The following is a 104,475-nucleotide window of genomic DNA, read 5'->3' as shown; positions in this document are numbered from 1 at the left end:
TGGGTCTGATTAACCCTCTGCCATCCCAGTTTTTATCTGTTAAAATGCCCAATTTCTATGTTTTCCTCCCACTTCCAACCTTTGCCCTTGGCTGACTTCAACTGTTACAAAGAAAGGCCCTAGTTTGTGCTCCATTCACTCAGTGATGTGATTATCAGCAGAAACCATGGATAGCAGGTCTGCGCCCAGTGAGCCTCTGCTAAACCAGATGGGCCAGGACACAGGTGTCTTTGCTTGACTTAATGTCCAGTTCCGAAGAAGACAATGGTGAGAAGCATAGAAAGCAAAAGTTTATCATGTCAGATATCCAGAGGCCCGGTTTACCCATTCAAAAGGCTGATTTACTACTTTCTTCTTAGTCATGTCTTTTGTGAGAATCGTAAGTCCCTGGACACATGTGGTCTGGTAAACAATGCAAAACACAGACCTATTGATAAAGGGATTGGAGTGTTGTGTGGTTTCTGGGCTGGATGGCTGTGTTGTAGCAGCATTTTCTCTGGATGTTTCACCAGCATCTGTGGTTGGCATCTTCAGCTACAGATGCAGGCAAACAGGGAGAAAACGCTGCTAGAACAAGGCCATATAGCCCAGAAATCACACAGCACTCCAGTGATTCTGACCGTGAAAGCCTTCCACAAGATAAAGAAAATTATTTGCCTTTCACCAACACACAAAGATTTCATCTTTAAGCTTGGGATATTCCTTAATGGTTCAGCAATCTCAGTTCTCAGGTGTTTATTATAGAGGAGACTGAGTAAAAGGGTGCCTTCACAATCAATTTGATTTGCCTTTATAAAATTTTAGTATAGCATACACTAAAATATCATTTAATACATTTAAGGCAGTGGTAATGTTTTGGCCTTCAACTCCCAGAAATCCTAACAGCTGGTAAACTGGCTGGGGTTTCTGGGAGTTGTAGGCCAAAAACCTAAAGACCCACAGGTTGAAAACCACTGATTTAAGGGTTCAGTCTGATAACACATGGGGGGACAGTTGCTGCTGGATCCTTTTGGGGCTTCTGACTTCTTTACAATAGCAAAACCGGTGAAATGGGTAAAAATAACAAGAAAAAATCATACAAATTGATGTGCAGTCTGCTAAAGGTTAGGATTAATTGTGTGTGTGTGTGGGGGGGGGGGGGGTTAATGGCTCGATATCAAGAGTTGTGCCCTTCCCAGTTGGCAACTGCTGTAGCCTCTGCCAGTATCTCTGTTCTTCCTCAATAATAACTTTATTTTGGTCACACAAGGATGTTGTTTAGCCATAACCTGTCCTGGTTTCCCATGGCTCTGCATGATAAGGTAGTTTCCTATAAAGCCAGAGTGCTAAGAGTGCAGATCCCATCATCCACAGTCAGCATAAGTGATGGCAGAAGGAATTACAGGCCTTACTGTCCAACAAGGCTGCTTTGAGTCCCCATCGGGTAGATAAAGCAGGGTATAAATAAATATAAATAATAAATAACATTGGAGGAGTAATCAGACAGCATCCAAAACATACTCGCAAAAATTACCTAATTGCTAGGATTTTTAATAGTTTTAATTCAATTTGAAGTAGAGGTCTTGAATTTCATTGTTTTTTTTAATCCCATAGTACATTCAATAAATTTCATGTCAGTCGTGTCGTATGTAATGTGATGGTTGGCCTGGTCCAATCTTTATGAGTAACCTTGCTATTATAATAATAACTTTATTTTTATAACCTGCCTGCATCTCCCCGAGGGGCCTTGAGGCGGCTTATATGGGGAACCAAGCCCAACAAATACACAAAATATAAAATGAAATAAAATACATAACAACCAAAATTAAAAACAATAGAATTAAAACCACAGAATAAATTGTAAAATACATCCAGGAACATCAGACACGAAGTGGGAAATAACTGTGTGTGTGTGTGTGTGTGTGCAGGGCTTGTGCAGCCCACAGGACAATAGGACCAGGTAGAAATAAAGTGCTGGAAGCAGGACCGTAATCAATTAGGGCTAGACAGAAATAGATTACAACTGGCCTATTGCTCAAAAGTGCATCCATGTCTTCAAGTCTATTAGCATTGATTAGCTATTAGCTTGATTAGCATTGAATAGCTTTGCAGCTTCAAAGTCTGGCTGCGTTCTGCCTGGGGGGGGAATCTTTTGTCAGAAACCATGGATAGCAGGTCTGCGCCCAGTGAGCCTCTGCTAAACCAGATGGGCCAGGACACAGGTGTCTTTGCTTGACTTAATGTCCAGTTCCGAAGAAGACAATGGTGAGAAGCATAGAAAGCAAAAGTTTATCATGTCAGATATCCAGAGGCCCGGTTTACCCATTCAAAAGGCTGATTTACTACTTTCTTCTTAGTCATGTCTTTTGTGAGAATCGTAAGTCCCTGGACACATGTGGTCTGGTAAACAATGCAAAACACAGACCTATTGATAAAGGGATTGGAGTGTTGTGTGGTTTCTGGGCTGGATGGCTGTGTTGTAGCAGCATTTTCTCTGGATGTTTCACCAGCATCTGTGGTTGGCATCTTCAGCTACAGATGCAGGCAAACAGGGAGAAAACTTTGAAGGCTTTGAAGCTGCAAGGCTATTCCATGCCAATCAAGGTGGCCAATTGCAACATTAACACGTGACCCACACAGAGAAGAGTTCTTTCTCCCACCCTGGAACTTCTACAGATATATAAACTCCACTTCCCTAGTTTCCAACAGACCTCACAACCTCTGAGGATGCCTGTCATAGATGTGGGCTAAAAGGCAGGAGAAAATGCTTCTGGAACATGGCCATACAGTCCGGAAAACTCACAGCAACCCAGTAGTTCCGGCCATGAAACCTTCGACAACACATTGACTCTACTACACATTGAGTATCTCTATGTTTCCCAAAGCCGGCCCTTTTTGTCGAGTTCCGCAGAGCTTGGCGTGTCTTCCCAAAGGCTTACGTCAAGGCACATTTCTATGATCTCCTAGAGCGGAAACTTCCGGATCTCTTCACTCTTTAGCGACACTTCTCCCTATCTTCTGCCTTGGCGTCATTTTGTGCCCGCCCCTCCCAAGCGCACTCTTCCGGCAAGGGCAGAGGCGGAGAGGGAGAAGAAACAGGCATAGATAGAGGGAGGGTAAAAAGCCCTGTCCTCTGTCCGCTCTCAGCTCCCTCTCTATGGTATTTTCTTAAAGTCACCACTCGCCTTTTTTGCTCCTGCCCCGACTCTTAATCTTTTTTTCCCCCTCCTCCGACTCTTCGGTTTCCCTCCGCCCCCCTCGCCTTGGTTTCTTCCTGGGTCGAACCAGGCGGGATCCGAATTGGGGGGCGGAGGGGGAGGAGGAAGATGGCGCAGGCCTTGTCCGGAGAGGAGTTCGAGCGCATGCAGGTGCGTGTCTGAACGTCGGGAAGCGTAACACTCGTGTCGTATCATATGTAATGTGATGGTTGGCCTGGGAGGGTCCAATTGCGGGGATGAGATGAGAGCTGGATGACGTAAAGATCCAGAGTTAGGGAAACACGCGTGTTTGGGAGGCTCGTTCACACGTTACACGGAAGCGACCTCCTGTCTAGATTCAGCGGAGGGGGTTGCAGCCTGGCTGCCATCTCTGCGAGATGGAGACTTTTGTATACTGTGCTCCTCCACAGGTGCCATCAAGCCATCTGTGAACAAGGATGATGGGATCTGTGGTCCAGCATCAATTGGATGACCACCAAAGGTGCATCTGCACTGTAGAATTCATGCAGTTTGGCACCGCTTTAACTCGCTATGGCTCAATGCTATGGAATCATGGGAGTATTTGGTCTATGTGTTGTCCAAGGCTTTCATGGCCGGGATCACAGGGTTGTTGTATGTATTCCGGGCTGTATGGCCATGTTCCAGAAGTATTCTCTCCTGACGTTTCGCCCACATCTATGGCAGGCATCCTCAGAGGTTGTGAAACGTCAGGAGAGAATACTTCTGGAACATGGCCATACAGCCCGGAATACATACAACAACCCAGTATTTGGTCTTCTCAGACCAAAACTGAGGCCCCTTTCAGACAGGCCCTGTATCCCAGAATCTGATCCCAGGTTTTCAACTTTAAACTGGATTATATGAATCCACACCGCCAGATAATCTGGGATAAACAGAAAACCTAGGATCAGATGCTGGGACATAGGGCCTGTCGGGAAGGACCTTGAGTGCCTCACTGAACTAAAACACCTAGGATTCCATTGCATTGAGCAATGGCATTTAAAGTGATAATGATAATAATAAGGATAGTTTGGAAACATTTGGAAAAAATAAACATTGACAAAATTACAATCTGTCAACTGCAAAAGACCACCATACTGGGATCTGCGTGCATCATCCGAAAATACATCACACAGTCCTAAACACTTGGGAAGTATCCGACTTGTGATTTTGTAATACGAAATCCAGCATATGTCTCGTTTGCTGTGTCATACTATGTCTTTGTGTCAATAATAATAATAATAATAATAAACTTTATTTGTATTCTGCCCTATCTCCTTGAGAGGACTCAGCGGATTCCGACAAAAAGTGGCAAACATGCAATGCCATAGTACATTCGTAAATGTATTTAAACAAAGACTGGATGGCCATCTGTCAAGGGTGCTTTGAATGCGATTTTCCTGCTTCTTGGCAAGGGGTTGGAATGGATGGCCCACAAGGTCTCTTCCAACTCTGTCATGTCATTCTATGAAATACAAGTACAAATAACAAACTAGCCAGATCCCAAAATAAACCAACATCTAAGACAAAATTATATGATACAACCAGAAATTAAATAGCATAACCTGTCAATTAATTTACATCTAACATAAAAACATAAATATACATAAACCACAATTAAAATTCATTTACTAGTTATTAACATTATTATAAAATGGTGCCAAACTGCATTAATTCCACAGTGTAGATGCACCCAAAGCCCCTCCTCTCTTTTAATCTCCCTAAGGGCTGTTGGTAAAACTGTAAAGGCTTACCCTTCCTCTCCTTTACAGTTTACCCCTTAAGGACCTTTGAACCTAGAAGAGAGGAGCGGGACTCTGTGGCCATCTGAAAGATGCTGGTCCACAATTCCCAGCATTCCTCCTCACAATTTACTGAGGCTAATGGGAGCTGCAGTCCATCCACATCTGGAGGCCAAGTTTTTTCTGACTAGCCCTCCTTTTGGCATGAATGCCTTCCTTCTTCCCGTCATGATCAGCCTGTGCACTTTGGTTGAATACAGATATGTATAGTTGACCCTCTGTTTCCATGGATTCAAGCCTCCATGGTTTTAAGATATTTAGAATAAATTCAAAAAGCAAAGCTTGATGTTGCCATTTTATATAAGGCTCATCATTTGACTACGGTATTGCATAATAATGGGAATGTATATTTGCATTTTTGGCATCCACTGGGGATACTTTGAATCCACCATATTCGCATACCTTGTTGACATGATTTCTCAGCATCCTTTGGCAAGGATTATAATCTTTTGTTTGCTTCCTTTCTTGCCCACATCTGTGAAAGCTGATCTTGAAGGGCTTTTTCAATTCTGCTTTGCCTTGCTGCCTTTTATCCTTTCTTTGGGAAGGAGCAGCATTTGCCCCTCTTTGATTTCATCTCTTTGGTTCAACTTCCCAGTTATCACAGCCACATTGCAGATAGACTCTTCCAAAGGGCAAAAAGCCAGTTGTTGCTTGCCTAAATGCATTAACAGTGAGTTATTCACTTAAACAAATGGCCTTTGCAGCAGCTGGGTTTATGGAACAATGACATGAAGCTTGGTCTGCTGATGGAGGCTCAGAGGAGGGCTGCTTTGGTATCAGGAGAAATGAGCTGGGAATGAAGGGGGGGGGGGCGTCATGTGATAAACACAAGGCCACTTTCTGAAGCTGATTTCTTTTCTTTCTTTTTTTCTTTTTAAAAAAAAGCTTTTTGTGATACAGTATGACTCCTATATCTGCAGGAGATGCAATCCTGAAATTGCAGATAAGAGTGGATTCTATTGACATGAAGGGCTTTGGGCCAAGAATAGCAGAATTGTACTAGAGAACCTACAACAAATATGAAACTCAAAGCCTGCGGGTCAAATCTGGCGCGCCATGTCATTTTATGCAGCCCTTCAGATGTTGGACTGCAATTCCTGTATTCCTCATCATTAGACATCCTGACTAGAGCTGATAGGAGTTACGATATAGTAACATCTGGAAGAGTGCAGTTTGTTCTGTTTAGCACAGTAGTTCTCAACCTGGGGTACCCAGATTTTTTTGGTCTTCAACTCCCAGAAATCCTAACAGCTGATAAACTGGCTGGGATTTCTGGGAGCTGTAGGCCAAAAACATCTGGGAACCTCAGGTTGAGAACCACTGGTTTAGAAGGATAGGGGGGTTTGAGATTAGATACAAGGCTTGTGGATATGATGCCTGATGTTTTTTAATGTTTCCCCAACTTCAGAGCACAAGTGCTGTTTTGTGGCAATTTCCATTACCCCCAGTCTGCATGGCAGATGACGAAAAGTGATGGGAATGGTCATTCAGTAACATCTGGCGACCCAAACTGGGTATAAACTAAAGAGCACTGACCACTCTGTGAAAATATATATAATTGTCCCTCTGTATCCATGGATTCAACAGCCTTTTGAAGGCAACCATAAGGCTGTCAGGACCCTGGCTGCAGAGCACCAATAACCTTACACAGAGGCCAGTCTCTATCTAATATCTTTATTAAAGAAATATATAAAATCAATAAAAACAAGTGAAGAATATAGTTCAGAAGCAGACCTTTCAGATAAGGTCAAATATAGTCCAGAAATGTATTGTCCAATATAAGATATTAGAGTTCAAAGTTTTAATCCACTTGACCGAAACACACACTTTGCCAAGCAATAGTGTGGGGAAATAACAGAGTCTTTAAAGTCCAATGAAGCTTGACAACAAGGCTGGAAATAAACTTGATTCTTGACTAGATCCGTGACTGGAGGCAAGACGAACATGAAGCATGAAACAGAGTCCGTGGTAAAACCGTGAGACAAGGCAAGGCTTGAAGCTTGATCCGGGAAGGAAGGAACTGGGATTACGAAGTCCACACACGATCTCTCTCCTCAAGCTGATCAATTGACTCCGCAAAGAATCCCTCGCGCCAAACACCTATATTGGGTCTCGTTTTCCCGCCAACAGAACTCTTTCCCTAGAGAACGAGAAGCGAAACCCAACTCTGTCCAGATGCATGACTCCTTAGAATTTCCCAAGGGAAGCAGACCTAATCAGCCATTTGTTTGGCAGCGATTCTCAGGCTTCTCCGATTAGCCTCCCTGACTCCCCTATCTTTAGAATAATTTTCCCTCCTGGAAAACGGGGGGGAGTTCTGCCCAAGGCCTGTTTGGCTGAATTCTTGAGGGCAAACATCAACATCCTGCAGGTGAAGAGACTCCGGCTCTTGCTGAACCGGCGAAAATCCCATGTTTTCCTCTTCGTCTGCCACAATAGTACTAGGAACAGGACTACAAGGCCCATGAGTCATCACAAAGGCTGATGTGGCCTTTGATGAAAATGGGTCTGACACCTCTGAACTTGAAAGTTCCAGGAAGAATATTCTTTGTCAGACACAGATAAATGAAAGTGGTGATACTTTTCCTATGGATACAGGGGTCATCCTTGCAGTTGTCAGTGCATGCTGTTGACTGAGTAGACCAGGGGTCCCCAAACTAAGGCCTGTTGGCCGGATGTGGCCCTCCAAGGTCATTGACCTGCCCCTTGCCCTCAGTTTTAGACTTAGGCTCACCCTAAGTCTGAAATGACTTGAAGGCACACAACAACAACAACAGTCCTAATTAACTTGACTATCTCATTGGCCAGAAGCAAGCCCACACTTCCCATTGAAATCCTGATAGCTTTATGTTGGTTAAAATTGTTCTTATTTTTAAATATTGTATTGTTCTTTCGTGTGTGTTTTTTGCATTACAAATAAGACATGTGTAGGAATTTGTATTTTTTTCAAACTATAGTCTGGCCCCCCAACACTCTTAGGGTCCTCTGCTTTAAAAGTTTGAGGAACCCTGTAGTAGACGGAGTTCTTTAATGTTGAGAAACCGCTAATTCTCCCAGGGAAGAGAACAAGCTAATGAGGAGATCTGTTGTTCACAGAACAAAAAGTTTGGGGTTGAATGGAGAGGGTCAATTAGGAGACCAGCAAGTGGAAGCTCCTTGGTTAATCTGGACCATTAGGGGGGTAGGATTTGGCTGGCTGGTCAAACAGCATCTTAAGAAGCAAAAGAGACAGTACTAGAACTCACCAAGAGGCTCTTTTGGGAAGTAGCTATTGGATCTTGACCAGTCCAAATCATTGTTTAGTGTTCAGGAAAGCTTAGATCAATGGTAAGCAATGGTTGGTCCTCCAGATATTGTTGCACTGAACCTCTCATCTTCCCTAGGGCTAGTGGGAGTTGTACTTCAGCATCATGTGGAAGACTATATTTTCCATCAAAATAGCTTTCCACAACTTGGAAGCCCCCTCTCCCAATGAGTTTCGCCTGCAACTCACATCATCCTTGGCCATGTTGACTGAGATGATTGGAGAGGGGAGTTCCATTGTGTTATTCTATAGCTATTGTGTACTAAAGTAAATCAAGTGGGAGGAATGTTGCCCTTAACAAATGTTGAAGGACCAATGGGAGCCCTTTTGTTTTTACTCAAAGGGTTGCGTGCATATTCTGTGGCTCCTTCTCAATATGCAGTGCAGAGAGCCGTTGAACTTCATTAGCCAGTTTTGTGGGCACCAGATTTCCATTCTCCACTCCATGGTTTCCTCAAATTAGACTGTTTCATTCCCACAATCTGTAAAAAAGAGAATTATGAAGATTTATTTCTTTAAAATGGAATGGCACTGTCCGTAGTTTGCGAAACTATGTATAAATTGTATCTCAATAAGTCTGGATTCCAGTCCAGAGCTTTCCTGGTCCTTACTACAGTCTGGATTCTGCCTTACTTATTGGCTTCACCAGTCTTTTTCAACTACTGCCATTTCTGTTGCTAGACCCAACTCCTGGAACTTCGGACACAGAATTACCAACTTTCCGATGAACTCCGCAAGAACACTACTGGTAAGAAGGAGGCCTTCTCTGGTTTCAATCTCTCTATATATGCAAGGCTCTCTTATTCCTTTTACAAGGACGAGAAAGAGCCACCATAATAAAAGTAAGCCTTTTTATCCTGAAAACTATCAAGAAAAGAGCACATTTCCTGAAAGAAGAATCAGGAAAATAAGATTTTGACAGCAAACAGAAGGTCAGCTGCTGTCCTCCCATTCTTTTTGCCTTGTTTTTATTTGTGCTGCCCTTTGAAATGGTCATATGACTGGTCAAACAAATATATTATTATTATTATTATTATTATTATTATTATTATTATTATTATTATTATTATTATTATTATTATATTCATGACTGCAAGGCTTTTTTCCTGTGAGATACAGTCTTGTTGCTCTGATTTCTTTAGTGTAGGCAATTGGTTTCCTGTACCTAATGCCACAGTTTGAAAATTCTTTTTTTGCTGGTAGATGCCCATATCAGTGCAAATTCTGCATTTATATCCCCACATTTGACTTGTTTTTATCCAAGTATGTCTTCCTGTAAGTGTGATTTTAATATGTTTTATTGATTTGTTTTTATATTGTTGTGCTTTTTATACTGTCAGTATTCACCTGGCCCTGGCCCCATGTAAGCTGCCCCAAGTCCCTTCAGGGAGATGAAGGCGGGGTATAAAATAATAATAATAATAATAATTATCATTTAAAAAGTGGGATATAAATAAACATAACAACAACAACAGTAATTTAGCTGTGTAGTCTTCAGGTAAATGAGAGCCAGCATAATATCGGGATTTGAGCATTAGACTAGGACACTGGGAAATTGAAGTTCAAATCCTTGCTCAACCATGGAAGCCCACTGGATGACCTTGGGAAAATCACACTTTCTCAGACAGAAGAGCAAGAACAAAGTGTGAATCAATTCTGCCAAGAAAATGCTGTGATAGGATCACCATACATCAGAAATTACTCAAAGGCACACAACAATACACAACAACTTCAGATAGATGTTCTTATTATGAGGCTACAGGTTCATTCTGCCTTATAGCAACTCTATCCTAGGGTTTTCTTGATGAGATTTGCTCAGAGGAGGTTTGTGACTGTCTTCCTGTAAGACTTACCTAAGATCATGTACTACATTTCTGTAGTGAAATGATTCAGATCCTGGCCTCCTGGAATCATAGTTCAACATTTATATCACTATATCATGCTGGTTCATCATTGCTCCATGTACATAGAATTACAACATAATAATGGCTTAGTCTCTAAACGATTTCATTGGTTCTGAATCTATTTTCTTTTTGTTTTTAGAATTAAATGGTCTCCGGCAACGGGTGGCATTTCTGGATAAGGAATTGGCCAAGTCTCAGAAGGTGAAGTGATATTATATTAGGATGTATTTGTGTGTGGGTGTATAGAGTAGATAATGGGCCTTCTTTTTACACACATTGGACTTTAATCTGCCGGGCACTACAGATGCACACTAGCCTGGAAATACTTGTCATGACTGAATTACAGTTGTAAGCTATGGTGACACCCGGTTATCTCTTTTGAATTTGGGATTCAGTTTTTTTTTCTTCAAATCATTACAGGAATCTGCCTCTGGTGCCCCGTATTCACCTTTACTCGGGATTGTAAGAAACAGTGCTCTTTGATTAGGGATGAATAGCATGTTGCCCCAGATATTGATCAATATCTAAAGGATTGAATACTTAAAAACAGCAGATTCTGATAAGTACAGTAGAGTCTCACTTATCCAACACTCGCTTATCCAACGTTCTGGATTATCCAAGCCATTTTTGTAGTCAATGTTTTCAATACATCGTGATATTTTGGTACTAAATTCATAAATACAGTAATTACTACATAGCATTACTGCATATTGAACTACTTTTTATGTCAAATTTGTTTTATAACATGATGTTTTGGTGCTTAATTTGTAAAATCATAACCTAATTTGATGTTTAATAGGCTTTTCCTTAATCCCTCCTTATTATCCAACACATTCAACATTCTGCTGGCCCGTTTATGTTGGATAAGTGAGACTCTACTGTAGCAACAAGTGATTTGTCTCTTCCTCCCATGCCTATGTTGTTGGTATGTTCTCACCTTTTGTCTTTCTTTTGCAGGCTTTGAGCAAGAGCAAAAAGGCTCAGGTAAGGCTTCTTGTGCAAAGTCATTTGCATGGTCCTGATTACCACCTAATCCAGATGTTTGCCATTATTAGTCCACACCTTCTTTGTTTTTCTCTTCCCACTTGTCATTAGAGGCTTTCCTCCCTTTCCCCTGTCATGCCCCTTTTCTAAATAGCCAGAGTGAATTGGTAATTTCAGATGCAGCTAGGGGGCTTTCCAGACAGGCTCTATATCTCAGAATCTGATCCCAGGTTTTCTATTTATCCCAGATTATCTGGCAATTGGGATTTATATAATCCAGTTTAAAGCAGAAAAGCTGGGATCAGATCTTGGGATATAGGGCCTGTCTGGAAGGGCCCTAGGTCTATCCTTGCTTGTCATATCTCCAGCCCAGATCTTAAAACAGATAAATACATTTTAAAATTGCCTTCACAAATATTTATAGGAACTGAGATCTAGTTGATCATAGGTGATCTAATGATGCCCTAATTTTTGTGCAATTTTAGCTTGTAAATGTGAATTAATGGAGAGAAATTATTTAAAGAATCATGTCTTCCTTTACAAACCTGCCTTTGTTTGGAGATTTGAGGCCAGCCCTACAGGTACATTTGATGGACACAGAATGGGAGCTTCTTGGCCGCTGCCCACAGGCTCCAAATCTCTTTTCCCAGGGAGCTCAGACTAGAATCCCACTTCTGTTATACAGATGGGCGAAGATCTTTCTGTCCTGACATATTTCTTAGTACTGAGTTACAACTACAATTATACAATATGCTGGACTTTCTGTAACCTATGCTGTGCTGTTTTTTTTTAAATAGCTTATGTTTTAACTGGTTTTAATTTTTTGATAATTTAATAATCTTTTAATTTGTGTTTTGTGAATGTTAAACTTGTAGTTTGGAGCAACTTGGACTCCAAACTGGGAAAAAAATGTGGGTATAAATATAATTAGAACAACAACAGTAGAAGTGGCCTATGCAGCAGAGAAAAAGCATATTCCAAAGATGCACCATCTATGTAAGCAGGAGTTCTTTTTCAGCTTGTTCCTCATTTTTCATTACATTCTGCCCAATCAAATACCTCCAGCTACCCACACCAAAATTTCCGGACATCTGCATGAACCTAATCAATTTGTCGTAGAGAAAATAAGTCCTTTTACCCAGGCCTTTGGTTAAGATCGCCTTTTTCCATCACAATTATTATGCTCCTCGACCTTTTGTACTGGTCGCTCTTCTCCTGATTCCTGATTACTTGATATTATTCAGGACTCCTCCCTACCTAATGTGACCTTAAATGATTACTCATAATGTGCACCTTGCTTATCCACTATTGCAACCTCATTGTTTTTAATTTGATGTTTTAATTCTGTGTTGTGTTTTTTCGCCTATTGTGTATATTTTATTATTGGTTTCTGTTGTTGTCCTTTGATGTTTCATATTTTATCATTGCTTGTATTTTGATTTTGCTGTAAGCCGCCCCGAGTCCCCTTCGGGGGAGATGGAGGCGGGATATAAATAAACTTCTTCTTCTTCTTCTTATTCTTATTATTCTTATTATTCTTATTATTATTATTATTATTATTATTATTATTATTATTATTAGCCATGTGTGGCCCTCAGGATCCCATATTGTGACCCCTAAAGCTCCTCAAAGCTCCTCATTTCTGTGGGTGATTTTTCACACATCCCCAGTGGTTCAAAATCCCAATGTTAGGTTTGCTCCCATGACCCTTTGCAAACCAGATTTCAGCCAGAAGCAAAACAAAAAGTGATAACATGTCACATGAGGAGCAAGGGAACTGTAGGGTGGGAAATTATCATCTCCTTTGGAGTTGATTATCCCTGTCATAGAGCTGAGTGGATCTGTATCTTGGTGGGAAAATGGTAGGAAGTGATTATGGGGGAGCATTTCCTAGCCTTGGAAAGGAACTCAGCTTGTTGCATGGATACTGCTCCACCTTGAAGGAAACTGAGCCTTATCTTCTGGCTGTCTATCAGTTCTCTTCATGTCCTGTTGCTAATGTTTCTCTTGCTCTCTCCTCCAGGAAGTAGATGCCTTGCTTAGTGAAAATGAAATGCTTCAGGGAAAACTGCACAGCCAGGAGGATGATTTCAGGCTGCAGAACAGCACCCTCATGCAAGAGCTTTCCAAGGTACTGGGCTGTAAAAACAGTCTCTGCAGTGGCTCCGGACACCTGTTAGAGGGCACTGCACAACACTAGACACCCGCTCTTGAGGATGGTGGCCTCAGGTTGTTGTTATTTATGTATTTATTTATTTATTTTTCAAACTTATATGCCGCCACTCCCCTAGGGCTCGGGGCGGCTTACAAGAACCGGCTAAAATCAACAATTTAAAAACATCTTAAAAACATATTTAAAAAACATCTTAAAAACATCCTAAAAGCACCTTTTAAAACATCAATAACAAAACTCAAAAGCCTGTCGAAACAGGTGTGTCTTACATGCCCTGCGGAAGGCCGACAAGTCCCGCAAGGCACGAACTTCAGGTGGCAAGGTGTTCCAGAGAGATGGCGCCACTGCTGAAAAGGCTCTGCGTCTAGTTGCTGTGAGATGCAAGGTCTTAAAACTGGGGATTTCCAATAGGTCTTGGTCCTCAGAATGGAGGGATCTCTGGGGTTTGTAGGGAGTGAGGCGGTCCCTCAGGTACATCAGCCCTAGACCATGTAAGGCCTTGAAGGTAAGCACCATCACTTTGAAAGTGATCCGGTGCTCAATTGGTAACCAGTGCAGCTGCCGTAAGATTGGTGTTATGTGGCATCTTATCGAGACTCCCGCAAGGAGCCGGGCAGCTGCATTTTGCACCAATTTGAGCTTCCGGATCACCGACACAGGAAGGCCAATGTAAAGGGCGTTACAGTAGTCCAGTCTCGAGATGACCGTAGCCTGGATCACCGTAGCCAGGTTGTCCCTAGACAGATAGGGGGCTAGCCGTCTAGCCTGCCGAAGATGAAAAAAGGCAGTTTTGCTAATGGCGGAGACCTGTGCCTCCATCGTCAATGAAGGGTCCAAGAGGACTCCCAGACTTTACCAGTAAAGGTGGGCGTAGCGCTTCGCCATCCAGGGTTGGCAACTGGATATCCCCACTGGCCGGTCGGCCCAGCCATAGGATCTCCGTCTTTGCTGGATTCACCCTCAACCTACCTTCAAGTCACTTCCGACTCATGGCAAACGTATCACAAAATTTTCTTGACCAAATTATTTTCCTCCTCCGAGATTGAGAGAGTTTGCCCAGTAAGATCACCCAATAATTTTCAAGGCCCAAGTAGGCATTCAAACCCTGGCCTCCCACAGTTTCGTAGTCCAATACAATGACACAAAATTCTTGTGTAGTCTCCAAGGAAACATCGTGGGAGCACAAGAACTACCCTGATGTTGGAATGGTCTTAGCTAACTTTCATACTGTTGTAACTGGGTGTATTGGGAGGACAAATTCGAGATCATGATCTGAGGGCTGTGGTTGCTTTTGGGGTATGATGGTGGTTGTGAAGAAACTGCCACCAAGTTATTTGGTGCCATTACTACAAGGTTTACCCTTCCTTCCTTCCATCCTTCTGACATTCCTATTCCCAGCAATAATTGAGATGAGTTATAATTGAATTGAGTTTTTCCAAGCAGGAGACCTCCTCTTAGTCATTGTTTTCTTTGCTCTTCTTTTAGTAGGTTGGTGGAGGTTGAGCAGTGAGGGTGGGATCCATTTCCAGATGGTTGGTATGATCCTTGGCTTCCTTCCAGCCTTAGCAGTGTGAAGTTGATGCATAATAAAAGAGAGTAGCATTCTTTATTGGTGGTTCTGCAAAGACTAAAGATTTGGGAAAGGAACTGCATGAACGTTCGAATAGAGTGGGCTCCTGTGACTGCTTTTTAAAAAGGGATTTAAACAGGGCAGACGGAGAGAGTGAACCAACTTTCTGGATATTATTGGACTACCGTTCCCGTCAGCCTTAGTCAGTCTAAGCCTGGGAATAGAATACAGTACAGGCAGTCCCTGAGTTACAAACACCCGACTTACAAATGACTCATACTGAAGAATGGGGATAAGACAACAGGAAATGAGAGAAATCTACCCCCAGGAAGGGAAATTCACTCCTGAAAGAGTTATCATGGGGAAAAGATGGCACCACTAAAGCTTTCTCACCAATCTTTGTTTTCACAACAAACCATTTTTCTCAAAATCGAATTATCACAGAGATGGGAAGCGAGGTGAAAGGGGCACAGATAGGAAAGGAAACACCACAGAGGCATTAACCCTTCCCTGTGCTATCCAAAGCTTTTTCTATCCATCTGTCTGTCTGTCTGTCTGTCTGTCATCTATCTAAATCTATATATGGCTGGAGTTACACTTAAAAATGTTCCTGTTCTGGCTTACATACAAATTCAGCTTAAGAATAAATCTACAGAACCTATCTTGTTCTTAACTTTGGAACTGCTTAGAGTCTCTTCACATTTGTCCACACAAATGGGCTACAGGTCCCTGCAAAAAAGGAAGAAACATGAATAAATAAAGACGGCAAATGCTATTTTTTCTGAAAGAACTTTTCATTAGGTGTTTGTAGGTTGTCCAGCACAATTGTGCGGTAAGCTTCTGTTGTAAATTGATTGGAGAATCTTGCTGGCAAACTAAGGTAAAGGTTTTCCCCTGACCAGTCATGTCTGACTCTGGGGGTTGGTGCTCATCTCCATTACTAAGCCGAAGAGCCGGCGTTGTCCGTAGACACCTCCAAGATCATGTGGCTGGCATGACTGCATGGAGCGCCGTTACCTTCCCGCCGGAGCGGTACCTATTGATCTACTCACATTGGCATGTTTTCAAACTGCTAGGTTGGCAGGAGCTGGAGCTAACAGCGGCTGCTCCCGCCGCTCCCGGGGCTTGAACCTGGGACCTTTTGGTCTCCAGCTCAGTGCTTTTACACACTCCGCCACCGGGGCTCCCACACAAATGGGCTACAGGTCCCTGCAAAAAAGGAAGAAACATGAAAGAAAAAATAAAGACGGCAAATGCTATTTTTTCTGAAAGAACTTTTCATTAGGCATTTGTAGGTTGTCCAGCACAATTGTGCAGTAAGCTTCTGTTGTAAATTGATTGGAGAATCTTGCTGGCAAACCTACAAGTGCCTAAAAAGAACATGTTGTTTTCCATTTCTGTGGGGCAACAGGAGTGAATACAGCAATCCCCAAATAATCAAATTTGCAAGTGCTTAACCCGCAAATACGGAGGGATGACATTCTTGAAATTAAAATATTGCACAAATAAATTTTCTTTTTGCTTTCCCTTCCACTATTGTTAATTTTGTGTTTGTCCTGATGCTGAACAATACCTTCTGTGCTCTTCTTGTTCCTTCCAGCTGTGCACTCAAATTGAGCAGCTTGAGAAAGAGAACAAGACCCTCAGGGAGGGTGGGTCAGTGGCAGGAACAGGAGCCGAGGAAGGAGCCTCCCCGGCCAGCCCTGTGGATGGAGAACTGCTGCGGCTGCAGGCAGAGAACTCTGCGCTACAGAAGAACATGGCAGGTACTGCTCTTGGCGGCACTGGTCTTGGGATAAAGTCAGGGAAATCATGGGAATGGGAAAGGGGAAGATATTTCACCATTAAAAAGAGCTGCGCCATCATGAATTCAAGCAGTTGTGGATTTTAGATTTTGGAATACAGTACTTGCATTTGCTTATACACAGATAACTATGTAACAAAATTTGAAAAAAGTGTTTGTGTGATACTTTGAAAGTAGTTGTTATACTCCAGAAAATTTGTTTTTGTGGCTGCCACAGTCTATGTTGAATTGGTTGAGTCTCTATGAAGTATTCATTGAAAAACTATAGCAAAATGTGCTGCAGGGTGTCCCGCAAAAACAAAGTTTTTGCTATTCAATAAATCTTTCCCCGTGTTTTCATGATAGAACCAATTAGGAAATGACATTTATAATCCAGGAAAAAAATTGTGTTACATTGTGTAATATCTAGGACAGTGGTTCCCAATCTTTGGTCCTCCAGATGTTTTGGACTTCAGATCCCAAAATTCCTAACAACTGGGAGTTCTGGGAATTGAAGTCCAAAACAACTAGAGGACCAAAGATTGGGAACCATAGATGTGGGAGATGGAATCCCAAGTCTGAACATGAAATTCCATTTATGTTACATATACACCTTGCACACCCTCAGAAAGCAAAAGTGTCACTGTCTCAATCATCCCATGTGGACAATTTTGAATTTGGAAGTATGTTGGATTTCTGGATATGGATGCTCAAGCTATACTAGCCCAGCACATGTGGCACACTAAGTTGATCTTGTTCAAATCACATCGAGGTCAAACTAGCATGTATGTGTAGATCTCAGGTGGCTAACCAATGGCCATCCGAGTCGTGTTGACTTTTTGGTTCTCATCAGGGATAGCCAACCTAGTGAGCAGCGAGGCATGATGGGAATCATTCATTAGCATCTGCAGAGCTCAAGATTCACCTTCCTGTGACTCAAAAGTTCAGGCAAATGATGAAAGAGCAAAAACAGGAGAAATTGTTAAAAATGAGCAAGCAAAAGAATGGGTGAAAAACTCGGGGCTATGTCTGTTTTTATTGTTGCTTTTATTGTTGTTTTTATTGTTTTTATTGTTATTTAAAGCCAAGTGTATTGTTTTAATCTATTTTTGTAAACCGCTCCGAGCCAAACTGGGAGTAGCGGTATATAAGTTTAGTAAATAATTAAATAAATAAATAAATAGCAGAAAGCACAAGGCATCGTATGTTGATTTTCCCTCTTAGGTCTTATTGCTGGGGAAAATAGAAAACTTGAGAGTATAGTTTATTTTTAAAATCTAGGGGTTGATGACATAGTCCCAATCTCTTTGTGGGAGAACCCATCTTACAGTTAGACTGTTGTTCTCCTCCTCATTGGTGGGGTAGTAATGGCAAAGTGCTCACTAAAGTTTAAAGCTGGGAGTAGAAATGATGACTGTTCAGGGCAAAGAGTGTTTTGTGGGGCAGGGATTGGACTCTAGGGGAACCTACAGCATGTTGCATGTGAACTTCAAAGTTGGGCATCCACAGGGCTAGTTTGGAGTTACTCTGCCTCTTTAGCATTGCAGGAGCGCTACGAGAAGGAAGTGGCTCGGCAAGCCGAAAATCGAGGCGGTGGAAAGGGGGACGCTTCTCTGGAGCCTCCGCCCAGTGGGCAAGAGAGTGTGGAACCTCAGGCATCTGATGGTGGAGGTGGCAGTACCTCTCAGCAGCTGCTCTCGGAGGTGGAACTGAAATGGCAGATGGAGCGGGAAGAGAAGATTCTCTTGAAGGAGCAGCTGCAGAACCTTGAGGTAAGAGCTCTCCTGAAGCACTGCCTCTTGGGGACCAGTGGCTAGCAGTCTTGGCTGGTAAGCAGGATGTGTGCTATTGCTGCAGTGTGGTTCCCATCATTTCTCAATATCCCTCCTCACAGTGGGTCTTTGGTATCTGCTGGCCGTTGCTTTCAGGACCCGCTGGGGACACCAAAATTTATGGATGTTCAAGACCCATATACAGGCTGTTTCAAAATGATGGACCCAGTTTCAAAGCAGTATATTTGCCGGGCTGTGGCGCAGGCTGGAAAGCAAGCCAGCTGCAACAAATCACTCTGACCAAGAGGTCATGAGTTCAAGGCCAGCCCGTGCCTGCGTCTTGTCTCTGTCTCTGTTATATGTTGTGGCATTGAATGTTTGCCTTTATGTGTGCATTGTGATCCGCCCTGAGTCCCCTTCGGGGTGAGAAGGGTGGAATATAAATGCTGTAAATAAATAAATAATAAATGCCCTGGTGGCAGAGTGTGTAAAAGCACTGAGCTGGAGACCGAAAGGTCCCAGGTTCAAGCCCCGGGAGCGGCGTGAGCAGCCGCTGTTAGCTCCAGCTCCTGCCAACCTAGCAGTTCGAAAACATGCCAATGTGAGTAGATCAATAGGTACCGCTCCGGCGGGAAGGTAACGGCGCTCCATGCAGTCATGCCGGCCACATGACCTTGGAGGTGTCTATGGACAACGCCGGCTCTTCGGCTTAGTAATGGAGGTGAGCACCAACCCCCAGAGTCAGACATAACTGGACTTAACGTCAGGGGAAAACCTTTTACCATATTTCATGATGTAAACACATTCCAACTACACTAAGAGTTACAAATGGTTTAATGGTTTATAAAGTTATCAGTGTACAATAAAGGTGTCCCCTATGTAAAATGATATCCTCCGTGTAAAATAAAAAGGTTGCTTTTTAAATGTTATTTTGGCATATTTTTAATCCATGGATGGTTGAATTTGTAGATACAGAATCTTCAGATACAGAAGGCTGACTGTGGTGCTGTATAGGTAGCCCTCTGTATGTATGTATTCTGATTCCACAGACTCCACAACTGGAAACTATTCAAAACAAAAAACTCCAAAAAAGCAGACCTTGATTTTGCCATTTTATATAAGGGAAACGATTTTCCAATGCTGCTGTATGTAATGGAACTTGAACATCCATAGATTTGTGTATCCATGGGTGGTCCTGGAACCCAACCCAAGTGCTCAATATGCTGTTTTAGCTGGTGTGAACTGATGAGAGTAGCAGTCCAACAGGATCAGGAGGTCTTCACATCCATATCCCCTGTGCTATATAGACTGAATGTTAAGAAATCCCCTATTCATGTCTTTGTTTGCATGGGGAAAAGGTAGAAGAATCCTGAGGTGTTGATAGTCAGTTGCCTCTAGTTTCCTTGTGTTTGGTCAGAGGAAAAGAGATGGCTTTTGTTTCTTCCTTGCCCTCAACTTAGATCAGCTTGTACCTTATGCCAGAAACCTTCTGAGCACTGGATGTTTTGGATCACAGACCCCCACCATTCCTTACTATTGGCTGCATTCAATAGGGCCCCTTAGAGCTCAAAGTCCAATGCGCCTGGAGGGTCAAAAGGTCTCAGTCATCTTTTATAGAATCAGTGTTTGTGCAGTGGTGGTGGTGGGGAGCTGGAAGGATTTATCAAAGAAAGCATGTGATGCATTTTGAGCACTTAAATATTTCTGCCCTTTTGTTTATTCCTCATGCAGACATCCAAGACAACAGAAATGTCCCGTTTGCAGCAGGAACTCAGCAAGGTGAAAAGACAACACTGTGTGTGTGTGTGTGTCAAGGTGGGGGGAGTAGGGGATGTAGTTGTAAGTTGTGATCACAATTATCTGTGTTAGCTTACAGTTTTTCTTTCCTGTGCAGCTTGCTGAGAAGCTAAAGAAGAAGCAGGAGAGGTATGTTTAGGAAGGAAAAGGGACTCCACTAAGGTAGGGAATGGGATTCATTTTTATTTAGTGGGTCAGATGGCCTACCTTACTCAGCTAAGAAGTATATTAGCATCTCAGAAATAGGTACTGCCAAAGCTCTGTCTATTCTGTATGTTTGTGGAATATATCTGGCATACTGAAACTATTTAGCATTGGTTTAAAATTAAAAATAAATTGCTTTCCCTTCTAACTTGGAAGAATTTTAAAAATAGTTCATCAAATGGATAACATTTATTCAGTTTGCAGTGACTTTGGGGAAACTCTCTGTCTCGTTTTCTCCCTTTCTTCCAGTTATTGTAAGGGAGGAAGCAGATCACCCATATAGACTCCATGGAGTTCAGTGAGGTGTCCTTGGTGAGGTGATCCAGTGTGTCCCCATGACTGTAGCAGAATTTGAAAAAGGGTCTTCCCAGGGCTCATGTCACTACATCACATTGGAACCATAGGCAACTCTGCATTTTGGCCTTTCATTTTAACTTACTCTCTTTCTGTGTATAGTGAGCCCTCATTATCTCCTGGGGTTTGGTTCCAGAACACTCCCAAGGATACCAAAATCTAAGGATGCCAAAGTCCCATTATATGTAATGGCGTAGTACAATGGCATCCCTTATATAAAATGGCAAACGTTTGCTTTTTATTTTTAAAAATATTTTTGAGCCATGATTTGTTATACAGTGGGGGGAAAAGTATTTAGTCAGATACCAATTGTACAAGTTCTCCCACTTAAAAAGATGAGAGACACCCGCAATTGACATCATAGGTAGACCTCAACTATGAGAGACAACATGAGAAAACACATCCAGAAAATCACATTGTCTGATTTTTCACAAATTTATTTGCAAATTATGGTGGAAAATAAGTATTTGGTCACCAACAAACAAGCAAGATTTCTGGGTCTCACAGACCTGTAACTTCTTCTTGAAGAGGCTCCTCTGTCCTCCACTCATTACCTGTAGTAATGGCACCTATTTGAACTTGTTATCAGTCTAAAAGACACCTTTCCATGACCTCAAGCAGTCACACTCCAAACTCCACTATGGTGAAGACTAAAGAGCTGTCCAAGGACACCAGAAACAAAATTGTAGCCCTGCACCAGACTGGGAAGACTGAATCTGTAATAGGTAAGCAGTTTGGTGTGAAGAAATCAACGGTGGGAGCAATTATTAGAAAATGGAAGAGATACAAGACCACCAAAAATCTCCCTCGATCTGGGGCTCCACGCAAGATCTCACTCTGTGGAGTCAAAATGATCACAATAACGGTGAGCAAAAATCCCAGAATCACACGGGGGAATCTAGTGAATGACCTGCAGAGAGCTGGGGCCAACGTCACAAAGGCTACCATCAGTAACACACTACACAGCCAGGGACTCAGATCCTGCAGTGCCGGACATGTCCCCCTGCTTAAGCCAGTACATGTCCAGGGCCCACTGAAGTTTGCTTGAGAGCATTTGGATGATCCAGAAGAGTATTGGGAGAATGTCATATGGTCAGATGTAGCCAAAGTAGAACTGATTGGCAGAAACACAACTTGTCGTGTTTGGAGGAGAAAGAATGCAGAGTTACTGTGAAGCATGGGGGTGGCAACATCATGCTTTGGGGCTGTTTCTCTGCAAAGGGACTAGGGTGACTGATCCATATGCATGAAAGAATGAATGGGGCCGTGTATCATGAGATTTGGAGTGCAAACCTCCTTCCATCAGCAAAGGGTACTGAAGATGAAACGTGGCTGGGTCTTTCAGCATGACAATGATCCCAAGCACACTGCCAGGGCAATGAAGGAGTGGCTTCGTACGAAGCATTTCAAGGTCCTGGAGCAGCCTAGCCAGTCTCCAGATCTCAACCCTATAAAAAACCTTTGGAGGGAGTTGAAAGTCCGTGTTGCCCAGCGGCAGCCCCAAAACATCACTGCTCTCGAGGACATCTGCATGGGGGAATGGGCCAACAGTTGGGAACAGTGTGTGCCAACCTTGTGAGGACTTACAGGAAATGTTTGACTTCTGTCATTGCCAATAATGGATATATAACAAAGTATTGAGATGAACATTTGTTATTGACCAAATACTTATTTTCACCATAATTTGCAAATTAATTCATGAAAAATCAGACCGTGTGATTTTCTGAATGTGTTTTCTCATGTTGTCTCTCATAGTTTTCTCATGTTGTCTCTCATCATAGTCTACCTATGATGTCAATGACTGGCCTCATCTTTTTAAGTGAGAGAACTTGTACAATTGGTATCTGACTAAATACTCCCCCCCCCCACTGTATATGTAGATACAGAGGGCTGACAATATGCTATGAAAAGCTTGGGAAGTTACTGTTTGTAACTACAACTTCTAGTGTCTCCCTGCCAGTGTAGTGGCCATGTTGGATATGGGAACTCTGGAAGCTGTAATTCAAGAAAATAATGTTTCCAATCCCTGTCAAGGGTTGCCAGATTTCCTTTTCCAATCAGCAAGGGCACACACTACCTGTGATCACATGGTCCAACAACAAAAATGTTTGTACAGTAGAGTCTCACTTATCCAAGCTAAACGGGCCAGCAGAAGCTTGGATAAGTGAATATCTTGGATAATAAGGAGGGATTAAGGAAAAGCCTATTAAACATCAAATTAGGTCATGATTTTATAAATTAAGCACCAAAACATCATGCTATACAACAAATTTGAAAGAAAAAGTAGTTCAATGCGCAGTAATGTTATGTTGTGATTACTGTATTTACGAACTTAGCACCAAAATATCATGATATATTGGAAAACATTGACTACAAAAATGGCTTGGATAATCCAGAGACTTGGATAAGCGAGGCTTGGATAAGTGAGACTCCACTGTATTGGGTTTTAGAGTCGTATCTGGGGGTTATATGGAGTGCCGATTCAGAAAATTACATTGGATAAACCCCTAGTTTCTTAGACATGGTTATCATTGTTTTCTACAGGTGAGCAGTTGGTGGCTAGTAGATGCCATATGTTATGTATCTCAAGAGCTAGAGTGGATAGGGGAAAACATGCCATTTTTGGAATCAACAGATCAAATATACCGAGAAATGGGGCTAGCATTTGAGGCACCAAAATGTGTGTTGGCCAATGATTTTTCCTTCTCTCCTACTTATTTGTCTTATTTTTCCTCTCTTATCAGTTTTCTACGCCTTCAAACAGAAAAAGAAGCTCTCTACAATGACAGCAGGTATGGGGCTGGGTAATGAAAACTCCAGTCTGTGTATTGAACCATAGTTGTATTTGATGCAGAGTCCAGACCTGTCTGTAGTATAAATATGGGGCAGGAAAATATTTGACTGTCTTGACGTTGCTGTTCTGTGTGTCCTATCATTCATTCCTCTCCTTGGCTCTGGGCTGATAGGGGCTGCCGTCCAACAGTTAATTTGGAGGGAGCCCCACATTCCCCAATTCTGTTGTAGAAACAATTGGCTCTGATTGTAGAGCATTTTACAATTAGCTATGTCTCTGGCAAGTGGCACGCAGGGGAGGGACCTAAGGAAGCAGCAGCCGTAAAATGCAGCTCCAGAAGTCCTTTCCATTTCTCCAGTCTCAGCAAGGAGAAGGTCATGGCAGCTTGGCAAGCGCCATTACATAAAGCCTGGCAGAACAGATCCCAGGGGGCTGAGCTGAGTCGGCCAATCGATGGCTCAGAACAAGTTGCATCTCACGCTCGACTGTGCTGGAGCGAAGGTGGCTGGTTGGATAGACGGAAAAGCAAAGACCTTTGCCTTGCCTTGTGCCACACCTGGGGAATTCAAGCCTTTTTTTTCTTCCCAGCCTCCTTGACATACAGCTGCTGAGGCTATCTCACCTGCCTTTACTTCATTACCTTTGGACCTGGACTCATAATGGGAGCTCTAGGCAGTTTACAAATAAGGTTGTTGTATGTCTTTCGGGCTGTGTGGCCATGTTCCAGAAGTATTCTCTCCTGACGTTTCACCCACATCTATGGCAGGCATCCTCAGAGGTTGTGAGGCATGCATAAACTAGGCAAGGAAGGTAAAAATATATATCTGTGGAGAGTCCAGGGTGTGACAAGAGTCCTTTGTCAGTTGGAAGCCAGTGTTAATGTTTCAGTTAATCACCCTAATTAGCATTGGAAAGGTTTGTCTCTTGCCTGGGGGGAATCCTTTGTTCAGAGTCATTAGCCGTCCTTGGGGCTCCTCTGTCCTCAGAGTGTTGCTTCCCACCTACTGTTCTGATTTTTTAGTTTTTTTTAATACTGGTAGCCAAATTTTGTTCATTTTCACAGTTTTCTCCTTTCTGTTGAAGTTGTCCATATACTTGTGGATTTCAATGGCTTCTCTGTGTAGTCTGACATGATAGTTGTTGGAGTGGTCCAGCATTTCTGTATTCTCAAATAATATACTGTGTCCAGTATATAGTTTACAAATATGTTAAAAGCAAAACCAAAAATCAATTCCAGTCCATAACATGGTGTCAAAATAAACCGCAGCAAAGCAAAATGGATAAGTAAGCAGACTAAAAAGTAAGAAATATGACAACACCAAATGTTCACTGAACAAAATTAGTTTTTTGCAACCAGATGCCCACAAAAGGCTATAAGAGTAAAGTCAAGGTGAAACTATCAGGACAAATAGTTCCCCAGGCTAGATGCTGCCAAAGAGGAGAGTCATTTCTTTATGAGCCAGAGGGAGATTGTGGATCACTGGAGAATTTCTGAGTATCATTTCCATCTCTTCTTTGTTGTTTTGATTTGTGTTTAGTTAAAACTGCAGAAACTGGATTTTCAACCAGTGCTTAAAATAAAGGGGGGGGGGGGGGAGGCGCAAACTATTCATTGAATGAAATTTTCACTTTATGGAAAAAGCCATTGCAATACCTGGGGAAATAATGATAGCCAGGGAAATAATCCCTTTCTGCTTAAAAAAAAGCAATCAAAGTCTTGTGAGTAAGAAAATAGAGTTATGTGGGCAGTGGCTGGTGAAAAAAGCTGATGGAGAGACTAAATAAGGTCCGGAATAGAAGTGATTAGTCATATTGGTTGCCCTTGGGTGTTTTCCCTTTATGGAGCAGCAGCTGCAGAGAGATGCCATCCAAATCATGGTACAAGGTCCTTACACTGAGCTCCCAGCTCACATCACAGCTGCTGTTGAGGCAGGAGAAGGATGGGGAAGAACTCCTCTCTTATTGATGATGTTTGCATTTTTTTAAACCAGAGCATTAAAGTCAATATTTTTCATGGGATTATTAGGTTTTGGCCCTTCCTTAGTATGGTACGAATTTGCAAATGCAGAATTAATTTACATACACCACTAAAACTTGCAGAATTAACAAGTATCTCAAATATAAGTTGACTACCCAAAATTGTTATCGCTGGTTAAGACTGCAACCCTTTGCTTTCTGATGGTTCACCATAGAGATTGTTTGTTTCATGCCTAAAACTATCAAAAATATTGTGTACAAAATTACCGTCAAGCTTTGCTTATAAAGTACATATAAAACACCAATTAATTTCCTGGGATATTATGAACACATCTCCAAGATATCCCATTGTCCCCTTATGCCCAGCTGCGCCAGGCTGTGGCGCAGCTGGCTAGTAACCAGCTGCAATAAATTACTGCTGACCTGAGTTCGAAGCCCGGGTCGGGTTAAGCCCCCAACCATTAAATAGCCCGGCTTGCTGTTGACCTATGCAGCCCCGAAAGACAGTTGTATCTGTCAAGTAGGGAAATTTAGGTACGCTTTATGTGGGAGGCTAATTTAACTAATTTACAACATCATAAAAACTGCCAGCAAAGGAAAGGAATGAGGAAGTACAGCCACTAGTGGACAGTGAAGCAACAGCTCCCCCTATGGCCGGAATCGTGAAGCTGGAAAAAAAATGTTAAATGCCTCTGTGTCTGTCTATATATGTTGTTTGTCTGTTGGCATTCAATGTTTGCCATATATGTGTTCATTGTAATCTGCCCTGAATCCCCTTCGGGGTGAGAAGGGCGGAATATAAATACTGTAAATAAATAAAATAAATATGTGGAAATTCAGGAATTCCAAAATTCCCAGAAACAATTAAAAAAAAAGACAAAATTGAAATCCAAAATGCTTCTGACTCCAGCCTGTTGTTTTAGTAGTACTCAACCTGTATATAAAATTAATTGTTTAGATAATTTTTATCCTGCTCTTCAGGCACAAAGGCACTCAGAGCACTCAGAGCAGCTTTTATGTAATGCTATCTAAATGTCTTTCAACAGTATTGGAAGAAAGATGGGTATGCCATCTCACCTTGGTGCCCCATCCTCTGTAAAAAAAAAAAAAAAAAGCTCTCATTGTCACTTTTTAGGACTAAAATTGAGGAGATTCAACAACGGAAGGAGGAGGACCTCAAGTCCCTACAAATTCGCAACCAGAAGCTTCAGCAGGAACTCCAAACTGCAAACCAGGTAGGCGTCACCTTTCTTTATAGTTGAAAAATTGCCTTTTCTTTGTTCTCTGGCTGAAAAATGAGTTTCTTGACCTGGTCCAGAAAAAGAACACAATGGTGAGAATGTTGCATTGCTTATCCTGAAGTGTTACCTTGCACAGAAACACACATAGGATCTTTGTGTGACAATTGTGGGGTTTGAGAGAAAAAAAACCAGTAATGTTTTTGTGCAAGATTATTGTTTTTCTATGAACTCAGCAATCTCATGCAAAAAATACCAATGGAGTTATCTAGAAACAGTGTTTTTGTGCACAAAAGCCCCATAATTCTCACACATAAAAAGCAGATGTACAAAATAATTTCACAAAGCAGGATATGGAAATACAGGGTGAAAGTTTGGCAGATATATAATTTTTTTTCATAGTGGGAAGAAAAATGCTTAAAATATCTATTATCATTAGTGAAGACTAAATAATCAAATAGTTTCTTCTTTTTTGAAGGATTCTGACGCTATGTATTTACAAGATCTGTCTTTATCTTAAGGTCAAAATACTCTGCCCCTGTAACAGAAAAACCTTTAAATAATGTTTTGGTGTTTATCAACTTAAATTTCTCCTTCCATTTGAGTTCTTCCTCCTTGACCCCTTCAGTCTCTGTTTTCTAATCTGTAAAATTTGAATAACTGTAGCATAAATATCTTCATCTCTGGGATTAACTGCCATAGCATGAAATAGGAAACTTGAGAACCTCAGTTCTTTTATAAGGAAGCTGTATTTCTTTTTTACAGAGAACCTACAGTACTTCACAAATCTATCATTCTCTGAGTTCTTGGAGAAAAGATATGCAGCTGTTAGATAATAGAACTTTAATAATAATTTTAAAATTAAAATAATTTTAAATATTCTTGTTTTCCAAAAATGTTTGGATGTAGTTTAATATTATTTTATAAATTTGTATATTTAAAGAACATGTATTGGTTAGTTTGGTTTGTATTATACTGTATTTTTGGTATTTTATCTGGACGGTTTGTTATATTGTATTGTTTTAAACTTTATTATTCCTCCCTCCCTTTGTGTAAATATTTTAGATTGTACCCCTTTTGCAGGATCTGTTATTTTTATTGATTTGCTTGTAAAACACCATGTACATTGATTGCACTATATCATTGGTTCCCAACCTTTTTATGACCAGGGACCACTTGACCAGGGACCGCTTTGACCAGGGACCACTCTTGAACATTAGTAACAAAAGGGCTACAAATCAATTTTTGGTCAACTTTAGATTCGGTTTGGTTATTTGAGGTGCTGATTCAGAAAATTGCATTGGATAGACCACATCAGCTCTTATTTTTGATACAAAACAGTACTCACCATCTGCTCGCTCACAGAAAACCGCATTTAATAATCTTGAGCTGATGTGGTATATCCAATGCAATTTTCTGAATCAGCACCCCAAATAACCCCAGGAACAGGCCTAAAATGAAGACACCAAGGCGCCCCTGCTTCCAGGCGCCACATGGAAAGGGTCTGTTCAGGGGGAGGGAGGAGGAGGAGAAGCAGCAGTCAGGAGACTTGTTGTCACGCCTTTTGTGGGTAATCAGCCTCTTCCCACCCATCCAAATCATGGTACAGGGTCCTTACACTGAGCTCCCAGCCCACATCACAGCTGCTGTTGAGGCAGGGATGGGGAAGAACTCCTCTCTTATTGATGATGTTTTTATTTCAAAGCCCTATACTTTTTACTTAGGCGATCTCTTGTTGTCCAAATATGATTGGCACTATAAGAGGGTTTCGTGAGACCAGTCATTCTTGTTGCAACGGTGTAGTAATGGTGAGGCTATTGGGAACCATTGCACTATATAGATAAATGACAACGATGATGATGATGATGATGATGATGATGATGATGATGATGATGATAGTTATCTGCCATTCCTCATGGCTGGAGCTAGGACACAAAACAATTAAATTGCATTATCATTAAATACATTAAAACACATATATTAAAACATATTTCTATAAGATACAGTAGAGTCTCACTCATCCAAGTTTCTGGATTATCCAAGCCATTTTTGTCGTCAATGTTGTCAATATATTGTGATATTTTGGTGCTAAACTCGTAAATACAGTAATTACAACATAACATTACTGAGTATTGAACTGCTTTTTCTGTCAAATTTGTTGTCAAACATGATGTTTTGGGGCTTAATTTGTAAAATCATAACCTAATTTGATGTTTAATAGGCTTTTCCGTAATCCCTCCTTATTATCCAAGATATTCGCTTATCCAAGCTTCTGCTGGCCCATTTAGCTTGGATAAGTGAGACTCTACTGTACACATATTTATGGGGTTGATGGTTCACCGGTGAAACTTTTCCTTGTATCCCAGTCCCTGGTTTAACTTGTTCCTTCCATTACAGGGCTTTTCAGAATTAAAGGACCAACTTCAGAGCCGTCGGAAAGAGCATGAAGTTGCCCTGCAAGCTCTACATGACCAAGTGAGTACACCTACATGTATCCTGCCATGAATAAGAGCTCCTTATTTAAGAAATTCCGGTCAGTATTGAATAGAGATGTAATGATACAGCATGTGGCCCTCTGGTACTGTAGATTTGTACGAAATAGTAAATCATTCTGTTTGAAAACGCATGTTGCCTTCTTGTTTGTCTTTTGTGAACTCTTACTAAGAAATCCTCCAACACAATTTGAATTTGGTGCTAAGAAAAGTGGAGTTCTATGAATTGTGTTTCTTATGTATATTTGCACATTGCTTGTTCTGTATAATTTTGCCTCTACTTTCCTTGGATGGGACAAAGATTTTTTCCCTAATTAGTGAAAACCTTATTTGCAACCCCCCTTTGATATTTCAGTAGGTATCACCCTCTCTTAAAAGCACATATTAACAGCCACAATGATGGGAAATCTGCAGATTCTGTTACTTCTAGCACGTTTGAAACTTTTTTTGATACAGTATTTATTTATTTACAGTATTTATATTCTGCCCTTCTCACCCCAAAGGGGACTCAGGGCGGATCACATTATACATATAAGGCGAACATTCAATGCCTTAACATAGAACAAAGACAGAAGACAAACAGGCTCTGAGCTGGCCTCGAACTCATGACCTCTTGGTCAGAGTGATTTGTTGCAGCTGGCTGCTCACCAGCCTGCGCCACAGCCCGGGCCTACAGTAGAGTCTCACTTATCCAACATTCGCTTATCCAATGTTCTAGATTATCCAGCGCAGTCTGCCTTTTAGTAGTCAATGTTTTCAATACATTGTGATATTTTGGTGCTAAATTCATAAATACAGTAATTACTATATAGCATTACTGGTATTGAACTACTTTTTCTGTCAAGTTTGTTGTAAAACATGATGTTTTGGTGTTTAATTTGTAAAATCATAACCTAATTTTATGTTTAATCGGCTTTTCTTTAATCCCTCCTTATTATCCAACATATTTGCTTATCCAACGTTCTGCTGGCCCGTTTATGTTGGATAAGTGAGACTCTACTGTACTTCTATGGCATAAAAGTAGCCGTAGGGTAGCCAAAGTGGATTCAGCTGATAATAAGATCATTAGTCAAATCCACCCATGTTTGTTCTTTGAAAAATCAGGGTGGAGGCTCACCTAGCGCTGGCTTCGAAATAAAAAATGTATTGGTTTTGTTCCACAGTCTTTTGTTCCCTTCTTTTAATTCTCTATTTTGCACACTGATTTTCTCTTCCTGTTCACCTCCCTCCCCATTTCGTAGCTTATAAAGAAAAGCTGAGTCCTGTATCCAAAATACTTGAGACTGGAAGTGTTTTGGATTCCAAGATTTTTCCCCCTAGGGTTTAAAATACTTGTATTTGCATATACATAGGTTAAGAGATCTTTTGGAGTTGGGACCCAAGTCTAAACATAAAATTATTTTGTGTTTCATATACACTTTATACATATAGCTTGGAGATAAAATAATTTTGTGTATGAAACAAAGTGTGTGTACACTAAACCATTAGAAAGCGAAAGTATTAGTATCCCAGTCACCCATGTGGATGGCTCTGGAGTATTTTGGATTTTGGAATTCTGGCTAAGTGATTATTACCCTGTATTCCTTCCACTGATCTTTCATGTAGTGCATTCCTTCATTTGCTTCAGCTATGGCCTACTCCGTATTTCATTTGTTTAGAAATTGTCTTCAATTTGTGTGTGTGTGTGTGTGTGTGTGTGTGTGTGTGTGTGTGTGTGAGAGAGAGAGAGAGAGAGAGAGAGAGAGAGTTGAGTACAAAACTTTTGGATAAACATCCACAGAATTGTACTTTCCTGCTTCGCAGTATATGAAACTGATATGAATACCTTGTTAAATGGACCAGAGGAATCTAGGTGTTAAAATGTCCACATTTCCTTTAAATACAGCCCTCCACATTTGCTGAAGTTAGGGGAAGTGAAAAAACCACAAATAAAACAAATATTTTTCTTTAAATAACGAAATAGCTCTTTGGGAATTTCTAGACCAGGGGTGTCGAACTCATTTTCATTGAGGAACCCATCATTCCATTGACTCTATGGACAGAGAATCTGTGGATACAGAGGGCCAACTATACATTTTTTTTCATAGTAGTAAGTGCTCATTCGTTTTTACCCATTGTGGGTCCTAATACATTTCATTAGACCAGAAGCTGACCCCTTCAAGTGCCTCTGATGTAGCTGTAAAAATGCCCTCCATTGTGCATGTGGCAGGGCTCAGCCCGCATTGCAGTTAGTGGTCTGTGGTTTGCTCTTTTCCTCCGCATGTTATGGACTCCAGTTTAATGTCCCATTGCTTATGATTAGCTCTGCATCTCGTAGTGCCAGAGAGCAGTCTGTTCAGCGCTTCCAAGCCGTCCTGTGTGCCCTGGAGGGAGTTTCTCATCTGGTATCAGCCACTGATTGAGGTTCTGGGTTTTAACCTGCCACTTTTGGACTCTCGCTTGCTGAAGTATTCCTGCAAGTATCTCTGTAGATCTTAGGAAGCTATTTCTTGATTTAAGGTGTTGGCGTGCTGGCTGATACCCGAACAGAGGATTGGCCGAAGATGTCAATGTCTTGGTCCTTTCATTACAGGCTGCTACTTCCCGATGGATGTCAGGTGGTGCAATATCGGCTAAACAGTATAATTTCTCCAGTAGTGTAGGGCATAGACATCCTGTGATAATGTAGCATGTCTCATTAAGAGCCACATCCACTGTTTTAACGTGGTGAGATGTATTCCACACTGGGCATGCGTTTTCAGCAGCAGAGTAGCCAAGCACCATGGCAGATGTCTTCACTGTGTCGGTTGTGATCCCAGGTTGTGCCAGGCAGCTTTTGTATGATATTATTTCTTATAAGTCAGAACACAGTCCAGAGTAACTCCCAGGTATTTTAGTGTGCTGCAATACTCCATTGGGATTCCTTCCCAGGTAATCCTCAGAGCTTGAGATGCTTGTCTGTTCTTAAGATGAAAAGCACATATCTACATTTTAGATGGATTAGAAATGAGCTGGTTTCCCTTGTAATAGTCAGTAATAGCACCTAAAGCTTAATAGAGCTTCTGTTCAACTATTTCAAAGCTCCTGCTTGAGCGGTGATGGCACAATTGTCAGCATAGATGAAACTCTCTGTCCATTCTGGCAGTGGCTGATCATTTATGTAAATGTTAAACGTTGATGGAGCAAGAAGTCTATCCTGAAACAGGCTCTTTTTCCATTTTCGCAGTCCCATGAAAGTTATTTCAGTTCCCAAATTTTTGCCATTGCAGTAACGTAATGCTTCAGTTGAACATTTGGAAATAAAGTATAGGCAAATTTATCAAGGGAGTGCAAAAAACAGTAATTCTTGGTGTGAAGAGCCTTCAGTGTTTCACTCTCTACAAATCTGTGAATTAAAATAATTGATTGAAGAGGCAGAATTCTTTTTGAAGGCAGTCATTTTTCCCTTCTCCCCATAGTTATCCCACTAAACTTACATCTTGAAGTCTGTTCTAACTTTATTTATTTATGAGGCTTTTTTTGCTGCATTGACTTTTTCTTGTATGTTTTTCAAAAAGTGTTTTATGTTTCAAAGTGTACTTTTTAATGTGCGTTTTCCAGTTGTATTGCTAAGTCTTTATTTTACATAGGTTAGGGGCTTATAATATAGTGGATTTCTAATCACAAGTTATGTTTAAGTACCACTGTGTAGGTGAGTGAGTGTGTACTTAATTTTTTACATCCCATGAATCCAAGTAATTTCTCAGCTGTTCATATGTCTATTTATAAAGCATTGGCGTAGTTCTTTTTTTGACCACAGCATTCAGAGATGGACAGATAACTACTGGCTGGCAGATTCTGGGATCTCTGAATCAGCACTGGGTAGGGGATGCTGGGTGTTTTAATCCTAAAATAATTTTTCAAGCTTTAGATTTCCCACCTGCTTTCTATACATACTTTTCAAGGTAGATTTCTCTGTTTTACTCACTAGATATTTTAAAAAGGGAAGTGATGTTTCACAATTCTGCATTCTTTGCCCATCTCTTTTCCTGTCTTGAATACAGAATTATTTTGATATGACTTTAAAATTCCTGGTGCTTGCACATGACTCTGGTTGCTGGAGGTTCAATGCAATGTTGCATTATTTTGAATTCCACTCTAGGCTTTCGTCTTTGTCAAACAGATTTAGATATGGTATATCCCTCTACTGTTGTTTGAATGGCAAATCATTTGTCAAAACCAGTTTTATCTGCTATAGGTATAACATTCTAAGTAACACAATCATTTTTATCAATAATACTTTCCCCAACAAATGCAAGTTTAAATGCTGCCATGTGTCATATCCATCTTATTTTGAGTGCATGTTTTAACATAATTATTTTGAAATAGCATCCAGTTCATATTTGTCATTGTGATATTTAAATATTTCACCTTGGTCTCAATTCTCAATTTTCAGGCCACTTTCCCCTATCATATTCATGTTTTTAATCAGCATGACTGTTTTTCGCATATTAATTTTGAGTCCTGACAGATCTCCAAGGGCTTTTAATTCAGCCATTAATCTTTTTATAGACTCTAGCGGATTTTACAAAACAATCACTAGATAATCTGTAAATGCTCTTAGTTTATAAGATTTTTTTTGAACCCTTATATCTCTAATTATCTCACTCAGCCTTAGATCTCTATTCAAGACTCTGAGTACTAGAATAAATAAAAATGATAATGGACATATTGGTTTTGTTCCTTTTTGTATCTCATGTGAGTTGGCTAAGTCTCCATTAGCTATATATGCTTTCTACCTCACATCCATTAATGTGCTTTCTATGTCAAATCTATCCTCAAACAACATTTCTTTTAAGACTAAAAATTATAAAGAAATTAATTTTGAATAGTCACCTTTTCCACAATCCAAAAAAAATCAGAGCGGCTTGTTTCTCATTGTGCTGTTTTAATTATTTTTATATATCCTGTCCTTTCCATGTTAACACTGCCTTTGGTACTACATTTTCTAATAGTGTAGCAATGGGGATAGATCTATTTTGTTATGTAAGTTATGCCTGTATTTTAAATAGTTCGTCTAGGAGAGCAAATTTCTTCTTGGTTTTTGTCAATAAAAAGTGTAGTCCAAGGCATTTAGACCACAAAAATGACAGTAGGACCATATAGTCTAGGGCTTGTAAAACATTTTTCACTCAAGACCCCTTTCCACCTGATATATTTTTTTTGTGAACCTTGATATATAAGGATATACAATAGCTATAAAATCAAACTTTTACTGAGAACAAATTAGCATTTGCAAGGCTTGCTAAACAGGCTGATTTTTCTTTTTGTGAAATACAGCTGAAGCATTTTCTGTAAAGGTGCAGCACCTTGTTGATGTCAGGGGTATTATGGGAACTGCAGTAACCAAGCTGTGCAGTGGAACATAGCAGTGACTGGGCCCATAACCCTTCTTGGGTATTATAACCGGTTCGTGTAAATGGGTGGCATTCAGAAGATTGCTGCCAAATCTTTCCACGAATCCCAACATTGAGCTATGAGGACCCCATTTAGGGCCGGGACCTACAGTTTAAGAAGCAGTTCTTTAGTCACCTTGCCTCACAAGCTGTCCAAGAGTCCTGCAGCTGTCCACCCACCATCCATGATTATATTTGGGATTTGAAGGAGGCTCTGATTACCACACCGTCCTGCGTAGTTTTCTGGATTTTGATTTGTGTTCTCAGCTGGATAATGAAGTTCCTATTTTAATATCTGTTTCCTTGGCTGTTTTCATATCATCTCGGTTTAGAGTGCTGCAAGAAATGTTTGTGAATCTGTTTGTGAAGGAGCCTCCCTTTAGTTGGTGGCTTACCTGGTGGTTGTTACATGCCTTCAAGTTGTAACCCTATCCTGGAGAGGGTTTTTTGTGCAAGTTTATTCAAAGATGATCTGAGGCTGAGAGAGTGTAATTTTCCTAAGGACACTCAACGGGTTTCTATGACCCATTGGAGATTTGAGTCTCTTGGACTCAAGCCACTAAACACTTGGTAATCTGGATTTCAGGGTTTAGTAATCCTCCACACAATCTGTTTCCATGATCATGCATATCAGAGCTTGGCATGTGTTTTTTTTAAAAAAAATGAACTAAAACCTATGATTTGGTCCAGTGCCGTTTGGAGGATTCTGTCATCCATAACAGTAACATTTCCTAAACACGACTTCATTTGCTTCAAAGTGAATGTGGTCAACTAGTCCTGCTGCAGTGGGAAGTCCCTATGATCATGGTTTTTAATGGAATCCTTAGCAACCCTCCCCAAATTCCTAGTGTGGATGTGCCATTGCCTTCAGTAGCCTTCCTGCCACAAGAGCTTTAACATTCCTGTTTGTCTTTCACATTTCTTAGGAAGATAAGAAATTGCATTAGACCTCTTATCTCCCTAAGCAGCCTCCTCTCCCTCTTCACCATTCATGTTTTGCAGTCCTTTTCCTTCTGCTAGATGCCTTATGTGTTTTAAAAAAATCTGTGATAGCTGTGTCTTGTCTTAACAACGTGTGTGTATAAAATGCATTTATTTGGTCTATTTTTTCTGCAATTTATGTCACTTTTTTGTCATTTGGTTTCCAAGCAAAGCAAGCCTGCTTTTTCTGAAAATGAGCACTAGCGCAGGGCTGCCACTGCCTCCATGTTCTGCCCTGTGTTTTTAATCTCTTTCTCTCTTCTTTTTTCCTACTTTGTCCTTTCTCTCTTCCCTTCTCTCTCCTTTTCTGCTTTCTTTCCTTCGCCCATCCTTTACCTTGTGGGGTATCAGGTTGCTTGTCAAAGTGCGGAGAGCCAGGAGCAGGTTGAGACCATTCTGTCTGAAAACGATGCTCTGAGAACCAATCTGGCAGCATTAGAACAGGTACCAGGCCCCTCCGTGGGAGCAGAGGGCTGCTCAGGGGTGGAAGCGGTGATGGAAACCAGGGGGCACATCTGGAACATCTGGAGAACCAGTTGCCCACCCCTGGTTGAGAGGAAGGGCCTCTTTTGATGGTTCACAGGGGCTGAGATTGCTTGTAGGTTGCTAGTTGAGAAGGTCTACCAGATTAAGTTCCTGAGTTCTGTGTTTTTCGTGGCACAAGTTAGAGTTAACATAAAATATGTTGCCTAGATTGGAATTCTTAGTAAAAAGAAAATCTCTGGTTTTAGTGAAAAGCTACTCTGATTTTCTGGGATAATTTTTTTGAATGTCACAGTTTGCTGAAAAGCAGATAATAATAATAATACAGTAATAATAATAATAATAATAATAATAATAATAATAATAATAATAAACACCCCTGGTGCTGGCGCAGTGTGTTAAAGCGCTGAGCTGCTGAACTTGTAGACCGAAAGGTCCCAGGTTCAAATCCAGGGAGCGGAATGAGCGCCCGCTGTTAGCCCCAGCTCCTGCCAACCTAGCAGTTCGAAAACATGCAAATGTGAGTAGATAAATAGGTACCGCTCCGGCGGAAAGGTAACGGCATTCCATGCAGTCATGCCGGCCTCATGACCTTGGAGGTGTCTACGGACAACGCCGGCTCTTTGGCTTAGAAATGGAGATGAGCACCAACCCCCAGAGTCGGTCACGACTGGACTTAACGTCAGGGGAAACCTTTACCTTTACTTATTATTATTATTATTATTATTATTATTATTATTATTATTATTATTTTATTTCTTACCCTCCTCTCCTCCTGGCAGGTCACAGCAGATTTCATGGCACACAAACAGTGCAGAAATTCTATAAACACACATATTAAAATGTATTTCTATAAGATACATATTCAATACACAAGACAGAGATTAAAACACAGGACATAAGTTTAAAATTCATGCTTAAAGCTGGCTGTGCAGGCCTGCTGGAAGAGATAGGTCTTTAGATGGGTTTAAAATCTGAACAGCTCATTTAGCTGTTGGAACTCTTCTGGCAGGTTCTTCACAGTCTTGGGCAGCCAATGAAAAGGTTCTCTCACTGACGGTCACCAGGCGGGTCCTTGTGGGCTGGAGTAGCCGCCCCTCAGAGGACCTCAGTGTGTGGGTTGGATTGTACGGGAGAAGGCGAACCTGTAGGTAATCTGGATCCAAACCATGTAAATATGGTCTGGGAGCCAAAATTATGTATTTTAATAGGATCTGTGGATTAGTCATGGGTCATTCCATGGAGAGGAGAAAACACCAATGCTGCTTTGGGGGGTCAGCCGACCCATTCTGGCATAACAGCAGAAAGAGTAAAGGCGGATGATGCTTCTTTTAAGTTCTCTTGGAGTGGACTAAGCTCTCACCTTTTGCCATGCTATTCAGAGAAGGGGGTGATAGGATTTAAAATACAGACCCATGGAGTCATCCCAGTGTTTTGGGTCAATTTTTGGACTAAAATGTCCAGATGTATATATGAGTATATAGGTTATGCCTCAGCAGAATTTGAGTCAAAATTATTTTGTAGCATTACACTAGGTAATTTTGGCTGGGAGATTCTTGAGATGTGTAGGTTTTTTTAAGTAGCTTTTTCAGGATCAGAGCCCCCAAAACCAGCACAGATCGAAAAGATTATCAATACTGTGGTAGTCTGTAGAATTACAGTAGAGTCTCATTTATCCAACATAAACGGGCTGGCAGAATGTTGGATAAGTGAATATGTTGGATAATAAGGAGAGATTAAGGAGAAGCCTATTAAACATCAAATTAGGTTATGATTTTACAAATTAAGCGCCAAAACATCATGTTATACAACAAATTTGACAGAAAAAGTAGTTCAATACACAGTAATGCTATGTAGTAATTACTGTATTTACAAATTTAGCACCAAAATATCACGATGTTTTGAAAACATTGACTACAAAAATGCGTTGAATAATCCAGAATGTTGGATAAGTGAGACTCTACTGTAATTACCGAAAATAAAAAGTGTAGTCTGCAGTAGCAAAGTCACCAGAGAATTCTGTGATGCTTCAGTACTTAATTTAAGATGCTGGTCTTTTATAAATGAGTGACCCTGGTTGGTCAATTCTTCAGTAACATCAGAGTGTGATAAGAGAAATGTTATGTTTGCTAGTGTCCAAGTCAGGTCCATTTTATTTACTTATTCAGCCCCCAAAGGCTAAATTAAAATAGTCTGAAGCTGTTTTTAAGCTATGGGAATTTTGAGGGCCTCATAAGACAACTAATGGCCATTTAACAGATTTGTCTTGTATGTGAAGGTCCTTTATAACAGGATACCCTAGGTGTCGCTCACTTAGCTTGTGCGGGAATCTAGCACTTTCCCTGAACATGCAGCTGAGAAAAGGCATTTTTGCTGTGAATCAAAAAGTTAAAAGAAAATGCCAGAGAGGTTAGTCTTTTGGATGTCATATAAGACATAGTTGGATATTTCCAAGGTACTAGGGAGATATATGAACGCTATGTGTGTTGTAGCCATTTCTAAGACTGTTAGATCCCAGCACACCATGCATGGTTTGAAGGTTTAGAGGAGAGACTGATTTTTTTCAGATGGCTTTCAGACCAGTCTCTTCCACTCTTGTCCTTGGTTCCTTTTCTGTAGATCCAGACATCCAAGACCCAAGAGATGAATCTGATGCGGGATCAAGTGGCAACGTTGGGGGCAGAGCTGCAGCAGTGTCAGAACGAAAAGGAAACGCTGGCTGCCCAGCGGGATGACCTCAACACGCAGCTCCAGGTAGGTCAAAAAACAGCACACAGCCCTGCAACAGCCCCTAACAGATAGCAGTACTACTTCTGCTAGATGCAAGGTCTAGTTGGCTGCTTTGCATATTCTGGAGGGGAGGGGAGAAGAGAAGGATGTTTCAGAAGACATATAGAATCATAGAATCATAGAATCATAGAATAGTAGAGTTGGAAGAGACCACATGGGCCATCTAGTCCAACCCCCTGCTAAGAAGCAGGAAATCGCATTCAAAGCACCCCCGACAGATGGCCATCCAGCCTCTGCTTAAAAGCCTCCAAGGAAGGAGCCTCCACCACAGCCCCGGGGAGAGAGTTCCACTGTCGAACAGCTCTCACAGTGAGGAAGTTCTTCCTGATGTTCAGGTGGAATCTCCTTTCCTGTAGTTTGAAGCCATTGTTCCGTGTCCTAGTCTGCAGGGCAGCAGAAAACAAGCTTGCTCCCTCCTCCCTATGACTTCCCTTCACGTATTTGTACATGGCTATCATGTCTCCTCTCAGCCTTCTCTTCTGCAGGCTAAACATGCCCAGCTCTTTAAGCCGCTCCTCATAGGGCTTGTTCTCCAGACCCTTAATCATTTTAGTCACCCTCCTCTGGACGCTTTCCAGCTTGTCAACATCTCCCTTCAACTGTGGTGCCCAAAATTGGACACAGTATTCCAGGTGTGGTCTGACCAAGGCAGAATAGAGGGGGAGCATAACTTCCCTGGATCTAGACGCTATTCCCCTATTGATGCAGGCCAGAATCCCATTGGCTTTTTTAGCAGCCGCATCACATTGTTGGCTCATGTTTAACTTGTTGTCCACGAGGACTCCAAGGTCTTTTTCGCACCCACTGCTGTCAAGCCAGGCGTCCCCCATTCTGTATCTTTGATTTCCATTTTTTCTGCCGAAGTGAAGTATCTTGCATTTGTCCCTGTTCATTTTGTTAGTTTTGGCCCATCTCTCTAGTCTGTCAAGATCGTTTTGAATTCTGCTCCTGTCTTCTGGAGTGTTAGCTATCCCTCCCAGTTTTGTATCGTCTGCAAACTTGATGATCGTGCCTTCTAACCCTTCGTCTAAGTCGTTAATAAAGATGTTGAACAGAACCGGGCCCAGGACGGAGCCCTGCGGCACTCCACTTGTCACTTCTTTCCATGATGAAGACGACGCATTGGTGAGCACCCTTTGGGTTCGTTCGCTTAGCCAATTACAGATCCACCTAACCGTAGTTTTGTCTAGCCCACATTTAACTAGTTTGTTTGCCAGAAGGTCGTGGGGGACTTTGTCGAAGGCCTTACTGAAATCCAGGTACGCTACATCCACAGCATTCCCTGTATCGACCCAACTCGTAACTCTATCGAAAAAAGAGATCAGATTAGTCTGGCATGACTTGTTTTTGGTAAATCCGTGTTGACTATTAGCAATGACCGCATTTGTTTCTAAGTGTTCGCAGACCACTTCCTTAATGATCTTTTCCAGAATTTTTTCCAGAATGTTTCCTTCTCCTCTCCATTCTTGGGTACAATATGCAAAATGGCCAGTTTGGGAGCTTTTGCTGCACAGAGAGCTGGGAGCAGTGAGAAGTTAAAATCTACCCTTGTTTCATTTCCCGCCAGACTCTGTCTTTGACTTCTTTTTCCTACGCCCCTTGCCGTTCTTTAGGTCCACATCCCCTTTTCATTGTGTTCACAAGATTCTCCTTACTTCCTTTTATTCCAGTATTCCCGTGTGTCCATCAGAGATATAAAATGTTCTCACAGAATTGGGGTGCTGAAAAAATAACTTGATTGTGGAGAACAGCAGTGATTGTCTTAAAGAACAGAGCTTTAGGTCATCTTCTCTTTTGTCTCTTAGGAGTCACTCCGGGCCAACACACGTCTCCTGGAACAGCTACAAGAACTTGGGCAGGAGAAAGACCGATTGTTACAAGACCTTGATGAAACCAGGAAGGTAAATGAAGGCAGGAGGAGGGACAGGCAGAGGATTGAACCTCACTTCTCTCCCAAATATTGGGGTGAAGGTGAACTGGGCCTTATGAACCAGATTCTCCTCAGTTTTGTGGTCTGTGGGTAGGTGAGAAACTTCACATTGTATTAGGGCTAAGCTGTTCTTTTTGATGCAAAGTGTTCACTCTAACATGGATCTGCTTTCCAGACAGCAGAGAAGCGTAAAGCCATGCTAGATGAGATGGCCATTGAGACCCTCCAGGAAAAGGGACGCCATAAGGAAGAAATTAGTAACCTCCGCCTGCAGCATGAGAAAGAGGTGCTGGCCGTGCGAGCGCGCTACGAGCGAGAGCTTCGCGAACTGCATGAGCATAAGAAACGGCAAGAAGATGAACTTCGTGGGCAGCTTAAGGAGGAGAAGGTATTGATCAAGGAAGTAGGAGCCTAAGTCACATTTCCCTAAAGAACGGAGCTTACACAAACCAGGGATTTATTTCTCTTAACGAAAGCTGCCTCCTGCTCTGTTCAATGGCTAAAGTAGTGACTTACCTTGTATCTGGGCCTGTGCTGCTGGAACACCTGCATTTTCCCCTTTTCTCTTGCATTTCTAGGCTCGTAGCCAGGAGCTGGAGTCCATGCAGCAAACCGTGGAGGAGCTGCGCCTGCAAATACAGTCCATGGAGGGCACGAAGGGATGGTTCGAGCGGCGGCTTAAAGATGCCGAGGTGACAGTCTGGACAAGAACCATAGGGCACTGGAGACTCTCTCTTCACCTCCTCCCACTTGTGCAAATCCTGATCCCACTTCACTGGCTGCATGCTTCTTAGCAATGGGTCACCCATCAGAGATGACATCATTTATGTCTGGGGCTCTCCAGTATTTTGAATTTTAGCTCTCAGAAGTTCTAGCCAACCATAAAGAGGTGTAGGAGCTGTTTTCCAGATGTCTGGAGAACCCAAGGTTCCCTGTTCAAAAGCCCCAGAGGCCTCATAAACTTGGTCACCTTCTAGTCTCAAGGAATTTGATGATTTGTTTTCTCTCTTACCCAGGAACTAATAGAGAAGCACCAGCAGGAACATGCGGAAGCCCTCCAAGCCTGTAAGGAGCAACATCTGGCAGACCTGCAGGTACGGAGAGTGGGCATTGTAGTGTCCTCCAGATCGAGAGGACAGTGAGCTCCCAAACTCAAAAAGTACTGCAGATTGGTTGGACTTCTCTGTTTTTTCTTAGTAGTGAGGGCTTGATACAGCCTTTGTGAGTTATGGCTGGGCCAAGAGCAAGGACCATCATGCCTTGGGCTCATGGTTTAGACATGGCAAATTTCTAATTCCTTCTAGCTGTTACCAGGTCTTGTTCAGACATCAGAATTGTCCAGCTAGGTAACTGGACTAGGAGTGCCTTTATTTAGTTGTGTTTATTTTTATATCACTGTTAATCAAAATGGAATACAAATGATGTATTTATATTTGAAGTGTAATCTGATAAATAAGATACATTACACATACCCACCCCACTTCCTAGAATTAGGTCCCTTGGTCCTGCATCTCTTAAGGCAATGGTTCTCAATCTGTGGGTCCCCAGGTGTTTTGGTCTACAATTCCCAGAAATCCCAGCCAGTTTACCAGCTGTTAGGATTTCTGGGAGTTGAAGGCCAAAACATCTGGGGACCCACAGGTTGAGAACCACTGTCTTAGGGCGTGAAGAGGTGGGTGGTGCTGCTTGTGACTTTGGAACTGCAGGGAATTTCCAGTTCCCAGCATGGATGCAAGGCAGTGCAGGGTCATTTGAATTGCGCTTTTAAATGGATGTTTTAAATTAATGTTTAATATGTTTTTAGTTGTAATTGCTTCAAATATTATGTTTCTAGCATCTAGCATTGCTGATTATGAGGCCTCTCTGAGTCCCCCCTTGGGGATGAAAAGGACAGAATATAAATGTCTGAAATAAATACATACATTTGTCAGGAGAAGGAGCATTGAGCTCTCCCTCAACATGCCACTTTTCCTGTTTCCTATTTCCCCTTTACCTCCCAACTCCAACTAGCCTTTTGATATATGTTTGCTGATCAGGTGGGGATAAGAAACTACTGCGGTGAAATTGAAGATATAAACATACCTGTATTTAGTCATATCTAATGCGCCATTGAATCTAATGCGCACTTCAATTTTTGAAACCCTAAAACCAAAAAAAAAAGCATTTTCTGGTGAATGTAATGTGCAGTGGCAAAAAGTGCACTCATTGTTATTTGGACAAAAAAGGTGCGCATTACAGTGGCTGCCTGCTTATAATTCCTTCTTTAAAAACAACAATGTTAGAATACCAAAGCTTCCAGCAATGGAAAAGAAAGAAAACCTTGAGGTGTAGCTATGCTGTGGAATGAATCCCCCTTAACTGCCCTGGGGTCATGGGGTCTGTAGTTTGGGATCATGAGGGCTGCCAAAGAATGCTGATGCCTTGCCAAACTACAAATCCCAGCATTGCATAGCATTGAGCCATGGAAAATTGGAGATGGCGTTCCTCAAATAGGAGCTCAAGGTGCTCCTGAAATAGCTTCCTCTTTTGCTTTGGCTCTGCACTTAGATTCCCATATATTATTTTTGAAGGTAATGTAGTCAAAAAAAGTGAGTATTAGATTTGAGTAAATACAATACATCCCCACTTGCTCCCTATCCCCTTCAAATTCCCACCCCAGTCCTCTGGCCTAATGTTTAGTTCTGCCTTTTTAGCACCAACACCAATTATTTCTCTCCCTCTAATTAGGACTTTATTTTTCTTTTCTTTTTGTTGTATCAACCTAGAGGCGTGGATGAGGGGTTGTGCTGTCAATTTTCGAGGCTGTGGGGTGTTTAGTTTTGTTGTTTTGTCCGCTGCCGTGATGCCATCACCCTTTTATATAGATAGATTTGCCAAGTAAGTTATACATAGTAGTTATACCAATCAGCTATTGGATTGTTTCCCTTGCAGCTGAAGGACCAAGAGGTGGAAGCAAGCAAGGAGAAGTTGCGAGAGATTGAAAGAGCCCGGGATGAACATATAGACGCAGTTAACCGCCTGAAACAGGTGTGCTTGTGCTGCTGCCTGCCAGCTTCCCCCGGGAGGTGGTGTTTGGCAGCATGAGGTTCTTAATTCCATCTGTTCCTTTTCTTCTTGCCAGGATTGCCCATCTGCCAGAGTGTCTCTCTTTCTTCAGACTACTTGTAGTGCCCAGCGTAGATCGGCAGGTGGCACTGTTTCCCTCCAGTTCAAATATCCAGACCTTGATTTGGACATTTCCTTCCCAGGCAGGAGCCTTCCTGTTTATGTTGATGGCTCCCTGGGTCAGTTGCCAGAAGTAAAAACTTCACACAATCCTGCTTGAACTGAGAGAAGACAAAAAGGAGGTGGTAATAATAGCCATCCTTAGTTTATCATTAGCAGCTTCCCTCTGCTCCAACAAAAAAAATGCTTACAGATATCAGTAATAAGACAATCTTCTCCAGCTGTCTTACAGTCTAAAGCAGGGGTCCCCAAACTAAGGCCTGGGGTCCAAGGTCATTTACCTGGCCCCTGTCCTAAACTTTAGATTTAGGGTTGACCTAAGTCTACCTGCTCTTTGGAGGTGTTTTTACTTACCTATGGTCTTATGAGATAGTCTAGATGGTCTTCGAAGGTCTCTTTGCTTAGCTATGGCCTTATGAGACCATCTAGATGGCTTTTGGAGGTCACTTTCCTTACCTATGGTCCTATGAGACCATCTAGATGGCCTTTGAGGGCCCCTTTCTTTACCTATGGTCTTATGAGATTGTTTAGATGGTCTTTGGGGGCCCTTTCTTATCTATGGTCTTATGAGACCATCTAGATGGTCTTTGGAGGTTTCTTTGCTTACCTATGGTCTTATGAGATCATCTAAATCACAGGTCCCCAAACTAAGGCCCATGGGCCAGATGTGGCCCTCCAAGGTGTTTTCCCTGGCCTCTGTCCTAAACTTTAGACTTAGAGTTGACCTAAGTCTGAAATGACTTGAAGGCACACTACAACAACAATCTTAATTTTGGACTATTTCATCATAGTCCGACCCCCTAACAGTCTGAGGGACTGTGAATCGGCCCTCTACTTAAAAGGTTTGAGGACCCCTGGTCTAAAGAACAGCAAATGAAGGGAGAGAAGCAGAAGAAGCAAACATTGGACTTTACATCTTAGTTACAAAGTTGTTGTGAATTTTCCTTCTGGTTGGAAGTGATGGAGAGAGAAAAATGCAATCTGCAATGATTCCTTTTTGTCTGCTAAATAAGACCAGAGTGGTTCTTGCCATGATATTCTTCCCGGAAGATAGAAGGATGTTCCTAATGTTCCTTGGTGCCTTGACTGTTGGTTGAGGCCTGAGAGTGCTACCCTTCAACTTTACAGTCTCTCCAAATTACCTTTCCCTTTCTCTTCGTTCGTCGGGGGAGGCCCTCCTCTCGCTCCCACCTCCGTCACAAGCACGGTTGGTGGGGACGAGAGAGAGGGCCTTCTCCGTGGTGGCCCCCCGGCTCTGGAACTCGCTCCCCAGGGAAATCAGGCAAGCCCCCACCCTGGTAGCATTCAGAAAGAGCTTGAAAACCTGGCTCTTTACTCAAGCCTTTAGATAAAGATTGCTCATCCAGAAGCAATCTGAATCTGTGACCATTCTTGTACCGGTTTGCACCTTTTACCTTTGTCAACTCGATATAGACACAGGGTCTATTCCCATCCCAATTTGCGCTTCCAGAATTTGCAGCACTTTATCAGTCACCTTGTGTCTACAATATTTATATGGTGCACTTTACCCAGTCTACTTTTACAATCTCTCAGTTTTAATCCATGTTTTTATTAGTTCTTGTTTTTTATTGGCTAATGTTTTATTTTTATTTTTTTATTTTTTTATTGTGCAAGTTGTTGTCTATTGCTGTGTTTTATACTGCTACTGTTTTTATTCAGGCTTGGCCCCATGTAAGCCGCCCTGAGTCCCCTTCGGGGAGATAGAGGCGGGGTATAAAAATAAAGTTATTATTATTATATTATTACTTTGCTTTATCCAATCACAGGTCTAGGGATGCTTACCCACGTTGTGGCTGATTTGCATTTTCCTTGTTACTGAATCCAACAATAAGAAAGAATGAAAAGATGAGCTCCTGGAAAGTGGTGGGTGGCAGGGCATTTAGAATGTATAGATGAGATCAGCAGAGAGGAAAAATGCCCAATTTGTTACTAGTATAGCAATGGGCTCAGGACAGCGTTTCTTAACCTAGGGTTCCGGACCACTGGGGGGTTGCAAGGGGATGTCAGAGGGGTCGCCAAAGACCATCAGAAAACACATATTTTTGATGGTCTTAGGAACCCCTTTGTCAGAGGAGGCTGAAGATCTCTGCCTGTCCTTCTCTTCCTTTTTTGGAAACACGGCGAATTCTCCCACCGATATAATATAATTCCCAGCAACAACAACTCTCAAATGTCAAGGTCTGTTTTCCGCAAACTCCACCAGTGTTCACATTTGGGCATATTGAGTATTTGTGCCAAGTTTGTTCCTGATACATCATTGTTTGGAATCCACAGTACTCTCTGGATGTAGGTGAACTACAACTCCAAAACTCAAGGTCAATGCCCACCAAACCTTTCCACTATTTTCTGTTGGAGTTCTGTCTGCCAAGTTTAGTACAATTCCATCATTGGTGGAGTTCAGGATGCTCTTTGATTGTAGGTGAACTATAAATCCCAGCAACTACAATTCCCAAATGACAAAATCAATCCCCAATCCCCACCAGTATTGAAATTTGGGCGTATCAGGTATCTGTGTCAAATTTGGTCCAGTGAATGAAAACACATCTTGCATATCGGACATTTACATTACAATTTATAACAGTAGCAAAATTACAGTTATGAAGTAGCAACGAAAATAATTTTATGGTTGGGGGTCTCCACAACACGAGGAACTGTATTATGGGGTTACGGGATTAGGAAGGTTGAGAACCACTGGCTTAGCAGAACCATTGAAAGTGGGTCTGTGACTTATTTGTTTCCCTGGCAGGAGGTGAAGGACACAGTGGATGGGCAGCGGATCCTTGAGAAGAAAGGCAGTGCAGCGGTAAGCAATGGGGACTGCTCACAGGAAACAAAGGGAAGGTGGGCGTAAGATACAGCAAAGGGGAAAAGACCTTGTTGAGTTTATACTTGAACATAGGAGTGCTTCTCTTATTTGCGCTCTCAAAGTGAAAGCTAAGCCCCCCCCCCCTTCCCCCGCCCTGTCACTCCCTTCAAGGAAATTTTTAGAATCTTTTCTATGGACTGGGAGGCAATTCCTCCTAAGTTCTGTTCCCCTTCTCTCTTTTTCTTTCATACACACATGCACACACTCTTTAACCCCCACCTCTCTATCCCTCCCCCCATGCACATATAAACACAGAGCTAAAAAAATAATATCAGGTTCAAGGAGTTCCCCTACACCATAGCACTCGGGCACTGCAATGAGCCATTTGACTTTCCCAATGGGGGGAACCAGGGCCACAGGCCTGGAAAGACAAATCAGGGATTGCTACAAAGCCCTAAACGGTTCTGGTCCAATTTACCTATCCGAACGTTTCTTCCCCTATGAGCCCACAAGAACCTTAAGATCATCCGGGGAGGCCCTGCTCTCGGTCCCACCCGCCTCACAGGTACGGCTGGTGGGGACGAGAGACAGGGCCTTCTCGGTGGTGTCTCCCTGGCTGTGGAACTCCCTCCCCAGTGACATTCGGCAGGATCCATCCCTTCTGGGGTTCAGAAAAAAACTGAAGACCTGGCTACGTACACAGGCGTTTGAAGAATAAGTATGTGTTGGCTTTGACGCGGTCTGAATTAAGGCTCTTGTATAAGGTCTGGTGGATGAATGGCATAAGCACTTTGCATTGTTTTAAACTTTGTATATTGTATTTTATGACTGTTTTAACTGTTTTAACATTTTAGTTCACTGTATAACGGCATCAATTGCCACTTGTAAGCCGCCCTAAGTCCCCTCGGATGAGAAGGGTGGGGTATAAATAATTGAAATAAATAAATAAATAAATTACCAAGGTGTAGCCATTGTGCTCCCCTGATGTTCCCCTTTGTTTGGAGGTCTATAAGTGCATTCAGAGGAGCCTCCGGTGGCTCAGTGTGTTAAAGCGCTGAGCTGCTGAACTTGCAGACCGAAAGGTCCCAGGTTCAAACCCGGGGAGCGGAGTGAGTGCCCGCTGTTAGCTCCAGCTTCTGCCAACCTAGCAGTTCGAAAACATGCAAATGTGAGTAGATTAATAGGTACTGCTCCGACGGGAAGGTAACGGCGTTCCATGCAGTCATGCCGGCCACATGACCTTGGAGGTGTCTACGGACAACGCCGGCTCTTCGGCTTAGAAATGGAGATGAGCACCAACCCCCAGAGTCAGAGATGACTGGACTTAATGTCAGGGGAAACCTTTACCTTACCTAAGTGCATTCAACTTTCCTCTGCTGTGGCAGTGCTCTCCCCTGCCTATTCCATACTGAGTGGTGTTTCATGCGTATCATCCACCTCCCTGGTTTGTCTTCTAACCACTGGCAGGTCATCTGTGTGACCAGATACAAGAGGCTGGTTTATACTACCTGGCAGGAAGAGCCATTTAAATTGTCAAGGTTTCTTCCAGTATGTTTGGATTTGCAGCTATTCTTACCTTTCTAGGCCACACCCCTGTGGTCTTGGTGCTGCTTCTCCAAGACCTTTTAGAAGTTGTCTCTGCCATATAATCCAGATGATCAAAGCAGATAATCCACATTATGTGAGTCTACACTGCCATATAATCCAGTTCAAAGCAGATAATCTGGGTTTTATATGGCAGTGTAGAAGGGATCTAACGGCCCTTTCACACAGCCCTATATCCAAGAATATCAAGGCAGAAAATCCCACATTATCTGAGTGTGGATTTAGATAACCCTTAGAAGGGTCCTTAGTCAGTTTCCAATCCTGTGGTCTCTGTTAGAAGTGACATGGAAATTCTGTTCTTAATTTGCAGTGGTGTGCTTGGGTCAAAGTTTGGAAATATTACATTTTGTTGACATAAACCCCTCTTAATCCCTGAGTGAGTGCCAATGCTGTCTGGAGGATTCTGAGAGTTATCATTCCAAAAAAGGAAGAGGATGTAAAAATATCCCAATTCTGTCTTGCATCAGTTCTATTGGAGTTAGATTAGCACGTCCTGTTTCCAAGGGAAGGCAGCTGCCTGGATGTTTGCCATAGCAATAAGAGTGCCTAAAAGAAAGTTGTTCCTCTCTCACCACACCACTGTTCACTTCAAGGTTCTGTCAATTGAAATTACGTCTGCTTATACCAACGACCTTCTCTGTTCTGGAATGGATGGCTTCAGTTCCTCACTAGTGTACTTTGACTATGGTCACTTCTACACTGCAATATTATCCAGATTACCAAAGCAGATAATCCACATTATCATCTTTGAACTGGATTATATGAGTTTGCACTGCCATATGATCCAGTTCAAAGCAGATAATCTGGCAGTGTGGAAGGAATGTTTGGATTTTTTTACTTCAGCCTATTTACAGTGGAGATTTGGCACTGAGACTGGGCTGTCATGTGCTTAAACTTTGAGGAACCCTACCTCTAGCCCTATTTCCTCCATCATTTTTTTCCTTCCCTCCCTCAACAGCTGAAAGACCTCAAGCGGCAGCTTCACCTGGAACGTAAGCGAGCGGACAAACTCCAAGAACGCCTCCAAGAGATCTTGACCAACAGCAAGAGCAGGACAGGTAAGAGGTGACAGCAGGTTAAGAATATGGCTCTGATATTTTCTTCTTCTCCTCTTTTAAATGGTATTTTGAGTAAACTGATGACATAGCCTTTGAACCAGCAGAAGCCATGAATATTTCCTAAGGTAAATTAACAATGGGACTGGCTCTGTCTTTAGGCAGAATGAGCCAACTGCTTCTGATGGCAACTTTTCCTCTTTCTTGTCAGACAGAAATGTCTGTAGCCCCTTCTACACTGCCCCTATATCCCAGGATCTGATCCCAGATTATCTGGCAGTGGAGATTCATATAATCCAGTTTAAAGCAGATAATCTCTGATCAGATCCTGGGATATAGGGCAGTGTACAAGGGGCCTACATCTGAGACTTTCAGGAAGAGTAAAAGGAGATGGTATCTATATGGTAGATGCTTATTTTTGAAAGCAAATCCACACACAAAGTCCTGATCACTGTCTGAGCAGGTACAAGGTAAGTCTAATGTGAAATGACCTCCATGGGAAGATTTCTGGCAGATTAAATCTTTGTGAAGTTACACACGCCACTGATGTGACAGTTTCCTCCACTGTACCTTTTTTTTAGTATTGCACTTTATTTACTGTCATGATTCAAGAGTTTTTTTTAACACTGGTACTTGTAATACTCGTTTCAAAAGAAAGGAGGAAACGATGAAAATGAACAAAATCTGGCTACCAGTGTTAAAAAACTCTAGAATCATAAAAAAACTCTAGACAGTAAATAAAGAGCAACACTAAAAAAAGGGAAGCAGCCTTTGAAGCTGCAAGGCTATTCAGTGCTAATCAAGGTGGCCAGTTGCAGCAATTACACTTGTCTCCAACAGACGAGAGTTCTTTCTTCCAACCTTGACTTTCCACAGATATATAAAACCCACTTGCCTAGTTTCCAACCGACCTCACAACCTCTGAGGATGCCTGCCATAGATGTGGGCAAAACATCAGGAGAGAATACTTCTGGAACATGATCATACAGCTCAGAAAACTCACAGAAACCCAGTGATTCCGGCCATGAAAGCCTTCGACAACACATTCTACCTGTTTTTGTTTTCTTTGTGCCTCCCTTCTTTTGCCCAGGGGAAACAAACATTCGTGGAACAAAGAAAGAGAAAAATGATCTGCAAGTTAAGTGACACATGGAGCTGACTCCTCCTCTTGCCTGGGTGCTATGAGTCGAGGTTAAGGGAGGGAAATACTGGGAAGAACAGGCATATATGGCAACCAAGAAAAAAGAAAAAGAGTTTGGTCCCTGATGATATCATTTATCCAGTGGATCCAGCTTCTTCTCCTCTTCCTACATGCCACTTGTTTCTCTCCTCTCCTTTGCCTGCATGAAATAGACATTTACAGCACACATGAAGAAGAACCAGATCTGTTGGGCATGTGAAGTGGTGTGCAGGGCCAGCTCCTCCTTTTCTTGCATACTGTCTGTTTCCCCCAGGCAAGGGAAGGAATGTATTGGGCGAAACAAACATGTGGCATTCATATTTCCCAAACAGCTTGTCAAATTTCAACACAGTTTAACTCTTTATTTCAAAGAAAACTTGGACTGTCCTGTAGATTTATTTATTTATTTACAATATTTATATTCTGCCCTTCTCACCCTGAAGGGGACTCAGGGCGGATCACAGAACATTCAGTGCCGTTTATACACTGACAAGACAGACAACTGCACATAGATTGAGGTATATATAGAGTTTCTCATATTCGGCATCTTGGAGGCTTGTGCTCAGTTCCGGCCTTGGGGGGTACTGTCGCTCCATCTCCCTGTTGAAGAGCTTTGTTTGTAAATTTTCTCTTTGATCGCCAGCATTTTTCTGGCATTTCCTTATGGGTGCCTTAAAATACCTCCCTGCTTTTAAGTGGTGCCTATTTATCTACTCACATTTTGCTTATGAACTGCGAGGAAGGCAGAAGCTGGGCTAAAGGCCAGGAGCTCACCCTGACCCGGGTTTCGAATTGTCAACCTTTCAAGTACCATCTTGTCTCTTTACATCAGCTGAAGGCCCCTCCCACCTTCTCCAACTGACGCTCGGGTGCCAGAGCTAAGAGGGAACCATGAAGAGAGTTCCATTTTGTTTCTTTACATCAGCTGGAGGACCCTCCCCCCAATAACATGCTATGCTAGTTTATATATTTATACACACACACACACACACACACACACAAAATGTAATTTACAAAAAAAATATTACAATAATATATAATAATTATAATGTATATACATATAATGTTCATAATATTATATAGTAATATATAATACTAATAATACAATAGAATAATATTAATTATATATTTTACATGTAATATTAGTAATAATATTACAATATATTGATATAGTACAATATAGTAATTTATTGCCAGTATTGTACTATGCTAATAATATAATATTGTATGTAAATTTAATTTGTAAGCTGCTCTGAGTTCCCTTTGGGGTGAGAAGTGCGGCATATAAATGTAACAAACAATTAATTAAATAAATAAATAATTGACAAGATTTACTGCAACTGGCGGTTTAACCTGCTGTCCTAAAGCCTGGCCCTTTTAGATGATACTTTATTTGAACAGTAGAAACAGCATACACATGACATTCATTGTCAGAACTGAGAAGGCATCTCTCTCTCTCTCTCTCTCTCTCTCTCTCTCTCTCTCATGGGAGAAGAGTAACCAGTGATGGCTCACTTTTGTGAGATAACATAAAATACAGCTTCAGCAGGTCAACTGGGGTTTTTACCAAATCTGGAGGATTTTCTTGACTTCAAGAAAAGAGCTGGACTCTGGAGACTGGCTCTAACTGTAGATGTATATGGCTTAGTATCCCAACCAAAGCAGAAGACGAGAAAGCTTCAGTCATGTTGGACTGACTTTAATAAACTCCTGATATCCAGCAGCCAGAGACAAGCTGAAAAGAAATGCCACTGGGATTAAATAATTCTCAGCCTGGTAGTTGGTTATAAGTGTTAGAATAGAATTGAGCTCACAGTGCTTTCCTGATAAAAATCCACTCTGGATTACCCTAAACCTTTGCCATTTATGCAGTATTAATTAGGGAAAAAGGAGTCAATTTCTTGTTGCTGATTTTTAAATCATTCACCAGAAAAGTGAGAACTGGAAGTCCCTGCCGGGCTTCAATAACCCCAATTATAATGGAAAAGAAATTTCCAAAAAATTTAAAAAATATAATGGATAGAAAGTTAAGAGAAAAAAACTAGTAAAGTATATAAGATAATAATTGAAATAAGTGCAGGAAAAATAAAGAATAACACCTTCTGGGAAGAAGATTTAGAAATGAAAATAAATGAAACGGAGTGGTTACAATTATGGAGACAAAGACAGTTGAAAAATTTATCAATATGGGTTAAAGAAAATTACTATAAGTTAATATGGTAATGGTATCTAACACCAATAAGAATAGCAAATATAAATAAACACTATTTAAAAAATTGCTGGAGAGGATGCCAAGAATCGGAAACATATACATATGTGGTGGCAATGTAAATACGCAGCTAGTTTTTGGGGGAAGGTTTTTAGAGAAATAGAGGAGATGAAGAACATTAAAATAGAAAGAAGTCCTAGTATAGCTTTATTATCATTATATAATAATAAACAACTGAAAAAAGAGGATAAAGATGTGAAAACAAACCTATTAACAATAACAAGACTGCTTATAGTAAGGATTTAGAAAAGTCAAATAGATATACAAATAGAGGAGTGGTATAAGGAAGTATGGAAATTGGCAATAAATGATAAACTGACATGTAAATTAAAAGTTAAAAAGAGGGATATGGAAACAAAGTGATTTATTGAAGAAGGATTTAAAAAGAAAGATGGAAAGTTACCTCCACAAGAGGAAATGAAATTTTGGACAGAGGATATATAAAAGTAGTGGCTTGGGGGAGAGGGGAACACAGCAGTGAAGGATACAAAATATGTATAAGCATAAAAATAACAGTAGATGCCAAAAGTTAATGTATGGTAGATTGTATTGAACATTATGTGCCTGCTGTTAAACAATCGATGTACAGTATAACAAATGTATTCAATTATGATTTTAAAAGTTTTTTTAAAGGAAGTCCCTGCTAATCTTTGGTATCTCCTCCAGAGATCTACCACTGGATACTGATTTACAGTACTTCTGTTCCAATCTAGCACTAAAGGATTCCCATGACAGTGCTTTCTGGATGACAGACATTGGATTCATACCGGGATCCTACCCCAAATGCAGCATCACATCCAGAAAAAAATGAAATATTTGGTGCTACAGTTTTCCCTACTTCCCACGATTCTTAAGAATTTGCTTAGCTGGCAAGCTTTCTAAGTTCCTGGCTCAGCAGTGTTGGAATCATGAGAAATACATGTTTTGGGTGGTGGCATGAAAAATACACTTTTACAGCCCCCAGGCACCCCTGGATGTTGGATGCCAGCTGCTTCGCTGGCATTGTAGTCAGTCAGACACCTGGCCACCTCAGCTGTGTGGTCCAGGGTGGAGACACCTTGCAGAAATGTCAGCATTTTTTAAAAAGCTGATTTCTTTTAATAAGCCATCTGGTTAAGTCCTGTGAGGGTATGGAGGCTGAAGAAAGAGGATATGGGTATAAAATTAGGGTGTTTAAAAAGAGACATGCTGGTTTGTTGCTTAGGACTAGTCCCTGAGTGCGGAAGACACGTCAGGCATCTGATCTTTGATGTCTAAAAGGGTGGCAAGTTGTTTGTTATGTAATTTGTTATTACTGTATATTTACTGTCAGTGTGGAAAGTCTCCTGTGGGATTTTTCTGCCTTATGTACAAAATAATGTATCTAGGTTTCAAGAGAATGTGACTTGCGGTCATCATTTGTAGTTTTGTCTCGGGTCGGAAAAATGTCTTCTGACTGCTCTGTTTAGGAGAGAATTGGGCTGTGTGTGCAGGTCACATTTGAAAAAACATTCTTGTTATATCTGTATTCCGCTTTTCTTCCACTGAGTTCAAAGCAATGTATGTGGCCCTGCTTCTCCTTATTTTTTGTTCTCAGAACAATCATGGGTCAGGGAAAGAGGTGGTGTGAACATGGAGCAATGGATTCAAATTGCAGGAAAAAAGTTTCCATCTAAACATTAGGAAGAATTTCTTGATGGTAAGAGCTGTTTGGCAATGGAGTATGCTGCTTTGGAGTGTAGTGGAGTCTCATTATCTGGAGATTTTTAAGCAGAAGCTGGATGGCCATCTTCCAGGTGGGCTTTGATTGTGCGTTCCTGCATGGCAAGGGGTTGGACTGGATGGTCCTTGTGGTCTCATCTCAAGTATGTTACGGGGTGAGGTGTCATCTGTACGCCGATGATGTCCAGCTCTGTCACTCCTTTCCACATGTCACTAAGGAGGCTGTTCAGGTCCTGAACCGGTGTCTGGCTGCTGTGTTGGACTGGATGAGGGCGGACAAATTGAAATTGAATCCAGACAAGACAGAGGTCCTCTTGGTCAGTCGCAGGGCCAAACAGGGTATAGGGTTACAACCTGAAGACACAGGTTCGCAGTCTGGGGGTTCTCCTGGACTCATTGCTGAGCCTGAAACCCCAGGTTTCAACGGTGGCCAGGGGAGCATTTGCACAACTCAGACTTGTGCACCAGCTGTGCCCGTTCCTTGGGAAGTCTGATTTGGCCACTGTGGTCCACGCTCTGGTTACATCCCGTTTGGATTACTGCAACACGCTCTACATGGGGCTGCCTTTGAAGATGGCCCGGAAGCCCCAACTTGTACAACGGGCAGCAGCATACAGGGAGCGTACTACTCCCCCGCTAAGCGAGCTCCACTGGCTGCCAATATGTTGCCGGGCCCAATTCAAAGTGCTAGTCTTGGCCTACAAAGCCCTAAACAGTTCCGATCCAACTTACCTGTCCGAACGTATCTCCTCCTATGAGCCTACGAGAACTTTAAGATCATCTGGGGAGGCCCTGCTCTCGGTCTCACCTGCCTCACAAGTGCGGCTGGTGGGGACGAGAGACAGGGCCTTCTCGGTGGTGGCTCCTCGGCTGTGGAACTTCCTCCCCAGTGATATCCGGCAGGCTCCATCCCTTCTGAGTTTTAGGAAAAAAGTAAAGACTTGGCTTTGTGAGAAAGCGTTTGATGAGTGAATTCTGTTGGCTTCGACTCGGTCCGGATTAATTCACGCACAAGGTCTTGTGGACGAATGGCTCAAGTATTTTATATTGTACTAGCTGTGCCTGGCCATGCGTTGCTGTGGCATAGTCCTAAGTGGCGTTTTCTTCGTGGCTTCAAGGTGGGATTCCCTTAGGGATGAAACAGCCAGGCTTTGAAGTTGCAAGGCTATTCAATGGTATTCAGGCTGGGCAACAAGAGAGTCCCCTAGGTATGAAGCAGCCAAGCTTTGAAGTTGCAAGGTCACTCCTTGGAAAGTGATAAGTGTTGTGGCCAAGTTTGGTGTGATTTGGCCCAGTGGTTTTGTTGTTAACTTGGTTCTAATTATACACATTACATTTGTTTGTAAGAACGTAGAGACGTGGATTAGGGGTTGTGTTGCCAATTTTCTAGGTTGGGGGGCCTTTAGTTTTGTTGTTTTGCCCGGTGGAGCGACACCATTATCCTTATATATATAGATTGTTTTAAATCTATTTATTGTACTTGGTTAAATTATCTAATTGTTTTAATTGCTTATGTTTTATCTTCTTGTATTGTATATTGGAATTGAATTTTGCCAGACTGTGAGCCTCCCTGAGTCCCTTCAGGTGAGAAGGGCGGGATAGAAATGATGGAAATAAATAAATGTAACTGGGCCAGGGTTTTTTCTGGCTCATCTGCACGGCTCAGATCTCAGTCCAATAATCTAGCCAGTGCCCACACTCTCCATTATGGTTGGAAGTTGGAAGAAAGATGTTGAAGGGTGTATCGTTTAGCATCATTTTAGGGAGGCAGAGAATATTGACAGGATGCAGATGGAGGTAAAGTACGTGAAAATATTCCCAGATTTGTTGGAAGGCAAAATGTTTCCCTTTCAAAGCATCAGACTTCTCTACCATTGTCTTTCATTAACGTCTCCCCTATGGGCAGAGTTCTCTGCCTATTGTAAACAGTGTCGGGTTGGGAAGAGGAGCGGAGAAGCCCTGGCTTGTCATTCTTTGAGACAGAGGAGGGTAAAGTATCAGTCCCTTTGGGGCCTTTCACATTCTTACTCTTAAATGTTACAGGTTTGACACTAAAAGAGGAGACTTAACCTTTTGTTGGAGCTGGAAATGTTAAAGGTGAAGACAAATGGGGGAGAAGACAACAATTCTTAAAAGTGAAGGGAATATTCTGAGGAGCATGGGGCTGAGGCAGCTTTCTGGCAGCTTCTGAGAGGGGAGGAAACTCAGACTTGCAACCCTTGTGGGTCACCCCCTTCCCATCACCCAGGTTTTTCTTTCATCAGTTCCTTGGCACATACCTGGCCGAGCAACTTTTTGATGTGCATAGTTTCAAATTAAAACTTGCTTTATAGAAAACTGAGCTACAATTTTTATAAGAATGTGAAGATCCACAGAGTACAATGGACTCCTGGGATCTGCTCAGGTTTAGTTCCAAGTCCCCCATGGATATTATAAGATATCATCTTTGGATGCTCAAGTCCCATTATGTACAAAAGTGTAGTTAAAATGGTGTCTCTTACATAAAGTGGCAAAATCAAAGTTTTCTTTTAGGTTTTTTTTCAAGTCGTGGATGGTTGAATCCATGGATGCAGAATCCGTGAATAAAGACGGCTGACTGTATTCACTTCTATTTTAGGTTTCCTGCTTCTCTACCTTTAACAAGTCTTCAATGTCTACTTTTATCTTTTTGGATCGTATTACTTTCTGTCCCACTTCCACAACTGTATAAATATGCTTTATAACCCGAGGCCTTGATACCACTTCAGAGGAAGTGAGTTTATATCCACAAAAGCTCAGGCTAAAATTAAAACTAGTTACTATTACAGATGCTGCCAAATTCCTGCTTCTCCAGTTCCTTTTTTGAAAACTGAGATTTAAAAACAACTAATAACAAGCGCCCCTGGTTCGAATCCAGGGAGCGGAGTGAGCTCCTGCTGTTAGCCCCAGCTTCTGCCAACCTAGCAGTTTGAAAACATGCAGATATGAGTAGATCAGTAGGTACCACTCTGGCAGGAAGGTAACGGCACTCCATGCAGTTATGCCGGCCACATGACTTTGGACATGTCTAGGGACAACACTGGCTCTTTGGCTTAGAAATTGAGATGAGCACCAACCCCCAGAGTCAAACACGACTAGACTTAATGTCAGGGGAAAACCTTTACCTTTATCTTTAATAACAAAAGTAGTTGGCCAGCCAAAAAAGTGACTCCCCACATGCCATTACTGTTGCCATTCTTGCTTTAGGACGCTGTGTGCTGTCAAATTCCATTGTGAAAAAGAGCTCTGTAGTAATTTCCTCAAGTGGAAAGTCACTTTTTGATATTTCATTTTAAAAAATCTTCCCCAACCCAGCAGCTTTCTAAATATATGGGAGTGCAACTTCCACCATCCCCATTCATAATATCAGGAATGATCTTAGATTGTCTGGTTTGGTGGTTGCGAAACGTAATAGAGTTATTATGTCACGAATGAGCAGTTTGTGGCTTTTTAGGATTTGGTGGATTATTCTTCCCATTACCTCTCAACATTGGCTAAGGCTGCTGGGTTTTGCAGGCCAGCAACATCTGTACGTTGTCCACCTTTAATTACACGGAAATGCTCTATTCACGTCCATTATGTACTTATCCTACCCCCTCCTAGCATGCATAACATGCCAGTAAAACGATGCTCACTTTCAGAATTCAATATTTTCCACCTCTTTTTGTTTCATGGTGAAATCTATCCATCCCTCAGAAGTTACAATGTGCCCCTTTCCTTGGCTTTGTACCTCTTGGGTTTCATGCACTCGAGATCATGTCCTTGTACCGAATTGTTTATATACCCTCTTCCCTCCAATTGTAGACATGCTTTGAAAAGATCTCAAGGAAGAAGAGTAAGAAGGTGCCCTTTCAGTTCACAGTGGTTTTGAAGGCAAGAGAGTGGTGAAGAAAGTATTTTTTTTCAAAAAAAGAGATAATCAATCCACATTAAGGGGTCTGCAGTCTGCATTCAAACAAGATTCTCAGTTATAGCTCTTGCCTGCCTGCCATTGCAGCTACTGTTAGAGCAACACACACACACATTTTAAAGTGAGCCTTGAAGTATGGAGCGCTTCTTCCCTGGGCCCCAGGAGGGTCTGTCATTTGGCCCTTGGCAAGTTGCAGGCCAGCAATGCCTTTTTATCTTGCGGCTTTGATCTCACAGTTCCTCCGAAGCAAAGGGACTTCTGAATTTCTCCTTTTTTGAAAGCAGTGGCACTTCCTCCCCCCTTCTGGCAGTCTATACAAAGAACTCCTTCCCTCTCCACAGGGCTTTTCTTTTCCCAGCATGGAGTTTAGCTTTGAAAGGCCTTCTCTCCACTTCTTTTTTTCTTCCCTTTTCTTCTTAACAAGAGGGCCACTGATACTCTGGTATGTCTTGTCTATTGGGAAGAGAAAGAAAATATAATTTAAGTGAAGGTCTCAGGTGGAAGCTAGTCCCCGAGTTAGCAGGTAGATCATCTGAACAAGGCATAAGGTTTGTGAAGGGTTAGGGAGGTGGCTGTCCTTGGCAGCGCCAGACTCCAAGCAATGAATGACTCCTTTTTTCACCCGTTGGATTGAAAGTTAGCTAGCCAGCCTAGGCAGCTGCAGTGCTCACTCATCAGATTTCTCACTTCCTAAGCCCAGTAGTCTCTTTCCGCTAAGCGCTCTGCCTACTTCACTGCTAGTGTGCTGGGTAGGAAATCTAGTAAGTAACGGCATGTCAGAAAATGAGCTGGGAACATGAGGCAGTGCAGAATGTCTGAAGCAAAGTGAGTCTGGACACTGTTGGTAGACTGGATAGGAGACGACCATGTGTCTCAGAGTACTGCACACATCAGAGAAGTTGTACAAGTGTGTTAAAGAGAACCAAAAAAGGCAAGTCAACGACTGTGTTCATTTCTCTTTGAAAATAATAATTCAGGCACAGCCAGTGGCGTTTGCTGTGAGGCTGATAGCTTGAGATTCTGCCTCCTGTTTCTCTTTCTGTCAAACCTACCCACTTCTGACCACAATTTTGGAGGACTCATATAGAAAGATGTCATTCTCCAATATGGCTAAGAGGTGGAGAACAAGGTGACATTCTTAAGATGAAGTGGTTAGGCTAAAGGTTAAGTCTAGTTGTGTCTAACTCTAGGGATTGGTGCCCATCTCCATTTCTAAGCCAAAGAGCCGACATTGCCTGTAGACACCTCATAGAATCATAAATAGTAGAGTTGGAAGAGACCTCATGGGCCATCCAGTCCAACCCCCCGTCAAGAAGCATTCAAAGCACCCCCGACAGATGGCCATCCAGCCTCTGCTTAAAAGCCTCCAAAGAAGGAGCCTCCACCACAGTCCGGGGCAGAGAGTTCCACTGCTGAACAGCTCTCACAGTGAGGAAGTTCTTCCTGATGTTCTCTTTTCCTGCAGTTTGAAGCCATTGTCTGCAGGGCAGTCTGCAGGCAGCAGAAAACAAGCTTGCTCCCTCCTCCCTATGACTTCCCCTCACATATTTGTACATGGCTATCATGTCTCCACTCGGCCTTCTCTTCTGCAGGCTAAACATGCCCAGTTCTTTAAGCCGCTCCTCATAAGTCTTGTTCTCCAGACCTTTGATCATTTTAGTTGCCCTCTTCTGGACACATTCCAGCTTGTCAACATCTCCCTTCAACTGCGGTGACCTCCTAAGTCATGTGGCTAACACGACTGCATGGAGTGCTGTTACCTTCCCGCAGAAGCAGTACCTATTGATCTACTCACATTTGCATGTTTTTGAACTGCTAGGTTGGCAGATGCTGGGGCTAATAGCGGGAGCTCATTCCGCTCCCTGGATTCGAACCGCCAACCTTTTGGTCAGCAAGTTCAGCAACTCAGCAGTTTAATCTGCTGCGCCATAGTGGGCTACACAGAAATAAGTCTTGATTCTGAGTGTTCAGCCAGAGCTATGTCAACAACTAGCATTTTTGAAAGACTGTTTGGGGAGGGACTGCAGTTCAACCACAGAACATCACAGTTTCCATCCTGAAAACTCTAGGTTCAATCCTTGGCATCTCCACTTAGAAATGGAATTAGCAGGTGATGGGAAGAACTTGTTTGACAGGTAGGAGAGAGCTAGTTCTCATATTTAGGTACCAAACAGGAAGACTGGGCTATTGCCTCTAGGAAATTTTTGAATAAACAATTTGTACTAGCAAAATCTGGTCTACATAACTTTATGAGTTAGTTCTGAAGCTCTCTCCCAGGTCTCACTGTTCATGCTGAATGAGGAATCTTTAAAACAGGCGTGGAGAACATGTTCTCCACTTTTACTGGACCCGAGCCCTCTCAGACATCCTTCCTATTTTATATTATTTTATTTTACTCAAAAGGGAGGATTGCCACTCCTGGAAGCTCCCAAAAGCAGCAATTCTTTTCTGAAATAAGATGTAAAGGAGTTAGTGCTTTTTTGTAATCCATCCCTCCCGTGAGAAACGAGTTTCCAAATCTAGAAAAATATGAGGAAACCAAATTTTTGAGGGAGCATAACCTTCCTTTTGAAGGACAAATTTGACTCTTTGTGCCTTCTTTAAAAGTACAAGCCTTGGGCTTGATTCCTTGCACTCTTCGCCTTCTTTTTCTAGGGCAGTGGTTCTTAACCTGTGGGTCCCCAGATGTTCTTCAACTCCTAACCCTAACAGCTGGTAAACTGGCTGGGTTTCTGACTCTGCTGAGTTTGGCTCACCAACTTTGTGGATTGTGAGGCTCTTTTACGTGGGTGTGTTACACCAAGTGTTAAAACTAGGCTACAGATAGCTGTGGTTAGAGAAAAGAAATGTCCTTGGAATACAATCTGATATAGAGCCCCCCATTTCTCTTGATTCTTACCTGCCCTTTTAGAAGTTATTTTACAGTCAGAATTACTAGAACTGATGCTTATAAAAACAAAGCCAGCTCATTTGTTTAGGGCTTTGGTGGACACACCAGATGGTCCGTACTAGAAGTTATCTTCTGCAGTCTGCTGGAAGTATGTCCTTTTTATAGGTTGAATATTTTATAAATTGGACTCATATTCTACCCTTCTTCCCAAAGAATTCTGGGAAGAGTACATGAATGTAATACTTCTTTCTATCCTCACAGCCATTGTGTGAAGTATGTGAGGCTGAGATATATAGTTGCTAATGTTGGATGTAAGTACAGTTTATCAGGAAGATAGGAGACCCAACCGACAGCAAAACCTTAAACTGATTTATGATTTCCCATTGACCTCTCTTGCTCTAGCTAGCTCCTCTAGTCTCTCTTCCCCTTTTTTCTGATATTGGTTAATTAAAGTTTAGCATGTCTTCTGAACTTATATTGTTCTTAGCCTTAACTTTGGTTTGTTGAAACACACCAGCTCCACAGACCATGGTTTGAATTTTTCCCCCTAAAGCAAACAATAGATTAAAACAACTGGCATCCTCAAAGGCTGGATATAATGAATTTATAAGATTTAATACAGTTTAAATCTTAAATCTGAACCCCCAGTTGCACAGCGGATTAAATCTCTGAGGTTCTGAACTTGCTGACTGAATGGTTAGCAGTTCAAATACAGGGAGAGGGGTGAGCTCCCACTGTTAGCCTCAGCTCATGCCAGCCTAGCAGTTCAAAAACATGCAAATGTGAGTAGATCAATAGGTACTGCTCCGGTGGGAAGGTAATGGCACTCCATGCAGTCATTCCGGCCACATGACCTTGGAGGTGTCTACGGACAATGCCAGCTCTTCGGCTTTGGAGATGAGCACGAAACCCCAGAGCTGGACATGACTAGACTTAATGTCAAGGGAAAATCTTTACCTTAATACAATTTTGGATGATATGACAATTAGGGATTAATTTAATGCGCAGTCTTCTGAACTCTTTGTAGCCTTGCTGTTTTGGAAAGGATGCAGGGTCTCATAAGCATGTGTTGGAGGCTTTTTTCATTCATGTCACAATAAACCATGGTTATTACAAAAGAATGCTAAATTTCAGATCATGGGCCTAATCTGGACCATTCCCCCTTCTGACATGATGGAGATTTCCCAGCCACATCTATGGCAGGCATACCTCACAACCTCTGAGGATGCCTGCCATAGATGTGGGTGAAACGTCAGGAGAGAATACAACCCAGTGGAACTCTCTGCCCCAGGGTGTGGTGGAGGCTCCTTCTTTGGAAGCTTTTAAGCAGAGGCTGGATGGCCATCTGTCAGGAGTGCGATTTCCTTCTTGACAGGGGGTGGACTGGATGGCCCATGAGGTCTCATCCAATTCTATGATTCTATATCCCCAACAAAGGTTTTGCGAATGGGACTTCTTTTTAACCAGCAATTAAGTGTCCCAATCTGGCCACAATTTAAGGGATAAAGAAGAGAATTGAAGGTCCCACTCGTCCCCAGATTCCACCTTCTCATGCATGAGTTCACCATGTTCCTTCTTTGTAACCTTAATCCTGGTTAATATTAGCCAGGATTTGCTTTTAACTATGATTAGGTCCACTAGAGGGAGTATGTTGAGCATGTGCCAGAGAAGCCAAAACTTTAGGGAAGGGTGGGATCCTGCAGTCTGGCTGATAGATCGGGAGCGTTTACCTCTGTTCAGGACTCTTGCGCATTCCTGATTATGTAAACAAGATCTTTGTTGCCTCGTTCCTATAGGCCCCCTGAGATTCCTGCATTTTGCAGAGAGAGCTCGGTGCTCCAGAGGAAAGGAGATAGTTGATGGGGGATGATGCGAGTACAAGGATCGATTTAGGACAGGATTTGGATGCAGGAGGGATTGGATATTCTGTTACGAACAAGCAGGCTCTCTCAGCCGCTGCCATTTCCCCTACCTCAAACAGAGAGGTAGAATCTGCAGGCAATGAGAACCCCCTAAGGAACAATTCTAACCACCGGCTCGTTCTTTGTATCCAGCTAGTTTCAGTCCTAGGGAAAGAAATAATAACAGCAGTCCTAATCAATGTTTAATTTGAGCTAGAGCTTGTTGGGACTATAATCAAAGCAGACCTGTTGAAAAGCACATTCCAGCCTGTGGGTTCCTGTATCGTTCATTACCTGAAATTGTCTTTTTAAATGTATGCAGTCTAGTGGGTCAAGACACTGAACTTAAGGATACAGAGGTAGCTTTCTTTTTTTTTTTTCAAATGAAGATCTATGTAAGCATCCATTTGCTTACATGTATAGCTCAATTTCAGGGGGGCACATGGGACTGCTTGTGAGCTCCATTCCCAAATATCTCTGTGCCCCCCCAAGCTTCTCAGACTTTCATCCATAGATCAGGCCTAGTCTTTATCACAAAGCTGTCGGCAGAACTTTGCCTATAGTAGTAATAGTAGTAGTAGTAGTAGCAGCAGTAATAACAATACATTTTATTTATTACTTGCCTCTCCTGATGGCTTGAAAAACAAATGAACATAAAAATACAATAAATTACATAGATAAACACATACACACACATATGAAAATATATGTTTGTGGTCGGGATTTACATGGGCGCCTATCTCCAGACACCCTTGTTTTTAGACTGCACATATACTGGCGAAGGCTTCAATGACTGAAATTACAATGAAGCATCCTGGGAATTGCTTAGCAGGATGTTTAGTGAGATGATACATTTTCTGAATGGACATGAACCTTGTATCAAGACCATTCTTGCTATTAAATAGCATGAAGCAGTTGATTCAAACAGCAAATGTTGCATGCAATGGGAGGACAGCAAATCGTTCAGTTGTTTAAGTTGTATTTTTACTGTCAAGGATGGGGAGTGACACTTATGATGCTTTCCTTGTGAAATCTTCATGGGATGATTGTAGACTCCTTTTGCTGCTCTGCCTCAAGGCAGTAAAATGTCTGGAGTCCGACATTGAGCTTGCTTGGTTTTCTAACATTTCTACCTCTTTCCAGGGATAGAGGATCTCGTCCTGGCAGATATCAGCTCTCCAAGCCGGGCACAGACTGGGGACAGTAGCAGCATCTCATCCTTCAGCTATCGTGAAATCATGAAAGAGGGATCTGGGGCCGGAAGTAACAAGGTGAGGAAAGTTGATGTGAGGTTTGATAGTGTACAATTTACCATTGCACCTTGTTTATACCTGCAGGTTTTTTTTTTCCAGAGCCCAACTCCTTCTGGTGTGTTTTATTTGTTTGTTCTGGATGGGAGGATGGAATCTGAGGAAAGATTAAGTGGGTCCTGGTGGATTCTGGCAACTGGACTCCAAGGCATGGAGTTTGCTCACACCTGTTGTATAGTCTGTATTAACTGTTCAGAGTCCTTGATATGCCTTGCTTTGTTTATGGTATTTGTAAGCTGCTCCCCCCCCCCCCCCAAATAACAGCACTTGCACCAAGGGAGCCCCCATGGCACAGCGGGTTAAACCATTAAGCTGCCGATCTTGCCGACCAAAAGGTTGGCAGTTCATATCTGGGGAGTGGGATGAGCTCCCACTGTTAGCTCCAGTTTCTGCCAACCTAGCAGTTTGAAAACATGCAAACATGAGTAGATCAATAGGTACCGCTCCGGTGACCTATGTGATCTTTACCTTTACCCTAAACTGCTTTTTGCCAAATAACAGCACTTGCAATAACTTCAGATGGTCAATATATACACACACACACACTTCGAAATCTTCTATTAAAATATATCAGTTAGTTAAAGTGGTTTAGTAAATGGTGATATAGTCTCCCAGTTCAAAACTTACAGCTCATCATTCTGTAATATTTCTTATGGATTTATAAGAGCTGTGGCAGTGCTGCAACCAGAGGGCTCAAATTACAAGGTGGTGATTTGTCCAGTTTTCAGTTTGTGTATAATACTCAACTCACTACCTTAAATTAGTTTTATCAGGTAGTATCAGGTTTTGTGGGGTTTTTTTTGTAGTTTCTTGATCATGTTCCCTGTCAAATCGCACATCTGTTGTAGCAGCTTAGGAATCTCTTTGCTTGATAGACTAACTTATTTTTACATCATCGATTAATTTTTTGCATCATCGTTTTCGACTAGGACTGCTTCTCTAGTTTTCGTTCCAGGTAGTTCTCTACCCTTAAAAAAAGTGGGAGGAGGGAAGTAAAATGCAGCCTAAAAAGTAAAGAGATTCCTAAGTTGCTGCAACATTTGTGCGAATTTCACAGGTGACCATTCGAAAAAACACTGTTACGGGTAAGCAATCATTACTTATATTAGCACATAACATTTCTCAAATGAAATGTTGACATTTGAAACAAAAGTACCTTGAAGGGTACCTGCCCCTCATGAGCCCACTCATTTGTACTGAATTTATCTTTGCGGGCATGAGACTGTCCACTGTATACATACATATCCTGGTATTATTGCTTGATGTCTCCTTGTATAGCTACACTGTATATCTCCACCCCCTCCACACACAAACACATATTTCTGAGCTTTAGATATCTCTGTAAAGAAGTATCTGTTTTCAGATGCTAAAAGTAAACAGAGATAACCATGGGTGGCTCTCTTTGGGAATTTGTAGCTATTATTTCTAAACATCTTGATGTAAGTTATTGCTTGGAAATTCACCCAGCAAGTCTCTTTGTAAAAGTTGTGATTAAAGTTTTATATTTTTTTGGAGGAGAAGATATTCTCCAAATACTGGTGGGGGCAGGAGTATAGATTATAACCACCACCAACTCTGCCAAGCCATGCGTTATCCTACTTGTCTGTCTCCATGTCCCCCTGTTTTTCTTTCCCAGTCAACTACGGGTAGTCCACAGTCCCAGTCGCAACCCCCAAGGCCAGCTGACCTCTCAGATGAAGAGATCTCTGAGCTGTTCCAACGCCTGGCTGAAGTTCAGCAAGAGAAGTGGCTACTGGAGGAGAAGGTATCAAGATTCCTAGTTTGGGAAGGGCAGGTGAAGATATATTGAGGAAAAATGCTGCTGGATGTTTACTGGCCCTGCTGTAATAGCCCATCTAGATGCCAATGTACAGTGGGTGGAGTCCAGTCACTAAGAGGGGCAACTGCTGCCAGTGAGAATATTGTGGCCACTTGACTTCATTGGCTGCAAATAACCCCAAGAAGGTCAGCTCCAGGTGATGCTTGCAATTGCATATAAAGTCCATTCCCAAATGTAATGGATGTGTCCAGAAGCCAAACTTATATGATGCATCTAGAAAATAAGGCTCATAATGAGAGAACAGAAATTGAGACCTAAAAAGATGCCTTCTGGGCAGAGTCAGCCCAGAACATTTGTCCTCAGGCTGAGAACAAGATGGCATCTCCCTCCTTCCTTAATTCGCATGCACAAGCAATCTGGATTGCATGTTGAAACTTATTTTAACCCTGCAGATGGGATAGCAGTCCTCCACTGCACCTTAATTCCAGTTCAGAGAGCCCAAGAAAGATAGTGCTTACATTGGGGATTAGGCAAAGCACGCCCAGCATCTGCCTCCCGTGCAGTTGCTTCATTCTACTTATTGTTAGAGATGGCTGGAGTTGGGAATCAGGAGTCTAAATATAACTGGTCTGTGTCACGTTATAAGAGACACTAATATGAATGATAGATCCCAAGTTTTGGGAGATAGCATTGGGCTCTGGGCAAGGTGAACTGAGGATGAGAAATGATATTCTCTTTCCTTGGTAGGTGAAGCACCTGGAAGTTAGCAGTGCCTCCATGGCTGAGGACCTGTGCCGGAAAAGTGCCATCATTGAGACCTATGTGATGGACAGCCGCATTGGTGAGCAGTGTGACATGCACAAGCTTGGTCAAGCCAGGCTTTTGGTATTGTAACCTTGTACCAGGGAAGTGGGGAGAGTAGGACGAAAACAAAGACAGCACTACTCGTCTATTTCATTTCAACCTAATTAGGCCACAGAAGGTACCTCAAAATCTTCCTGAACTCACAGGGCAGTGGGTTAATTTTTTTCTTAGATACACTGTGAACATCTTTCTGTTTATTCAGGGCTTTTGTGTTAACTCTCTGATGCAGAAGGTCTTTTCATTGTGGTATGTTGCATGTTAATGGCCTTTTTATACTATTTTGAATTCCTGTTTTCTATGTCTGTTTTAACATTTCATATAATCTATTGTTTTAATTGTATTTCACTTTAATCATATTGCTGTCTGCCTAGAGTCTCCTATTGGGAAAAAGATGGGATATCCATTGGATGGATGGGATGGGGTTAGTGATTCTAAACATTTAGTCCTTCAGATGTTTTAGACTTCAGGTTACAGAATCTTTAATTGTCCACATGATTTCTGTGGCTCTAGAGAGTTCAGTTCAAAAACATCTGAATCATATCTTGGTAACCAATGACCCAGGGAACCTTAATACTGCTGTAAATACTGATTTATTTCTTGTTGAAAAGGATCTGAGAAAGGGAGCTTCCTACTTCACACATTTATCGGGGGTCACTCCCCGTGGAAGGTGTTCAAAGTGAAGTTTCATCTAAATCAGTTGACCCATTGTATTCTATGTGGATATCTATAGAGTCTCATTTAATTTATGAGACTATGGTTTCTACTGCAAATAATTATGTGTTTAGGAATCTATTTTAAAAAATATAATTCTGAATCAAAATGTATTGTCATCCAGGTTTTTTTATTTTAAATGAACGCAAATACCACAATTGTATAAAACTGTTTGCAAGTGTGCAAATATATATATGTGTGTGTGTGTGTATGTGTGTGTGTGTGTGTGTGTATACACACACAATATAATTTACAATAATATATAATAATTATAACATATTGTATATACATATAATATTCATAATATTATATTGTAATACAATATAATACTAATAATACAATATAATAATATTAATTATATATTATATTTTACATGTAATATTACTAATAATATTACAATATATTTGTACAGTACAATATAGTAATTTATTACCAGTATTGTACTATGCTAATAATATAATATTGTATGTAAATTTAATTTGTAAGCCGCTCTGAGTCCCCTTCGGGGTGAGACGGGCAGCATATAAATGTAGCAAATAAATAAATAAATAAATAATGAGTGTACCGCTAACACTGGTTGAAACCTGTGGACAAGAAATGCATATAGCAGTGGTTCTCAACCTATGACTCCCCAGATGTTTTGGCCTACAACTCCCAGAAATCCCAGGCAATTTACCAGCTGTTAGGATTTCTGGGAGTTGAAGGCCAAAACATCTGGGGACCCACAGGTTGAAAACCACTAACATATAGGAAAGATATCTTCTGAATTCTAAACTCTTTCTGTAGGATATTGCCCATCCACTCCTTCAAGCAGAGCATCATCCCCTTGTACATGAATGGAAAGAGAAAACTGTAAAGATGTGACTCCCCTGAATTCAAGTCATAAGTTATTTTTAATTGCCATAGGAGACATGGCTCTTTATTTCATTACCCCATGGCTTTGTGTAGGTAAAGGTAAAGGTTTTCCCCTGACGTTAAGTCCAGTCACGTCTGACTCTGGGGATTGGTGCTCATCTGCATTTCTAAGCCGAAGAGCCGGCATTGTCCGTAGACACCTCCAAGGTCATGTGGCTGGCATGACTTCATGGAGCGCCCTTACCTTCCCGCCGGAGCGGTACCTATTGATCTACTCACATTGGCATGTTTTCGAACTGCTAGGTTGGCAGGAGCTGGAGCTAACAGCGGCCGCTCACGCCGCTCACGGGGTTTGAACCTGGGACCTTTCGGTCTCCATCTCAGTGCTTTAACGCACTTCGCCACCGGGGCTTGGCTTTGTGTAACTTGTAAAGATTTACAGCCATATGTGTGAGATCAATCACATATGCTTTCTCTACAGACCTGCCACATGAAAATTGATTCCGTGGGAACAAGCTGCCCCATTGAATCTGTTCCCCGTCTTTTACAAACCTTCATTTCCACACAAACCTAGTTTGACTAGGAAAAGGGTGGGAATCAAATCATGGGAAATTAAATTATGCAAAAATTGTGGCATTCAGTTGAATTTGAGGAATCAAGGACATCTGAGAGTGGGGGTGATGATGTTGCATAAATATTTTCATAACCTTCCTGCCTATACCTTAGAGATATTGACTCCTGATTGGCATGGAGTGGCATTGCACTCCCAGCAAGAACATCCACCCCTTTGCGTGCAGTCTCTTGAATATTTCAGGTAGTGTCAAAAGTGTCATTTTGAGCCACAAGATAGGCTTGTGCATTGTAAAGTCAAAACAAAAACAGCAATGGAGCTGCTTCCAGTTATTTAAGAGGGGCGGCGGGGTGGGGGATGTAGGAGGGTTGTGGCAGTGTCTCCTTCCCTAGGACACAACCTCCCAGCTCCTGCCTCCGCATTGCTTCCGTGACAGGCCTGGCCTGCGGACGGGACCTTTTTGTGTCATCAGTAAAGCTAGGAGTGGTGGGAGGGAATGACGGGGCCTTCTCCTGCAGTAGCTGACGTGAAAACCTCCACAGGGACCTGCTGTCAAAATCTGTTAGCACCATCTCCCATGGAAGGACTAAAACCGAAGCCAGAGAAAGGGGCTGTTCCCACTCAGCCTCACTGCAGTATAGAGGGAAACACATACTCATGTTTAGATGCAGACCTGGTCCCCTTGGCTGCTTTTTTTTATTCCTTCGCCCTTCCAGTTCGCCATAGCTTTGCTGATCTGGCTCTGGTTGGGTATCCAGAATCATTTGTAATATCCTGAAGAATTGGTTTTTTGTTTGTGATGCAGAGACACCCCAAGAGCTATCTTTCCTTCCATTCTTCCCTCTCTCTTTTGCCATTCTCTTCTCCAACCAGCACCCATGCTTTCCTGAAATTGCAAAAGTCTTTTAGAAAACCTCCCCCAAGTTGAAAATGTCTTATGATAGGTAGCTCTGTCGCTCTAGAAAAGGAGCAGACCTTTCTATTGCATGGAGTATGGTTCTCTGAATTTCATCCCCTGCTGTTATTTTTAAAGCTTATAACCATTATACAGTAGGTCAGCGTGAAAGAGAAATAGCTTTTGCTGAAGACTTTGAGAGCAGTGACTTCTATTAGCTGTGGGATTTGTTAGAGAGCCCTATCCCAGATCATAAGTTATAGTCCAGCAAGTAGGTCTTTAAGGCACATGATGAAGGTAAGCATTTATTATTATTTATTTATTATTTACAGTATTTATATTCCGCCCTTCTCATCCCGAAGGGAACTCAGGGCGGATCACATTATACACACATAGGGCAAATATTCAATGCCCATAAACACATCAAACAGAGACCGAGACAGACAGGCGCAGAGGCAATTTAACCTTCTCCTGAGGGGATGTTCGATTCTGGCCACAGGGGGGAGCAGCTGCTTCATCATCCACTCTGACGGCACTTTCTCATTCCAGGTCATAAATTAGTTAAACTTGCCTCCCCACTTTTATAAGTGGTACCTTATTTCCTACTTGATAGATGCAACTATCTTTCGGGTTGCTAGGTCAGCAACGAGCAGGGTCTGTTTTTTATTTTTAATTGACGGGTGCTCACACCGCCACGGGCGGACCTCGAACTCATGACCTCATGGTCAGAGTGATTTATTGCAGCTGCTCAACAGCTGCTCAACAGCCTGCACCACAGCCTGCCCCCCCCCCCCCCACAGCCCGTGTGAGTCAGAGACTCTTTGGGGATCTGTGATAATAACGCTTCAGATCTACATGGGTGAAAGAAAAGCAGGATCTAAATTATTTAAAGTAATGTTTTTTAAAAAATCTATACATATTGGACTACTCGCTTACATTTTTAAAAGTTCATCTCTCTTACTCAGTCCTGCCCTCATTGTTTTCTGTTGCCCTGGAGACTAGGATGTGAAACAATGGCTTCAAATTACAGGAAAGGAGATTCCACCTGAACATTAGGAAGAACTTCCTCACTGTAAGAGCTATTCAGCAGTGGAACTCTCTGCCCCAGAGTGTGGTAGAGAGGCTTCCTTCTTTGGAGGCTTTTAAACAGAGGCTGGATGGCCATCTATCGGGAGTGCTTTGAATGTGATTTTCCTGCTTCTTGGCAGAATGGGGTTAGACTGGATGGCCCATGAGGTCTCATAGAATCATAGAGTTGAAAGAGACCTCAGTGGCCATCCAGTCCAACCCCCTGACAAGAAGCAGGGGGTTGAACTGGATGGCCCATGAGGTCTCTCCAACTCTGTGATTCTATGAATGAGAGGACTTCACTTAGCGTGGGTTTGAAAGTGAGCTCAGTGTTACGGTTCAAGAGGAACATGATTCATCACGCATTAAGATCATACAGGAAAATATTGCCATCATGTTTCTTTGCAGGTTGGTTTGGTCTTAAATAAATGACTTCTGCTCAGTGCTATACAGAACTGATTTTAAGCTAGCAGGGTGTGGAGATTTTATGTTTTTTTATTGCAACTCCAGAATTCCCCAGCCAACTGTGGTCCAAAAATGTAATTTTCTACTCTCAGGTTTGCCAACTGAGTACCAGTACATCTTGGATTAAATTATTCTTTTTTCTATTCCAAATCATAGAGTTTTGATACATAGCACTTAGTTGCCTTTGGAATGGGGCCATTTTATTTGCTCTTGTGGCAATTTGGGGGGGGGTGGGGGGCGGGGATCAGGATGATATGGGCTGGGACCTATTTCTGTGGCCAGAAAGAGAGGAGTGGTCCTGCTTATGTAATGCTAGTGTCCGAGCCAGTTGTATGCTTTGCATTCACATTAAAAACCTATCTGAAGCATTAAGCTTTGTGCATGAAAACACCCTTGATCTGTAAGGAGGCTGACATGATGAAGAGTCTGAACCTCTCCCCGCTCCCTGCTTCCAACGCAGGAGGGTTTGATATAGGACAGACTTCATATTCTCTGCAGGTTTTGATTCACCGATCTTTTATGCCTTACTCACTGTTGCCGCACCCCGCTCCCTAAGCAGTGTTTTCTGGAACTGCCTCTTGTGTGTTCACACACTTTGAAGCATTGAATCCAAGACTTAAAAAAGACCTCAGAACCTAAGGCTCGAGCATGTGGACATTTCAACTGACCCTTGCAGCTACTCTTAAGCAGGTGTTTACGCTGTGCTTTGCGAGAAGGGAAATTAAAATTCTTCTGCAGGAAAAACATTTTTCTGCTACCTGTATAAATTGTGCTAAGAAGGAGAAAATGCCTATACTTATGTGCATGGTTTGTTTTGCTTTTTGCTCACATGAGGAAGAGACTAGAAGTCACACAGGACAGTGAGGATTCAATTTCTGTATGGTAAAGATCCCCTGCAGCTCTCTTTCATCTTCCTCTAATACTGAACCTAGCTTCACAAAGATATTGGCTTTGTAATCATAAAGACTATAAAGCTGCTTTCCCTTTTAAAAAATATTGAGAAAGAGGGAGGGAGGGAGGGAGGGAGGGAGATGGGAATCTGAACTTTACCAAAATCTTTGTTGGATACCAAATTCCATACTTGTGTAGCCTACACACCACCATAACTGTAAACTTGGGGATTTAAGTCCTTCTTCTGGAGAAGCAGGAATTTATTATGTTTTGGGAAGCAGAATTTATGGGAACTGTAAGGATTCCATTTTTGTTTTAAGGGAAATTAATAATAATAATAATAATAATAATCTTTTATTTATACCTCATCGTCCTCTCCCAGAAGGATTTGGGGTGGCTCACAGAACACTCAAGATGTAACATGCTAAATACAAAAATTGCAAAAATATATATATAAACAATAAACAGTCAACATAACATCACAAATTCACAGTAACCCCTGATTAGAAACAATACAATACAGCAATTGCTGTAGGTAAAAATGCTAAGGCTCCAACTCTTAAAATGGTGGCGTTCTGCAGGTGCTATTTTTTCCAGCAAAATAATAATAATAATAATAATAATAATAATAATAATAATAATAATAATAATAATAGAGGAGGAGGAGAAAAGTGGAGTTCTTGAGTTAGTCAGAATTCTTGGTGTTGTCAAAGGCTTTCATGGCTGGGATCACAGGGTTGTTGTATGTATGGACAACTTCAACAGAAAGGAAGAAACCATGAAAATGAACAAAATCTGGCTACCAGTATTAAAAACTCAAAAACCAGAACAGTAGATGGGAAACAACACTCTGAGGGCAGAGGAGCTCCAGGGACGGCTAATGACTCTGAACAAAGGATGCCCTCCAGGCAAGAGACAAACCTTTCCAATGCTAATTAAGGTGATTAACTGCAACATGCACACTGACTTCCAACTGACAAAGAACTCTTCTCACACTCTGGACTCTCCACAGATATATATTAACCTTCCTTGCCTAGTTTCTCCATGCCTCACAACCTCTGAGGATGCCTGCCATAGATGTGGGCGAAACGTCAGGAGAGAATACTTCTAGAACATGGCCATATAGCCCGGAATACATACAACAACCCAGAATTCTTGGGTTTCATTTTTTAAAAGGGAAGGCATGGGGTGAAATTTCTACAGTTCCGTACCATTTGGGTTGAAGAGTCTGGCAGTAATACAGTAGAGTCTCACTTATCCAACACTCGCTTATCCAACGTTCTGGATTATCCAACACATTTTTGTAGTCAATGTTTTCAATATATCGTGATATTTTGGTGCTAAATTCATAAATACAGTAATTACTACATAGAATTACTGCATATTGAACTACTTTTTCTGCCAAATTTGTTGTCTAACATGATGTTTTGGTGCTTAATTTGTAAAATCATAACCTAATTTGATGTTTAATAGGCTTTTCCTTAATGCCTCCTTATTATCCAACATATTCGCTTATCCAACATTCTACCGGCCCGTTTATGTTGGATAAGTGAGACTCTACTGTAATAATAATAATAATCATCATCATCATCATCTTTATTTATATCCTGCTTTTCTCCCTCATGGGACCCAAAGCGGCTTGCAACATATTAAAACCACACAAACAACAATCAGAGTACATCACAGTAAATATAAGCATAATAAAGTAAACAAATTAAGAAAAACAACTACAATATACATTCATAGGGGGCTTTGAATTTATATTGTAAGGAGCTATTTTACACAGGGATCCTGTCTTTGGAATCTACAGAAGGTTGGAAGTACAGGTAGCGGTCAACTTTTTTGCTCTTGGCATGAGAAAACGCCAGGCTCAGCAAATCATTTGGCAAGTCAATTGGAGCAAGAAGCCGGGACATCAGGCCAGGAGGAGAGAAAAAAGTCCGCCCCACCCTTTAGATTGCTTTCCCAATGTTTCTGCCAGGTGTTCCCTCTGCAGTCTGTCCTCAGTCTTGACCTACCCTCCACCCTGCGGTGCATGAGGTGAAGCAGCAAATCAGTATTGTGTACTGATTTGCTCTTCCTCAGTTTGGGGCCTTTCTTGTAGCCTCCTTCCTTCTTGCTCCACACATCTTCTGCACCCCATGCATCACCTCCACTCTTACCCCATTTGCAATCCTGTTGCTGTGTGGAGTGGGTGGCACATTTAGACCGATCCAAAGAGGCCTGGAGGAAAAAGAATTTGTGTGCAAAGAGTTAATAGTTGAGTATAGGGGGCGTCAAGAGAAGGATCCTCTGGAGTAACTGTGGATAAGTTTTCCATACTTTCACGCAGAACCGCGCCGCAGGCAGGGAACAGGAGCCAGTTATAAATAGCTTGTGCAGGGTCGCCTTCGCCTCAGCTTGGCAACACACAGCCCAGCCAGTGAATATTTCATGAACGCTAAAAATACAAACCTCCTCCTCCTTCTGCATCTTGCGCTGCTTCCTTCTGCCTTTGTCTGTCATTCTCTGTCTGTTTTGTCCTCCAGATCTTTGTAACGGGATCCAGGAGTTGCTCCTAACCCTCTGCTCGACACTACTGCCCCAAGAGTCCTCAGAATGGGGGTTGAGTGGGGGTAGATTTTTAAAAATTAACCCTCTTAGTTTTCCTACTGTTGTAATTGAAACTTGATGTATTTAGTCTTAAGGTGGTTTCCTTAAGTGACCTGAGCTTCCTCACTTCTCTTGGGTCTAGATTTGAGAAGGAAACAGCCTAGTGCAATAATGGGCAACCTTTTTCACTTGGTGTGTCAAAATTCACCAAAAAACCTAGCATGACTTGGGTGGTGTGTCACTTTGAGGGAAAAAACCATAATTTCGCAATATGTATAGTTTAAATAACAAAAATGTGTAATTGTAATATATAACTGTATTTAATAAATCAAAAACTATTTACTACCATTATTTCCATGTACAACAATCTATGGTACCTCTTGCAGTTTCCACACTGATTTCTCTCTATTCTAGTTTCAATGTAGTCATGAATAATGAATAATATAACAACAATATAATAGTAATAATATGATAATATATTACAGTAATAATAGAATAATAATAGAATGATATATATATATATATATATATATATATATATATATATATATATATATATGTAATGTGCATAATTCCCCTGGAGTAGACAACAAAACCACTGGACCAAATCACACCAAATTTGGCCACAAAAGACATAGTCATCCAATCAATCTGCATGCGGCAGCGTGTCAGCAAAAATGGCTAGGCGTGTCAGTGCTGACATTTTATTTATTTATTTACAGCATTTATATTCCGCCCTTCTCAACCCGAAGGGGACTCAGGGCAGATCACATTACACATATACCCTGTTTCCCCAGAACATAAGACCTAGTAGAGGTTTTGCTGAATTGCTAAATATAAGGCCTCCCCCGAAAGTAAGACCTAGCAAAGTTTTTGTTTGGAAGCATGCCCAACAAACAGAACACCAGAGCATGCAGAATCGGTAAATGTACGTACCATAAAGTGTTGTACATGGAAATATTAGTAGTAACAAGAAATTCTTGATAGGATTCACAGTTTGTCTGGTCATGCTGGTTTATGATGACAACTACTGTACAGTATACAATAAATGTTCATTGTTTTGTTCAACAATAAATGTGAATTCTTCTTCATGGAAAAATAAGACATCCCCTGAAAATAAGACCTAGAGCATCTTTGGGAGCAAAAATTAATATAAGACACTGTCTTATTTTCGGGGAAACACGGTAGGCAAACATTCAATGCCTTTTAACACAGAACAAAGACAAGACAAATATAGGCTCTGAGCGGGCCTTGAACTCATGACCTCCTGGTCAGAGTGATTCATTGCAGTTAATTGCAGCTGGCTTGCTCTCCTGCCTGCGCCACAGCCCGGGCCCATGCGTGTCATAGGTTGGCCATCACTGGCCTAGTGGATAGTCATTGGAGATTAGAAGGTAAAGAGCACAGATTTGGATAAGCAGTGCCTAGTTAAGGGAGGGAAGAAGAAGTCTAAGTAATTGTACCAGGAGTATCCAAGACTCTCTAACAGAGGTGGGTCATATGGGTCAGGATATTGTTGGATTAAACTTTCCAGAATTAGTCAGCATTGGTTGTGCTGGCTAAGGCAGATTTGGGTTTAGGGGGCATCAAGAGAAGGATCCTCTGGAATCATAGAATCATAGAATAGTAAGTAATACTATGAATAGAACGACAAAAAATGAGTATCTGAAATGGCAACAAATTCATAGAATCATAGAATAGTAGAGTTGGAAGAGACCTCATGGGCCATCTAGTCCAACCCCCTGCTAAGAAGCAGGAAATTGCATTCAAAGCATCCCTGACATATAGCCATCCAGCCTCTGCTTAAAAGCCTCCAAAGAAGGAGCCTCCACCACGGCCCAGGGGAGAGAGTTCCACTGCCAAACAGCCCTCACAGTGAGGAAGTTCTTCCTGATGTTCAGGTGGAATCTCCTTTCCTGTAGTTTGAAGCCATTGTTCCGTGTCCTAGTCTGCAGGGCAGCAGAAAAGAAGCTTGCTCCCTCCTCCCTATGACTTCCCCTCACATATTTGTACATGGCTATCATGTCTCCTCTCAGCCTTCTCTTCTGCAGGCTAAACATACCCAGCTCTTTAAGCCGCTCCTCATAGGGATTGTTCTCCAGACCCTTAATCATTTTAGTCACCCTCCTCTGGACGCTTTCCAGCTTGTCAACATCTCCCTTCAATTGCGGTGCCCAAAATTGGACACAGTATTCCAGGTGTGGTCTGACCAAGGCAGAATAGAGGGGGAGCATGACTTCCCTGGATCTAGATGCTATACCCCTATAGATGCAGGCCAGAATCCCATTGGCTTTCTTAGCAGCCGCATCACATTGTGGGCTCATGTTTAACTTGTTGTCCACGAGGACTACAAGGTCTTTTTCGCACACACTGCTGTCAAGCCAGGCATCGTCCCCCATTTTGTATCTTGGGGTAACTGTGGATGAGTTTTCCATACTTTTTCAATCCATCCATTTCTTAAAACTGAAGAGGATGAAGCAGACTTGTGATTATCTGAGACGTAGTAGAAAATTGGGAAGTTTCTAAGTGATGAGAAGAGGAGGAAACAGAGAAGTGGTAACATTAGGACTGCCATAATAATCTGTGTTTGTACTTTCTATCCCTGCTGCAAAACTTGGCTACTAAGGTTAAGTGCTCCCAAGAGGGATCAGATTTTGAAAACATCCTGAGAATCTTTTTCTAAACTCCTAATGGTATATACAGGTGTTGCAACAATACCTGTGGTATGCAGCAGTGTATCAGGCCTGAATCCTCTTCTATTTCCCTAATACCTGTGCTTTCAAATGACACTGTGTTTATTTCAGCCATCCACAACAACGATTCAGATTGTGGTACAGGAACTCTTCCATCTGCTCTGTCAGATAAGTGTCCAAACATGCAGTGGCAATGTGTGGAGATGACAGCAGCCTCGGTGCAAGAAAAAGGAAAGGGAGAGGCCCAATGTTCACCTGTTGAAGAGGAGGATTTTGTAGGCTGTTTAGTGCAGGGAGTGACTGAATCATAGAATCATAGAATAGTAGAGTTGGAAGAGACCTCATGGGCCATCCAGTCCAACCCCCTGCTAAGAAGCAGGAAATCGCATTCAAAGCACCCCTGACAGATGGCTATCCAGCCTCTGTTTAAAAACCTCCAAAGAAGGAGCCTCCACCACAGTCCAGGGTAGAGAGTTCCACTGCCGAACAGCTCTCACAGCCAGGAAGTTCTTCCTGATGTTCAGGTGGAATCTCCTTTCCTGTAGTTTGAAGCCATTGTTCCGTATCCTAGTCTGCAGGGCAGCAGAAAACAAGCTTGCTCCCTCCTCCCTATGACTTCACTTCACATATTTGTACATGGCTATCATGTCTCCTCTTAGCCTTCTCTTTTGCAGGCTAAACATGCCCAGTTCTTTAAGCCTCTCCTCATAGGGCTTGTTCTCCAGACCTTTGATCATTTTAGTTGCCCTCCTCTGGACGCTTTCCAGCTTGTCAACATCTCCCTTCAACTGCGGTGCCCAGATGGTTCCAAAGGCTGTAGCCATGGGGATGCCTTGGAGGCCTCAGGGACAATGCTTTTCATTAGAAACAGTGTGATGATAGGTAATCTAATACTGAAGAATGTGAGGAACCCCAGGCTCTGAGATCCCTGACTGTGTTTAGGCTTCTCTACCATCTTTCCCCGAAAACAAGACACTGTCTTATATTCATTTTTCTTCAAGAAGACACACTATGGCTTATTTTCAGGAGATGTCTTGTTTTTATTAAGTATGGTACAACAATCTACATATATTCAAATATAGTTAAATTGTCTTCTTCTGGAACATCGTCATAACTCTCCAAACACAGACTTCCATCCTGAATTTCTTGTGACTCCAGTTCCTTTAGAACCATTGGCCCCAATCTTTCATGTCGAGCAATAGAGCTCTCATTAAATGAGCAGCTCTTATCCATGTAACCTGCTTGGAGTGCATTGGCAACAACACTGTCAGTGATTTTATCCCTTGTTTATGGGGGCTGCCCGCACCTCTCCAGTTACCTCCGAGATAGCAGCTGTTACGATGGGGCTGCTTGTCTTCTTTACTGCTCCGTGCCGGTACACTGCATAGCCATGCCTATCACTATGTCTTATTTTCAGGGTATGGTTTATATTGTGGCAATGAATAGAAATCCTGCTATGGCTTATTTTATGGATATGGCTTATTTTATGGGATGGCTGTATCCCTTCTACAGCCCTTTCCCCCATTCTAAAAGACTAAAATGCTTCTCTTACAGCTTAAAGACCTTACAGCTTAAAGGCCCGGGCTGTGGTGCAAGCTGGTGAGCAGCCAGCTGAGACCAATCACTCTGACCAAGAGGTCATGAGTTCGAGGCCAGCTTGGAGCCTGCATTTGCCTTTGCCTTTGTTCTGTGTCAAGGCATTGAATGTTTGCCTTATATGTGTAATGTGATCCGCCCTGAGTCCCCTTCGGGGTGAGAAGGGTGGAATATAAATACTGTAAATAAATAAATAAATACATTTCATGAGATCCTGTATAGCACTTTGATCTCATTTTAATTGCCACGTGTGTGTCCTGTGGATTCCTGGGCTTTGTACTTTGGTCAGAGGCACTGGAGGAGCCGCCTCACTGAGGAGTCTAAATGCCCTTCTGTACACTGTAAGTCTGAGGATTTCATAGGCCATTAAAGTGGAAAGCCTCCTTGATCACTAATAGCAAGAGCTTAAGACTAAATGATGCTCAGATTTTTCATCCTACCTCTTTTGCCTCTAGTTCAATCCACCAACTTGTCCGGAACTCAATTTCATTATTTGGCTAAATGAGGTCCCCCCCCCATCCTTATTTTGTTTTGTTTTTTTAAGAGTGGAATAGAACATTTGGACCATATCCTGCCCAGCATAGGAAATTCAGAGCGTGTGCTTTTTGTGAAACAACCCATGGCTGGTCAGCCTCTGCTTTTGAAGACCTAGGCATGAAGGAGAGAAGTCAGTAGAGAAGGAGAAAGACCACCCTGTCTTTTAAACAGCAAGGTCCTTTTTTAGGCTGCTCTTATTGTCAAAAACATTCTTCTAAACTTCAGTAAAAATCTACCACCCTATAACACAATCAAGCCCCTTAGATTTAGTTTAGTTTGTTCGGAGGGAGGGGGGGTCTTTGCTTTTTTTCTGTTGATGTTAGAAAGCATAAGAATATTGTTTCAGCAGGCAGCAGTGCCAGCACTCTTTTGCCTTGGAAGACCCATTAGAGTATAGTACAAGCTTCATGGCGTTACTCATCTGAACATGAAAGGCAGCCCTTTTTAACCATCCCATCATAATTCCAAATGAGGGCGACAAAGGGGGTGGTTAAGTCCCTCCCAGATCATTCTGTACCAAGTGCTTGCTAGGCAAAGGTCATAAAATTACCTTTTTGAATTAAAGTTACTAGAATCCCACAACCAAGGTGATTGCAGGCCATGCGGGCTGGTGGGATCCTAAGAATTGGTTTTGTTTTGTTTTGTTTTTTGTAAAAAAAAATCATATTCTGATACTGGGCACCTTATTCAACATTCTGAGAAAACTGGTTTCCATTTTTGGGAGAGGAAAAACATGTTTATGGTTGTCAAGCTGATTGTCAGCAATATTTCTTGCCATCAAAAAATCCTGTGGATGAAGGGATGGTATTTCATTATTTAAAAAATCCATTGGGGCTGTAATGCTCCATGACAGAAGGAGGAACAAAACAGTTATCTCAGTTTGCATGAATTCAAGCTTTTTATGGTGAATAATATTCAGTCTTGGAAGCTAAGCAGGGTTAGCCCCAGCTAGTACATGAATGGAGAACCATCAAGGAATTCTGAGTACTGAGGATGGAACTGGCAAAATTTATTTTATTTATTTCCCACATTTGTGCCTGAAGGGCTGCTATACAATAGGCAACAATTCAATGCCAACAACATACAAGTCCAAAAATAAACAAAATCCAAACAATTAAAAACATCAATTATTAAAACATCAATTAAAATCATGCACATTCAAATTATAATCTAAGGACTGTCAATTTGTCAATCACATTAATTCGTTATCATTATTGCGCTGCTTCAATTATTGATCGCATGCTTGTTCCCACAGCCAAGTCTTAATTTTTTTTCCTGAAGATCAGGTGGGAGGGGGCTGACCTGACTTCATTGGGGAGATAATTCCACAACCAAGGGGCCACCACTGAGAAGGCCCTGTCTCTCATCCCCACCAATTGTGCTTGCGAGGGGGGTGTAACCGAGATCAGGGCCTCCCCCGATGACCTTAATGTCTGAGGTGGATCATAGAGGGAGATACATTCGGACAGGTAAGCTGGACCAGAACCATTCAGGGCTTTATAGGTTAAAGCCAGCACTTTGAATTGTGCTTGGTAGCAGACTGGTAGCTGGCGGAGCTGACATAACAGGGGGATTGTATGCTCCCTATACGCTGTGAGCAATCTGGCTGCTGTCCGTTAGACCATTTGAAGCTTCTGAACAGTCTTCAAAAGGGAACCCCACATAGAGTTTGTTGCAGTAGTCTATTCGAGATGTAACAAGTGCATGGACCACCTCTGAGTATTCCTTGTCTAAGAAAATCCTTTGAAATTCATAGGGTAACCCTGATAAGGCATTTGAAGGCACATGGGCATATATTGCAGTGCTTGGAGCTTAGGTTGATGATAATTTGAAAGTGATGTTGGCTGTTAGAGACTGTTATTAATTATGGATTAACAGAAGTGCATAAAGCATGAGTATCTAACCTTTAGGCTGCCAGATGTTTTGGACTTGACCACTGCTAAGGGACTCTCAGGATTGTGGCTTATCCCAAGCACAGCTTCCAAAGTGCCAAAGGTTCCCCATCCTTGACACAAGATGAAACCTTTTCAATGGCATGTCGCAGGGAATGGCTTGGGAGAACTAACTTCCAGCTTCTTTTGGGTCCATTGGTCACTCAGCGAATGTATGTTTGTGTGTGTATCTGCCTGATGGGCTGCTGCACACCAGCTCAGCCAAGGGACAGGAAGGATTTCTATCTTGAGAGACAGCTGGGCTGATGAGGGCTGAAGTTTAGGAGCAGGGAGAGCAGCCGGCATCGATCATGTTGTCAGGGTTGCTTTAGCCCAGCATCAGTCTGGGGAATCGAGGGAGCAAAACTGGCAACAGACAGTTGTAAGTAGAAGGGCAGAGGATGCTCTGTTTTGCCCCCAAGCCTTCAGGAGGAAAGAAGCTGAGAACCCCACTGTTCATTTTCAGCTCTTTACTACTATGTTTTCCAGCACAGAGGGGAAATATTAAAGCATGCAGACAGTACAGTGAACTAGGGTTCATCCAGTGACATGAACTGGAGAAGGAGAGGGGGTTGGGCATCAGGAAGAGCAGAACCAGGGGATCCAAATAAAGAAGGAGGCTAAAGCCTGGGCATTTGCGTGTGGACACTGGTGATATACCTTGGCTTCAGTCCTTCTTGAAGTCTATTGATTATCTGAAAAATCATAGTTAGAGAGGGCAAGATTGCCTGATCACTTGTATAGATGTCCTGGGGAACATTTGATCTGCCATGACATGTTGGTTGTATCTTCCATCAGTCCCAGCCATCATAGCTCATTGACAAGAGATTGTGGGAACTGTAAAAAGGTAAAGGTTTTCCCCTGACGTTGTCCAGTCATATCTGACTCTGGGGGTTGGTGCTCATCTCCATTTCTAAGGCGAAGAGCCGGCGTTGTCCATAGACACCTCCAAGGTCATGTGGCCGGCATGACTGCATGGAGCGTCGTTAAAAAGGACAGAAGTTTCCCAGTGGGTCTTAAAGTAGGAGGAGCAGTAGATTCAACAGGCTAATTTGCCATCATTGGGGAAGCCAAAATGTCTAAAAGGGATGTGTGTTTGGGAATAGAACTGGATCTGGCTAAAGGCACAATGTTTTTTTTTTTTTTTGGTAAGTGGGGTACCTTTTGCTGTTAAACAGGACTGATAGGTTGTGCATTCGCAAATCATAAAACAGTGTGTTCCTTTGATGCCTCCCTAGATGTTTTATGGACTACAGCAGGGGTCCCCAAACTAAGGCCCGGGGGCCGGATGCGGCCCATCGAAGCGAATTAATCCGGCCCCCATGGCACAAGGGCAAAGGGGGTTGGGCTAAATGACCCAAGGGGTCTCTTCTTCTCTTACAACCATTATTATCATTATTGTTATTATTATTAATAATAATAACATTGAGGCTGGGTGGCCATCTGTCAGGGGTGCTTTGCTTGTGCTTTGTTGCACAAAGGCAGAAGGGGATTGGACTCAATGGCCCAAAGAGTCTCTTCCAACCCTCTTTTTTATTATTGTTGTTGTTATTATTATTATTATTATTATTATTATTATTATTATTATTATTATTATTATTTATTGCTCAGTGGCCAACTATAGTCCGGCCCTCCAACAGTCCGAAGGATTGTGAACTGGCCCCCTGTTTTAAAAGTTTGGGGACCTCTGGACTACAGCTATCACAATCCATTGCCACTGGGTGGGCCTTTTTGTTGCTGATGTCAATTGATGTATTTTTATGATGTTTTTTTTTGTTTTTAATTGTTTTAGTTATATTGTTTATTTGTTTATATGTTTTAATTGTGTAACTTTGTAATCTCTGTCATGAAGATAGGATAACCATTTAGGGCTTTATAGGTAATAACCTGCACTTTGAATTGGGACCGGAAATTTAGTGGCTGCCAGCGGAGCTGCTTCAGTAGAGGCGTTGTCCACTCCCTGTAACTAGCTCCAGCTAACAACCTGGCTGCCAACCTTTGCACTAGTTGCAGTTTTCAAAGGCAACCTCAAATAGAATGTGTTGCAGTGACCTGGCCCAGTGGTTTGGGTCCTCAGGTGTTACTGAATGACAACTGCCATCACTTGTGACTATTCGCCATGCAGGCTGGAGATAATGGCAATTGCCTCCCAACAGCACTTGTGGCTCTGAGGCTGGATCTATACTGCCATGTAATTCAGATTATATGAGTCTACAGTGCCATATAATCCAGATCAAAGCAGATACTCTGGATTTTATATGGCAGTGTAGAAGGGGCTTGAGGCTTGGTTTTCATGTCAGATATCATAACCACAAACCTTGTATAGACATTCAAGCCCATCATTCTGACTAAACAATCAACTGCAGCCTTCCAAATATTACTATATCACAACTATCATGATGAGGAATATAGGAGTTGTAGCCCGGCATCTGGAAGGTCACATAAAATGACATGGGCTGGATTTAGCCCGTGGGCCTTGAATTTGGCACATGTGGGTTAGACAAAAGGTGGCCCAGAGTGTCTGGAAAGATTGAGATCTGCAAAATAATACCTGTGTATGTGTGTGTATCTTCTTTTGCTCCATGCTTGCATTTTCCCCACTCCTGCCCTTGATGCTCCAGCTTACCTGAATGTTGCAGCTAACCTGAGGCATTGCCCTTCTAGCCATGTACAGTGTGGAGCTTTGTTGTGGTTAATTGGTGGTGAGAAGAAAAACTCTTCATAGGTAATTCTTATCTTATCTGAAGCACAGCTGAGATTTCACAGCAAAGTTCTTGAGCTGCTTTATTATGCTTTTGATCTGGTCATATTTGAGGCATGTTTTCAGCTTCGTCCTCATGCTGGTCTATGCCTGCCTCCTGCCAGTCCATACAACAGAAACATATCCTTATGGGGCCATGCAACATCCGCCACAACAAGTCATGTGGGAGGCCTCTTGGTTGTTCCTTCCAGTGTGGACCTTTTTAAAAATCCCATTTAGTTCTTGTTTCAAATCTTTCTTTTTTGAAGCCAGATTATTGGAGTAGGATGGAGAATGGGCTACTGCTGTTATCTGTTTCCTGCTGTTTTGCTAATTTCATGGCTGAGCAGTTTTTCAGCCTTCCTGCAGGGAAAGACCCCAAATTTATGTCAGTTCCCTGATGAGATTAGATCCATCCTAAGCTTTGGAAAAGAGAGCCGTGAGTAATGGTTAGAGGGCGATGGAAGTAGGAACGCAGGCGTATAAATGCCAGTTCTGCGAGGAAATACAGTCATGGGTAGATATTACAACTGTTGTTTTGTTTATTATATTGAAACTGAAATGGAGCACCCATTGGGGTGGAGCTGAAAGGGGTTAGAGTGGTGGAAATTGTCGTATAACACTTTTCCCCAAAGGGGTCACAGTTTTATCCTGTTGCAGCAGAAACAATGGAGTCCTGTGGAGTCTTAAGGATGAACATGTTTTTACAGTACAAAGTTTTGTGGATTATAATTATAACAATAATTACTCTCGATGCAAAACACCCTTCTGATTTTAGCCATTTCCCCCAATAGTTTGGGAGTATTTGCAATGCCATTTGCACTATGATACTTACTCAGACCCATATGTCCTGTCTTCTCTCTGAACTGACCTCTTAATGTTGCCGCATCATTAAACCTGACCAGCCAAGTAGCTGCTTGAATCATTCTGGAAATAGGGCCATTACACCTAAAAGAGGTGTGACAATTTTCCTTGTAGTTTGTAAAAAATATGTTCTTCATTCCTCTCATTTTATACTTTCCCCCATGACCAATGAGCCCCTTAGGGCAATCTGCAATACGAATAAGCAATACACAGATTAATCCATATCCAAACCAATAAAAGCCAATGCATTCAGTTCTGCAATTTGGGAGAGCACATTTTCCATCTATCACAAAGGTTTGCAGAAATAAAACCATTGAATTATGCACTTCCTAAGGATTGCCTAGGAGGGTGCCATAGTCACAGGATTTGTTCTGTATTTGGTCATTGCCGTATTCTCTACTGCGTCATATTGACCTGACCGTGGTCTGAAGGTCTTATTGTGCCACATGGTTCATACTGGAACCAGCTCAAACCACGTAGACTATCCTTTGAAGCCTGATTTTCACTGTGGTGGTAAATAATGTATTTCACGACATAATAGTTGCACCTTTTTTCCTTTTTTGAAGAGGGAAAAGGGGTGGGTGCGACTATTATATGATGCAATTTTTGTGGCAGCAACAGGGTTTCCCTTGGCTGTCAGCCAAGGGAAACCCCATAGCTTTAAAGCTGTCCGCTTTCAAGAGGCAGATGTATAGGCCAGGGTGTGTGCGTTTGTGACTATTATGCAAGGAAACATAAAAACCAAAACTGAGACCCTAAAAGAGAGAGTGCACCTCTTATTCAATGGTGACTATTGTGCCAGTGGTGACTAATGGTGACTATTGTGCATAATATGGTATGTATCTGAGCTATACCCCTTTGAACAGAACTGGGTACAAGTAGAAATGCTTCTTCTACACTGAAAAATAGCTGTCAGAATGATCTTGCCTACTTCTCTGATATGCTGAGGTTTTCTGTGCAGGGAATTGTTCAAAGGGTCATACAACGTGGTGTAGCAGCTCAAATGTTGAACTAGTACACTGGGAGACTGTGGTTCAAATTCCCACTTAGCCATGGAAATCCTCTGTCTCTAGGCAAGTCATACTCTGATCTCCAGAGAAAGGCAGTGGACAATCTCCTCTGAAACCAATTTTGTCAAGAAATCCCAGTTATAGGTTTCCGTTAGGGTCACTATAAGTTAGAAATCACTATACGTTAGAAATGATTTGAAGGATTTTGACTATCACATGTTCTCCTTTTGCTTCTGAAATAGTATAGCTTAAGCGTTGGTTGCCTAACTCAGGTGCAGCTAGTCTGAGACTACCATGAAACCTCACCCTGTGACATTCTCTACCTCTCCTTTTCTTTCCCACCCCTTCTTTGGGACAGATGTGTCAGGAGCCCATGGACAGGTTGACCGGAGCAGTCTGAGCAGTGTCTTGCGGGATTTGGTGAAGCCGGGAGATGAGAACCTGCGTGAGATGAACAAGAAGCTACAAAACATGCTGGAGGAGCAGCTCACAAAAAACATGCACTTACAGAAGGTGTGTGGGAAGAGCCTTTTAGTGGTAAAAGTGGGTTAGATGGAATACAGGAAAGTGGGGTAAATGAAGGAGGACAGGAATGAGCTACTGCCTGGAGAATCATAGAGCTTAGAATATATAGCACTGAACTTCTGATACTCAATTGAAATGTATCATTTATAGAGGGTGGGGAAATATTTGGTCCCTCAGATGTTTGGGGCAAAAACTTTCCACGGTCCTTTGCTCTTGGCTGTATTTGACTGGGGCTTTTGAGGAGAGAAGACCAAAATGTCTGAAAACTAAAGCTTTCCCAGCCATAATTTGTATATTATAGAAAGGTGGTAAAAGAAAAATAAGTTGACACCCTCCTCCTCCTTGTACACAAACATTTCTATGGATCAGGACTACCATCGTCTACCAACGGAATACTTTTTTCAGTTGAAAACTAGAAGTTATTTTAAAATATGGCAACAGAAAACCCTGTAATAGGGTTGCCATAGTTAAACTACTTTAGAGCACACAAAATAATAACAACATATAACAAGATTACACAGTCCAATCAAGAAAGTGTCTTGGTTTTTAGATCTGTTGCTGTTTGGGGTGCTGATTCAGAAAATTGCATTGCATTGAAACTCTAGTTTCTTAGATTATCATGATTGTCCATGGGCAAGCAGACAAAGAGTAATATTATTTATTTATTTAAAACATTAATATTCTGCCCTTCTCACTCCGAAGGGGACTCAGGGCGGAGCACAACATATATACGGCAAGCACTCCATGCCGGGACATAAAATAATTATAAATATACACAAACATTAAAACATTAAAATCAGTTATATCTACTTTAAAATCAGCTGTTTAAACCAACTCAGGACACCATGCTGGTTCCAGTCAGCAGAATAGGTTTCTTCTTATTGCCTCATTGCAGTGCCCCAAAGGCTTGGTCCCACAGCCAGGTCTTTACTATCTTTCTAAAGAACAGGAGGGAATGAGCTGATCTTGTCAGGGAGGGAGTTCCATAACCGAGGAGCAATAACTGAGAAGGCCCTGTCTCTCGTCCCCGCCAGTCACGCCTGTGATGGTGGTAGGACCGAGAGCAGGGCCTCCCCAGAAGATCTTAATCTCTGTGGTGGTTCATAGAGGGAAATGCGTTTGGACAGGTAAACTGGGCCGGGGCCGTTTAGGGCTTTATAGGCCAAAGCCAGCACTTTAAATTGTGCTCTGTAGCTAACTGGAAGCCAATGGAGTTGACACAACATAGGAGTTGTGTGCTCCCTGTATGCTGCCCCAGTTATTAACCTGGCTGCCTCTCGTTGGACTATTTGAAGCTTCCGAACAGTCATATATGCATATATAATACAGGACATATATTCTGAATCTCAAAAACTAGAGCTAATAGGGGTGGTGCCATTTTTGGAATCAGCAGGTCAAATATACCCAGAAACAGGGCTAACAATTGAGGCAACAAAATGTATGTTGGGCAGTGTTATGGGGAAAATGTGACTCCTTAAGTTTTGGCAGACTGGACTTTTCATTAGCTCTAGCCAACATAAACTATAATGAGGGATGTGGGGAACTGCAATCCAGTAATACTTGAAGTATCACATAAATTCTAGGCCTAGTTTATGGATGGGGCTACCTCAGAGCAGGTGGGAATTACAGAGAGAAGTCAAGAAGCAAATCTCCTTCCATCACTACCCCAGCATAATATTTAAGCAGATAAACTGGAATCAGATCCTGGGATATAGGGCAGTGTAGATCCAACCTCTCTGTGTTCAGATAGACACATCTAAAAAAACCAGATTTTTTACCTTAAAATTTGGAAGCTGTGAAGTGCATGTTTAGAGCCAATTTGGCATAGTGGTTTGAGTGTTGGGCTCTAGAAAATAGAGTTCAAAGCCCCACTCAACCATGAAAACACACTGGGCAACACTGAGCAAGTCACACACTCTCGGCCCCAGAAAACCTTGAGATAGGTTCACCTAAGGATCACCATAAGTCGGAAACGATTTGAAGCCTCACAAGAACAACAAAATGCACATGGGCTCAAGAGGTAGCTGCCAGGAATAAGCAGTGCCAGAAGTGTAATAGCAGGAGAAGGTGCTTTTGGCAAGGAAGAGCTTGTCCCACATTCAGAGACCCCTGCGGCCTTTAAAGACCAGCCACAAATATCTTCGAATCATAGAGTTGGAAGATATCTCATGGCCCATCCAGTCCAACCCTCTGCCAAGAAGCAGGAAAATCTCATTGAAAGCACCCCCAACAGATGGCCATCCGACCTCTGTTTAAAAGCCTCCAAAGAAGGAGCCTCTACCACACTCCGGGGCAGAGAGTTCCACTGCTGAACAGCTCTCTCTCACAGTGAGGAAGTTCTTCCTGATGTTCAGGTGGAATCTCCTTTCCTATAGTTTAAAGCCATTGTTTCTACTCTCCAGGGCAGCAGAAAACAAGCTCGCTCCCTCCTCCCTATGACTTCCCCTCACATATTGATACAGTGTTCTCTCACTTATTGCTGGGGTTAGGTTCCAGGACCACTCGCAATAAGTGAAAATCCGCAAAGTGGGGACACTATATTTATATTTATTTTTATATTTATACATTATTTTAGTAGTTATACATTATTTTAAGTTTTTATCAACCAATCATGCGTTGATAAATTGCCTCCTTCTCCTCCTGTTGCTGCTTGGGCTCCTTTTCTCTCCGTTTGGCTTGTCCTTCCTCCTTTCCTTAGGCTGCAAATTGTTATTTATTTATTTATTTACATCATTTTTGCCCCACCTTTCTCCGGGGGGGGGGGGGGGAGGACTCCAGGCGGCTTACAATAAATAGGCAAAGATTCAATGCCTAAAAACAGTGTATAAAACAATTCATATAAAAGCAGATACCATTACAAAATAAAATCACATTATATAAAATTTTAAGCATATCCAAGATTAAATTCCATTCATCCAGAATCCTCAACATAAGTCTTGGTACACGTCATGTAAAGTCCATGTTCTCATTCATTAAAAGCTTGTGTGCACAACCATGTCTTTAAGGCTTTCCTGAAGCCTAGGAGAGTTGGTATCTGCCGTATGTTACTGGGGAGGGTGTTCCACAGCCAAGGAGCCACCACCGAGAAGGCCTGTCCCTCGTTCCCACCAGCCATACCTGCGAGGCTGGTGGGACCGAGAGCAGGGCCTCCCCCAATCTATATATATAAAAGAGTGATGGAATCCTGGCGACTGACAAAACAACAAAACTACAGGCCCCCCAACCTCAGAATTTGACAACACAACCCATTATCCACGCCTCTAGGTTGATACAACAAAAAGAAAAGAAAAATAAAGTCCTAATTAGAGGGAGAGGAATAATTGTTTTTATCCAATTGCTGCCATTTAGAAGGCTAAGCTCTGCCCACTTGGTCTCCTAGCAACCTACTCAGCCCAGGGGACAGGCAGAGTTAGGCCTCTTCCACACTTCCTATAAAATACAGATTATCAGATTTTATTATATGGCAGTGTAGACTCAAAGCCCTTCCACAGAGCTATATAAAGCTGCAAGGCCATTACATGCTAATCATTTTCCCTAATTACAGCATTCATTCAGGTTTGAATTGGGGGAGCAGACAGAGCCCCCACTGTTAGCCCCAGCTTCTGCCAACCCTAAAGTTCAAAAACATGCAAATGAGAGTAGATGAATAGGTACTCCTTCGGCGGGAAGGTAACGCCGCTCCATGCAGTCATGCCACATGACCTTGGAGGAGTCTACGGACAACGCCACCTCTTCGGCTTAGAAATGGAGATGACCACCAACCCCCGAAGTCAGACACGACTCAACTTAATGCCAGGGGAAAACCTTTACCCTTTACCTTAACTACCACCAATTCCTCTGTACTTTATTTCCCATACCACCATACTTGCCACAGCAACGCGTGGCCGGGCACAGCTAGCTATTTATAATAGTCATTTAGAGTTTATTGAAAAACCGTGAAACAGCGAATCCGTAAAAAGTGAGCCGCGAAGTAGTGAGGGAACACTGTATATGGCCATCCTGTCTCCTCTCAGCCTTCTCTTCTGCAGGCTAAACATGCCCAGCTCATTTCTGTGGAAGGAGAGAGGTTATCTTGGGGTTGTTTTGCAGGATGATAGTGTCCTGCAGTTCCTATTCACATCACAACTCCCATCATCCCAATGCTTCCTGGGGATGATGAGATCCATTTGTGGATCGAGAAGATGGGAAGGATAGCAAAGGGAAGGCCAGCTGGGCAGGAGAGGGGAAGACAGCAGAGCCCCCTCAGAGCGCCTCCAGAGCAAGGGAAAGAGGTTGAGGAGAGAACATGTTGGCATTATATAAGGGACTAACTGTGCCCAGCCACACGTTGCTGTGGCGAAGTATGGTGGTATAATTACTACATAGCATTACTGCGCATTGAACTACCTTTTCTGTCAAATTTGTTGTATCACATGATGTTTTAGTGCCTAATTTGTAAAATCATCACCTAATTTGATGTTTAATAGGCTTTTCCTGAATCCCTTCTTATTATCCAACATATTCACTTATCTAACATTCTGCCGGGGTGTTTATGTTGGATAAGTGAGACTCTACTGTATATTTATAATCTTATATTATCTGCTTAGAACTGGATTATATGAGGCCCCTTCTACACAGCTGTATAAAATGCACACTGAAGTGGATTGTATGGTAGTGTGGAGTCAAGATAATCCAGTTCAAAGCAGATAATATAAGATTATAAATGGGTTATATAGCTGTGTGGAAGGGCCTTGAGTCTACACTGCCATATAATCCAGTTCAAATAAGATAATCTGTATTTTATAGGCAGTTGGGAAGAGGCCTAAGTGAGGCCTAACTGTCTGTCCCCTGGGCTGAGTGGGTTGCTAGGAGACCAAGTGGGCGGAGCTTAGCCTTCTAAATGGCAGCAATTGGATAAAAACAATTATTCCTCTCCCTCTAATTAGGACTTTATTTTTCTTTTCTTTTTGTTGTATGAACATAGAGGCATGGATGAGGGGTTGTGCTGCCAAGTTTAGTGTTTCTGGGATGTGTAGTTTTGTTGTTTTGTCCTAGGTCGAAATTTCATTACCCTTTTATATATATAGACTGGGAAGAAGGGCTGGCCAACAGCACATTACTGCCTTTTTGTGGGTGCCCCTGGCCCAGGATGAGTGGAAAAAGGAGCTTCTGCTACTGCTGAGCCCTTTGTCTTGCTTCTGTGCCTGCTCTCTGCCTGCTGCAGGTCAAGGTGACTGCTGGGGAAAGAGAGGCAGCACGAGCCAGGCACTGGCTCCAAATGGCAGCTGAGGGAGTAGCAGGTTTCCCTCCAAGATGAGGCTGGGGCGACCTTGAGCTCAGGACAGCTGCCTCCTCGTGCCAAGGAGCTGCCGACGCTCAATCCGTCTTCCTGTGCCACAAATGAGTGACCAAGCCAAAGCTAGAGGAGAACGCTTGTCACCCGGGTGGGGGTAGTGGTGATGGGGGTCAACAGCCAAAGAGAGCGATTGAAGACAGAAATCCCACACCTCTCGTACGTACCTAGAAGCAGCTTGGTTCCCTCTCCGACATTTCAGTAAGGTAGCTGTTGTCCTTTTTGGGATCCTTTCCCACCACACCGTTGCAACGCTCCGATGCCACTTTAACAGCCATGGTTCTGTTCCATGTGTTCCTGGGATTTGCAGCAAAGGGAAAGGCTGGTAAAACTCTCAGCCAGGGGGCTCCTGTAGTTCTCCAGTATGGGACTAAACTACAAAGTCCAAGAATCCATAGGACACCATTGAAAGTGAAATCGCAGTGTTATAATTGTGCAGATTGGTTTTTTTTCTTGTCAGGAGTGACTTGAGAAACTGCAAGTCACTTCTAGTGAAAGAGTATTGCCCGTCTGCAAGGATTTTGCCCAGGGGACACCCGGATGTTTTGATGTTTTTACCATCCTTATGGGAGGATTCTCTCATGTCCCCACATGGAGCTGGATCTGATGAGCCAGCAATGTGATGCGGCTGCTAAGAAAGCCAATGGGATTTTGGCCTGCATCGATAGGAGTATAGCATCTAGATCCAGGGAAGTCATGCTCCCCCTCTATTCTGCCTTGGTCAGACCACACCTGGAATACTGCGTCCAATTCTTGGCACCTTAATTTAAGGGAGATGTTGACAAGCTGGAAAGCGTCCAGAGGAGGGCAACTAAAATGATCAAAGGTCTGGAGAAGAAGCCCTATGAGGAGCGGCTTAAAGAACTGGGCATGTTTAGCCTGCAGAAGAGAAGGCTAAGAGGAGACACGATAGCCATGTACAAATACGTGAGGGGAAGTCATAGGGAGGAGGGAGCAAGCTTGTTTTCTTCTGCCCTGCAGACAGTGGAACTCTCTGCCCCGGACTGTGGAGGCTTTTAAGCAGAGGCTGGGTGGCCATCTGTCGGGGGTGCTTTGAATGCGATTTCCTGTTTCTTGGCAGGGGGTTGGACTGGATGGCCCATGAGGTCTCTTCCAACTCTACTATTCTATGATTCTATGATAGAGGGAGCTCATCCACACTCTCCCCGGGTTGGATTCGAACCAGCAACCTTCAGGTCAGCAACCCAACCTTGAAGTCATCAATCCTGCCAGCACAAGGGTTTAACCCACTGCGCAACCAGGGGCTCTGCAGATTGAAATGACCCCAGGGAATGGTCTGGAGGGAAGATGACTCAGAATCTCTGGGAACAGAGCCAGGGAATTTGGGCTTTAGCCCTTCTAATGTTCTGGACTACCATTCCTATGATCCTGTGGTCTTTTTCCATAATGGATGGGGATAATGGGATATGTAGTCTATGCTGTCCGGGGGTCCTAAAACTCCTATCCTAATGCCCTGGGAATAACTCCCAAGCATTCCAAAAAGAAAGGTAGATAGGAAATAAAGAATGAGAGAAAACAAACCCTTTGCTTCTATAAATACGTTCATAGTGAACATTTTATGGGTTTTTCCATTCTTTTAAAGGGATTCATAACATCATGCCTCCATGTTCCGCAACAATATATACCTGAATCAGAGGCTGGAAAAAAATTACAGCTCCAAGAATTCCCTAGAATCATAGAATCATAGAATAGTAGAGTTGGAAGAGACCTCATGGGCCATCCAGTCCAACCCCCTGCCAAGAAGCAGGAAATCGCGTTCAAAGCACCACTGACAGATGGCCATCCAGCCTCTGCTTAAAAGCCTCCAAAGAAGGAGCCTCCACCACAGTCCGGGGTAGAGAGTTCCACTGTCGAACAGCCCTCACAGTGAGGAAGTTCTTCCTGATGTTCAGGTGGAATCTCCTTTCCTGTAGTTTGAAGCCATTGTTCCACGTCCTAGTCTGCAGGGCAGCAGAAAACATGCTTGCTCCCTCCTCCCTATGACTTCCCTTCATGTATTTGTACATGGCTATCGTGTCTCCTCTCAGTCTTCTCTTCTGCAGGCTAAACGTGCCCAGTTCTTTAAGCCGCTCCTCATAGGGCTTGTTCTCCAGAACTTTGATCATTTTAGTCGCCCTCCTCTGGACGCTTTCCAGCTTGTCAATATCTCCCCTCAATTGAGGTGCCCAGAATTGGACAAAGTATTCCAGGTGTGGTCTGACCAAGGCAGAATAGAGGGGGAGCATGACTTCCCTGGATCTAGATGCTTTACCCCTATTTATGCAGGCCAGAATCCCGTCAGCTTTCTTAGCTGCTGCATCACATTGTAGGCTCAAGTTTAACTTGTTGTCCTCATTGGAGGACTTTAGGTAGTTGTCCAAAAAGACACACACACACCCAGCTGTTTGTAACAGGCAATAGGGGGAAGACGCCCCATTTCCCCTGTACTTTGTGAGCTTCCCAAAAATATCCTGGGCCCCTGGCTGCTGTTAGTAAAAGATTTCTGAATATAGAGAGCCCTTTCGTGTGATCGAGGGAGGCGGTTCTTCTGCTTGCCTGCTTTAATGGCTGGAGCACATGCTGAGGCAAAAAGAGAGCTAGAGAGAAGAGTGTGCTTGCCCCAGTGGAAGACTTTGCAGTATACTATGTGGTGTGTTTGGGTCTCTCTCTCTCTCTCTCTCTCTCCCCCCCCCCTCCCCATTAGCTTAATGTAGAATCTGATCCTTCCAGTGTCCTAATGGAAGAAGGGGACGAAAGAGTGATGTCAGCGGAAAGAGGAGGCTATTTATAGCTGCATCTGAATGGGGAGGGGATAGGGGTTGAGGCTGCTTCAGAGGACGGGCTTCAAGGTTGGGGCTGCAAAGGATTGGTCAGTCTGGGGCAGAGAAAGGAGACTGTCTCCTGCGGTCAGGGGTGTGTTGGGTCTCAAGGCTACATTATGCAGTGCAGGGATGTGCTGAGGAAGCTGAGAAAAAGCCGGTGTGGGCTTTAGGGTAAATGAAGTGGTATGGGTGGGCTGGTTAGTGGCCTGTAGGGTGCACTGTGGAGCTGGGAAAGGACGCCTGCGCTCAGGTGCAGCAGCTGGCATGCTGGGGTTGTAAGATGTACCATTAAGTGGGTTGATGTGGGGCAAGCAGCTGAGTTCTCCGTACTCAAGGAAGGGTGTAGGGCGGGAATGGGAATAGAGAGGATCACTTGCATTCAAGAATCTTGGCTCGTTCTTTCCGCCTTTCAAGCTTCACTGATGGTGAATCTGGTGCTTTATCGTTTTCCTTCTTTCCAGAGTTTTCCTTTGATGCAGAGCCCAGTGGTGATCAATGAGCAATTTTTAATTGGATAATGAATTGCATGCAGATGCTCACTAGCTGGGAATAGCGTGTGGGTGCGCATATGTCTGTATGTGTTTTCTCTTGAAGAAGGGAGCCAGTCTTTTTCTGTTAGCTGTATCAACTACTTTTCCAAAGAAAGAGAACTGCGACTTCCAGAATCCCGCAGCCAACATGGCCAGCAGTAGGGCTAACTCCCACGTTAGTTTGCCAAACTGATTGGTTACTGGGTTGTTGTGCATTTTCCAGGCTGTATGGTAATGTTCCAGAAGCATTCTCTCCTGACGTTTCACCCACAACTATGGCAGGTATCCTCAGAGGTTGTGAGGTATACAGTAAAGTCTCACTTATCCAACATAAACGGGCCAGTAGAACGTTGGATAAGCGAATATGTTGGATAATAAGGAGGGATTAAGGAAAAGCCTATTAAAAATCAAATTAAATTATGATTTTACAAATTAAGCACCAAAACATCACGTTATACAACAAATTTGACAGAAAAAGTACTTCAATACGTAGTAATGCTATGTAGTAATTACTGTATTTACAAATTTAGCATCAAAATATCACAATGTATTGAAAACATTGACTACAAAAATGCATTGGATAATCCAGAACGTTGGATAAGCGAGTGTTGGATAAGTGAGACTCTACTGTATTGGAAAACTAAGCAAGAGAGGTTTATATAGACACAGAGCTTTTTCTATTTCTGCCCCTGCCTTATGGAATGCCTTGCCGCCCTATATGAGAGCCATGCGTGAGTTAGGGCCTTTTACCCTAGCACTCAAGACCTGGCTCTTTACTAGAGCTTTTAATCTATGTTAATTTTATCAAAATTTGTATGTATGTATTTTTATCCTTTACAATTTTATCTTGTAAATCGCCTAGAGCATCTTGGATGGATGGCGATTAATAAGTAATTAAATGATGATGATGATGATGATGATGGTGATATATCTGTGGAAGGCCCAAGATGGGAGAAAGAACTCTTGTCTGTTGGAGGCCAGTGTGAATGTTGTGATTAATCACCTTGATTAGCATTAATGGCCTTGCCAGCTTCTTCCTGCCTGGGGGAATCCTTTGTTCTGAGGTGTTAGCTGCCCCTGATTTATTCATATCTGTAATTCCTCTGTTTTCAGAGTGTTGTTCTTTATTTACTGTTCTGATTTTAGAGTTTTTTTTTAATATAGATAGCCAGATTTTGTTCATTTTCATGGTTTCCTCCTTTTTTTTGAAATTGTCCACATGCTTGTGGATATCAATGGCTTCTCTGTGTAGTCTGATGTGATAGCTGTCAGAGTGGTCCAGCATGTCTGTGTTCTCAAATAATATTCTGTGTCCAGGTTGGTTCATCAAGTGCTCTGCTATGGCTGACTTTTCTGGTTGACTTAGTCTGCAGTGCCTTTCATGTTCCTTGATTCGTGTTTGGGCAACGCTGCATTTGGTGGTCCCTTTATAGACTTGTCTTTTTCTAACACCATTTCTCTTTTCTCTTTTTGGCTCCCTCCCTTCCCTGGTCTTGTCTCTTCCCTCTCCCTCCCCACTTCTAGGATTTGGAAGTTCTGTCCCAGGAAATTGTCCGTCTCAGCAAGGAGTGTGTCCCATCCCCTGATGCTGAGCCTGCCTTGGATGATGCCATCTGAGCTCAACTCCGTCCAAGGACATCAACTCCTTTCGCTGTGCCCACAGCTGCATTGCTGATGTTGTGGGGCTGGAGCGAGTATTGGCACTTTCTGCCTCCACCCCCTCCTTTGCACTCCTCCATTGGATCACGTCTCACTAGTTTTATTTTGTGGAGGTGTTTTTAAGCCTCTCCAACTTTCTGTCTTCCCCTTTTCTTAATGCAACACATGGTTTCTCCTTAAACCACTGCCCTATGTTGGCTGCCCAGCTCAAACCCTCCCCAAAACAGATTTCTTTCTCCCAAGTCACATGCATGCTGGTTATGCTCTTGTCAGTTTCCTCTTGGGGCTGTCATGCCTGACCCTTTAAGAAGCATTGCTTGAGGCAGCCTCCCTGGTGGGATGGGAGGCAAACTGCAATCTGGTTCTTAGGGTGGTCATTTTAATAATGCAAACCAGCATTGAATAGTAGGCTTCCAGTTGGGAACAACTGGGAACCACCCTTATGTCATTGGACTTCAGCTCCCATCATCCCTTACACTGGCTCAGGTCTGTGGGAGTTGCAGTCCAACCACAAGTGAAGAATTTCCCCGCCCATCCATAACCTCTTGCCCGTTATTTCCACTCTGACAAGCTACAGCTTTGTCCCTTGTGTTTTGTTCATGCCACCTCACCGCTGGTCCCTTGCTCTCCCACAAGCTTAATTTTGCATGCTTGGTCAGTCCCAGCTGTATCCAGCTGTTGCTGCTGTTAATAAAGAGTAAAATATTATAGATAAATAAATATATATGTATATATATATTGGTGATGATTCCCTCCCCCAGGTGGGATTGAACCCAAGCAGTGCAAACGCTTCTCTTCATGTGGGAAGAGGAAGTCCTGAGCTTGTACAAGGTCCCAGCTGCACTTTCTGTGGGAGTGAGGGTGGCGTGAGGCTGTGTGTTTATTTAACGTTATCAATGACTTGTAACAAGCTGTAATTGTTGAGCAACTGATAATGCAAACAATGATTTTGTTTTTTTGGACCGGCTCTACCTCTGTGTTGTCTTTGCTTTGAGAATGTGGGGTGAAATGGGATTAAACGTCCCTCTTTTGAAGTCTGTGCAGGCTTCTTGCTCTGAATCATGGTGAATGAATACAAGGGTGTACTGCTGGGAGAATGTTGTGTGTGCTGTGTGTAAGAAAGAGAGAGAAGTGAGTGATGTATTTTGACATTTCTCTCTCTCTTTTTTTTCTTTGTCTGTTGTTGCTCTTTTGCAGTATTGCTCCCCAAGTCCTCCTGCCAGCACAGGCAATGGCTAGTGTCTCTGAGAGATGGTGATGATGATGATGATGATGATGATGATGATGATGATGATAATAATAATAATAATAATAATAATAATAATAATAATAATAATAATTTTATACCCCACCCCATCTCCCCGAAGGGACTCTGGGCGGCTTACATGGGGCCAAGCCCAGTCAACAACAATAAAACAAAGCAATAAAACAGATCAAACAACAATAAAAACAAGTCATAAAAAATCACATACAAGGACAAAAGATAAAATCTTGGATGTTCAAAAACACCTTCCCAGCCTGTGTGTGCTTTGTGCTATTCCCTTATTTGAATTGCTCCATACAAATCCGATACCTCTCTTAGATCCTGGTGTGGGGGAAAGTGAGATTTGGGCTCCACAAATTCACCATTTCAGGGGAGCTCTTGCAACTCAAATTCTTTGCATTAGAAAATAGTTTATTTTTCTTCTTTCAGCTTTTTACCTTTGAAAAGTAGGATGAATAGGATTGGCTAGAAGGATAGGCCTGCAACGTATTTGTTTTACTAGTGCGAGCAAGCAGACTACTCTACGTTTTTGTTAGAAATGGCCTAAAATCTTGTTTTCAGAACTAGGATCATATGCAACAACAGTGATATGGCATCTATAGAGTATGTGCTTTTTGTTGCAGTCTTGAGGTCTGTTCTTCCTGTCAAACTAGAAATGAATGGCTAAGAAAGTAGTTATGGCAAGCAGGAAAAGAGCTATGCTTGATCCTTGGGTGCTTTCCTTCCCCACTCCTCCTCTGATGATTGAGTTTACATTAGACACTCCTAAAGCTGTCAGGTATTCTTTTGAACCATGAGAGCTAGCATTTTGCTTGGTTTCTCATGGATGAGGAGACAGACAGGAAGAGAGACTGTCACTTCCCAACAGTGACAGAAGTAGGTTACCCACCGATACGTTCACTGGTATTCTGAATCCAGTCCTGCCTTCAAGGGGCAGCTGCATTTCAGACTCCCTTCACCTACAAAACCTGTCTTTCACAGGATGAAACCAAAGCGCCTGAATGTTCTCTGATTCTCTTCTCTCTTTATTTTTTTTCCTTCCACTGCTTACGACGCCCCCGAGAATCTAAATAAAACCGGGCCTTTGATCTGGGGAACAATAACAATGAAATATTTATCCCTGCATCAGGGTGTTGCCAGCTGCACTGGAGACAAAAATTGTACTGGTTGTGTGCTTTCCTTCCCACTGTGCACACATACAAAACACCAGTCCTCACTAGTAGGGCGTGGTTAAAGTAGACACATATACAGGTGTTATTAATTGGGTTTTTTGCCACCGTAGTATCCTAAATGCAAATGAATTCATTTCACTTAGAAAACTAATCAGTGTCAGACTTGGTTAGTGCTTGGATGGGAAAACCACCAAAGAGGAAGCAATGGGGCCTCAAGTTGCCAGTCAACATACGGTGATCCAAAATTTCATAGAGCTTTCTTCAATGAGAAATATTCAGAGATGTTTGAGCTTTTCCTTCTTCTGAAATATAGCTCACAGTACCTAGTATTCCCTAGTGGTCTCCCATCCACATACCAGCCAGGGCTCACTGTGCTTAGCTTTTGAGATTAAACAGCGTATAGTGCCTTGGATGAAGGGGAAAATGCCTGAAATATTTGAGAATTTGTTTGTTTGTTTGTTTGTTTACCATATTTATATCCCTCCTTTCTCAACCCCTGGGGGGACTCAAGGTGGCTTACAATGGCACTACATAGTGCCTACAGCATAAAACTCGGGCTGTGGCACAGGCTGGAGAGCAGCTGCAATGAATCACTGCAATGAATCACTCTGACCAGGAGGTCATGAGTTCGAGGCCCGCTCGGAGCCTATGTTTGTTTGTCTTTGTTCTATGTTAAAAGGCATTGAATGTTTGCCTATATGTGTAATGTGATCCGCCCTGAGTCCCCTTCGGGGTGAGAAGGACGGAATATAAATGCTGTAAATAAAATAAATAAAAAACATGAGATAATTACCTTAACATTAAAATAAGGTAAAGGTTTTCCCTGACTTTTTAAAGTCCAGTCATGCCTGACTCTGGGGTTTGGTGCTCATCTCCATTTCTAAGCCGAAGAACCGGCGTTGTCCGTAGACACCTCCAAGGTCATGTGGCCGGCATGATTGCATGGAGCGCTGTTACCTTCCCTCCGGAGCAGTACCTATTGATTTACTCACATTGGCATGTTTTCGAACTGCGAGGTTGGCAGGAGCTGGAGCTAACAGCAGCCGCTCACGCCGCTCCTGGGGTTTGAACCTGGGACCTTTCGGTCTGCAAGTTCAGTAGCTCAGTGCTTTAACACACTTTAAGACACAACCGTTGCTGCCGGTTGGAGTTGACAATATTGACGTAGATCAGTGGTTCTCAACCTGGGGTCCCCAGATGTTTTTCGCCTACAATGTCCAGAAATCCCAGCTGGTTTACCAGCTGTTAGGATTTCTGGAAGTTGAAGGCCAAAAACATCTGGGGACCCCAGGTTGAGATCCACTGACGTAGATGGTCTGACCAAGGGCCCTTCCACACAGCCATATAACACAGAATATCAAGGCAGAAAATCCCACAATATCTGCGTTGAACTGGGTTATCTGAATCCACATTGCCATATATTCCAGTTAAAAGCAGATAATGTGGGATTTTATTTAGCTGTATGGAAGGGGCCTTAGAGAAAGTAGCTTCCTGAAAAACTTTTAAGATTTAGTAATGAGGTGGTGTGCAACCCTTGCATCTGGTTCCACTGACTTCCATCATACAAATGAAACAGGTGACAATTTGTGGTATGAATAGCAATTATTCACATCTATGAGGAATGAATAAAGGAAGGTATTGTAATACAGAAACTATATGCCCGCCTGGTGATTGCTCAGCCTCCACTAATGGAGATTTCAGGATGGGAATCTGTGTGCTTTGACCATTTCCATTTCTTTGCAGTCTTTTAGCTCTGGCCTGCCCATTATCCGCCTTTTGTATTGCTCTGAATTGTTCTCATCAGGAATCATCATAAAAGGAGAAGCGTCAATGCAATGGCTTAGAGAAAAATCTAAGGTGTCCTCTTTTCTCCACTGTGCAATCAATCACTTTCTTCCACAGCCTCACCCCAACTTGCAATATGGGGATAATAAAACAGATCTGTCTCAGAAGATGGTTGTTGTAAATTGACTATGATAATACGTGTGAAGTGGGTTGAATTTTGCAAGTGATACAGAAATCATCAGGAGTTGCATGTTTGATACACACACTGAATTGATCCCTTTCATATGACACAATTATACCACAATGATTTCCTTTAACTCCTGTGGCCGCATCCTATGGACTCCTGGTTTTTGTTGTTTAGGTAGATAAAGATTTCCCCTGATATTAAGTCCAGTCGTGTCCAATTCTGGGGGTAGGTGCTCATCTCAATTTCTAAGCTGAAGAGCCGGCATTGTTCATAGACACCTCCTAGGTCATGTGGCCAGCATGACTGCATGGAGTGCCGTTTCCTTCCCGCAGAAGCGGTACTTATTGATCTACTTACATTTGCATGTTTTCAAACTGCTAGGTTGACAGAAGCTGGGGCTAATAGCGGGAGCTCACTCCACTCCCCCGATTTGAATCACCAACCTTTTGGTCAGCAAGTTCAGGACCTCAGTGGTTTAACCCACTGCACCATTGGGGCTTTGCTGATTAGGGAGACACTATAAGAGACACCGAAAGGTCCCAGGTCCAAATCCCGGGAGCGGCTTGAGCTCCCGCTGTTAGCTCCTGCCAACCTAGCAGTTCGAAAACATGCCAATGTGAGTAGATCAATAGGTACTGCTCCGGTGGGAAGGTAATGGCGCTCCATACAGTCATGCCGGCCACATGACCTTGGAGGTGTCTACGGACAACGCCAGCTCTTCAGCTTAGAAATGGAGATGAGCACCAACCCCCAGAGTCAGACATGACTGGACTGGAAACCTTTACCTTTACTATAAGAGCTCTTTGGGGTTTTTGTGTGTGTCAGGAACGACTTGAGAAACTGCAAGTCGCTTCTGGTGTGAGAGAATTGGCTGTCTGCAAGGACGTTACCCAGGGGACGCCCGGATGTTTTGATGGTATTATCCTTGTGGAAGGCTTCTCTCATGTCCCTTCATGGAGCTGGAGCTGATAGAGGGAGCTCATCCGCGCTCTCCCCGGGTTGGATTCGAACCTGGCAGGCAGCCTTCAGGTCAGCAACCCAACCTTCAAGTCACAAGACTTTAACCCACTGCGCCACCAGGGGCTCCAGCTGTTTGAGTGATAATCCTAAACCCTTCTCCTAAACTGCCAATCCCTGGATTCCATGGCAGTTAAAGTGGAATCAAAGTGCTATAACTGTATAACGTGAAAGGGTCTCTTTTCACTGCAGCTTTGTACCTGAAGCAGAAATGTTGGGTAGACACTTGAGTTTGCATTCCACAGTAAGGAATTGACGAATTACTACTGGTAGTCACAATAGCTTGGTGTCTGTTATAAAAGGTTGAAGAGATATTATCCAAAAATACTTGAGACCAGAAATATATATATATATTTTCAGATTTCAGAAAATCTGTATTTACATATACAGTAGAATCTCGCTTATCCAACGTTCTGTATTATCCATCGCAGTCTGCCTCCTGCCCGGATCCACAGCTGTTTCTCTAGGCAGCAACGCGTAGCAGGACAACATGCCCAACAACACAGTGCAGCCATGGCCCAAATTGTTGGGAATCATCCTGGACTACTCAAGTCTAGTTGTAGTTAGATAGATGATAGAGTTAGATCAGGGGTCCCCAAACTAAGGCCCGGGGGGCGGATGCGGCCCATCGAAGCTATCTATCTGGCCCCCACGGCACAAGGGCAGAAGGGGGTTGGGCTAAATGACCCAAGGGGTCTCTTCTTCTCTTACAACCCTTATTATTATTATTATTATTATTATTACTGTATTATTATTATTATTAACATTGAGGCTGGGTGGCCATCTGTCAGGGGTGCTTTGCTTGTGCTTTTGCTGCACAAAGGCAGAAAGGGGTTGGACTAAATGGCCCAAGGAGTCTCTTCCAACGCTCTTTTTTATTATTATTATTATTATTATTATTATTATTATTATTATTATTATTATTATTATTATTAACATTGAGGCTAGGTGGCCATCTGTCAGGGGTGCTTTGCTTGTGCTTTTGCTGCACAAAGGCAGAAAGGGAATGGACTCAATGGCCCAAAGGGTCTCTTTCAACTCTTTTATTATTGTTGTTGTTGTTATTATTATTATTGCTCAGTGGCCAACTATAGTCCGGCCCTCCAACGGTCTGAAGGATCGTGAACTGGCCCCCTGTTTAAAAAGTTTGGGGACCCCTGAGTTAGATTGAGGGAATCCTTTCCCTGTTTCCAAAGCATCCCTTACTTTGAAGTTAGTAGAAATGTGGATCTTTAGGGACACTAATTTCTCATTGGTCAGAATGTCTTTCATGGCCCCAATA

At 42.5% G+C, this 104,475-nt stretch overlaps 1 protein-coding gene and 1 long non-coding RNA gene across 3 annotated transcripts; one reads left to right on the top strand and one right to left on the bottom strand.

Annotated features, from left to right (window-relative positions):
• The first annotated feature begins 3,039 nt into the window (after nucleotides 1-3,039).
• gripap1 (GRIP1 associated protein 1) lies at nucleotides 3,040-98,735 on the top strand. Of its 2 annotated transcripts, XM_008118380.3 has the most exons (26): nucleotides 3,040-3,347; nucleotides 8,988-9,054; nucleotides 10,350-10,411; nucleotides 11,168-11,194; nucleotides 13,218-13,325; nucleotides 16,538-16,703; nucleotides 18,260-18,492; nucleotides 20,224-20,271; nucleotides 20,387-20,418; nucleotides 23,592-23,639; nucleotides 26,754-26,853; nucleotides 29,254-29,331; nucleotides 36,095-36,187; nucleotides 38,846-38,980; nucleotides 40,822-40,917; nucleotides 41,122-41,334; nucleotides 41,525-41,638; nucleotides 41,963-42,040; nucleotides 43,878-43,973; nucleotides 46,939-46,995; nucleotides 49,562-49,661; nucleotides 64,671-64,798; nucleotides 66,474-66,602; nucleotides 67,365-67,458; nucleotides 87,259-87,413; nucleotides 97,634-98,735. In XM_008118380.3, the coding sequence occupies exons 1-26, from the start codon at nucleotides 3,306-3,308 to the stop codon at nucleotides 97,724-97,726; spliced, it is 2,592 nt and encodes an 863-aa protein (XP_008116587.1). In that variant the 5' UTR covers nucleotides 3,040-3,305; the 3' UTR covers nucleotides 97,727-98,735. The 2 variants fall into 2 exon arrangements, with proteins under 2 accessions (XP_008116587.1, XP_008116590.1); XM_008118383.3 differs by lacking the exon at nucleotides 36,095-36,187.
• LOC103280207 (uncharacterized) lies at nucleotides 57,114-75,380 on the bottom strand. Its single transcript, XR_507232.3, has 2 exons — nucleotides 75,100-75,380; nucleotides 57,114-59,189 (listed from the first exon to the last, which is right to left on the bottom strand). It is a non-coding gene; the product is annotated as an uncharacterized LOC103280207 (long non-coding RNA).
• Nucleotides 98,736-104,475: the final 5,740 nt, after the last annotated feature.

This window comes from Anolis carolinensis, chromosome 2 (assembly GCF_035594765.1).
Source record: "Anolis carolinensis isolate JA03-04 chromosome 2, rAnoCar3.1.pri, whole genome shotgun sequence".
NCBI classification, from domain to species: Eukaryota; Metazoa; Chordata; class Lepidosauria; order Squamata; family Dactyloidae; genus Anolis; species Anolis carolinensis.
Note: the sequence above shows the minus strand (reverse complement) of the source record. Positions and strands in the feature narration are given on the sequence as shown.

Bases quoted from the DNA above. Each gene is read 5' to 3' on its own strand.
- gripap1 (XM_008118380.3), top strand. From the start codon at position 3,306: ATGGCGCAGGCCTTGTCCGGAGAGGAGTTCGAGCGCATGCAG. The intron at 13,326-16,537 runs GTACTGGGCTGT...TGTTCCTTCCAG, and splicing joins TCATGCAAGAGCTTTCCAAG to CTGTGCACTCAAATTGAGCA. The intron at 41,639-41,962 runs GTGACAGTCTGG...TCTCTTACCCAG, and splicing joins GGCGGCTTAAAGATGCCGAG to GAACTAATAGAGAAGCACCA.